Genomic DNA, 144,179 nt, shown 5'->3' with positions numbered 1-144,179 from the left:
AAGAAAAGGCCCACTGACTATATTCAATCAGATAAGAAATCTGTTCCACAGAAATGCAGTTATATGAAGTGCAGCAGAGCGGTGATTTTTCCCAGGAAGGCAGGAAATAAATTGGCGCAAGCCTGCTGTTAAATGTAGCTGGCTGCGTATGATTTGTTTACTATCTCCACCCACCACACACGTACACAGAACGCTGAGGACTGACAGAGGCAGGGCACATAGAATTTTTCCCTTTTTTTAAAAAGAAAAGGCCCACTGACTATATTCAATCAATAATATATGTCTTCTGGCCCTGCCTACACAATTCTGTCCCTGTAGTATTACTGCCGGGCGCAATGCTCTGCACAGCCGATTTTGAAAAAAAAAATAATGCAACACTGCTAACAGCAGCCTGCACAGTACTGCACACGGTTAAATGTGGCCCTAAGAAGGACCGTTGGGGTTCTTGAAGCCTACACTCACTCCTAACACTCTCCCTGCCTAACCACCACTTCTGTCCCTGGACTATTACTGCAGGGCGCAATGCTCTGCAGACAGCCGATTTTGAAAAAAAAAAATTGTGCAACACTGCTAACAGCACCCTCCACAGTACTGCACACGGATAGATGTGGCCCTGAGAAGGACTGTTGGGGTTCTTGAAGCCTACACTCACTCCTAACACTCTCCCTACAGCAGCACCAGCAGCAGCACTTTCCCTCAGCTAATTCAGTCACAAGGCATCTGAGGCGAGCCGCGGGAGGGGCCGACTTTTATACTCGGGTGACATCTGATCGCCCCAGCCACTCACAGCAGGGGGGTGGTATAGGGCTTGAACGTCACAGGGGGAGTTGTAATGCCTTCCCTGTCTTTCAATTGGCCAGAAAAGCGCGCTAACGTCTCAGAGAGGAAACTGAAAGTAACCGGAACATCGCGTGGTACTCGTTACGAGTAACGAGCATCCCGAACACGCTAATATTCGCCCGAGCATCAAGCTCGGACGAGTACGTTCGCTCATCTCTAGTTGCGGTATAAGCTGTCAATGTACATCCTAAAAGCACCTTCAATGTTCATTTTGTTCAGCACCATGTTCAGCCAGTCCCAGTTTACATAATCAATGCTTTTTCTACATCCAATGCTAACAAGATTGGATTGAACTTCTTAGGTTGGGGCTTATGATGTAGGTGCATTCGTTGTGTGACATCAAGTGTTGCCAGGACTTTGCGGATGTTTGTGACTGCCAAATGGCATTTCCCAAACCCCACCTGTGCCGGGCCCACCAGTGATGTCACGTGTTTGCGGAGTCTGCTTGCCATAATTTTAGACAATAATTTGATATCCTGGTTGATAAGTGATATTGGGCGATAAGATTCTGGGAGTTGCATGTCTTTGTTTGGTTTTGGGATTAGTTTTATGTGTGCTAGGTTGGCTTGGTCAGACTGCTTTCCAGTTTGCAGTATTTGGTTGGAGATGTTTGTTTGTGTAGGAAATATCACTGTTTTGAGGGACTTATAAAATTCCCCAGAGTATCCATCTGGGCCTGGTGCTTTACCGTTGGATAGTAGTGTTAGTCCTCTGTTACTTTTTCATTTAGTGAAACAAGTTGTGCTTGACTTAGGAAGGGCACTGAGACCTTCTTTAGGAATTATTTCCCATGTTCTGTATTGTCTGACTTTAGCTCATATAGTGTTGCAAAATATTTCTGGAGTGTTGTGTTTATTTGCCTTGGATGCTTCTGTGTTTGACCGTTTTCGTCTCTCATGAATGTTATGTGTGTGCTGGGATGTTGTCCTTTTGCTAGTTGAGCCAGAAGCTGGCCTGCTTTGTTTCCATGTCGGTATAACTTGGTCTGAAGGTACTTTTATTGTGATCTTTCTCTCCTATCTAGCCAGAGATCAAAGTCAGCTTTAGCTATTTTTCTTTGTTTTGTGTCGTCTGTCTCTGCAAGAATTTGTGTAGGTTTTGCGTAGCTTAAGACTTACATAGTAACATAGCAACATAGTATGTAAAGCTGAATGAAGACAATGTCCATCTAGTCCAGCCTATTTATCCTCCTGTGTTGATCCAGAGGAAGGCAAAAAACCCCAAGAGCAGAAGCCAATTAGCCCTTTGGGGGAAAAAATTCCTTCCCGACTCCCTAATGGCAATCAGACTGTTCCCAGGATCAACCCCTAATAGTTCCTACCTGCCTGTTAGACCCGGATTAACAGTTAACCTAAGATTTATAACCTACTAGCGTACCCGTCGCGCGTTGCTGCGAAGACAGACATACATACATACATTCGTTTTTATATATCTAGATGACGGCAGCAGCGACCACTGAGGTTTTGTAGGCCGCTGCTTCCCCCTTGCAGGCTGAATAAAATAGCCGTTGGGTGGAACATCCAATTTATCCGGCTGCTGTGGCTTCTTGGGAAGATAGCCTAGTACATGTTTGCCCACTTCCAACTCCAATGGAGACTGACTGTAAATGGCTGGCGTGCTCTAGTATTTATGGTTTCAAGCTGTACGTGTCATTGCATACAGTCTATCTATCTATCTATCTATCTATCTATCTATCTATCTATCTATCTATCTATCTATCTATCTAGGTTATTGCATACAGTCTATCTATCTATCTATCTATCTATGACATCCGGAAATGAGAGAATTAGATTCCGTACATAAAATTTGAACGCTAATTCTTTGGCGCTTTGAATTGAATAATCGAGTTGGGACCCATTAACTTTTCCTATTTATGACATAATCAATGCTCGTGCCAAATTTCAAGTTTCTATGACATTGGGAAGTGAGAGAATTAAATTCCGTACATAAAATTTGGACGCTAATTCTTTTGCGCTTAGAATTGAATAATCGAGTTGGGATGAGACATAAGGCCTTGCCCATAAGCATTCCCCAACCTCCAAGAACTGAACCTACCTACCTGAATGAGATTTTGTAGGCCGCTGCTTCCCCCTTGCGGGCTGAATAAAATAGCCGTTGGGTGGAACATACAATTTATCCGGCTGCTGTGGCTTCTTAGGAAGATATCCTAGTACTTGTTTACCCACTTCCAACTCCAATGGTAATTGGCTGGCGTGCTCTAGTGGTTCCAAGCTGTACGTGTCATAATACAGCCTTAATGACATCACAATGCAGCTTTATAGAACATGTTGGGGCATGTTCAAGGGCGTCCGATGTTGATGACATCAGTGATGACATCACAATAGCAGGTGGCTTACTTATTCGATCTACGTGGGGGGGGGGGCGTAACTTTCGACGACGCTCGCGCGCCATTTATCGTAGGATATTTGTACTATGCCTATAATCTTCCCAGGAGTGTACTTAACAACTTCCCAAAGTTTCATGGCGATCGGATGAATGGTGTAGTAGCGCATAAAGGACAAACAGACACGCACGCACGCAGACACGCACGCACGCACGCAGACAGACATACATTCAATTTTATATATATAGACTAGCGTACCCGTCGCGCGTTGCTGCGAAGACAGACATACATACATACATTCGTTTTTATATATCTAGATGACGGCAGCAGCGACCACTGAGGTTTTGTAGGCCGCTGCTTCCCCCTTGCAGGCTGAATAAAATAGCCGTTGGGTGGAACATCCAATTTATCCGGCTGCTGTGGCTTCTTGGGAAGATAGCCTAGTACATGTTTGCCCACTTCCAACTCCAATGGAGACTGACTGTAAATGGCTGGCGTGCTCTAGTATTTATGGTTTCAAGCTGTACGTGTCATTGCATACAGTCTATCTATCTATCTATCTATCTATCTATCTATCTATCTATCTATCTATCTATCTATCTATCTATCTATCTATCTATCTATCTAGGTTATTGCATACAGTCTATCTATCTATCTATCTATCTATGACATCCGGAAATGAGAGAATTAGATTCCGTACATAAAATTTGAACGCTAATTCTTTGGCGCTTTGAATTGAATAATCGAGTTGGGACCCATTAACTTTTCCTATTTATGACATAATCAATGCTCGTGCCAAATTTCAAGTTTCTATGACATTGGGAAGTGAGAGAATTAAATTCCGTACATAAAATTTGGACGCTAATTCTTTTGCGCTTAGAATTGAATAATCGAGTTGGGATGAGACATAAGGCCTTGCCCATAAGCATTCCCCAACCTCCAAGAACTGAACCTACCTACCTGAATGAGATTTTGTAGGCCGCTGCTTCCCCCTTGCGGGCTGAATAAAATAGCCGTTGGGTGGAACATACAATTTATCCGGCTGCTGTGGCTTCTTAGGAAGATATCCTAGTACTTGTTTACCCACTTCCAACTCCAATGGTAATTGGCTGGCGTGCTCTAGTGGTTCCAAGCTGTACGTGTCATAATACAGCCTTAATGACATCACAATGCAGCTTTATAGAACATGTTGGGGCATGTTCAAGGGCGTCCGATGTTGATGACATCAGTGATGACATCACAATAGCAGGTGGCTTACTTATTCGATCTACGTGGGGGGGGGGGCGTAACTTTCGACGACGCTCGCGCGCCATTTATCGTAGGATATTTGTACTATGCCTATAATCTTCCCAGGAGTGTACTTAACAACTTCCCAAAGTTTCATGGCGATCGGATGAATGGTGTAGTAGCGCATAAAGGACAAACAGACACGCACGCACGCAGACACGCACGCACGCACGCAGACAGACATACATTCAATTTTATATATATAGATAATATCCTTCCTCTCCAGAAAGACATCAAGTCCCTTTTAAACTCCTCTATGGATTTTGCCATCACCACTTCCTCCGGCAGAGAGTTCCACAGTCTAACTGCTCTTACAGTAAAGAATCCCCTTCTATGTTGGTGATGAAACCTACTTTCCTCTAATCATAGCGGATGTCCTCTTGTTACCGTCGTGGTCCTGGGTGTAAACAGCTCATGGGAGAGATCCTTGTATTGTCCCCTCATGTATTTATACATAGTTATTTGATCACCTCTTAGCCGTCTTTTTTCTAGAGTAAATAATCCCAATTTGGATAGCCTCTCTGGGTATTCCAGTCCCGTCATTCCATGTATTAGTTTAGTTGCCCTTCTTTGAACCCCCTCAAGCACTGTGACATCTTTCCTGAGCACCGGTGACCAGAACTGTGCGCAGTATTCCATGTGAGGCCTGACAAGTGCCTTATATAATGGAAGGATAATGTTCTCATCCTTCGCCCCTATACCTCTTTTAATGCACCGCAATTTTATTTGCCTTTGCAGCAGCTGACTGGCATTGGTTGCTCCAGTTTAGTCTACTATCCACTAATACCCCCAGATCCTTTTCCATATCACTTTTTCCTAGCGGTACTCCATTGATCGAATATTGGTGACATCCGTTCCTCCTGCCCATGTGCATAGTCTTGCATTTTTCAACATTGAACTTCATTTGCCATTTTCCACCCAAGCCCCCAGCTTATCCAGGTCCGTTTGTAGCCGCACATTGTCCTCCGTTGCATTAATTATATTGTATAATTTTGTGTCATCTGCAAATATTGATATTTTGCTGTGCAGCCCCTCTATCAGGTCGTTGATAAATATATTGAACAGAGTGGGGCCCAATACTGAGCCCTGTGGCACCCCACTAGTGACTGTGGTCTAATCAGAGTACGAACCGTTTATTACCACCCTCTGCTTTCTATCATTGAGCCAATTTTTTACCCACTTACAGACGTTTTCGCCCAGTCTGAGCTGCCTCATTTTGTATATCAGCCTATTATGTGGCACGGTGTCAAACGCTTTAGAGAAGTCCAGATATACGAGATCAATAGATTCTGCCAGGTCAAGCTTAGAGCTTACTTCATCGTAGAAACTGATCAGATTGGTCTGACATGAGCGACCGTTCATGAATCCATCATAGTGTGTATTTATCTTTTTGCATAGATTGGACATGTATCCTATTAGGTTACAACGGATCACAGCTTTCGCTGTTTCCCAGAATAAGGTTGGGTTTGACATATGTTCTTTGTTATGGTCAGCGTAGTCTAGCCACCACATCTGAAGTGCTGCTAGGAAGTTTTCATCTCGTGTCAAGAAGGCTGCGAATGGTAACTTTACCATTACTGGTGTGTGGTCAGATTACCATGTCTAGCATTTCTGCTTCCTGCACTTTGTGTACCAAATGTTGTGATAAGACTATGTAGTCAATATGTGACCATGATTGGTGGGCATATAAGTAAAATGAGTGGGGAAAGCCCAGGCCCTTAACATTCCACAACGTGATATGCATGTGAACTAGGGATGAGCGAGTATACTCGCTAAGGCACTACTCGCTCGAGTAATGTGCATTAGCCGATTATCTCCCTGCTCGTCCCTAAAGATTCGGGGGCTGGCGCGGGGCGGGGAGCTGCGGGGGAGAGCGGGCAGGAACGGAGGGGAGATCTCTCCCTCCCTCCCACCCTCTCTCCGCCGCAACTCACCTGTCAGCTGTGGCGGCCCCCGAATCTTTCGGGACGAGCAGGGAGATACTCGGCTAAGGCACATTACTCGAGCGAGTAGTGCCTTAGCGAGTATACTCGCTCATCCCTAATGTGCGTTCTTTCTATTCTGCAGTAGTATTCGAGGCGCAGTGCCTCTGGGAGTTCCTTTTTGCAAATATGGAAAAAAATCCTTTTTGCAGATTAATTCAGGCAGACCCACCAGTCTCCGATTGTTGCACCTTGATTGGTTCTCCAGATCACCGATTTTGTTTGCCATATTCTGGATATTGATAGATTGTTCCTGCACCGTGTGTTTTAGATTTTCCATCTCTCTTTGCTGTTGTCGCATTGATTGTTCCAGTTCATCTGCTCATTTAGTTGGACACAAGTTCGGCAAGGATTTGAGTGAGGGAAGTTTGCAGGGCCTGTTCTAGGGTTTTTTGTATGTCAGGCATTATGCACGGTGCCACTTCTGATGCAATTTGGTGCAGGTCTAGAGAAAGGTTTGGGGTCTGCTCCTCCGTTGCGTGGTGCTTTGTTTGTATGCATGTGTCCAGTGTTTGTTTTTCCTGTGCCATTAGGGTGGTTGTGGTGTCACCTTTAAAGCCAATTACATTTTGGACATGTTCTCGATGCTTGTGTCTTTCGTATTGGTTGTTGTTAGCTTTTGACCACTTCTTAGTACGCATTGTTTCATACAGCTTTTCGTTTGACTTAGGCCGTCTGCAGACGGGCGAAAATTCCGCGGCGGGATTTCCCACGGAATTTCTACCCGTGGAAGCTGCCATAGGATTGCGATTTGGCCACGCGAAATCTCACGTGGCAAACAAATCGCGGCATGCTCTATTTCCGTGCGGGGCTCGCAGAGCCTTGTACAGAAATCTCGCTCCCTGGCCGCCGGCTCCGGTCTGCTAGCCTGTTATTGGCTAACAAAAATACATGATGTTATAGCGAGCTTGTGAACCTCTCGGGTTCTTCTTTAGGCTAAAATGGAATAAATCCGAAGAGGCTTGAGTACTTATAACATACATACTTATTGCAAGGCACAGATATGGATGTGATTGGTTTGCATTTAAAAGGAATACTGCAGCAGACAAACATTTTTAACTAGGCACTGATAAGGGAGGGAAAGTTTATGGTCCCTGAATTACTGTTGGGGGGTTGTCAGGCCAGGAATGCAGCAACAGGTACACAAACATTTTTAACTAGGCACTGATAAGGGAGTGAAAGTTTATGGTCCCTGAATTACTGTTAGAGGGGGTTCACCAGGCAGCAGTCTTATCTGTGCTATAGATGTCTAATATCTGCCATTCACCCATAAAACCTCGGCAATAATTCAATCCTCCATTGAACGTGTCAAAAGTTGCTATAAATCACTTCCTTCAGATGTATTTCTCAGCTGCGGTCAGAGCTACTACTGAGACCTCTGTCTCCTAATTCCTCAGGAGTTAGCAGTGTTGTTTGAGCTCGGCTTTCCCTACTGTGGTTTGTGCCCTATCTTGGCGAGTGGGGGGGACTTGTGTTGACTTGTGTTACTTATCTGAAGCCGTTGAAGCAGCTGGAGTTCATTTAGCTGCTTCTCCTCATGTTAGCGCCAGATACGGAAGTCTCAGATTGTTTTGTGATCTTCTGTTTAACCTCGGTGCACATTTCTCAGGTGTTTTGGGGGAGGCACATAAAGGAAGGTATTGGGTTTGACAAGCCATCTCAGTCCCATTATGCACATCCCCAGCTTCCAGGTTAAATTATAATCACGCTCTTACATACTTCTTTTTTCTTAATGATGGAATTTTTTGCTGCAGTAGTGTTTGTCGGGATGCTTTTTGCTTTACTTTTCCCCTTTACATGGATCAGAGCCTCCCAGGGCCGATGGCTGATGCCTTGGTGGGCTAGGGGTCCCTTTCGCTTGCTACTGAGGCTCCCATTTGCTGTGCTGCCTATATCTGGCTCTCTGCCAGCTATTTTCACTGGCTCCACCCCTCGACTTCCTGTGGTGCCTGCTGCTAGGCCGGGGAATCCAGGACCTAGGCAGTCCGCACTGCACTACGGGCCTCCTCTGCGTCTCAGCAGCTCCCCAGCTCCCTCCGCTCTTATCCCACTGGCTGGAGGAAGGTGGGGCGGCCACTTGTGGGATCAGTTGCGGCCGGAACCGGTGCACGTGATTAGGCCGGCAGCCCTCTCTGCACCAGCCGGTGCTCTCTCAGCCTGCTCCCCTTACTTCCATCTCAGGATCTGGGATGAGCGTTGCAGTCTGTCCGGGTCCTCTTCACTGCCGGATCTCCTGGGGGCACTCTTGCTGTATGTTGCGGCCGGATCTGCAGCCATACATTGGAAAAAGAAAAAAGGTCTCCGCGCTCGCATTGATCCGAGTTCCTATATCTTTCACAGAAAGGGATCAATGTATGGTTCGATAACCATTTTATTAAAGGTAATATAAAATAGTGACAGCTATGCGTTTCGGCAATAACTTGGATGCCTTTTTCAAGCTTTAAAATATACAATACAGAACATAACACAGATATATAGAGATTTACCAATATACCTATTAATGGAGGACGCCGAGACAATCTGGTTGACGTAATCCGAGGGGAGGGGAATCCCTACATCCGAGGTGCAATGTATGGAAAACTACCAGGGAACGCACATGTCATTCCACATTTTGAACCATGTCATGAGACAATGATCAGTTTTCAATGGGATATTTTGGATTGTGAACTAGGAACATGAGTATGTCACTCTAAGTCCCTATTTTAGACATGATCAAATTCTAGATAGATTTTGGAGGGCAATTAATAATAATTTAAATTTAAATTAGTATAGCGAATATAAAATATAATAAAATTATACAATAACTATATTTATGATTCATTAGTAATAAAAAGAGTATTTTGAAATTAGTATAGCAATATATAGAGAGAGATATATGCATGATAAATAAATATATATATATATATATACACTACCGTTCAAAAGTTTGGGGTCACATTGAAATGTCCTTATTTTTGAAGGAAAAGCACTGTACTTTTCAATGAAGATAACTTTAAACTAGTCCTAACTTTAAACAAATGCACTCTATACATTGCTAATGTGGTAAATGACTATTCTAGCTGCAAATGTCTGTTTTTTTGTGCAATATCTACAAAGGTGTATAGAGGCCCATTTCCAGCAACTATCACTCCAGTGTTCTAATGGTACAATGTGTTTGCTCATTGGCTCAGAAGGCTAATTGATGATTAGAAAACCCTTGTGCAATCATGTTCACACATCTGAAAACAGTCTAGCTCGTTACAGAAGCTACAAAACTGACCTTCCTGTGAGCAGATTGAGTTTCTGGAGCATCACATTTGTGGGGTCAATTAAACGCTCAAAATGGCCAGAAAAAGAGAACTTTCATCTGAAACTCGACAGTCTATTCTTGTTCTTAGAAATGAAGGCTATTCCATGCGAGAAATTGCTAAGAAATTGAAGATTTCCAACAACGGTGTGTACTACTCCCTTCAGAGGACAGCACAAACAGGCTCTAACCAGAGTAGAAAAAGAAGTGGGAGGCCGCGTTGCACAACTAAGCAAGAAGATAAGCACATTAGAGTCTCTAGTTTGAGAAACAGACGCCTCACAGGTACCCAACTGGCATCTTCATTAAATAGTACCCGCAAAACACCAGTGTCAACATCTACAGTGAAGAGGCGGCTGCGGGATTTTGGGCTTCAGGGCAGAGTGGCAAAGAAAAAGCCATATCTGAGACTGGCCAATAAAAGAAAAAGATTAAGATGGGCAAAAGAACACAGACATTGGACAGAGGAAGACTGGAAAAAAGTGTTGTGGACGGATGAATCCAAGTTTGAGGTGTTTGGATCACAAAGAAGAACGTTTGTGAGACGCAGAACAAATGAAAAGATGCTGGAAGAATGCCTGACGCCATCTGTTAAGCATGGTGGAGGTAATGTGATGGTCTGGGGTTGCTTTGGTACTGGTAAGGTGGGAGATTTGTACAGGGTAAAAGGGATTCTGAATAAGGAAGGCTATCACTCCATTTTGCAACGCCATGCCATACCCAGTGGACAGCGCTTGATTGGAACCAATTTCATCCTACAAAAGGACAATGACCCTAAACACACCTCCAAATTGTGCAAGAACTATTTACAGCAGAAGCAGGCAGCTGGTATTCTATCGGTAATGGAGTGGCCAGCGCAGTCACCAGATCTGAACCCCATTGAGCTGTTGTGGGAGCAGCTTGACCGTATGGTACGCCAGAAGTGCCCATCCAACCAATCCAACTTGTGGGAGATGCTTCTAGAAGCGTGGGGTGCAATTTCTCAAGCTTACCTCAACAAATTAACAGCTAGAATGTCAAAGGTGTGCAATGCTGTAATTGCTGCAAAGGGAGGATTCTTTGACGAAAGCAAAGTTTGATGTAAAAACAATGTTATTTCAAATACAAATCATTATTTCTAACCTTGTCAATGTCTTGACTCTATTTTCTATTCATTTCACAACGCATGGTGGTGAATAAGTGTGACTTTTCATGGAAAACACAAAATTGTTTGGGTGACCCCAAATTTTTGAACGGTAGTGTATATATATATAATGAATAAAATATATAGAACATTGAAATAAATAAAATACTATATGTCCATGCTTCATTAAAAAGGAACATGAAATCAATGAATAAATATATACAAATATTATTAGGCACCAAAATACTAACTCTCATGAATGAAATCTTCAATATGTACATAAATAGATCTGCAGCCATGGTCACTTCCTGGCACCGCCCCCTGAAAATTTAGTCCGAGGCTTTTCTGGGCGCTTGTAGGCCTTGCCAGGTGCGCTCCTCTGAGTGGACCTTAACAGGTCTCTATCTACTCCCTGCAAGCAGGGGGGAGTAGCACGGGGCTAACCGGGGTCAGATGGAGCCTGGGGTGAGCTGGGTGCCTTGTGTAGTGACCCGGGGGATAGTCAATAGAGTTAACAAGTCCCAGATACCTCTCTATGAGCCCTTAGGGGAACATAGGAGGCATCCTGCAGGAGAAAGACACTGTCTTTCCCTGAATATTGGGCTTAAGCTAGTCTGCTCGGCAACAGCTCTCTTCTGATTGGCTGCTTGCTGCTAAATTCTCTAATAGGTGGAGTGGGAGGAGACAAGTCAAGCCAGGGAAAGTGTGCAGGATGGAGGAGGAATTGAGTCGGCGGAGAGATAGAAAGTGCGGGAAATGGCAGGAAGTAGGAGAGTTAGTCCATGGAGGAGGTAGAGAGAGGCAGCAGAGGAGCTGCAGCAACTTAAAAAGTCACCAGAGGTTGGGAGTTGGAGGAAGGTGTCAGGAGCAAGGCACAGTGAGGAGAAGTGAGCTGATAGAGCTTGGAGTGGGAATGGAACCTTTTTCAACCCTGTGTCAGGGCAGGCCCCATGGAAACTGAATGGGAAGGGAACTTCTCAAACGTGAGTGTAACTTGCCCCTGCATAATTAGGAAACAGTGGGAGTACTGTTAACCCTGCACTAGGCACGCCATACTTCCACAAATAACCCTCCGGTGCAACCCCCAGATAATTGAGACTGGCCAGCTCATCTTCCCTGAGAGAGAGATAAGGAATGAATGTGTGCTATCTCTGCTCCCAGAGAAGCTGCTGAAGTTAATGCTAATTTAAAATCTGCAAAGTGTGAACTGTTTTGTTAATCCTGAGTACACTGTGTAATTTTGGTTTACCCCAAGCTACGTGGACTGGTCACAATTATTTTTCCACTGCAAACGCGTCCACCCCTTAACCCTTTCCAATCCACTGTCTGACCTCTGAAGACATTATGATTTAAGGTTATTCAGCTCCGATGTTGGAAGACGTCCGTCAGGGTCCTCTTACTGTATATTGCCAGCCTCTCTGCTGTTGGAGCCTATTCAGCGTGTCACCTCGTGCAGTACTGGCTTTAGCCAGCAGATAGCGCTGCTGTATAATGGCAGAAAAAAGTAAGCCCCCTAGGAAAACCAGGAAACAAATTGGATTGGAAGGGGTTAAAGGTACTGGCATCATAATGTAACAGTAGCTGAACTGTATAGGAGTATATTGCAATCCCCCTACTGCACAAGTAGCTATTTTAGTCGGAGTAGCCACCACCGTAACCACGCTAAAATTAGTACTTCCCGTCAGGCTAGCTCAGCCCCTTCTGCTCGCTGCACTTGGATTGTCAGGTGGGCCGCTGAAGCTCCTCCAGACGTGTCCTTCTGCCAGCAGGCCGGATGTCACTCCCTGAGTACCTTTTGAGAGCAGATTCATTATGCTCATCTGCACCTTCATCAGTAAGCAAACTCCCAACACATACACGAGATTTGCTGTGATCCATGGATGATGTTCTGCTCATAAGAGCAAAGAGGGGCGGGTTTAGGAGAAAAAACCTCAAGCCAGCAAAAACTGTCCAGCCCGCCCACTGAACCCATCTGTATAATTTGAATGCAGCGTGGAAATTTTATAGACGCTGATTATTCAGGTATGCTTTTATTAGTATCCATAAGATAATACGTTTTCAAAACAACTGTCAGTATTATATTGCTGGGCTTGTTTTAGTATGGTGAAAAGTGATGACAGGTTCCCTCAAACTTCATCAGTTGCGACACACTGCCAGTTTACTCACCTTGTGGGATACAATACTGCCACTTGTATTCTCAGTCACTTAATAATCTCAGATACTTGTATACAATCTCTTTATAATCTCGGTGCCTTTAGTTACTCAGTCTTTTTAGTCCATCATCTAGCCATGAACAAACAACTCATCTCCAACTGGTTCACTTTCACTGTCTCCATGATGCTAGTTTCTCCCTAATAAACTCATCTATCCAACAGGTCTAGGAGCTACCATAGCTGCAATGGTCCATATGGTCCAGGCACACTTTCCTCTGGCTTGATAGAAACTTGAAAAAGATGAAAAACTTTATTGCAGCTCTCCAAAGAACAAACTTCCTTCTGCAACAGCCAAATATTTCACATTTTGACTCCTGAATCCCAAGTGTCTGCTGCTATTTTTCTGCACCCGAGTTCCTATATTTTCATGTCTAATTGGCCTTGTTTCTATGGTGAAGATATGGCTTTTTGCCACAATTCTTCCCTGAAGACCACTTCTGACCAGACTTCCTTGAACAGTAGATGGGTGAACTTGGGTGCCATTGGTTTCTGCCATTTCTGTGCTGATGTCACTGGTGGAAACTTCTGATTTTGAAGGGAAGTAACCATGATGTGTCTAAGTTTTCTTGGCCCAACGCTGCATCGACAGTCCTCAACGTTGCCCCCTTCTTTGTGCTTCTTCAAAAGAGCTTGAATGGCACATCTAGAAACCTCACTCTGCTTTGAAATCTTTGCCTGGCAGAGACCTTTCTGATGCAGTATAACTTACTTGTGTCTTGTTGCTGTGCTCAGTCTTGCCATTGTGTATGACCTGAGACATGAAACTGTCTTCCACAACCTCACCTTTGTAGCAGGGTTTGGATGTTTCTCACCCAGTTTTAAGCCTCCTACACAGCTGTTTCTGTTTCGGTTAATGACTGTGTTTCAACCTACATATGAAAATGATCATACTAACTATAATCTTACAAAATCCTGGACTTTATGCAAGTGTGCATAGAAGATTTAAAGGGGTTGTCCCGCGGCAGCAAGTGGGTCTATACACTTCTGTATGGCCATATTAATGCACTTTGTAATATACATTGTGCATTAATTATGAGCCATACAGAAGTTATAAAAAGTTTTTTACTTACCTGCTCCGTTGCTGGCGTCCTCGTCTCCATGGTGCCGACTAATTTTCGCCCTCCGATGGCCAAATTAGCCGCGCTTGCGCAGTCCTGGTCTTCTGTTCTCTTCTATGGAGCCTTTCGTGCAGGATGCCGGCTCCGTGTAGCTCCGCCCCGTCACGTGCCGATTCCAGCCAATCAGGAGGCTGGAATCGGCAATGGACCGCACAGAAGAGCTGCGGTCCACGGAAGAAGAGGATTCCGGCGGCCATCTTCACAGGTAAGTATAGAAGTCACCGGAGCGCGGGGATTAAGGTAAGCGCTCCGGTAAGCTTTCTGTACGTCCCTGCATCGGGGTTGTCTCACGCCGAACGGGGGGGGGGGGGTTGAAAAAAAAAAAACCCGTTTCGGCGCGGGACAACCCCTTTAATGCTGTTTTGAGGCTTATTGATGTGATTTACTTTTCTCTTTTCTTCAGTCACTTGGCATTTTGTTAATTGACAAAAATAAACTATTAACACTTCTATTTTGGAAATCATTCTGCCTTTGCAGCATTTTTTCCACACCTGCCTAAAACTTTTGCACAATACTGTATATTGCAACTACGTCACTCGATTGGAATATACACTAGTACAATGTCGCATATACAGTATCGGACTGATGCACTGGGGACCGGTGAAACAGAAGGAAGGCTCCCTGATCATACAAAAAATCTCTGCGCTACTGTGCTATAATCAACTTTTTCTCCCTCCCAGCAGCAAACATAAGCATCTAGTTTGGGGCCCTTCTCTAACCCCCATTGCATGCCCTTACTCTTGAACATCTACATGCATCTGTACTGAGCATCTGCTCGCTCACATGCTGGATGCCCTAATGCCTGGAGTTCGCTGCGGCCTCTGATTGGCCACAGCATTTACTTGACTTGCGGCAACGGAAGACAGGGACAGAACAGCGGGAGCCAGTAACAACATTTGGTTGTACTGAGGCTCAGTCCCATTTACTTAATTGGGACTGAGTTACAGTACCAAGCACAGTAGCAGGTATAAACCATGAAGGGTATGCTGTGAAATCCCAGCTGTACCGAAAAAAACCTTGTTAAAGGAGGTTTCCAGGGAGAATACTACTGATGACCTATCCTCAGGATGGATCATCAATAGTTTATCGGCTGGGGTCCGTCGCTTGGGACCCCGACTAATCAGCTGAGCGGGTGCATGCTGTCAGTGCCGCAAATACAAAGAGGTCGGAGCGGAAGCAAAGGAAGTCTCCGCGCTGACCTCCGCGCTGACCTCCGTGCAGTGGCCGGCACTTGTAACTGCAGGTACAGCTCTCATTGAAATCAACACAAGCTAAGTAATATTTGCATGGAACTAGGGTGGACCCCCAGAATCAGTTCTACTGGTGGGTCTTAGGCACGCCAGTATAACACTGCCCATATACTTTTACACAGGGGCATAACAAAAGGCTCACGGGCCAAGGTGCAAAAATTCAGCTCAAACCCCCCCCCCCTCCCTTCCCCCATACCTAAACCGTGCAGCATACAGCTGTAGAACAAATTTACATACATGATCTAGCCCCTTGGCATAACTTTGCCAAACATGACTCATTTCCTGGACTATGTAAAAATGTGTTTATAGCCCCATAGACCGTTGCTCACACGATCATGTGATTACTGCGTATTACGCGTGTGTTGTACGTGCATTTTATATGCTGTATTTTGCAAGCAATCTAATACATTGCCATGTGCAGTTCCGCTCACATTTGTGAGTAAGAACTGTGTAATATGCGAGCGCAAAAAAAAATGCAGCATGTTCTATTTTGCGGTATATTACGCACGAGCGAGACCATTGTTCTCTATTGGCGCATAATCAACACCGCCCATATGTATTTACATTCCCTATAGGCAGCATGTACATGCACCATTGTGACAGCACAGGAAATATAAACAAATTTACAATTTTTTTCAGTAGAATTTTGCTGCGATACACAGGGATAGGCATCATTATGTACAGGGGGAAGTATATACATCTCCTGTATACAGTGATATTGACCATGCTGGCCAGTTTCACAGCTGCATTGGTACCTGGAGGTTCCATCACAGTTCCGACTCAAAATACTGGAAGAAAAAGTTCTGCTTGCAGTGCTTTTACTTCCTTCCAAAAGCCAGGCAGTTGAGCAGAAAGTCGACGAACCCCAATCACTGAGCAATTATTGTTCCTGTGTAAAAGCACAGGATCAATAATAACTGGGATGGCTATCAGGCACACAAGACCCCGATAGTCGTCCCTTGGGAAAGTACCCTTTAAAAGGGGTTGTACCACCATCAACTTTTATCACCTACTCATAGGAAAGGTGATAAAAGTCTGCTTGATAGAGATCTCACCACTGAAACTCCCATCGATCCCAGGATGGGTTGTCCAGTGTCCCCCTTTTTTCTTCACTGTGGGCTTGCTGCACCCACCAGCAGTGACGTGGAGAATGAATGAAGCAGTGGTCATTGCAGTGTCACTTCATTAATTTCAATAGGGCTGATAGAAATACCCGAGTACAGAGGCTTGACTATCTCAGCCAGTCCCATTGAAGAGGAATGGAGCAGCTCCGCACATGCACCACCACCATTTGATCTCTTCCTCAGTGAGCCCCCAGTGATCTATCAAAAAATCATCCCCAAACTCCCGCAGGTCTATACTTCTGCCTGATTAATCACTCTATAAATGAAACTTTCTCCAACTTTCCGGCCTGTCAAGTCATGTGGTTTCCCTGGGAGTCACCCATACTGTAGTCAATGCTTTAGTGTACCTGAATTGATTGATGTTTTACACTCCTTTATCACTATTATTCTGAATGAACTAAGTATAAGACACTTATTGCTTATGGGCGCGTCTTGGTATTAATATTCATGATCGGCTCTCTCTATGAATTTCTCATATATTTTGGCTATTGCGTGCCTTTGAACTTTCTATTTATTTGCCTAAATCGTGGGCATAGAGGAGTACTAATACTTTGCAGAGGCACAAATGGGCACTATTACTTTTGGGGGCGCTCAAGGCACTGTTACTTTTGTGGGGGCACAGATGGGGCACTATAACTTCATGGGACATAGAGGAGAGCTAATACTTCATGGGGAATCAGAGGGGTCACTAGAACTTTCTGGGGGCACAGACACTATTTGTGGGGGCACACATGGCCACTATTACTCTTGTGATGACAGAGGAGCACTAGTACTTTATGAGGACACAGAAGGCACTATAACTTTGTGAGAACACAGAAGGGCATTATTACTTTGGGAGAACAAAAAATAGTTATTACAGTATGGGGCAGTATTAGTGCATTGGGGAAGGGCATTGGAAGTAGCAGCAGTATAAGTAAAGTGTACAGAGACAAGTCTTGAAGAAGGCTTCATAGTGGTCTCAGCCCAGATGGCGATGACAAGGGAAATTACACTCGTCAGCAGCACCTGCCCCTGTGTACATAGGGATGTGTGCTACCTATGATCGGGAATTTTTACCTACGTATACAATCTAATAAACCGACAAATTAGAGTTTTCTTCCTTGTCGGCTGATCGTGGACATGTTTACATGGGCTGATGAGAAGCACAATGAATGTTTGTAAGTAGGTTCAAACCCGAATCTACATATGAAAGAGGGCCTTAAGATCAATTTACCACTGGACCTTCCAACATCCTCCCTGATGGTTTTAACTAGAGATGAGAAACTAGGATGAAAATGTTTGCCTTGTGTAGTTGGGTAAGTGTCAGACTTGCTGATCATCATTATTATGCTACGGCTAATGGTTATATGTAGCTGCTTGATTTGATCATGTAATAGACTTTGTTGTGGCCCCCTTGTGAACATTGTATTTATGGTTCTGATCCCAGTCCGGTGGCCGTTCTGAAGGTTTACATATCCGGCCACTATGCTGGGCATATGCTGGACGAATCGTGGCTCATGTCTCTGCCTGCAGGGTAGTGCCTGTATTTGGTATAATTGCATTGTTTCCATGGTAGTAGAGAGAGCAAGCAATTCCGAGAACTTTGTGAAGGGTTAGAAGTCTTGGAACCTGCTGGGGAGAGGTTGGGTGTAGCCTTAGTATGTGCTACGCAGAAGCCCTGGAGACCTCCTGGTCAGAACTGAAAGCGCCCAGCCAGTCTGGACCACTGAGCTGCAGGAGGTCTGATTGTTGACCTGCTGTAGTGCTGAGAAAGAGACAGATGTCCACCATAGAGACTGAGTAGATACCAATGTGAACTGTTGAGTGTGTCCAGGTCTGTTGAGTATTTAAACAGAGTGTGACTTCATTCTGCAAGGGTTGACAAGCTGGAGCAGTATTGACAAGTTCTAGAACCAGTACTGCCAGTGTTGCAACGTTCTGACATTGTGTGCCAAGGTAAACTGACTATACCACTGATTCAGATGTTAAATAAAAGACTGTTACTGTTCATCGCAACGGGTCTGCATCTCAACACAGGAGATACATATTTGCTGTGTATGTTAAATCCCTGTAGGCTATATTGATGCGTAATACACACCAAAATAGGACATGCAGTAATAAGCACGTGAAAAAAATGCAGCTGTGATTGGCTCAATAGAAATCAATGGGCTTTTGGCACAGCACATAATATGTGGACCACATACACCCATGTGAGTGAGCCCTTGTATAATGGCTGGTGCTGGTAACTGCTGGCTCATCTCTCATTAAAATCAGTGGCAGCTAGCTACGCCTGCAGTTACAAGTGTTGGCCACTACACAAGGGTTGGAGCAGCAGCTTCTGTGCTCCTGTGTATTGTGGCACTTACAGCAATCGTCCAATTAGCTGGGATACTATTGGAATGCCCCCCGGTGATCAACTATTGATGACATATCCTGAAGACAGGTCATCAGTAGCCTCCTCTTGGAAAACCCCTTAAAGCTTAAGGCCTCCTTCCCACGAGCGTGACGGGCTCCGCCGCGTAATATTACGCAGTGAAGCCCGTCACGGCGCCCCCCAGAGCCCCTATACTTACCTGCGGGAGATAGCGTGAAAACGCTTCCCTGCCCACCGCCGTCGCGTCGTGTGACACGCCCACCTCGTCACGTGACGCGGCCGGCAGTGTCACGTGACGCGCCGGCCGCGTCAAATGACGCTGCGGCGGTAGGTGGGGAAGCGTTTTTTCACGCTATCTCCCGCTGGTTACAGCGGGAGATAGCGTGAACGGACGGCTTCCATTGACTGCAATGGAAGCCGTCAGCGCGTACAGCCCGTCCTCACCCGCAGCAAATAGAGCATGCTGCGGGTGAGGACGGGAGAAATCGCGGTGCGTAATTCCGCGGTGGAATTACGCATCGTGAGCATTGTGCTATTAGGTTCAATAGAACCTAATAGCAGGGGGCCACGCAGCGGATTTTTGCCGCGAATTTACGCGGCGTAAATCCGTTCGTGGGAAGGAGGCCTAATGCCCAGAGGGTTCCACAGCCTTGAAATATCTACAGACAGTTCATTTTAGCAGGTTTGGGTAACATGTTTCTATTTACTAGAGCTAGCTGACTGACCTTGGTGGGAACTTCAGTCGACATGGATTCTTTAATATTATCTCAAATGTGCTTTCAGAGTTAAGTTAGCATATAAGTTACTTGACTACACTTTCTTCTATTGGCTGTATACAGGCGAAATACTTCGCCATACTGTAAACATTGCAAACTTGGACAATTTGTAAGGTGTGGTTCTAGCACCAGCCAATCCGCCTTATCTACCTCCTGTGATGGCATCTCTCACAGCCTCAGCAGACTGCCCGGAACTGATCACCCTCAAGGCTGACTAATGCACTCCTCGGTGGCAGCCAGCTCAGTATTCTGTAAGCTGCTACTTCCATGGCTGGATTAACCCAACTCTAAGTGTAATGTTTCTGTTAAGAGGAACACCCATCTAGCATCTTGTGTCCATAATCAGACTTGGCGCAAGTTATTCTGGCTAGCAACAGTTAGCTTTTCACCCTTTAAAGGGGTTGTTCAAGTTGTAGCTTCATAGTAAAAGCCCTTCTCCATGCACTGCCATAACAAATAAGCTTATACTCACCCCTTCCCACTCCTGTTGTGTCCCATGGCGCTACTAAACACTTTCATGTTTGTTTATTGGCTGCAGTCCTACCTGGTTGATAGGACATCACAAGTGCTGCAGCCAATGACAGAGCTCAGCCATCAAGTGCTGAGCTCTGTCATCGATTGTGACGTCCCATAAAAGGAGTGGGACAGCCTATAAACGTGACATCAGAGGGGAAGTCTGGAACGGCGGCATGGGAAACAACAGGAGTGTCAAAAGTTCAATTTAAGCCTCCTTGTTATATTAGTGCATGGGAAAGGGCTTTTATTGAGAAGCTACAACTCAGACAACCCCTCTAACCCTTTTTTGAGGGATATGGCTTTCGCTGCTACGAACCCATTGTGTGCATCACCAAAGTAGCAACTGATTAGTGGGGTCAGTACTGGAGATCAGAAGAAACGTCAGAGTCAAAGGATAAACGAGAATCAGAGTCAGGTACAAAGCAGGAGGAGAATAAGAACAAACACAGGATAAACAGTTTCAGGTATAAAAACAGAACTGGTCAAAATACACAACAGAGTCAGAACAGGAATCGGAGTAACAGGAGACCAGGGTGTGGAACAATGGACAAATGCCAGAAAGACTTTGCAACTACCGGTAGGGTTTGCAGGGCAGGGTTATATAGAGTGCTGAGCACAATCTTCGGCTCCCAGAGGGACACAATGATTGGTGTGCTGGTAGAACCTGATAGACTGGTAAGAAGAACCAGGAAACACAAAGGAATTATATGCAGAATATAGAAGTTCCCTAATGCTACCACTCGGGTCAAATGTTAAGAGAAGGTCCAGCAGGAAAAGGTTTTCATTGTGTTTGACCTTCATAATGGGTCTAATCAGAAGCAAGCCAGGGCAAACTCAATAAAGGCATGTTGGGTTTATCCCAGAATTACTCTGTCTGGGGTAAGGCAGAGTGGGAGCCACCATGAGTCTTGGTCAGGTTTGAGCTGATGCTGGGAGGACAGCAAGTGGTCAAACAGTAAGTGGTCAGACAGTCTAGGTTTTATTTTGGCTTATGTATTGCGATGAGATTACCTTGATGTGAACTGCTGTGTGAAGCAGTAAAAGCTGGCAGCACCCAGTTTAACTCAGAATCCAGTGTGTGCCAACCTTCTGACCCAGCAATACCAGAGTGTTACAAATCTAAGTTTAAAATGAAAAAAGATTGGTACCGTGTTAGCCAGTAGAGAAAAATGTGTTTATTCTCAGCAAGTGAAACCAAGTAATCTTGTAGATATGATACCTTTTAATGGCTAACAAAAAAACATGGTGTTATAGCAAGCTTTCAAACCTACTTTGGGTTTTTCCTCAGCCTTATGGAATAGATCTCAAGAAACATGCATTTCTATATACACACATACACATGAAAAGGCACAGACATGGTGGGATTTATTTGCACTTAAAAAATACCAAAACAGGATGAGTTGGATTGTAGATACTTAATTAGTCCACTGATAAAGGATGTAAAAGTTTTATGGTCTCTGAATTAGCGTCCATTTAGACGGGGTGAATGTCAGGCAAATGATGCCCAACACTCATCCCTGTGTGTCCTCGGTCGCGTGCTCCAGCACGGGAGCTAGTAGTGCTGGGTCACTCACAGAGCAGCCAGCTTGGGGCGGGGCACCCCTCTACATTGACTTAACATAGCGGCCTTTCACTACTGAATGGCCGCTATTTATCAGCTCATTGTCCTTCGTCGGTGCTGCATAAATGATGGAAAATGAGCTAATCGCTCATCGTTCAGTATAAATAGCAACCATTCAATACTGAACAGCCGCTATGTTATGTCAAGGAGAGGGGCGAGAGAGCGCGAGGAGAGAAATCTCCTCCAGCCTTCCCGTTGAGAGCTAATGATCCTAGCTCTTGTGCAGGTGCACGGGAGCTAGTATGGGCAGAGACAAGTGTCGGGTATTGTTTGCCCAACATTTATCCCATCTAAAAGGGCCTGTAGTGTTAGGGGGCACCAGGTCAGCGTGTTATTTTCTGCTAAAGATTTCTCATTCTTCCCAGTCGCGCATGAATCCTCTTGAACAATTTAGGCCTCTGTGAAAGTGACAAAGGTGGTTATAAACTTGTACTTCCAAATTCTTCTATGGCTTTGTGATTTGAAATTGCCTTTTAATATAGTAACTTTCATATGTTCTATGTTGTGTCTGTGACTAGAAAAGTGCTCGGCCACAGGTAATTTTCTTTTTCTGTGTTTAATTGTGTGGCGATGAGACCTCATCCTCGCGTTCAGTTTTTGTCCTGTTTCTCCAACATAAAGGGCCCCAACAGGACATTTACTGCACAGGATCAGGTACACAACATCAGACGTGGAACATGTGAATGTCCTGGGATCTTATAGTCCTGCTGTGTGTTGGGGATCCGTATCCTGTCTGCGGTCCGTACATGTGAGCAGGTCTTGAGGCTCCTTACATTACAGGGATAAGATCCTTTTTGTGTGTCAGAGGAAAATTTACTCCTGATTATAAGGTTCCTCAAATTTGGAGGTTGCCTGTAACACAGAAGGGGAGGGTCTGAGAATATGGTTCTCAGACGGTCATCGTGTAGGTATGATGGAGTTTCTTTGCAGTTTTCCTTAGTACCTCTAGCTGTGGATTGTAGGTCACCACTAGAGGCACACAATTGTTTCTTTCCTTCTTTGTGTATTGGAGTAGTTGATTCCTGCGTATCCTGGTGGCTCTGGTGATTTGGTCATCAATTGAGGTGGAATGGTGGCCCTGATTTAAAAATGTCCTTTTAGATGGTACAAATGTTCCTCTGTCCGTTGGGTTGGAGCAGATCCAGTTCTATCTGATGGCCTGGCTGTAGACAATGGACTTTTTGATGTTTTTAGGATGGGAACTGTCCCATCTGAGGTATGTGGGTCGATCAATTGGTTTTCGGTACAGGAATGTCTGTATTGAGTTGTTTGAGATTTTTATGGTGGTGTTCAAAAAGTTGGTTTCGGTATACGAGTAGCTGAAGGTCAGGTTAATAGTGGGGTGGAATGCATTGAATCTCTAATGGAATTCTATTAGTTCTTGTTCAGTATTGGTCCAGATGATTATGATGTCATGAATGTAGTGGAATTAGGCCAATGGTTTACTGGAGCAGGAGGCCAGAAAGTCACTCTCCAGTTTTGCCATGAAAAGGTTGGCATATTGCGGTGCCATTTTACTGCCCATGGTGGTTCCAGTGAGTTGCAGGAATATCTCTTTGCCGAAGAAAAAATAATTGTGTGTGAGGATGAATCTTGTGAGTTGTAACACGGATTCAGAGGCAACCCCCTTGGCCTCAAGGTGTGCCCGGCATGTGGTATGATGGGCTGTAAGGATTACACTTCCATGGTAGTGCCATCGGGGAGGGGACCTACAGTTTGTTCAGTAGGTCCATGGTGTCTTGCAAGTTTATTTTATTCTGCTTGTGCATCTCTCAATCATCTCTATAGAGAAACACAGTGCTGGAATGGGGTGTCCTGTGAGTATAAAGCACTCCCCGGACATCCCATTCCCTGACCTATGAGCCCCATATTGTAGTTTATAGAGCTCAGGGTTCCTGACAGGTTTGCTTTAATAGTATATTTTCTTAATGCAAGAAGAAAGATGATCATTTACATTTTATGAAATTAATTTTGTTTTTATTAAAACCTACTTAACGAAGTGGTGTAAGTCAGAACTATAATAAATGAAGGGTGTGCCTGGTGAGTTTATGGGATGCACACTGTTTCTGTGTTATGGATATGTGACATTATATAACAGAATCCCTATGAAGCAATGATTGGCACAGCTGGTGCTTGTCCAAGTCATGAGCAATATGAGTCAGGATGGATTTACATTTCCACCCAAGGTCACGATTGAACTTACCGCCTCAATTTCATCTATCGTGAGAACCAATAATTTATATTTTATGAGAATTTTTTTTTTTTTTTTTTTAAAGTAAAATATTTAAGAAAATGATGGGAAAAATTCTCAAAAAATGATTTATTACCTATAAGATTTGAACTGGCAATTGAAGTTTGTATTTAACTTGAAACCCTTCACAGATATAGATTAAAATATAATGACATTTATTGAAAATTTCTAAAATTGTGGGCTCACATATAACACTTATAGACAATACGTAAAAAGGACAGGTAACATATAAGCAAAGAATAGGCCCTTATGGATATATGTAAGACAACGTATCTCTCGGATAGATTTTTAGAGATAGCTGCCGCTCATACAAATGAGAGAGGATAGAACTCCAGAAGGTGAAAGAGTGATATCCACGTCTAAGGATTATTTGTACTTAGATGTTGATATGGTACAGGAATTGGTGCCTGTACTAGGGCACAGTATTCTTATGTGTACTCTTGTTGCTAGAACACTTTATTTAATAACTTCCCATTGGTAGCACAGTTATTGTGTATACAGGTGCTAAACACATGGGCTCATTGTGTGTCAGTGATGCTGACCAGAACGTTTCGGAAAGCTCGCTCGACGCGTTTCCCTACCCATGTAGGGGGCAGTTCCTCAGGAGCGCGGGTAATTATTGCCCGAAAAGTACGTAAAGACAATAGAGCAACAGGATTAGTGCATCAGGACATAGTCCTGCTGCAGTTTGATACTGCTAAGGTGATGCCACCTGTTCGATAGTCACCTCTTCTTGCTTGTCACTTCCCGTGCGGTATCTGTGTTGGTACCGCTATCGGGCTCTCTATTTGAATATTCAGAGAGGGAGAGGGTCATTCATCCCATCTGGCATATAAGATGGTATGTGCCAGTATTTGAATGCCTCAGATAGCACTTCCGTGTAGCAGATGGCACCCTTTAATCAGGCTTAGTCACCGGCTACTACGGCAAGGCCAGGTGATACCCTCCTAGAGAATTCCTGCAATATCCATTAGGGTACTTGCATTGGTCTGTAGATTTCTGTGACCAGTGTGGATTAATGCAATACCCAGATGGAAATTGTTCTGTCTCAGTGTTTGTTAAAGCGAATGCTTCTCCAGGATCTATGGCCGACCCTTCTCACACAGCTGGTAGTTATCCCGGCTGTGTGTGATGAGGGCACTGCCTACACAGATGAAGCTCAGGTAAGAAGCAATATAAGTCTCAGATAGAGTTAGCTTCAGAGAATAGAGGGTTGTTTCGGCTAGACCTGGGGGATAATACTCCATTCAAAGTTCTTTCATAGAGACCAGGAAAGACAGAACCGCTCACCATCAGAGCCGCAGGCGCTACCTCTCTTGCTCTGTCCCTGCCTCTTACCCCTGTCTAATCCAGCTAGGACTGACACTGTAGGGGTTCTGTCTTTCCTGGTCTCTATGAAAGAACTTTGAATGGAGTATTATCCCCCAGGTCTAGCCGAAACAACCCTCTATTCTCTGAAGCTAACTCTACCTGAGACTTATTTTGCTACTTACCTGAGCTTCATCTGTGTAGGCAGTGCCCTCATCACACACAGCCGGGATAACTACCAGCTGTGTGAGAAGGGTCGGCCATAGATCCTGGAGAAGCATTCGCTTTAACAAACACTGAGACAGAACAATTTCCATCTGGGTATTGCATTAATCCACACTGGTCACAGAAATCTACAGACCAATGCAAGTACCCTAATGGATATTGCAGGAATTCTCTAGGAGGGTATCACCTGGCCTTGCCGTAGTAGCCGGTGACTAAGCCTGATTAAAGGGTGCCATCTGCTACACGGAAGTGCTATCTGAGGCATTCAAATACTGGCACATACCATCTTATATGCCAGATGGGATGAATGACCCTCTCCCTCTCTGAATATTCAAATAGAGAGCCCGATAGCGGTACCAACACAGATACCGCACGGGAAGTGACAAGCAAGAAGAGGTGACTATCGAACAGGTGGCATCACCTTAGCAGTATCAAACTGCAGCAGGACTATGTCCTGACGCACTAATCCTGTTGCTCTATTATCTTTACGTACTTTTCGGGCAATAATTACCCGCGCTCCTGAGGAACTGCCCCCTACATGGGTAGGGAAACGCGTCGAGCGAGCTTTCCGAAACGTTCTGGTCAGCATCACTGACACACAATGAGCCCATGTGTTTAGCACCTGTATACACAATAACTGTGCTACCAATGGGAAGTTATTAAATAAAGTGTTCTAGCAACAAGAGTACACATAAGAATACTGTGCCCTAGTACAGGCACCAATTCCTGTACCATATCAACATCTAAGTACAAATAATCCTTAGACGTGGATATCACTCTTTCACCTTCTGGAGTTCTATCCTCTCTCATTTGTATGAGCGGCAGCTATCTCTAAAAATCTATCCGAGAGATACGTTGTCTTACATATATCCATAAGGGCCTATTCTTTGCTTATATGTTACCTGTCCTTTTTACGTATTGTCTATAAGTGTTATATGTGAGCCCACAATTTTAGAAATTTTCAATAAATGTCATTATATTTTAATCTATATCTGTGAAGGGTTTCAGTTAAATTTATATAGATCTCTATACCACTGTGATTTGTATTTAACTTGGGTCTAAAATGTCCATAGGCATTGCACTTTTCTTAGCGGGGTGGCAAATGTAAAAAAAAAAAAAAGTATATTTGTTGCTCAATGTAGACTCTTAGGCCATTAGCACACTGAATAGTTGGGAATCTAATGCCAGTTGGGTATGCACACAACTAAGTAGATGTTGGTGCATTACCATGCATAGATGTCAGCTTGTCCTATTGCCAAGCCCAATGACATGAATATGACCAACAGCCAAGGTAAAAAGCTTGCCAGAAATTCCAAGTTATCTCACATGTCATCAATGCTCAGAAGCGCCAGAAACATTTACATTACATATAGGAGCAGCCAGAAGGTGTGAGAAAAATAAAGCCATGCATGCTCCTTTGGGAAATGTATGCAGATAGGTGGATGGAGCAATGCTTCTACAGCGCCACCTATTAGAAGGCCGCATTACTGCACGTCAACGTCTGACCATTTAACAGGTCTTGGAACGATGACTGGGAATATAAACCAAAGCCAGAAACTTTTCCCGAAGGAAAAGACAGCTATGTACCAACAGACTGTTTTAGTGTTATTGCCCCCTCATCAGTGTGCAGCAGATTGCCAGTTTGGCTTGGTCAGAGGCCTATGACATAGGTTGGGAAGGCTATAGCTCAGAGGAACATACATAGTCTTTTGGAGAGCACCTAGAAGGCATGAGGAGACTTATAAGAAGAAACTATACCCTTCCTGACCCACATCTATAGGCCTCTCACCCAGTCAAGCCAGCAACTTATTGCACACTGATGAGGTCAAAACCCTGAAACACTCTGTCTGTGCATGGTTATCTTTTCCTTCCGGAGAAGATTCTGTTTTGGGCTTATATTCCCAGTCACTGTTACAAGGCTTGTTTAGAGGTCTGACATTGATTTGTAGGAATGCGCCTTCTAATATGTGGTGCTGTAAACGCATTGTATTATCTTCCTATATAAGACCAGCTTGTTGTATTAACTCCAACTTACTAGTTCAGGGCAATAAAAGTGTAATTAATGGGGGCCTGACAGATGGGACCACCACTAATCCCAAGAACAGGGGTGCCAACACTCACCCTTTTTACTCATTTACAATTATTCACTTAAATGTAAAGTGACTGTGTAGGTGCAGCCACAGCTTGATCAAGTTTGGAGGAAGCCACTGTGCAAAACTTTGTATGGAGCTCAACTTTTTTGGGAAGGATGGACAAAATTAAAGCCCTTCATAAACTACACAAAAGTGCACTGTATCATGCAACATCCATAAGGATCATCCCAAGGACAGATATGGAGTCAGTAAGGTTATGAAAGAGCATTGACATTTGCTCCTTTTGTCCTCTCTATAATGCAGCCCTAGTACTGGAAACCCCTTAGGATGGACTGTGGGGGAAAACCCCTTTAGGGCACTTTAAAATTGGTTAACATATGCAGCGACCAAGACGCAAGGCACGCCACTGAGGAGATGGCGGGGTAGCTGTTTAGGGTTATCACAGTGGCACTACCAACTCCTCCCCTGAGGGACGCATGTGACCCTTGGCCAAGGCCCTGACAGGCCTCTCCAGGCAACGCTGCTGCAGAGGTTACCTGAATAAGTTGTGTCGTGGACTTGTAGAGTTGCGTCACGGGTGACGCCACCTTTCTTTACTCAGTGGGATATCCAACGGAATATGAGAAAATCCACACACGGGTTAACGTGATAACACTCAGTTGTTGGGAACGGTCAACAACCGGAACTTTACTTGCAATCAATATCTTGACACGGACTTACAAGTTGTAGACAAATTCACTCACCAGTGCAGGAAACAATTGAAGAGGCCAGGGAGGAAACACAGAATGACACCGGGCCTACAGTCTACTTATCTGTATGACTCCGCTCCTGGACACACACACTCCGGGGGAGGACAAGAACACTCCTCTGAACACTCACTTCTGTAGGACTCTAGACACTGCACAGCGGACTCTTTCTTCTCTCTCTCCTGTACTCTCACTCTCTCTCAGGGTAGGGATCCTGGGAACCAAAAAAATATAAAAAGCTCTCTTGCACTCCAAAAAAGGTTTGATATTTTCAATGTTTAATATCCCCACCAGAAGGGGTTAATAGACAAAAATACAGAAACAATGAATAGCAATCTTAAAAAAAGAGTCAAGGTTGCCGATATCTAGCATGCAACGCGTTTCTGCGCCTAAAGCGCCTTTTTCAAGCATAGCTGAATTACATGTTTTACACATTTATATATCCTTATTCAATTACCTTTCATGTGTAGTCTCCCCATCGCATTCCCGTGACGTGCACACTGCCATCGTGGGGGTCGCCGGACATGTAAACACAGGATGACACTGGGCCTACAGTCTAGTTATCTGTATGACTCCGTTCCTAGACACACACACACACCGGAGGAGGACACAACACTCGACTGACACTCACTTCTGTAGGACTCTAGACACTGCATGGCTGACTCTTTCTTCTCTCTCTTCTGTACTCTCACTCTCTCTTAGGGTAGGGGTCCTGGGAATAGACCTCCAGAATACCTCTCTTCCGCTTCCATTCTTCACCACATGAGGGTTGAAGGTATCCCTATGTGGCCAGCACTCACTCCTTCTCTGGTTCTCAGGATCTCTGCTTCTGAGGTTCTCTCTCTCCTTTTTCTTGCATCCACATATATCAACCATACTCACGTGACATCACAAATTGTTACATTTCCAGACATAACCCAGGCATTCACAGACATTAACCTCTTACGTGCTGCAACTGTGCAATACACATAACTAGTGACAGGACAATTTGCACAGAGCATCCACAGTGAAGACATTACATTTAAGACAATTATAGACAATTATGGAGGGGGCAGATATGTGTATTTCAGGCCACTACACATACATAACCATTACAGTAAAAAAAAGTTAATATATTGTGTATTAATAGCAAATGTATGGGATTTGGCTGACTAGAAAAGGACTAAAACTTTTTTCCCTACAATTATTTTTGCATCGTCCCTCTACTACAAACAGAATGAGCACTTTATTGAAGACCCCAGCCCTTTCAGAATTGGTTCTAGACTAGCTGGGGCCAGGATTTTCCTAGCAGCACCTTTGCTTACTCACACCGTTCCTGCAGTCTCTTCGGTCCTTCAGCAGGAAATTGTCCTTTTATAGGGCTGACATCATTTCACTAGAAAGTTCCCATTGACCATGCTCAGTTCTGATGTAAGCAACCATCTTCATGTTCCACTATGAAGCTCAATACACCTTTGTAGAGATGAGCCAGCATACTTGTTAAGGACAAATACTCAAGCGAGTATGGTCCTTTTCAAGTATCTGCCTGCTCGTCCACAAAGATTCGGGTGCTGGCGGGGGTGAGCGGTGGGTTGCAGGAGTGAGCAGGGAGTAGCGGGGGAAGGAGAGAGATAGATCTCCCCCCCCCCCCGCTCTCCCCGGCCACCCCCCGCCGGCACCCCAATCTTCGCAGACGAGCAGGCAGATACTCGAAAAGGACGATACTCGCTCGAGTATATGTCCTTAATGAGTATACTCGGTCATCTCTACACACTTGCACAGCTGTTTGCCAGGCTGCTATATCAGTGTTCAGAGCTGGAAGCACACTATATACTCTGCAGTGAGAAAGGTATGACTACATGGTGGCGATTGATCAAGTAATATGATACATAGATGGCTTGAGTCTGCCATATTGAGTCCATATGTTCAGATATGCAGCATGATCTATAGTTTATACTGGGCCTTTGTTTTAGATGTCAAGTTTCGATTCACATGGATGACCGCAGATACATACTGCACCATGATAATTAGAGTCAGTCATGTGATCTGTAAACTTTCCCTTTGCATCTACTATGCAGCTCCTTAGTACACACTCTTTAGGTCAGTGATACACAAGAGTATTCCAGCCCAACATTTATGAATCAGTGTCCCAGTCCAACTGTGGGTCTTTTGGTCTGAACTTCGAACATCAAAGATTCTTACGTTGCTCAGAGTTTGGGTCAGAATACCCGCAGTCAAGCCGTAACAGTTGTCTGTGTTACGGATGCATAAATACAGCCAGAATATACTAATGTGTTACCGGCCTTAAAGAGGTTTTCCTAGGATACTACTATTGAAAAGGCATACGCAGGATAGGTCATCAACCGACTGGGATCCACCACTCAGGACCACAGCTGATGAGTTGACCACTATCAGCGTGGCTACACACAGGAATACAGAGCGGAAGCAGCTGCTCTATCTCTTGTGTAGTGGCTGATGCTTGTAACTGCAGGTGTAGCTCCCATTGATTTTAATTCTGCAATTACAAGAACTGGCCACTACACTGGGGTCGGAGCAGTAGCTTCTGCTCTGTTCTCCTGTGTGTAGCGGCGCTGGCAGTGCACATCTGATCAGCTGATTGGCTGGGGTTCCGAGCAGTGGACTAAGGGCTCTTTCCCATGAGTGGATATAGGCCGGCCATTTTCACGGCTGGCCTATATGCGCTGTGATCTGATGTATTAAATTCCAATGCATCAGATCACATGGGCACATTTCTGGGACGTAAAAACGCCCAGTCAAGCCAATATAGCACCCGGCGTTTTTTACGTCAGGCACAAAAGATAGTCCTGGAACTATCTTTTGGGTCGGAATACATCAGCCGCTGAATGGGATCCTATGGGAGCCCATGGCAGCGGCTGTAGGTGGGAGGGAGTTTAGCAGTGTGGCTGCTAACCTCCCTCCCTCTGTTCTCCTCCCCCCCCATGTAAACTCACCTCTCGTTCCTCCCCGCTTGTTCTGTGCAATGGGAGGGGGCAGGGCGGAGCTAAGTGCTGGTCTGCCCCGCCTCCTCCCATTGATGGCTATGGAGAAGTGGCAGGACGTGGGCGGAGCTAAGCGGACACCCTCTCCCCGCCCCTTGTCCATAGCCATCAATAGGAGGAAGCGGGGCAGTGCTTAGCTCCGCCCTTGTCACGCCCCCTCCCATTGCACAGAATGAGCGGGGAGGAACGAGAGGTGAGTCTGCGATGGGGAGGAAGGGGAAATGGACAGATTTTTCTCTCCCAACGTAGCGTGTATCGGCCGGCCGCGAAAACGGCGGCCGATATGCACTCGTGGGAATAAAGCCTAAGAATAGGCAAAATTGCAGAATATGGGGAACCGAGAATCTCCATGCTATGATTGAGTATGACTCACCGAAATAAAATATCTTTTGTGCCATCTGTCACGGGACGATTTTCTTTGTGGAGTCCATGGTAACTGGCCTCTCCTATCTGCACATACTGGAAAATTGGTTAATGCCACAACTGAATGATAACTCTTTTGATTACATCAACCAGCAGGACGGTGCACCACCCTACTTTCACCTTAAAGTTTGTGCTTGCCTCAACACTGGATAGGAAGAGTGGGAAAAGATGACCAAGCTCTCAGCAATGGCCCTCCATGATTGCCTGACTTGACTCCATCCAAGTTTTACTTGTGGGGCTACATCAAGGAAAAAACCTACAAGCCACCTCGGGCACATAACCTTGATGAATTGAAAGTAAGAATTTAAAGGCCCCGTAACGGATCTGACTGCTGGAGAACTAGCTGCCTATTTTAAAGAAAGAAAAAAAAATCAACATCATCCGAAAAGAAATCTCCAAAACCTGCACGGCTAGCCCCGATCCTAGTCTCCTCAGCACTGCACCCAGCACCTACTCACTTTCTATGTTAGAACCAACGACAGAGGAAGAAGTCTCCAGGCTGCTTTCCGCTGCCCACCCCACCACCTGTGCTAGCGACCCTCTCCCCTCCTCTGGTCCCTTTCCCCAGCTCTCCCTACTCACCTCACCACAATCTGCAACCTCTCCCTAACTTCTGGCACTTCCCCCTCATCATTTAAACACTCAATCATATCCCCTCTGCTAAGAAACCAACCCTTGACCCCGACCGATGCCGCCAACTACCGACCTGTCTCAAACCTCCTCTTCATCTCCAAATTATTAGAACGCCTGGTCTGCTCCCGCCTCACATGCTTTCTCTCTGATAACTCACTCCTCAACCCCCTCCAGTCTGGTTTCCGCTCTCTACACTCAACCAAAACTGCCCTCACAAAAGTATTAAATGACCTGATGATGGCAACGTTGAGAGATGACTACTCCCTACTAATCCTCCTTAACCTCTCTGCTGCATGTGACACAGTCGACCATAACCTCCTTCTCACTATGCTTCACTCTATGGACTAAAGGACACTGCTTTTTCCTGGTTCTCCTCCTAACTCTCTGACTGCTCTTTCAGGGTCTCCTTCACTGGCTCTATCTCCTCTCCACTTCCTCTTGCTGTCGGAGTACCCCAGGGCTCGGTCCTTGGTCCGCTTCTCTTCTCTATCTATACAGCCCCAATTGGACAATCCATCCACAAATTCGGCCTCCAATACCTACCCTACGCTGACGACACCCAACGATACACCTCTTCCCATGACATCTCTGAACCATTTATACAAAATATCACTGACTGTCTGTCCGCTGTCTCTAACACTGTGTCCTCCCTTTTTCTCAAACTTAACCTCTCTAAAACTGACCTTCTCATCTTTCCGCCTTCCAACCGACCTCCCCTCAACATCTCGATTCCAATGTCTGGCACCATCATAACCACCAGACAGCATGTCCAATGCCTTGGGGTCACACTGGACTCTGACCTCTCCTTCACCCCCACATCCAATCTCTGGCCAAAACATGCCACGTGCGCCTTAGAAATATTGCTAAAATACGTCCGTTCCTAACCACGGACACGCTAAAGACGCTCGTGATTGCCCTCATTTACTCCCGACTCGACTACTGCAACTTGCTATTCATCGTCCTCCCCTGCACAAGACTTGCTCCACTCCAATGCATACTAAATGCGCCAGCTAGGCTCATTTTTCTATCCAGCCATTACTCAGATGCCTCTGCACTATGCCAGTCGCTGCATTGGCTGCCCATCCACTGCAGAACTAAATTTAAACTCCTCCACCTCACCCACAAAGCTCTGCATGGCGCCACGTCACCATACATCGCCTCCCTCCTGTCCGTACACCACCCAGCCCGCTCACTCCGATCGGCTAACACACTCAGACTAATCACCCCTGTAATACGAACCTCACATGCTTGCCTACAGGACTTCACCAGAGCAGCACCCATCCTCTGGAACGCTCTACCCCAAGGCATCCGGACAATCCCCGATGCACGAAATTTCAGATGTGCCTTAAAAACGCACCTCTTCAGGGAGACATACCAAATCCCCTGACCCAGTCCCCCACCCCTCCCTATGGCTCCCCACACCTTCCACCCTGCCTGTCACATACGACTTCTACCCTTGCACCTCCTTACCACCCGACCCCATTTGCTTTCTAATAACTGATTTCCACATGAAATCCCCGTACTGCCTATGTTCCCCATGCCTCGCTCCCCCGCCCTTGCACCTAATGTACCACCCCCACCCTGTTCGTTTCAAACTGATTGTATCTCACTTTGTAATTGTTGTACTGTTTGCATTTCTCCCATGCTTGAAAGCGCTATGGAATAAGATTATTATTATTTAGAAGCTACAGATGACAGATATATTAGGAAGAGTCTGGCAGGAGTTTGATTTCCACATTGATGTTTGGGCTCATATTGATGCAATGTGGATACAACCTGGGATCCTTGGCTGTAGCAGTCATCTGTCCCACTCAGCAGCAACCAGGAAGGACAGCGTGGTTGTAAAGCAATTTTAAGTCCTGGGAAAACCCCTTTAAAGTGGGACTTTTACTTTAGAGACACCCTGTATTGTTGATAATTATTAACAGAAAAGCACATGCATTGTATAATGACCTAGAACAACTGAGTCATGCCTGAAATAAATTAACTTCCAAATTAAATTTAGTGCAGTTTAATGATCTTTTAATAATAGGAGCACCTCACACCCTCATGGCCATCCCGAAGCCACCCTTCCCCATCTTCTACTACTGTGTATGAATTAGCAAGAAAAAGGAGGAGAGAAAATGCAGAAGCATGTAGAATATACTTAAGTAATTCTTTTTTCCTGAAGTCCAAACAGTACATATACATATGCATATGAGGATTTATTCCCCTCCCACATGCTTTGGACAGGTGACACAAAGAGTTCATTCAAATTGAAGAAACCCTATAAGAAGGTCCTTGGCTCCTCCGCCCCTTCTGTAATTTTAAAGACTAAACCGAGATACAAGGAAGAGAAAAACTTTATTGGAAGGGTAATAATGTGCTGCTGTTTGGACTACAGTACGTTTCTAGGACGTTCTGCACAGCAGCATATATACAATATATACTCAAGTATAAGCCTAGTTTTTCAGCACATTTTTTTATGCTGAAAAAGCCCCCCTCGGCTTATACTCGAGTGAGGTAAAAAAAAAAAAAAACCACAATACTTACCACCCAGCCGACGTATGTGTCCCTGGCGCGACGGCCTCCCCGGCGGTGCGGCAAGCTGCTTGAGAATTCTCACCGCTGTCATCTCCCTGCTCGGGTTTGAATTCCCCCGTCGTCAGCGCTGTGTAGGTAATTGCTGTGATTGGATCCAGCGCCAGCGCTCGATCATTCACAGCCAGGCAGTGGATGACATCTCTGAATGGATGTGATTGGTTTATCGAGCACCGGCTGTGATTCGCTGGAGCCCGATCCAATCACAGCGCTTACTTACACAGAGCTAAAGGTGGGGTAATTCAAAGCAGAGCAGGGGGATGACAGCGGGGAGAATTCTCAAGCAGCTTGCCGCACCGCCTGGGAGGGCAGTGTGCTGGGGACACAGATGCCAGCTGGGAGGTGAGTATTGCACTTTCTCTTTACCTAGTATATACTGGCGTATAGCTAGGCTTATACTCGAGTCAATAAGATTAACCAGTTTTTGGTGATAAAACTTATTAACTCAGCTTATACTCGGGTCAGCTAATACTCGAGTATATACAGTACATTTGAGGATGTAGCAAGATCCATTAAGTGTGGGAAATCCATTAGAAAAACCGTCACTATGATTCAATATGAGGTGCCAGCACCACTTGACATTTTTGCATTATCGGTCTTAATATCAACTATTATATCTAACTTATTAGGTATTTTATATATGAATTTTATTACAATTTTATATAGGCACTTCTAACACTGTGAATTTATATTATTTATAGTATTTTAATACAATTGATCGATTTTATTTCTATTTTACATATTTATTGTTCATTCAAACCATGAATTTATTTATACATGAATTTATAGTCTTTTTCTTCTATTTGTCATAGTACCTCTTATTGATATTTAATACTGAATATTCAAAATGATTTCACTGGATTCTGATTAGATTTATATTGGCTGTTTTATCAATTTTTGCAGCTCATATTTGTTTTATTAAGAGTATTGACTATGAAGCTATCAACTGCTTTTTTACCTACCGTAAATACTCGACTATAAGCCAAGTTTTTCAGCACAAAAAATGTGCTGAAAAAGCCCCCCTCGGCTTATACTTGAGTGAGGTTAAAAAAAAACAAAAAAAAAACTCAATACTCACCTATCAGCCGGCGTCTATGTCCCCGGATCACACACCGGCCAATCACAGCCCGCGCTCGATAAACCAATCACAGCCATTCAGTGATGTCATTCTGAATGGCTGTGATTGGTTTATCGAGCGCCGGCTGTGATTGGCCGGCGCTCGATACAATCACAGCGCTGATGGCGGGGATTTCAAAAGCAAGCCAGGCAGAAGACTGCAGCAGCTGGCCGCACCGCCGGGGACAGCATCGTGCCGGGGACACAAACGTCGGCTGATAGGTGAGTATTGCTTTTTTTGTTTTTTTTACCTACTATATACTCGAGCATAGCTAGGCTTATACTCGAGTCAATAAGTTTTACCAATTTTTTGTGGTAAAACTTATTGACTTGGCTTATACTCAGGTTGGCTAATACTCAAGTGTGTATATATATATATATATATATATATATATATATATATATACACACACATATATGATTTGTTTTGACTTGATTTCTTTCCTTTACTTGTTTCTTTTCTATTATTTCCTTTTTTTCTTTCATGATTTTCTATGTTCTGACTACTGTTCTATCCAGCTACTCTGAAAAAGGAGCTGTGTCCCCTAAACATGCAATGTGCTGGAAGTTCATTTAATGAAGAGGAGTTAGGTTTCATCCTTGGCCTCCATTGCGATTTTCTTAAGAGTTGTGCCATATAGCCCAGCCTCTGTTTAGTTTTCTCTCCACTATATGGGCATAGACTTCTGGGACAGCCAGCAAAATGGATACTACTACCTCTAATGAGCCATTGTTTCTTAGGGCCCATCAGTTTTAATGCGGTCAGGTCAAATATCCGCAAGTTCTCGGACATCTGGCTGTTCTCAAAATACCAAGTCTGGTTTAAGCAGAAGCCTCCATAGGTTTCCTTGACTCATCCTCAGGAGCAGGGGAAACAAATTGCTATGACAGCTATTAAGGAGGCTAGGTCTTGCCTGACCATTATCAATATTTTAGAGACCATCGGCACGAAAAGGAACACATAAGCAAACTAGAAATTACATGGAATGGAGAAAGTCTCTAGTTACACAGTTTGTCCTGGTGATAGATGGAGCAAGACTCCTTGATCTTGGCATTGGCTCTTATCACCATCAGATAGATCTCTGATAATCCTCATCTCTTTACCAGTTGAGCAAACATCTCAGATGAAAAGATCACTTGAAAAGGGCTGAAAAGATCTGTCCACCTATTTATTTTGCCATGTGTGTGGACTGCTGAGATGTATTCTGCATTCACCTCTGCCCAGGTCCAAACCCTTGCAACTTCTTTTAGAAGGGCTGTGGACCTTCATCTTCCCTGCTGATGTATGTAGCCAACTAGAGTGGCATTGTCTGACTGGACTCTTATACCTATTGAGAGCCATATAAACCGCTCCTTGAGAGTCCAGAGACCTTAAGTTGTATGAGATCCTGAGACATGGGCACTCCATCTTGGTAGTGAGGACTACTTTCAACAGGGGAGCAATGAGCTTGCCATGTTTCAGGTCTATATACCAGAGAACAGAGTTCCTGGTCTGCTGATGCAACCTGAAAGTTTTGTTCAGGAAGTACTTAAGTACTTCTTCCAGTACTGTCATTCTAGCAATTCTGTCTGAAGAGGCCTGAGATGACACTTTGCCCACGGGACTGCAGACATGAGGTCAAGTACTTCCATGACTAGTTACATGGAAACAGGTTTGGGTTTGTGCAGATTCTGAACTCAAAAGTTCATTGAAGCTCCCTCTCTTAGTCAGACTGAAGGTCAACCCCATAGAATACTCCATAAATCCCAGAAACTGGCATCTCCTGATGTGCATGAGGATGGACCTCTGCAAATTCAACATCCACCCTAAAGAGGATAAGAAGTATATAATCTGCTTTACGTGGAAGATTAGGGACCGGTAGGTTAATCAACGCTTCTCACTACAGAATTCCAAGGTAAGTATGAAGCTTTCCTTTATTGAATACAGTGGGAATATAATCAACATGTTTCACATTATAACCCAATTCAGGTAAAGGTTATTTTGATATGGAAAGCCTATATTGTCTAGACATACATGGACTACTCTCACAAGGATCAGCTTAGGAAAAATTTCTGGGAGCTGTATGGTTTTTAAAGAGCACTAGATTAATCTCTGGCTGATGAAGTAATCGAAGCACTAAAAGGCGGTAAAAAATATATCTAGTCCTGGCTATGGACTTTTTCTGTCTGAGAGGTTCTCCATCAGTTCCTTCAAACTTAGAACCAAATAACTGCCCTAGTTGGAAGCTTAAGGCTCTTCAGACATCCACTTGGCCACTTATAGCTTGTTCAAAACAGATATACTGTATGGATTTGAATGATGTCAGCAAAGTCCTCTGTATGGACCCTTTCTTGAATACCGTTTTGCAGACAGATGAGACAAGATCTTAACACCTTCTAGTCTGAGCTGCACAAGCCATGTAATTTCTTTTTACGATGCAGTATGCCATATGGTCCAATGGATCTGAAAGACTAGCATTTTAGTGTAGATATCTGTCTGTGTTATAGCTTCATCAACATATGAATGTACCCCCATTTGTCCTGTTCCTCATTAAAGAGATATGAGGTATACCTGCTGGTTACAGTAGGTGGACTCTCAGGTCTCTCAAATTTTAAAGTTCTGGCTTCATTCTACTTCCGCAAAGTTCTGTGATGCTCTAGAGAAATCCAGGTTAGTGATTCTCCAAGCAAAAATACTCTGATGAACTTGTTCATGCAAAACAGGGCTTAAGAGGAATGCTCTTCAACATAAGATCATCCAACCTTGTCCAATACCCTCCAATCAATGACAGGATATACTTCTTCCTTACCTGTGGCTCTGAAAGGAACACCAAATCTTGTAGATGTTCCATGAGTCCTGCATGGAGGACTGGATCGCATATGCAGGGAGCACATTTTCTTTTAGTATTTTGAACAGGATCTGCGGGGGAACCTCTGATTAGTTCCAACGCAGATGTGAAACCACCCTGACAGCACCTGACTCACCTGAATACAGAACATTGCAGCCTGGAAGGCAAGGAGACTCCAAAGCAACAGCTTTATAACCAGCTGATTATTGGGCCTCCTTAACATGTGCGACAAAATCGCGAGATTTTGCCAATTTGCTACAAATCGCATGCATGTGACGCCCATGCTTTCCTATGGGTTAATTCACACATGCGATGTTCCAAAGCGTGCGACATCCCAACACAATAAGCTCACAGGTTCCACTATATGCCTGCGACTCGTGAGCTTTTGTAGCCCATGTTTCCCTAAGGAGCTTTCCTCTCTGTTGCATTGCATCACACGAAAACGCGATTTTCGTGCGGTGCGATGCAACTTTGACAGTAGGTAATCCTACTGTCAAAGCCCTAATCTAAGCCCTGGCTGCAGGAAAAAACAAACAAACCTGTATACATCACCTTTAGAAGCACTGTCAGCCCGGCCGTATCTTCTCTCCGGGTCCCCAGCACTATTCTCCCTCATCTCTTCTGGCCGGGGATTGAAAAATCTCCGCCTCCTGCAAGTACTGACTCTGATTAGCTGAAGCTTAACCAATCACAGCCAGCGCTCGATAAACCAGTCACAGCCATTCATTGAGCACTGGCTAAGCGTCAGCCAATCACAGCCAGTGCTTTCAAGAGGTGGGGATTTTTCAATCCCCGGCCACAAGAGATGAAGAAGACCAGTCCCGGGGACCAGGAGAAAGATGCAACAGAGCAGGACAGGGCTGCTAGGTAAAGTATACTTTTTGTTCTGCAGTTAGGGCTTATTTTCTGGGTAGGGCTTATATTTCAAGCCCCCACCTACCCGAAAATCCTGTGGTGCTATAAAGTCGCACAACTTGTAGCGCTACAATATTGAGGTATTGCCTCAATGATATCGCATGGACCAGCAATGTGATATCGCTGCGATTTTCTCGTTGCGAACCTGTATCGCCCATGTGAAGGAAGCCTTACACAACTGAGCAGCTATGTGCTTCATAGGATTTAAAAGGAAATGTCTAGGGTGAGTGAAAAAACCTTACCAAAGTCCATTACTAGAAAGGAATAAAATAATCCCCAGGATAGGAGCAGACACCTGTCCATCACACTTGGTAGGACAATACAAAACCACAAGCAGATGAGGAGACAAGGCTCTTCTTATAGGGTTTGTTTAAATTCAAGCGCTGCGGAATAAGTTGGCGCTATACAAATAAAGATTATTATTATTATTATTATTAATTTGACCAAGCTTTCTGTCACCTGTCCAAAGCATGCAGTAGGAGGAAAATCCCCCATATGTATGTGCTGCTGTGTAGGACGTCAAGGGAATATGATTTCTATGATCAGACTACACAGAGTTTGTGAGTAACCCAGAGCCATAAAGACACATAGGTCTGCATAGGAGCTATAGACACAAAACTGTAAGAGACAGAAGCAGTAACGGTAAGGCCACTCTCACACAGACATTTCTTTCTGCGATTATCACGGTCTTTTGAGTATCGCAATAATCGCAGTATAACTCTCCCATTGATTTCAATGGAGCCTTGCAGTCACGTGCCTGTACGGAGCGCTTTCCAGAGACGCGATTTTCAAGCACTGTCTATTCTATTTTTTGCGTTTAGCGCACCTTATCAATGATGGGGTGTGCTAAAGCCACTGTTGGTGGCAGGAACGCTGCCTTCTAAAATGAAAGTAAAACCGCAGCAAAGTGCCGCGATTGAAATTGCCATATGTGAGAGTGGCCTAAGAGATTTTCAACTAAGACTACAAGACAGCTGGGTAACTGGCCAGAGAAAGAGATGACAATCGCCTGATACTTGCAAAACATGTATCTTTACTGGTTGCAGAAACTGCAACACATGGTCACACTCTTTAAACGGAATCTGTCACCTACTTTTAGTCCTATAAGCTAAGTTTATGGGCTGAAAGTTGGTGACCCTCTGAGTGCGGGGATGTAAGTATTATACTAACCTCCACCATCATTCTCATGGTTACAGCACTAAAAGTAGTCCACCCAGCTGGTTCTAATTTTATAATGGGTGGACTACTTAGCAGCTCCACTCAATGCACTGTGGCAGCAGCAGCTTTCAGCACTCATATCGGGGGAACGACGGAGATATGTAGAAGACATACATCCCCGGACTCAGAGGGTCTCCTACTTTCAGCCCATAAGTTTAACGTATAGGGCTAAAAGTAGATGACCGAGTCTCTTCATAACATCACATATCTTGACAGTGATGGTATTGCTGCTGTGGATAACTGCCTCGCGGTCACATGTGATACTTGGGAGTTTCCTTGCCATTCAGGCTGCACTGTTCTGTAATCTGTAGTCAGGGTGGTTTCACATCTGGCAACATGGGTTATCATGGATGTTTAGTGACCTTATATCACTATGTCTCCACCTGCACCATTGGACTTTTGGGCTCACTCCGCAGCTCTACCATCTGATATCTGGATCAGAACTGATGTCTGAAGCCCAGCTCACACACTACACTGCACTCCCCTGCAGTACCACTCACCGGACTGTCTCAGCAAGCTTCTCAGTGTATCTCTCTATTAAACCCCAACCACCAGGATGGAAACAAAACATCCAATATAGCTGATTCCCCAGTGATACATAGGATAAGCGATGGTCTTTGTGTCCCCATGCTACCTGGACATATTTGTGTTTCCTCCCTGATCATGACAGCTGGGCTGTACCTTCCCACGTTGTCAACAGGATCGGATCTGATGATACCACCGCACCTTGCATTGTTTTAACATGTATAAAACAATGTAATTTATGCAGCATAAGAAACTCTTTAAAGCATAAAAGGTTAATAGAAGCAGTGCCCCATGCGGGTGCTCCTCCGCTGCCTTACATATTCATAGAAGCTGATTGATCTGTTATAATAAATGCATTGCATTAATGAAAAAAAACTGATGGTTGCATAATTTAACAAAGCCTTTCAAGAGCCTCTTAGTTAACTTTGTCCTCCCGCCCCAAGTATAAGTTTCTGCTTAATCCGGTTTTGCCCGGCAGGCAAAGTAATATAATCAGCTGCACTGCTGTACTCTGCCAATGCAAAACAGACACCTGGAAGATCTCATTGCAATTTAATGAGATTCCTTAGAAATCATTGCGAAACAAATCTGATATATACCTGTACATATATAAACTCAGTACACCCTCTTTGAATTCTATGGTTTTACGTATCAGGGCATAATAAAGACAATTTGATCCTTAGACGGTCTAAAGGCCCTTTTACACGCAACGATTATCAGTCAAAATTTGTCCAAACTGCGGAAAATTATTGATAATTGTTACATGTAAATGCACTTTTTGTTCGAACAATGGATTTTGGTTCACTTAAAATCTATTGTTCAGCCGCTGAAAGACTGAGCAGATAGTATCCATCCGAATGTATTTTGCTCATCGTTCAATACACTGCAGGATGCTCCGTGTTCTGTCTTCTTACACGTTCACACGGTGTGCAGTCCGACATTCAGCTTAACCATTTCTGTCTTCCAAATAAACAAACTGTTCTTCTTAATCTGACAGGTTTATTGGTTAACAGATCGTAGCATACAAGCGTGCATTCGATGCGACTGAGGCTTGTGATAATGCGTGGATTGATTGATTGATTGGTAAAACTGTAAGAATACAGATAATTTGCATAAGTATGATGCATAGGAACATTACATAACATTAACATGGAGATACATGGCAAAATGGCTGCTACACATAGTGCTGCATGGCTAACTAAACAGTTATAACTCCCTGAGTAACAACACAACTGGCCACTGAACAGCTCTGCATAACATACGTTCTCAGAGACAAAGGTAGCTTTCTTACCAGATATGCTTTTACAAAGATGGTGGATTTTGAAGAGGAGAGAGCAAAGATAGGTCTGTCTCTGACTGGAAGTTCTGGCTGAAAGTTCCTTCTTCCCACAATGCCTTGCAAACTACCCATAATACATCAGTCTTTAAGGTAGAAAAACAAGTTGTAATACATTTGTAACACAGCTAGATGGTGCTGTAACCCCTAAACACCTAGAATGGGATGTTATGTAGCTTCGGTTTATGTGGGGCAGAACACTCTGCCTGCGACATGTTTACACTAGCGGAGAGGAGAACATTGGAATCTGCCAGCAGTAGAACAAAGGAATGTTTAAACACACACTGGGCTCTGCAAAAAAAACCCTTGAAGGTCCTTTTACATACAAATGAAGATGATAAGGTGTTAATGGCCATTAACACTTTATGCGAATACATTGCTAAAGCTTTCATTCGTTTGAAAGATTATCTGTGCGTGTCAAAGGGCTTTAAGGCAGGTTCACATCTGCACTAATACCCCTGTTCTGAGGTTTCGTCACAGATCTGGAACAAAATACTGGAAGAAATAGCGCAACGGTCAGCACTTTTTCTTCCGGTAAAATACCGGGCAGCTGAGTGGAAACCGAACGGACACCATTAAAGTGAATGGGGTCTTTTTGGCATAAGATGGCCTCGCGTGGCTTGGCCCGAACAAAGATGTGAAAGTAACCTTAAAATCAGGTAAATACAAACTCGGACAAACAACAACACATGACAAGTTACATTGTGTCATTATTTTACGAAAAACTAGGCCAAAATGCAGAAGCCGTGTGTAAAAAAAGTTACCCTTCGGGTCTGGAGAAACAAGGATGGCCGTACAACTTCTCTGACTACCTGATTCACACTGTGCATAGTAAGCATTGATAGTCTAAGGTCAGCTTCACACTGGGAAAGCTTATTTATGCGCATTTGTGCAATGAGTTTTTGCGCGCATGTGTATTTTACTGTATGTTTTGCACGCACATGCCCTGCATATTTGAAAATTCATAAAACACGTAAGCATGCTCCTGTTGATTTCAATGGACAATTAATTGGTTTAACATATACTATTTCCATGCACAATACGTGTGAACATAGGACATGCTGCGTTTCTTTTTTGCGTGGCTGAAATGTGCAGGAAAAAACAGGGACCAAACAAATTGAAACGAATGGGTTCTATTCACGGTGTATCTTACACATGTAATATGCAGCGCAATAAGGTTGGTGGCACACAAGTGTATGCACATGTGCACGTGCCTTAGTGCAGGATGAGTGATACTTTTTTTGCGCGCACATCGGCCTATTTTACTGTATTTTCCCACCCGCTGGGCATGTTCATTTGCGTGCGGCAAACAAAGTTGCACTGATTGAAATATAAAGTACCAGCTTGTTACCCGCAACTTCGTCCATGGGGAATCTGTATTTTTTTAATCTAATCTGTGTTTTGCTGTATACTTAAAAACCTGAAGTGCTGTGATTGGTTGGTATTGCTTATGCTGCTGAGGTAACATGAAAGCTGCTTTCATTGGTTGCTGTGAGCAACACAGATTTTTTTTTAAATCTCAAACCATGTTAACACTTCTTTGGTTTAAGTTTTAAGCCCGGGTAACGCCGGGTATCCTTGCTGGTCTAATAATCGCATACATGCGGCAACGACGTCTGCCCTCACGTGTCTGCCCATTAGGGGAGGCATAGGTTGTGATATGCACCACCTTTCTCTCTACCTCGCTACGCGTTGCCAGAGCAGAGGTGCGTTCGTGCATCACCAAATAAATCTGTCTTGTCGCGCTCCCTAGAGAACTCTATGAATTTTTGAGATAAAAGGTAGCTTTTCTCAGGATGCCAGCTATCTCCCTACCAAATTTCATCAAATTAGCTTCAGCAGTTTAGCTGTAAGAAGGTGACAGACAAACAGACGGAGTTACTTTCGTACCTGACTCACCTGAATACAGAATATTGCAGCCTGGAAGGAAGGGAAACTCCCAAGCAACAGTTCTATAATTAGAATATTATAATAATAATCTTTATTTGTATAGCGCCAACCTATTCCGCAGCGCTTTCAAAGCACGGGGGACACAAACAGTACAATTACACTTATTTGGAGAGAGATGGGGTGGGGTGGTTCAGGGGCAGGAGGGGAGGCACAGGGGAGCACAAAGCAGTACAAAAATTACCTTATTTTTGCTTTATAAGATGCATTTTTTCCCCCTCCAAAGTGGGGGAAAAGGTAAGTTCATCCTATAGAGATCGGACTCAGCTGGCAGCTGAAAAGGATCACAAATCCTTCTCACAGCTGCCGGCCATTCGCATACAAAGCAGTCACAGCATGCAAGCAGAGCGGCCCCTCCAACAGCTGATTGCAAGGGGGAGCAGCAGGGAGCTCAGTAATCAGCTGCTGTACAGGCAGGTGGCTCCTGCATACTGGTGATCGCGTTTTTAACATTAGAAAGTTTTATTGACATTTGCATTAAAAAAACACAGGGATATCGCGATCGCCAATGTACAGGAGCTCGTATAATGATAGCAGTGCCCAGCACCCCTACAAACAGCTAATTAGTGAGAGGGAACTGCTGCTCCTCCCTGCCTCATTAATCAGCTGTAGGTATAGATGCACTGATGTAACTTTACTGGATGCAGGGGATGCGGTTGCTCCCAGGAGCCTTAGGGGGCCCATAAGGTTTATCTTCTCCATATATTAAGCCTAGTAATATGAATAAAGCATTATAGTTGGGGGCCCTGGGTATTATTGTACCTTGAGGAAGTAGTGCTGGACAGAGTACTGACAGCCCGGTAACGCCCCCAGTACCTCACTGGCTGCACAGATGTCTCCCCTGCAGGTCCTGGAAGGGGAGTATAAATTTCCCCTCTGTTCCTGGCGAAGAGTTGTCCTCCCCGCTGCTGCTCTCACTCTGCCATCAGTCTGCCAGGCTCCTCAGGGCGGCCCACATGTTAAGCTCCCACGATGCTGCTTGAACTTTCCCAGCCATCCCGCTCAATACGTTACCTCCCTGCTGCAGTTGTGTGTTGGTCGTCCACTCCCCGCTGCTGATGTTCCTCGTTGCTGCTGCTGATCGAGGGAGTAAGTTTTCGGACCGGGCGCGGCCCAACATGGAGTTTGTGCTCAGCCAGCGGCACAAGGACTGTGCCATCGGGCCCTTGTCACCTGTTTCTGCCTCAATCTACATCATGGTGATGCAGCGGCGGCAGTACCGTGCAGTCCGGCTGTTCCTCGGTGCTGCTGCACTCCGTTTTCCATCTCCCTTCTGTCCGGAGGCAGCGGTTGGCCAGGCCACATGAAAGGAGCATGGCAGGTACACATTGCAGCATCGTGTAGCATCACAGTGTTTTGCAATTTTTGCGGCCCCTTGACAGTTAGGGTTAGGGGTAATTGTCCTGTGAGGGTTACATTTTTCAATGTAAATGCCACTATAAATGCCACTGGAAAATAAGCCATAACTAAGCGTCCACGGACCGCAAAAAATCTCTAAACACTGTGCAGCTAGGACCTTAGTTACGTTTGCCTATGGAGAGCTAGGGGTGTGACAGGGGCGTTCCTACATCCCTTCTCTGTCAAACCCCTAGCTTCTTGGTGGCGTCAAGATACAATAATACTGGGGCCCTGTTACAGGTTTTGCATTGGGGCTTAGCAGATTCAAGTTATGCCTCTGTGTTAAGGGGTTAAGAGAAGTTGGGGGGGCCCCCCCAAGATAAACTTTTGCAGCAGGGCCCATGAGCCTTTACCTACGCCCCTGTATAGATGGCTCTCACATATGCCGGCTACATAGCAGGGGGAGGGGGGAAAAGAGCTGCCTGTAAATGGAGTATAAATTTGTGCCTATTTCTGCACAAATGTATACACCATACATAAACATAATGAGACATTCCATGCAGGGCTCCTGGGGTACTGTTGTATCTTGTCTCCACCATACAAATGGGTGGAGACCTGTCATTGTGCTGTGGGAGGTGTAGGGTATGACCCTAGCTGCTGATTGGCTGGGCTGTGTGCTACCCTCCAGTCTCAGCTGCAAGTGCCTTCCCCGGCGGCCTTCCTGGAATGCCCTGCGGAGAGGAGACTGCCAGCGATGTACTCTGCTTCTCTACTGCTGGCACTCTGTGCCACGCCGCTGTGGCTGAGACGGTCTCCGGCCCTGTGCTCTGGTCAGTCTGACCATAACCGAAGCCTCTGCTGCTGGTCGCCACCCTATCAGCACCACTGTGATGCTGCTCACCCCATGCCACACTACCATCTCCCTTGTTGAAAAAGTCCCAATAGGCCGGCCGACATCTCTCAGTCACTGTGTAATGCGGTACTGTTGTATCTTGTCTCCACCAAAAGCTAGGGGTTGACCTGGCTTTGCTGGAGTTAACACCCCCTGTCAAGCCCCTAGGTTTTGGGTGTTTGTGTGTATGCTGTCCCATGCCCCCAGCTGTTTAGTGCCCACAGTCACTTGCCAGACTGCATTCATTCTTGCCTCTGCAAGACAGCGTCGTCGGCTTACATTGCCCACACAACACCTATTACAGGGATGAAGACACAACCACAGACCAGTCGGGGGAAAGGAGCTGGCATTCAGCATCGCGCAAGGATTACAGGTCTGTCGGGGGATGGGGGGGTAAGGCAACATGCAGGCAGCACTACACGATACTGTTGTATCTTGTCTCTACCAGAAGAATGGGTGGAGACAAGCTGCACACCCACAATTTGATTGGCTGGGGCAGAGAATGGGTCAAGGCTGTCTCCGCTGGTACCCTGCCGGTGACCTATATGTGCTCCGAGCTCTGCTGTCCTGCTTTCCCTGGCAACCTTCTTCCCTTGAAGCTTCGGCGCTGTGAGTTCCCTCCACTGCACTCCTCCGCTATAAATATCCCCGCCCACCAACCCCTGAAGGCGGCACAACTCTGGCCTCCTAGCTCCGCTCTCATACTTCCCCCGCATCCCCAGCGACCTTCTCTCCTGCCGGCGTCGCCGCTCCCCGCCCGGCAACCCCTCAAGCCGGCACCGCTTTGGCCTCCTTTCTCTGCTCTCATACTTCCCCCGGCAACCTTCTCCCCGCTGTCGCTCTGCCTTCTCCCATCCCTGCTCCGCCGCAGTTGGTCACCCGCTGTCAGTCTCCTCTCCGGCCTTGCATAATGGTTGCAATATGTGACGGCAGCCAGGAGACTCACAGTGCTGGAGCTGGGAAGGAGACAAGGGACAGCGGTGGAGGGGTGAGTTACACTGGAGCCAGGAAGGAGACAAGGGACAACGGTGGAGGGGTGAGTGACACTGGAGCCAGGAAGGAGACAAGAAACAATGGCGGAGCGGTGAGTGACACCAGGCGGGAGGGGAGATAATGGGCACCCATTCTCCAGCCCAGCCAATCAAATTGTGGGCGTTGGTTGTGAGCATGCAGCTTGTCTCCACCCATTCTTCTGGTGGGGACAAGAAACAACAGTACTGCGTCCTCAATGACAAAATAGGCTGTATCCTTAAGGGTTAAAAGTAATCTGTCACCTATTTTTAGTCCTATAAACTAAGCTTATGGGCTGAAAGTAGGTGACCCTCTGAGTCCAGGAATGTAAGTATTATACTAACCTCCATCATCATTCCCATAGTGTCAGCACTAAAAGTAGTCCACCCAGCTGATTCTAATTTTACAATGGGCGGACTACTAGTTTCCTTGCCTTCCAGTCTGCACTGTTCTGCAGTCAGGTGAGTCAGGGTGGTTTCACATCTGGCAACTTTATCATGGATGTTTAGTGACCTTATATCACTATGTCTCTGCTTGCACCATTGGACTTTTGGGCTCACTCCACAACACTACAATCTGATATCTGGATCAGAACTGATGCCTGAAGCCCAGCCCAGACACTACACTGCACTGCACTCCCCTGCAGTAACACTCACCGGACTGTCTCAGCAAGCTTCTTGTCGCGTCCAACCGGACGTGCAATATCCAAAACAAATGAAAAGGCACAGCCATGCAATGAAAATGCTAAACTACGGGAATACCTCTCCCTACAGACCCCTAACCCGGGGAGAGGCCCTGCCTACTCGGCGGGCCGATCGCTCCAATAGGTGCGGTCCCACACGCGTGCCTGGGCTACTGACAATTTCCTATCAGGGAGCCCTAATACAAAAGATAGGAACAGAAAACCAAACAAATGCAGAAACAAAGAACTTAGCTTAGATAAGCAGGAGCTTCAACCAGGAGGTGTTCCACAGCAGCTGTCCAGCAGCAACTGAAGCATTGACCAGCAACTGGGGTCAATACTAGCACTGCTTAAATAGGAGCAGAGCTACTCCGCACCAGGTGTTGACTGACATCACTCTTGCAGTCACCACACCCCTCAGCTCCAGGAGAGGTAAGGACACTGGTAAACCCTGGTCTGGCCCGCAAGCAAGGCGAAAGCCTCAGAACGGCTACAACAGTACCTCCCCTTCTAGAAGGGGCCCCAGGACCCTTAGGACCAGGACGACCAGGGTTAGATCTGTGAAAAAATTTTACCAGACGATCCGCATGAACATCCGCTGCAGGAACCCATGATCTCTCTCCTGAGCCATAACCGCGCCAATGTACAAGGTACTGCAAGGAATTCCTGACTCGACAGGAGTCCAAAATGCGACTTATTACAAACTGCTCCTCCCCATCCACTAGCACAGGAGTTGGGGGTGGTGAGTCATTCCCAGAATCGATTAATCTTTTGAGCAGAGATTTGTGGAACACATTGTTAATCTTCATCGCACTGGGAATTTCCACCCGGAAATCAACTGCGTTAATCTTCTCAATTATTTTAAATGGACCGATAAATCGCGGGCCCAGTTTAGCGGACGGTTGTTTGAGTTTTATATTTCTTGTAGACAACCAAACCAAGTCTCCAACACAGAATCCCGCCCCCTCAGAGCGGTGACTGTCTGCAACTCGCTTGCTCCGCCGAACTGATCGCTGTAAATTTTTCTGGACCTCCACCCACCCGGCCTCAATATCTGAACAAAACTCATTTGCTCCTGGTACCTCCGAAACCCTCTTGGAAAGGAGGCCAAAACATGGGTGAAAACCGTAGTTACAAAAGAACGGTGAGGTCCCCGTAGCCTCCAGTGGTCTATTGTTTAGAGCAAACTCGGCTAGTGGTAAGAACTTCGACCAGTCCTCCTGTTTTTCCGAGACATAATGTAAATACTGCTCCAGGTTCTGATTACACCTCTCAGTTTGCCCATTGGTCTAAGGATGGTATGCCGAGGAAAACGAAAGCTGGACACTCAAACAAGAGCAGACTATTCGCAGACTATTCGCCAAAAGCGATGTGGCAAATGAACAAACTAGCCAACGTCTTCGCATTAGGTAAACCTGGGAGTGCCACAAAATGGCACATTTTACTAAACCGGTCCACTACCACTCACACCACAGTGTTGCCATCCGAAGGTGGTAAATCCGTAATGAAGTCCATGGACAAATGAGTCCATGGTCTCATAGGAATAGGCAGCAGCAATAACATACCGGCTGGCCAACTGCGGAATGACTTGGTTCTGGCACACACCTCACATGACTAGAGATGAGCGAACGTAGTCGTCCGAGCTTGATATTCGTGCGAATATTAGGGTGTTCGGGATGCTCGTTACTCGTAACGAGCACCACGCGGTGTTCTGGTTACTTTCAGTTTCCTCTCTGAGACGTTAGCGCGCTTTTCTGGCCAATTGAAAGACAGGGAAGGCATTACAACTTCCCCCTGTGACGTTCAAGCCCTATACCACCCCCCTGCTGTGAGTGGCTGGGGAGATCTGATGTCACCCGAGTATAAAAGTCGGCCCCTCCCGCGGCTCGCCACACATGCCTTGTGAGTTAGCTGAGGGAAAGTACTATCGTGCTGGTGCTGCTGTAGGGAGAGCGTTAGGAGTCAGTGTAGGCTTCAAGAACCCCAACGGTCCTTCTCAGGGCCACATCTACGTGTGTGCAGGCTGCTGCTAGCAGTGTTTTTTTTTTTTTTCTCAAAATCGGCAGTGCAGAGCATTGCACCCGGCATTAGGGACAGAAGTGGTGTATAGGCAGGGAGAGTGTTAGGAGTGAGTGTAGCCTTCAAGAACCTCAACGGTCCAAATTTAACCATGTGCAGTACTGTGCTGGCTGCTGTTAGCAGTGTTGCATATTTTTTTTTTTCTAAAAATCGTCTGTGCAGAGCATTGCACCCTCCATTGATACTACAGGGACAGAATTGTGTAGGCAGGGCCACAACACAGTTATTGTTCATTGAATATACGCAGTGGGTCCTTCCCTTTGCAAAAAAGGACAAAAAATTATATTTGGCCAGCCTGTGTCAGTCCTAAGGTCTCCGTGTACGTGTGTGCTGCGTGGACAACGTACAAAAATCAGACGCAACCAGCTACGGTTTACTGCAGGCTTGCGCCATTGTCTTTCCTGACTGGCAAATACCTGCTCTGCTAGAGTTAATAACTCTGCTACACTATAGTTGTGTGACACTTTTTGAGGGCCACACCACAGATATTAAACTTCTTGTTCATTGAATATACGCAGTGGGTGCTTCCCTTTGCAAAAAAGGAAAAGAAATTATATTTGGCCAGCCTGTGTCAGTCCTAAGGTCTCCGTGTACGTGTGTGCTGCGTGGACAACGTACAAAAATCAGACGCAACCAGCTACGGTTGAGTGTAGCCTTGCGCCAATTTCTTTCCTGCCTGGGAAATCAAATCACTGGTAATACAGCATGCTGCGGGGTAGGGGTAGGCCTAGAGGATGTGGACGCGGCCGAGGACACGGAGGGCCAAGTGAGGGTGTGGGCACAGGCCGAGCCAGTGCGGTGGCCAGGGGTAGAGGCAGGGCCAGACCGAATAACCCACCAACTGTTTCCCAAAGCGCCCCCTCGCACCATGCCACCCTGCACAGGTCAAGGTGCTCTACGGTGTTGCAGTTTTTCACAGAGACGCCTGACGACCGACGAACAGTGGTGTGCAACCTTTGTCGCGCCAAGATCAGCTGGGGAGGCACCACCAACAGCATGCGCAGGCAAATGATGGCCAAGCACCCTACAAGGTGGGACGATGCCCGTTCACCGCCTCCGGTTTGCACCACTGCCTCTCCCCCTGTGCCCCAACCTGCCACTGAGATCCAACCCCCCTCTGAGGACACAGGCACTACCGTCTCCTGGCCTGCACCCACACCCTCACCTCCGCTGTCCTCGGCCCCATCCAGCAATGTCTCTCAGCGCAGCGTCCAGACGTCGCTAGTGCCACAGTTTGAGCGCAAGCGCAACTACGATGCCACGCACCCGCACGCTCAAGCGTTAAACGTGCACATTGCAAAATTGATCAGCCTAGAGATGCTGCCGTATAGGCTTGTGGAAACGGAGGCTTTCAAAAGCATGATGGCGGCGGCTGCCCCGCGCTACTCGGTTCCCAGTTGCCACTACTTTTCCCGATGTGCCGTCCCAGCCCTGCACGACCACGTCTCCCGCAACATTGTACGCGCCCTCACCAACGCGGTTACTGCCAAGGTCCACTTAACAACGGACACGTGGACAAGCACAGGCGGGCAGGGCCACTATATCTCCCTGACGGCACATTGGGTGAATTTAGTGGAGGCTGGGACAGAGTCAGAGCCTGGGACCGCTCACGTCCTACCCACCCCCAGAATTGCGGGCCACAGCTCGGTGGTGGTATCTGCGGCGGTGTATGCTTCCTCCACTAAAGCACCTTCCTCCTCCTCCTCCAACGCAACCTCTGTCTCGCAATCAAGATGTGTCAGCAGTACGTCGCCAGCAGTCGGTGTCACGCGGCGTGGCAGCACAGCGGTGGGCAAGCGTCAGCAGGCCGTGCTGAAACTACTCAGCTTAGGAGAGAAGAGGCACACGGCCCACGAACTGCTGCAGGGTCTGACAGAGCAGACCGACCGCTGGCTTGCGCCGCTGAGCCTCCAACCGGGCATGGTCGTGTGTGACAACGGCCGTAAGCTGGTGGCGGCTCTGCAGCTCGGCAGCCTCACGCACGTGCCATGCCTGGCCCATGTCTTTAATTTGGTGGTTCAGCGCTTTCTGAAAAGCTACCCCCACTTGTCATACCTGCTCGGAAAGGTGCGCCAGCTCTGCACACATTTCCGCAAATCCCACACGCACGCTGCCACCCTGCGGACACTGCAACATAGGTTTAATCTGCCAGTGCACCGACTGCTGTGCGACGTGCCCACACAGTGGAACTCTACGCTCCACATGTTGGCCAGACTCTATGAGCAGCGTAGAGCTATAGTGGAATACCAACTCCAACTTGCGCGGCGCAGTGGGAGTCAGCCTCCTCAATTATTTACAGAAGAGTGGCCCTGGTTGGCAGCCATCTGTCAGGTCCTTGGAACATTTCAGGAGTCTACCCAGGTGGTGAGTGGCGATGCTGCAATCATTAGCGTCACCATTCCTCTGCTATGCATCTTGAAAAGTTCCTTGCAAAGCATAAAGGCAGACACTTTGCGCTCGGAAACAGAGCCGGGGGAAGACAGTATGTCGCTGGATAGTCAGAGCACCCGCCTGTCTATATCTCAGCACGTGGAGGAGGAGGAGGAGCATGAGGAGGATGAGGAGGAGGGGGAAGAGACAGCTTGGCCCACTGCTGAGGGTACAGATGCTGCTGGGCTGTCATCCTTTCAGCGTGTATGGCCTGAGGAGGAGGAGGAGGATCCTGAAAGTGATCTTCCTAGTGAGGACAGCCATGTGTTGCGTACAGGTACTCTGGCACACATGGCGGACTTCATGTTAGGATGCCTTTCTCGTGACCCTCGCGTTACACGCATTCTGGCCACTACAGATTACTGGGTGTACACATTGCTCGACCCACGGTATAAGGAGAACTTTTCCACTCTGATTCCCGAAGAGGAAAGGGGTTCGAGAGTGATGCTATACCACAGGGCGCTGGTGGACAAACTGATGGTAAACTTCCCATCCGACAGCGCTAGTGGCAGAAGGCGCAGTTCCGAGGGCCAGGTAGCAGGGGAGGCGCAGAGATCAGGCAGCATGTACAGCACAGGCAGGGGAACATTCTCCAAGGCCTTTGCCAGCATTATGGCTCCCCAGCAAGACTGTCACCGCTCCCCAGTCAAGGCTGAGTCAGCGGGAGCACTGTAAAAGGATGGTGAGGGAGTACGTAGCCGATCGCCCGACCGTCCTCCGTGACGCCTCTGCCCCCTACAACTACTGGGTGTCGAAGCTGGACACGTGGCCTGAACTAGCGCTGTATGCCCTGGAGGTGCTTGCTTGTCCTGCGGCTAGCGTCTTGTCAGAGAGTGTGTTTAGTGTGGCTGGAGGAATCATCACAGATAAGCGTACCCACCTGTCAACCGACAGTGCCGACAGGCTTACACTCATCAAGATAAACAAAGCCTGGATTTCCCCAGACTTCTCTTCTCCACCAGCGGACAGCAGCGATACGTAAGCAATACGTAGGCTGCACCCGCGGATGGAAGCTACGTTCTCTCTCACCATCCAAAACGGGGACATTTCTGCTTCATCAATCTGTGTCTAATATTCCTCCTCCTCCTCCTGCTCCTCCTCCTGAAACCTCACGTAATCACGCTGAACGGGCAATTTTTCTTAGGGCCACAAGGCTCAGTCATATAATTTTTCTAAACAATTTTTATATGTTTCAATGCTCTTAAAAGTGTTGAAACTTTAACTTGAACCAATTTTTCGTTAAACTGGGCTGCCTCCAGGCCTAGTTACCACTTAAGCCACATTAACCAAAGCCATTAATGGGTTTCACCTGCCCTCTTGGTTGGCCATGGCCAATTTTTTGGATGTACATTAGTACTGTTGATACAGCAATTTTTGTGGGCCCTCGCCTACAGTGTAATCAAATGAATTTTTAGCCCACCTGCATTACAGCTGATGTTACATCCGCTGTGTTGGGCAATGCAATGGGATATTTTTATGTACCGCCGGTGGGTTCCAGGGAGCCACCCATGCTGTAGGTGTACACGGAGTTTAACCTACATCTGTCCACTTGTAAAGAACCCCAGTCTGACTGGGGCATGCAGTGTGGGCCGAAGCCCACCTGCATTAAGCAAGACATTACTACCTCAGCTGTGTTGGGCAATGCAATGGGATATTTCTATGTACCACCGGTGGCTTCCTGGCACCCACCCATGCTGTGGGTCCACAGGGAATTATAAATGCATCTGTTTCCACTTGTAAAGAACCCCAGTCTGACTGGGGCATGCAGTGTGGGCCGAAGCCCACCTGTATTAAGCACGACATTACTACCTCAGCTGTGTTGGGCAATGCAATGGGATATTTCTATGTACCGCCGGTGGCTTCCTGGCACCCACCCATGCTGTGGGTCCACACAGGGAATTATAAATGCATCTGTTTCCACTTGTAAAGAACCCCAGTCTGACTGGGGCATGCAGTGTGGGCCGAAGCCCACCTGCATTAAACATGACATTACTACCTCAGCTGTGATGGGCACTGCAATGGGATATTTTTATGTACCGCCGGTGGGTTCCAGGGAGCCACCCATGCTGTAGGTGCACACGGAGTTTAACCTACATCTGTCCACTTGTAAAGAACCCCAGTCTGACTGGGGCATGCAGTGTGGGCCGAAGCCCACCTGCATTAAGCACGACATTACTACCTCAGCTGTGTTGGGCAATGCAATGGGATATTTCTATGTACCGCCGGTGGCTTCCTGGCACCCACCCATGCTGTGGGTCCACAGGGAATTATAAATGCATCTGTTTCCACTTGTAAAGAACCCCAGTCTTACCTGGGCATGCAGTGTGGGCCGAAGCCCACCTGCATTAAGCACGACATTACTACCTCAGCTGTGTTGGGCAATGCAATGGGATATTTTTATGTTCCGCCGGTGGGTTCCAGGGAGCCACCCATGCTGTCGGTCCACAGGGACTTCACAATAGGGAGTTGTACCTGCCTGTGTCTATGAATTCAAAACCGCGGTCTGACTGGGGCATGCAGACGCCTTGACAGAATGAATAGTGTGTGGCACATAGGTTCCCCATTGCTATGCCCACGTGTGCAGCTCCTGATGGCGGTGGCACAGGATTCTATTTCTCATTGCTTCTGTACAGCATTGTGGGCTATCGCCCCGCCCCTTTTAAAGAGGGTCGCTGCCTAGCCGTGCCAACCCTCTGCAGTGTGTGCCTGCGGTTCCTCCTCATGGCAGACGCACTTCTAAATTGACATGAGTGTGGCGTGGCATGAGGGCAGCTGAAGGCTGCGCAGGGACAATTTGGTGTGCGCTGTGGGGGGGAGGGGGGGCGGTTGGGCAGCATGTAAGCCAGGAGAAGTGGCAGTGGAGTGTCATGCAGGCAGTGATTGTGCTTTGTTGGAGGTAGTGTGGTGCTTAGCTAAGGTATGCATTGCTAATGAGGGCTTTTCAGAAGTAAAAGTTTTTGGGAGGGGGGGGGCCACTCTTGCGGCTATTGTGGCTTAATAGTGGGACCTGTGAACTTGAGATGCAGCCCAACATGTAGCCCCTCGCCTGCCCTGTCCATTGCTGTGTCGTTCCCATCACTTTCTTGAATTGCCCAGATTTTCACACAAGGAAACCTTAGCGAGCATCGGCGAAATACAAAAATGCTCGGGTCGCCCATTGACTTCAATGGGGTTCGTTACTTGAAACGAACCCTCGAGCATCGCGAAAAGTACGTCCCGAATAACGAGCACCCGAGCATTTTGGTGCTCGCTCATCTCTACACATGACGAAAAAAACCTGAACGTATCTTGTCGTAATGATGGCCACCAAAACGTTCTAGAGATTAACCTACGGGTATTATTAATTCCCGGATGCCCGGCCAACACCGAACTGTGAATCTCAGCCAGCACCTGTAACCTTAGATGAACTGGAACAAAAAGCTTCCCAGCCGGAAGCTTTGACGGAGCCAAATTTTGTGCTCTACGGACTTGCTCCTCTAACTCTAATGACACCGCCGACACCACCACTCCTTCAGACAGGATTGGGGCAGGAGGTTCCTCAGAAACTACTGGAAGAAAACTTCTTGAAAGAGCATCAGCCTTCACATTCTTCCAGCCTGGACGATATGTAACCAAAAAATTGAAACGGAAAAAGAAAAGCGACCAGCGTGCCTGTCTGGAATTAAGTCTCTTGGCAGATTCCAGATATATGAGGCTTTTGTGATCCGTGAAAACCGTTACTTTGTGTCGCGCCCCCTCTAGAAAATGATGCCACTCCTCGAATGCCCATTTAATTGCCAGCAATTCCCTGTCCCCAATATCATAATTTCGTTCTGAAGACGAAAATTTACGAGAGAAGAATGCCCAGGGGCGGAGATCTTGCAATGTCTCCGTTCCCTGAAATAGAACTGCTCCAACCCCCACGTCTGAAGCATCGACCTCAACAATAAAGGGCCTGGAAGTATCTGGCTGCACCAGAACCGGAGCAGTAGCAAAACACTTCCTCAGTCTCTGAAATGACTGCATAGCTTCTGCCGACTATTTAGTAGGAAAGCACCTCGTCTTAGTCATATCCGTGAGAGGTTTAACAATCACCGAAAAATTCCTGATGAATCTACGGTAATAGTTGGCGAATCCCAAGAACCTTTGTATGGCTTTCACATTCTCTGGTAGGACCTAATCCTGTACTGCTCGAACCTTCTCAGGATCCATCTTGAAACCTTCTGGGGTAATTATATGCCCCAAAAATGTGATCTCTTGTACAGCAAACACACACTTTTCTCTTTTGGCGAACAAACAATTCTCACGCAAAACTTGGAGGACCTGGCGAACATGGGAAACATGAGACTCAAAATCCGGGGAAAAGATCAAAATATCATCCAAGTATACTAATACAAATCTGCCCACAAACTGATAGAGAACTTCATTGATCAAGGACTGAAATACTGCAGGAGCATTAGTGAGACCAAAAGGCATAACTAGAATCTCATAATGCCCCTCTGGGGTATTAAACGCAGTCTTCCACTCGTCCCCCTCCTTAATCCGGATTAAATTATATGCCCCGCGCAAGTCTAGTTTGGAAAACCAGTTGGAGCCATTCAACTGCGAAAACAGATCCGGGATAAGGGGGAGGGGGTATGGATTGCGTTTTGTGATTTTGTTCAATTCCCTAAAGTCAACACAGTGACGTAACCCGCCATCTTTTTTCTTTACAAAGAAGAAACCCGCTGCTAGTGGGGAATTAGATGGCCGTATATGATTCCTTCTCAAGCTGTCCTGGATATAATCTTTGACCGCCAGTCTCTCAGGGGCAGATATGTTGTACATGCGACTCTTGGGAAACTTGTAGTCAGGGAGAAGTTCAATTGCACAATCCCCCTTTCTGTGCGGTGGTAATGTCTGCCCCCTCTTGAAAGAACACATCAGAGAAGTCAGCGATAAATTCAGGCAACTCCTCTGCCTGAATAGAAGCTATATTAACAGAAATGCAACTGGACAGACAACCAGGGCTCCATTTCCATGTCCCCCTTTTCCCAGTCCACTACTGGGTTGTGTAAGCGTAGCCAAGGCAACCCCAAGACTACTTGCGTAGGGAGGGATTCCATGACATATAGTGTTATGATCTCCATGTGGAACAGCCCAATCCTTAAATGGACATTAGGCACACAAAAACTCCGACTTTTCTGAAATAGTGGAGCAGCATCAATGGCGGACACAGGGATGGGAAAATCCAAGGCATTCATCTCTAAGCCTAAACGTTTGACAGTCTCCTGATGTATTAAATTAATACTAGCTGCACAATCCAGAAAGACTCGTATGGGACTGTCAACACTGCCACAACGAATTTCAGCGGGAAGTACCAGCCTGGAAGAGGATACCCAAGCAATCTGATGACCTAGAGGAACCTTGCCTCTAACCTCCAGGCCATCTAGTTTTTTCGACTGAGCCTTATGATGTGGGCAAAACTGAGCCATATGACCTGTACGATTACAGACAAAGCATCGGCCATTAAACTGTACTGTCCTTCTCCTCCTACCTAGGGACCCCAGCTGCATGGGCTCTTCCCTACCTACAGGTAGGAGGCCGGATCCATAGACAGCTCCTGATGCCTCTCCCTGATCCGTTTCCCAACTTTAATAGCCAGAGACATGGCCTCATCTAGACTGCGGGGTACTGGATATCCTACCAGTACGTCCTTGATCTCATTGGACAGGCCATAATGGAACTGGCTCTTTAAAGCAGGGTCGTTCCACTGAGTTTCTGCTGCCCAACATCGAAACTTAGTACAATAATCTTCAACAGTGGAGTCTCTCTGTCGCAAACGTCTTATATTTCCATCAGCCACCGATATCTTATCGGGGTCATCGTAAATAAGACCCAATGCAGCAAAAAAGTGATCTACTGAGGCCAAGGCCTCAGACGTTGGGGGCAATGAAAAAGCCCATGCCTGTGGCGCCCCCTGCAGTCTGGACATTACAATGCCCACCCTCTGGGCGTTGTCCCCCGAAGAGCTAGGACGCAGTCTGAAATAGAGCTTACAGGCATCCCGAAAGGATCCGAATTTCTGCCTATCACCAGAAAAACGGTCGGGTAGCTCAATTTTGGGTTCCTTGCTGTGAACCTGCAGCGCAAGTTTTCGCTGTTTTATCTCTGTGATCTCAGCAGCCAGCGTGCCCAGCTGGTGCGACAAAACCTCAAGGGGATTCATAATAACCACACAGAATCTCCCTGTGTAGGTAAGGGCTGGTCAATTTGTCACGTCCAACTGGACGTGCAATATCCAAAACAAACGAAAAAGCACAGCAGTGCAACGGAAACTCTAAACTACGGGAATACCTCTCCCTACAGACCCCTAACCCGGGGAGGAGCCCTGCCTACTCGGCGGACCGATCGCTCCGATAGGTGCGGACCCGCACGCATGCCTGGGCCACTGACAACTCCCTATCAGGGAGCCCTAATACAAAAGATAGGAACAGAAAACCAAACAAATGCAGAAACAAAGAACTTAGCTTAGACAAGCAGGAGCTTCAACTAGGAGGTGTTCCACAGCTGCTGTCCAGCGGCAACTGAAGCATTGACCAGCAACTGGGGTCAATACTAGCACTGCTTAAATAGGAGCAGAGCTACTCTGCACCAGGTGTTGACTGACATCACTCTTGTAGTCACCACCCCCTCAGCTTCGGGAGAGGCGAAAGCCTCAGAACGGCTGCAACACTTCTCAATGTATCTCTCCATTAGACCACAACTACCAGGGTAGAAAAAAGACCTCCAATATAGCAGTGATACATGGGGTAAGCGATGCTCTTTGCGTCCCCATGCTACCTGGACATATGTGTGTTTCCTTCCCTGGGCGGTACCTTCCCACGTTGTCAACAGGATCCGATCAAACTCTTTAATGCATAAATGGTTAATAGAAGCAGTGTCTCATGCGGGTGCTCCTCTGCTGCCTTACATATTCATAAAAGCTGATTAATCTGTTATAATAAATGCATTGCATTAAGGCCAAATGCACATGGCCTGGGTCTGATTCCGCATGCGCTTACCTGTCCGGATCTGTGCTGCAGATGTGCGGGTCAGCGTTTTGCGCACATGCGCAGTACAAAATGTGCTGTACCGCTATGTCACCTGCAGATGGGTTGTGTATTGGACGGCTTCCATTGACTTCAAATAGAGCATGCTGCAATTTTCCGCTCGTGGACATGGAAAAGCGATTTTTAATAGCATGCTATGGACAGTATTTGATGCGGAATGTGAAGACGGATGTCCGCTCCGGGTCCACAATGCAACTATGCCTGTGTGCATTAGGCCTAATGAAAATACAGATGGTTGCGAAATGTAACAGAGCCTTTCAAGAGCACACTTAGTTAACTTTGTCCTTCCACCCCCAAGTATAGGTTTCTGTTCAATCCGGTTTTCCCTGACAGGCAAAGTAATATAATCAGCTGCACTGCTGTACTCTGCCAATGCAAAACAGACACCCAGAAGATCTCATTGCAATTCAATGAGGTTCCTTAGAAGTCATTGCAAAACAAATCTGACATATACCTGTACATATATAAACTTAGTACACCCTCTTTGAATTCTATGGTTTTACGTATCAGGGCATAATAAAGACAATTTGATCCTCAGAAGGTCTAAAGGCCCTTTTACATGCAACGATTATTGCTCAAAATTTATCCAAACAGCTGAAAATGAGCGATAATCACTACATGTAAATGCGGGCATCGTGCAATTTTCATTTGAACAATGTATTTTGGTTCATTTAAAATCTATTGTTCAGCTGCTGAAACCTGAGCAGATACATTCCATTTGAATGCATTACACTCATCTTTCAAAAGACTGCAGGGTGTTCTTCCCGCAGCACATTTACACTAGCTGCGAGGAGAACAAGGAAATGTGCTGGCAGCTGTTTGCATAGCTGGGCGTGTGTTTAAACACTCACTGGGCTCTGGGAACAACTCCTGGAGGTCTTTTTACATGCAAATGAAGATGATAAAGTGTTAATGGCCATTAACACTTTATGAAAACACATTGCAAAATCTTTCAATCTTTTGGCCATTTGAAAGATCTGTGCGTGTAAAGGGGCCTTACGGCAGCTTCACATCTGCACTGGAGCCCCCATTCAAAGGTTTCGTCATAGATCTGGCACAAAATACTTCCGGAAAGCAACCAACAATACACAACAAATTACATTGTGTCATTATTTCACGAAAAAGCTAGACCAAAATGCAGAAGTTGTGTGTAAAAAAAAAAAGGGACCCTGTGGGTCCGGAGACACAACGATGGCCGCACTGCTTTCCCGACTACCTGATTCACACGGCAGCTTGACACGGCAGTAAGCTTATTTTTGTGCATTTATGCGATGTACGTTGAGTTTTTACGCGCATGTGTGAGTATTTTAATGTGTTTTTTTGCACGCACATGCCCTGCGTATTTGCATGTGCAAAAAACACGTAAGCATGCTCCTGTTGATTTCAATGGACAATTAATTGGTTTAACATATACTATTTCCATGCACAATACGTGTGAACATAGGACATGCTGCGTTTCTTTTTTGCGTGGCTGAAATGTGCAGAAAAAAACAGGGACCAAACAAATTGAAATGAATGGGTTCTATTCACTGTGTATCTTACACATGTAATATGCAGCGCAATAAGGCTGGCGGCACACAAGTGTATGCACATGTGCACGTGCCTTAGTGCAACTTTTTTGCAGAATAATTGATACTTTTTTTTGCGCCCACATCGGCCTATTTTACTGTATTTTCCCACCCGCTGGGCATGTTCATTTGCCTGCGGCAAACAAAGTTGCACTGATTGAGATATAAAATACCAGCTTGTTATCCGCAACTTCGTCTGTGTGGAATTTGTTTTTTTAAATCTAATCTGTGTTTTGCTGTATATTTTAAAAATAAAAGCAGCACTGTGATTGGTTGGTATTTCTTATGCTACTGAGGTAAACTTAAGGGCTTATTTAGATAACCGTATATCGGCTCGGTTTTCACGCCGAGCCGATATACGGTGTCCTTGTCTGCAGGGGGGGGGGGGAATGGAAGAGCCAGGAGCCCCTCGCCACTATTTGCAATTGGAGAGGCAGGACAGGGGCGGGGCTAATTTGCGGCACTTAGCCCCGCCCCAGTCTCGCCCCATCCTATTGCAAATAGTGGCGAGGGGCGGAGAGGGGGTGGGAGCTCAGTTCCTGCTCCTGGCTCTTCCATCCTCCCCCCCCCCCCCCGGTCATCTGAATAAGCCCTAAAGCTGCGCTGATTTGTTGCTATGGGCAACACAAAATCTCAATCCATTTAATGTGTCTTTCATTCAAGTTGTAAGGCAAAATCTGTCTGTTTGTGTCGTACAGCCCAGCCTTGATTTGTTATACTGCTGAGGTAAAATGAAAGTGTAGTGACCTGGACTGGTGCTACAGAATAGAAGAACTTTACCTGCAAGTTAAGAGCAACTGTTCTAACTGCCAGTTCATTCAACAAAATGTAGTTAGGCTGGACTTCATTTACTAAGAAGAGGGAGATAGGAACTTAAGAGTTAAGGTTGTTTAGGCACCATCGTAAATCACGTAGCTGCTGAGCTGTGACAAGCCCCCAGGTTGAAGGGAAAAAAAGGGTGCTTCCAGCTCATTTTGTATTGCGCAGTGAGAAATTTATAACAGTGTTCGGCTGGGTTTCTGCGAGGTGGAATTGCTGCAAAATTTGCGTGTGGACTGTCTGAATGGAAATTCCACCAGCAATTTTTATCCCGGAAAAAAGCAGTGAAGTGGACAAGATTTGCAAAAATCTCACCCACGCGCAGCGGAAACAGCGATGAAACTGATATGTCGAGGTGAATTCAAAGCCACGGCATGTCAATTTTATCGCCGTTTCCGCTGCGGGCTCTCTCCTCTCTATGGGAAGAGATGGCTGCAGCGGAATGCAGGCAGTGAAGCCGGTTCAAAACCCGCACTAAACGGCATGGATTTTGAAGCTACCTTTCTGCCACGGAAATCTCATGGTATTTCCGTGTGTACTGCTACAGTCATTCCACGACATTTCTGCCCGTGTGACTTAGAAGATGGAAGTCGAGTGAAAGTATAGAGTGAGTAGGGCATGAGATCAGTCAGAGAGGAGCCAAGATGGACACGGAGGAAGCTGACAGCCATGTGAAGCCCTAGCACACAGCTTCTTCCTTTCATCTGTCCTCCTGTAATGTAGACACGTGTTATGTAAACTTTAACCCTTTCCAATCAAATTTGTATCCTGGTTTTCCTAAGGGGCTTACTCTTTTTCTGCTATTATACAACGGCACTATCTGCTGGCTAAAGCCAGTACTGCATGAGGTGACACGATGGATAGGCTCCAACAGCAGAGAGGCTGGCAATATACAGTAAGAGAACCCTGATGGATGTCTTCCAACATCAGAGCTGTACAGCGTTAAATCATAATGTCTTCAGAGGTCAGACAGTGGATTGGAAAGGGTTAAAGCAATCCTGTGTGCAGCAGCTAATAAATCACCCGGACTCTGAGAGAAACTGTTTGTTTCCCAAACTTGAAGTCTGTTCAGACCAACTCTGCTTTCTACCGGACAGCAAGACAGACACAAACTGTCAGACAAGCAGTAGAGAATCTTCTTTGTGAGTACTAAAGAAAACAGGAGCACAGTGATGGTGGGCAATTTACTGTTAGAGGGAAGAAAGGGGTATTTTCTCGTCCATTCTCTCTATATAGCTCCCCCTTAGGTCAGATACTTCCTCCTCAGAGTTTCTTTATCTATGCATAGACTATTAAACTGTGTTTATACAAGTTGTATATGTAATTGGCTGGGGTTTAATATTATTGCAGACAGCCACGGGCCTGAAAGTAAATGGTTTACTTACATACATGTGTTATTTCACTACCAAGAACTTTTAATCCAGGCACTGGCGTCACGATCACCTAATTCCATTAGTCCTCCAGATCCTGTTCTATACCTTCAACTATGTGCAAGATTACAAAGAGCGTGCTGCACTCATCGCCACCGTGATACGGCTCCTCAGCCACTTCTTAGAAACCGCTCAGAGAGTGCAGGACTTGTCTCACGTTGCAAAAGCAGCGTTGTGATTGGTTGCTATTTGTTATACTGCTGAGGTAAAATAAAAGCTGTGCTGTGATTGGTTGCTATGGGCTACACAGATTTCTTTAAAATCGCAATCCATGTTAATGTGTCTTTGCTTCAAGTTTTAAATCCCGGGCAATGCCAGGTATTCCTGCCAGCTTAATAATTTCTTACATACGGCAACAGCGTCTGCTCTCACGTGTCTGCTCGTTTGGCAGGGCCAAGCATATGATGTGTGCCCCTTCCCCTACGCTCTGCTGCACTTAATAATCAGATGTTTCATGCATCCCCGCAGAGAAAAAGAATTCCCTGCTGCACCTGCCACATTTGTGACAGATGCAGCAGAGGAATTCTAAATCCCTGTGGGGAATAAAGGATTCCCTACCGCAGCTGTTACACATGACAGCTGCAGTGGAGGATCCTGCTGCCGGCACCCCTGAAATGTTTTTCAGGAGAGGGCTTTAAATATAAGCCCTTCCCTGAAAAACAAAGAAAAGTGTTAAAAAACAACAACTAAAAAACAGATGTGGCAGGTGCAGCGGGGAATTATTTTTCCTTGCGGGGATGCAGGAAACATCTGCCGCACACGGCAGATGTGTTCTTCATCCCCACGGGGGTCACTGCAGCGGCAGAGAGGTAAGTTTTTTTTTTACACTTAAATGTTTCTTTTTCAGGGAAGAGCTTATATGTAAAGCTCTTCCCTGAAAAAGAATGCGGGGGTGCCGGCAGACCATTGTTTTCAATGGAGCCACCGGCAGCAGCCGCGGCTCCATTGAAAACAATGTGTGCATTCCCAATGGTGCACACACCTGCACGTACCTGCAAAGTACAGACATGTGCACACACCATAGGGAATGCATTGTTGTAAATACAAGCGTGTTTTTGTGCGTGCGTATGCAAGCACGAAAACACGTTTGTGTGAACCCACCCTGAATTATGCTTTTTTTGCGCACATATCAGCCTATTTTACTGTATTTTTTATTATAGTACCCCATTCCAAAATTCACGCAATTGTACATATTACATTTCGGACAGTTGGAGGAAATTGTAAAAAAAAGGACAAATACAGAAATTTGGAACCATAGTTTTGACTTGGAGGTCACAGAAGACTCCAGGGACAAAATACTCTGTGTTCAGTTCTGACATCTAGTGGCAAATTTGAAAACTTTTTCATATTGTATTACATTAGAAAACACAGTTAAACGGGTTGTCCAAGTGTAAGGTCACTTTTTAAAAATTGACCCAAGCCTGTAAAACAATAAAAGCAGGGGTACTTACCCGTCCTCTCCCCTGGCAATCCAGCACTGCAGCTCTGGGGTCCCCCTATCCTTGCTGCGGAAAGGCTACCAAGTGGCCAGGTGTCATTCTCCTGATATCACCACTCAGATGCTGGTAGCCATGATACCAGGGACTAAAAAAGTATATAAAAATCAGTTTAAAAAAGTTTTATTAAAAAAAAAAAGGTATTAAACGTTAAAAAAAAGGTTTTTCATATTTATCCATACTAATATAATAAATGTGAAAGTAACTCCGTCTGTCTGTCAGTCTGTTTGTTACCTTCTGACGGCTAAACAGCTGAAGCGATAGTGATGGAGTTTGGCAGGGAGTTAGCTTGAACTTTAGGAAGGACATCAGCTACTGTTATAGACATGATGATTATTTTGGTATAAAATGTCTATCGATTTATATAACCCAAATGTATTTTGCTGTTGTAATGACTTTTAGCTCTGGAGTTTGATCGACACACAATCTAATCATAGTATTTACTAGACAATGGGATGGTGAAGGATGTCTGATGTTAATGTTAGCTAAGTACATAGGAATTACACAAGTTGCACAACCAGCCTCTAAGAGTTAAAGGGCCATAGTGTTGTGTATATCTGTGTTAAACACTAAGTGTTTACCTAGCCCCCTTCCACTCCTCACACAAGCTAGTTAAACAATGGGTTGCCACATACACAGAAACTGCTTAAGGTTGTCTGCATGCTAAAGAAGACAAAGTCCATACTATGGCGGACGTGAGGGAGGGTGGGCAGAGAGGTGGGAGATTCTATATGATCCGACAAATGAGAATCCTATATGTTACTGATGTAATCTGTTGCACGCCCATTAAAGGCGGTTATCATGTGTTATAATAAAAAGCCTGAGCCTCTACACATTGTAGAGACTCTCCTGGTTTTAGACCAGCATTTGTGTCTGATTCTGGTCGATGATGTGTGCACACGATGCAATTCGGAAGCGGCAAAATACCCCAAAGCCTGCTGGAGAAAATCATAATCCAGAACACTACGTTTTATCCTGAAAATTCATAGAGTTCTCCTGGGAGCGTGGCAAGACAGATTTATTTGGTGATGCACAGCCGCAGCTCTGCTCAATCAATTCTCTCTACAAATAGCATTTGTGATGATGATCAATAAGACTCCAGGGCAAACACTTAGGCCTCATGCCCACGGCCGGGTCGGATTCCAACTGTGAAATCAGGCCTGGAGGCCACCAAAGACCCTATACTCACCTGTTCGGATCCGCCACAAGTGTCTCGCCCCACGAGCCAGTGCGCATGCACCGTGCAGGGCATCACGCGCCAGTGCTGGGCTATGACGCATATTCCGTTGAGACTCCGCAGTGCCCAATGCGCGGAATATTGCAGGACAGACGGCTTCCATTGACTGCAATGGGAGCCGTCCATGCGATTTTCCGCACAAAATAGAACATGCTGTAATTTTCCCCCGCGAGTGGAAAATCACAGTTGGTTTTGGCTCATGGCCAGGGAAGAATCCTTTAACACAGCATGTCTATGGACTGTCATTGCTGCGGAATTCACGGCGGGCGACTGGCATTAGCCCTTAGGCTGCATTCAGACGAACGTATATCGGCTGGGTTTTCATGCCCGGATGATATACGGCGTCCCTCTCTGCAGGGGGAGGAGGCTGGAAGAGCTGGGAGCAGTGCACTGAGCTCCCGACCCCTCTCTGCCTCCTCTCCACCCCCTGCACTATTTTCAATGAGGAGAGGTGGGGCGGGGGTGGGGCTAATTCCCACAACTTAGCCCCACCCCTGTTCCGCCTCCTCTCATTGCAAATAGTGCAGAGGGGCGGAAAGTAGGTGGAGAGGGGGCGGGAGCTCAGAGCACTGCTCCTGGTTCTTCCAGCCTCCACCCCCTGCAGAGAGAGACGCCATATATCATCTGGGCGTAAAAACACAGCCGATATACGATCGTCTGAATGCACCCTTAAGGTAGCAGGTGCACATTTAGAAAGAACATGTATTTCTCCCGTGCATACAGCCCACAAAACCTTTATATCCCAGCAGAGGATGACAAGGCCAAAAACGTACAGAGCACGCTAACAGCAGATCGCAGTTACATTCCTTTACTAGTTCAACTTTTTACATTTCAATATACAGCAAAACACAGATTAAGTTTAAAAAAATACAAATTCCACGCGGACGAAGTCGTGGGTAAGAAGCTAGTAAAAAAACAAATCTAAATAGAAAAACCCCAAAACATATTTGGTAATATATATACATATTATTTATCCAGCATGCTGAACATCGTCAGAATAAAAAAAACGCCAGAATTGTACTTTTTTACCAAGAAAAAAAGTAATAAAAAGGGATTAAAATTTTTTTAGTTATGGCGGTTAGCAGATGACAGCAGAAAATATTTTTTCCCCAAAATGTTTTTTTTTTTTTAAAACTAGTACCACAAAAAAAACTATATAAATTTGGTATTGTAGTAATCATACTGACTTATAGAATAAAGTTAATTGGCTGCGGTGTGTATGCTGTAGAAACAAGACCCCCACCCCAAAGATGGCGGAATTGCGCTTATTTTTCCATTTCACTCCGCTTATAATTTTTTAAGCATTTTTCAGTATAATATATGGTACATTACCAGTGAAAAATACAACTCGTCCCGCAAAAAACAACCACATAAATATTATAATTTTTTTTAGGTTTTTCCACTTTTGCACAATAAAAACCTTTTTTTTTTTAAATAATAATTTTTACATTGCCGCATCCAAAGTCCCATAACTTTTTTATTTTTCCATGGTTAAAGCTCTGTAAGGGCTTGTTTTTCACATGACGACCTGTAGTCTTTATTTGTACCAAATAAGCATTTTGCCTGTTTTTTTTTGTTTTATGTTTTTGCTGTGCAAGCTAAATAGTGCGTTCCATGTATAGTACAGGTCATTACGAGCACAATGATACCAAATATGTGGGGGTTTTCTTAGGGTTTTTTTATACAAATAGTGAAAAATTAGCAAAAAAGAGGGGTTTTTTTGTTATATTTTTAACATTTTTATTTTTACATCATTTTTTTTTTTACACTCTTTATGGCCGCCTGCAGACGGGCAGGTCGGATCCGGCGGCGAGAATTCTCGCCGCAGGACTCGACCTGAGCGCCTGCAGGGAGGAGTGCGTACTCACCCGCGCCTGGCAGCCCCGGCTCTTTCATGTGCCGGCTGATGGGCAGCCGGCGCATGCGCACACCGGAGCTGGCGGCCGGGTGAGTGACGTTTCTGTGCGAGGCTCTGCGAGCTCCGCACAGAAATAGGGCATGCCTCGGTTTGTTTGCCGCGCAACATTTCACGCGGCCAAACCGCGGCCGTCTGCATAGGAGTGCGTATTGTAATGCACTCCTATGCAGGCTTTCAGTGGCAGAAATCCCACGGGATTTCCGCCCGTGTGCAGGCGGCCTATGTCCCTGAAGGGGACCTGATCCGTAGCAGCTCTGATCGCTATAAGGTCTTGCAGGACTTATGTACTACAATGCTTATCGCTTGTAATAACGACCACAGTCAAAGGCAAGCCGGGATGCCAGAATCTGGCGTCCTGTTGCTGTGGCAACACATCAGCCCTCCGCAATTGCATTGCGGGGGTCTGATGACATCACAGAGGGAGCGCCCTCCCTCTTTGAACCCTTTACATGCCACGATCTACATGGATCACGGCATGTAAAAGGTTAACAGCTGGGAGGCGCTGTCCTTATGCACCCTCTCTGTTGCAGCCAGAGGCCGACTATCCGTAACCGGATGGCGCGGGCTGTCTTCTGATCCTGCGCTGTCCACAGGGCGTAAGTGTCTGTCATGTCGCATTAAGTCCCCCGCAGCCAGGACATACACTTACGCCCTGTGGCATTAAGGGGTTAAGGCGGGGCTCACACGGGTGAATTCCAATTGCGGAATCTACCGCAGGCCTTCAGCATGCAGAATCCGGTCCACCCCTGTGTGAGCCCGGCCTAGAGGCGGCGAAGGCTTCATTTCAAGCCCTCTGCTTGCTTTTAGCGCATGCAGTCGTTCTTGTTTACATGCGGAGGGTGTGTCCATGTTGGAGGCGCAGTTTGAAGACTATGTCGCAAACTTTTTCCGGTAAAATGGCGGAATCCTGTCAGACCTTACAATGAGGGAAGTCAGGCAGCATTAATTACGGTCATATACTGGATGACCTACATAACTAGATGTGAGCGCCCTGCCGCTGGGACTTGTAGTACCGCGAGGATGGCCATATATGGTTTTCTATGGGGAAAGTGACCTGACTGTAAACAAAACGTGATGGGGCAGATTTATGAAGCTATCTAAAAGAGATACTGTTTTAGTAGCCCCGAGCAACCAATCAGAGCGCAACTTTTATTTTATCTCAGCAGTATAAAAAATGAAAGCTGCGCTGTGATTGGTTGTTAAGGGCTACTAAGACAGTTTCTCTTTTAGACAGTTTCAGAGATCTCCCCATAGTCAGCGCACAATGGAGCAGATTTATGAAACCTGTCTGAAAGGAAAACTGCTTTCCTTTCTCAAAGGTAGACTACAGAATGAAAAGCTGATCCGTGATTGGTTTCTATGAGCAACAAAGCAGCTCCGCACTGCCACCTAGTGTACATTGTTGTATATCACAACTACATGTAGTCAGTTTACATCTGCTGCTCGCATATCAGCACTAACTGCTTAGGTTAAGCAGCGCTGCTGATTAGAGCCACCTGATTGGCTCTTCGGCACCACGTGACTACACAGCGTGCACGCGCATTGCCTTCAGCAGCCGTGCACTACACACTACACTTAAGCAGCACGGGGTTAGGTTTAGGGTTAGGCTTTAGAGTTAGGTTTAGGGTTAGGTTTAGCTAACCCTAACCCCGTGCTGCTTAACTGTAGTGTGTAGTGCACGGCTGCTGAAGGCAATGCGCGTGCACGCTGTGTAGTCACGTGGTGCCGAAGAGCCAATCAGGTGGCTCTAATCAGCAGCGCTGCTTAACCTAAGCAGTTAGTGCTAATATGCCTGCTGCTCTAGAGTTTACGCTGATTGACAAGTGCGACAGCCAATAGAAGAACAGGAGGCGGGGTCAGCTGCGGCCTGCTGTCCAACATGGGGGTCAAACAGGAGATACTCAGGGTAAATATCCCTCGTGTTATATATAGAGGACTGCGGGGTGCTGGGCCGACTGTGCGGGGAGTGCACGGGGTGACGGTCGTAGCCTGCCTGCCTGGTGCTAGTTACAGTGTTGCATGCTGGGGGTTGTAGTGTCACAAGGGCAGTAGACTGTGTCCTGGGGCATGCTGGGGGTTGTAGTGTCACAGGGGCCGTAGACTGTGTCCTGGGGCATGCTGAGGGTTGTAGTGTCACAAGGGCAGTAGACTGTGTCCTGGGGTATGCTGGGGGTTGTAGTGTCACAAGGGCAGTAGACTGTGTCCTGGGGCATGCTGGGGGTTGTAGTGTCACAGGGGCCGTAGACTGTGTCCTGGGGCATGCTGGGGGTTGTAGTGTCACAGGGGCTGTAGACTGTGTCCTGGGGCATGCTGGGGGTTGTAGTGTCACAGGGGCCGTAGACTGTGTCCTGGGGCATGCTGGGGGTTGTAGTGTCACAGGGGCCGTAGACTGTATCCTGGGGCATGCTGGGGGTTGTAGTGTCACAAGGGCGTAGACTGTGTCCTGGGGCCTGCTGGGGGTTGTAGTGTCACAGGGGCCGTAGACTGTGTCCTGGGGCATGCTGGGGGTTGTAGTGTCACAGGGGCCGTAGACTGTGTCCTGGGGCATGCTGGGGGTTGTAGTGTCACAAGGGCGTAGACTGTGTCCTGGGGCATGCTGGGGTTGTAGTGTCACAAGGGCGTAGACTGTGTCCTGGGGCATGCTGGGGGTTGTAGTGTCACAAGGGCGTAGACTGTGTCCTGGGGCATGCTGGGGGTTTTAGTGTCACAAGGGCCGTAGACTGTGTCCTGGGGCCTGCTGGGGGTTGTAGTGCCACAAGGGCCGTAGACTGTGTCCTGGGGCCTGCTGAGGGTTGTAGTGTCACGAGGGCTGGAGACTGTGTCCTGGGGCATGCTGGGGGTTGTAGTGTCACGAGGGCTGGAGACTGTGTCCTGGGGCATGCTGAGGGTTGTAGTGTCACAGGGGCCGTAGACTCCGTTCTGGGGCATGCTGGGGGTTGTAGTGTCACGAGGGCTGGAGACTGTGTCCTGGGGCATGCTGGGGGTTGTAGTGTCACGAGGGCTGGAGACTGTATCCTGGGGCATGCTGGGGGTTGTAGTGTCACAGTGGCTGTAGACTGTGTCCTGGGGCATGCTGGGGGTTGTAGTGTCACGGGGGCTGGAGACTGTGTCCTGGGGCATGCTGGGGGTTGTAGTGTCACAGGGGCCGTAGGCTGTGTCCCGGGGCATGCTGGGGGTTGTAGTGTCACAGGGGCCCTAGACTGTGTCCTGGGGCATGCTGGGGGTTGTAGTGTCACAGGGGCCCTAGACTGTGTGCTGGGGAATGCTGGGGGTTGTAGTGTCACAGGGGCCGTAGACTGTGTCCTGGGGCATGCTGGGGGTTGTAGTGTCACAAGGGCCGTAGACTGTGTCCTGGGGCATGCTGGGGGTTGTAGTGTCACAGGGGCCGTAGACTGTGTCCTGGGGCATGCTGGGGGTTGTAGTGTCACAGGGGCCGTAGACTGTGTCCTGGGGCCTGCTGGGGGTTGTAGTGTCACAGGGGCCGTAGACTGTGTCCTGGGGCCTGCTGGGGGTTGTAGTGTCACAGGGGCCGTAGACTGTGTCCCGGGGCATGCTGGGGGTTGTAGTGTCACAGGGGCCCTAGACTGTGTCCTGGGGCATGCTGGGGGTTGTAGTGTCACAGGGGCCCTAGACTGTGTCCTGGGGAATGCTGGGGGTTGTAGTGTCACAGGGGCCGTAGACTGTGTCCTGGGGCATGCTGGGGGTTGTAGTGTCACAGGGGCCGTAGACTGTGTCCTGGGGCATGCTGGGGGTTGTAGTGTCACAGGGGCCGTAGACTGTGTCCTGGGGCCTGCTGGGGGTTGTAGTGTCACAGGGGCCGTAGACTGTGTCCTGGGGCCTGCTGGGGGTTGTAGTGTCACAGGGGCCGTAGACTGTGTCCTGGGGCATGCTGGGGGTTGTAGTGTCACAGGGGCCGTAGACTGTGTCCTGGGGCATGCTGGGGGTTGTAGTGTCACAGGGGCCGTAGACTGTCCTGGGGCATGCTGGGGGCTCATGAGGGTTAAACTACCTAGGTGATGCTATAGGAAGCTGAAAGGTTCCCATCGGTACTAAAAAAGAACATGCTGAATTTTAATTTCCGTAAATGCAAATCGCAATCGTTGTCCATTCATGTGAGCGGAGATGCAAATGTTCTATTTTTTAATTGATTGCGGAAACCGTGGATTGTCCGTGCGGCTGACAAAGATGGCAGATTCCGCAATTCAACCCCGGTCATGTGAGAGGTTTGTCAGCGCCTCATTCACTTGCATTTATTGCTGCGAAATGTCAGCCTGCACTCCAAAGCCAAAATTCCGCATTAAATCCGCGCTGTGATCTGACTCTGAAGGCTGGGTCACATTTGCGCCCCGATTTTCGTTTTTATGTTCCGTTCTAAAAGGAAACTAACGAATTTGGTAAAATCGCTGTTGATTTCAGTGGGACTTATTTTTTTCCATTTGCTTTAGTTCCGTCTGGTTTCCGCTTTTTGGCAAAAAAAAGAAATATTGGCATCCAGAACTTTTTTCCATCCACAAATCGGCCATCAGACGGGGCGGATTGCTGCGTTTTTGTTTTTTTTTCTTTCCGTTTTAGCCTGCAGGGGAAGGACACAAATGGGAACTTTAATACAGCTGAGCAGTTGTAAAATGGCGCTACATTTAACACAAAAAGCGGATCTGTTCAGAACTGATCATGATGGATGTCTTAGGCCGCTGTCACACAGCCGAGAAAATTGCGTAAGACTTGTGCGTGTTAAGATGCACAAATATGGATGCCATTCTTTTGAATGGTTTCATACACGTGAGCGAAGAAACGGAACGCCTCGGCCATTGTGTTCAATGGGGCTGGCAAAGCATCGCACAGCATGTGAGGGGCACGGCAGGGCCATGCAATGTCTCCCATGGAAAACGCTCGGCGACACTCAACCGTGGCTACAAGCTGCGGCGGAGGATGGCTGCTTCCCTGAAGTGATGTTTTTACCACAAACACCTCGCATCTACGGGGGCATCACACTTGGGCGAGCGCAATATCTGGCCGAGTTTCACCGCCTGATATCGCACCCGCCCGTATGAAATTAGCTTTAGGGTGCGTTCACACTTGCGCTGGGGATTCTGCTTTCCTGCCCTGTTTGGGAAGAAAAGAAGCGGAATCCCCACAGCCGGGCAGACGCCATAGACTATAATGGGGTCCGCCCACTTTCTGGCCAGCTGTCAGCTTTTGGGATGAAAGAAAGAGCGCATTTATTCCCATCCATCCAGTAATGTGAAGTATCTGACTATCCGGAGGGAGTCGCTACATTCCTACCGCAGTCTGTGATGGCGTGTTTACTTTTTCCTGACCAGTGCAATCTCATATCTCCCCTCCAGATGGCGATATACCTGACATTTCCTGTGACTATGTTCTGGCTTTCTAATCAGCCTGAATACTTTGAAGAGTACATAGTGAAGCGGAAGGTAAGTCGTAGACGTCTGTCACTGTTAGATGTGGCCTGTATGGCTGCAGGTGGCAATGGTGGCTCAGATCTGCAATCAGACTGGGGAACAGGTGGTTAACGAGCTGTCAGTAGTGCAGCCTCAGGCTCTGTCCAACCAGGTCTTTGTCTTGTTCCGAATCGCCCCCATTTCTGCGTCTCTTAGATTCAGTTTCCAGCTCTGCGAATGCTCTCTTGTCTCTACAGGGGTCGCTTCTGCCCCCGTGGTGACGTCACTCTGAATGGGGCACTGGCTGAAAGTGTGCGGTCAGTGCTCTAATGATTTCAGTGACGGAAATAAGCGGGTGGCGCTTGGGTACTCGGCAGTCCCATTGATGGTGAGTGGGGCGCTAGCACGGCCAGCACTCTATTCAGTCTCCTCCTCACTGCAGAGGGTGCAGTACCCCACAATGAGCAGGAGGGTGGACACAGGACCCTCATTTTCGAGATCGACGGGGGTCTCAGTATTGAGACCCCCCCCCACTGATCAGCAAGTTATCCTGCGAATAGGGGATAACTTGATATTCTAGCATGACCCTTTTAACCCCTTAACACTACAGGGCATACAGTTACATCCTGGAGGTTCAGAGTTTGTATGGAGGGGAATCGCGGGTTGATCATCCCGCTCCATACAATGCAGGTGCTAGCTGTTTATTACAGCCGCCACCCACCCGCAACAACTCTGATAAGCCGTGCCGCTCATCTGAGCTGTTAACCTATTTAAATGCTGCTGTCAATTCTGATAACGGCATTTAAATACGCCGATCAATGTTCGGGGGTCCTGCACGGCTCCCCGCAATAAGATCGCGGATTACCGTGTGGTTGCCATGGCAGCCAGGGTCCTTCTGAAAGGCCCCAGAGTTATCACTGCAGACTGCCTACCAAGCCATGCCACAGGCATGGCTTGATAGAATGTCTGTCACATTGTAGTATGATGTAATGCTATGGCATAACATCATACTGCAGGAGTGATCAAAGCATCGCATGTTCTTGTCCCCTCCTGGGGCAAAAAAAAAAAATTGTAAAAATAAAAGTTTTAAAAAGTTTTAGTAATAAAAAGGTAATAAAAGTTTTTTTAAAAGCCCTTTTGCCATATTTATAACAAAAGAATCTAAATAATAAAACATATTTGATATTGCTGCGTCCATAAAAGTCCTATCTTTCAAAGTAGCGCATAATTTACCCCGTACCGTGAACAGGGGGAAAAAAAACAAAACGCCAGAATTGACCTTTTTTGGGGGGGGGGTCACCCAGTCTCCAAGAAAAAAATGTAATAAAAAGTGATCAGAAAGACATATCTGCCTGAAAATGGTACGAATAGAAAGTTTGCGACGTCCCGCAAAACATTAGCCTTCGCACCGTTAAGTCGACAAAAACTAAAAAAGTTATGGATGTCAGAAGATGGCGGGGAAAAAAAAATGAATAATTGTTTTTTTAAAGTATTACGGCATAAAAAAAACTATTTAAAGTTGGTAATCGTCCTGACCCATTGAATAAAGTTACTTAACTTTTTTTGCATTATGTACGCAGCAGAAACAAGACGCACCCAAAGATGGGAGAATTTAGGTTTTTTTTCCATTTCACTCCACTTTTTCAGTACATTATATTGTACATTAAATAGTAGCATTGAAAAATGCAACTCATCCCACAAAAAACACGTCGCAGACAATGGTTGATTTATTTATTTTTTTATATAAAGGACCACATCCTTAAGGGGTTCATGTTCCTTTAGGCTAATTGTCAGTCCTGCACGATCCTGGGAACGTTCATTTACCCAACAGTCAGGTTGTATAAAAAGGCTAACGATTAGGGCTCATGTCCACGGGCAAAATGACATTTAAAATCCGCAGCGGATCTCCCGCGCGCGGATCCGCACCCCATAGGGATGCATTGACCACCCGCGGGTAGATAAATACCCGCGGATCGTCAATAAAAGGCATTTAAAAAAAAATGGAGCATGAAAAAATCTGGACCATGCTCCATTTTCATGCGGGTCTCCCGCGGGGACGGCTCCCGCGGGCTTCTATTGAAGCCTATGGAAGCCGTCCGGATCCGCGGGAGACCTAAAATAGGAATTAAAAGCATTTACTCACCCGCAGCGGGCCGCGAAGCTCTTCTCTTCCTCACGGCCGCATCTCCCTTGCTTCGGCTCGGCGGATGTGCCCGGCGCATGCGCGCGGCACGTCGACGACGTGCCGGCGACGTGCCGCCGGCGTCAGGAATTCATCCGCCGGCCGAAAATGAAGATCCGGCCGTGAGGAACAGCTGACCTTCGCCGCCCGCTACGGATAGGTAAATGCTTTTAAATTGCTATTTTCAGCGCTCATGTCCGCGGGGCAGGAGGGACCCGCTGCAGATTCTACATGGAGAATCTGCAGCGGATCTGATTTTCCCCGTGGACATGAGGCCTTAGAGATGAGCGAGTATACTCGCTAAGGCACATTACTCGAGCGAGTAGTGCCTTAGCCGAGTATCTCCCCGCTCGTCTCTAAAGATTTGGGGGGTGGGGAACGGCGGGGGAGAGCGGGGAGGAACGGAGGGGAGATCTCTCTCTCTCCCTCTCGCTCCCCCCCGCAACTCACCTGTCACCCGCGCCGGCCCCCGAATCTTTAGAGACTAGCAGGGAGATAATCGGCTAAGGCACTACTCGCTCGAGTAATGTGCCTTAGCGAGTATACTCGCTCATCTCTACTAACGATCAGCTGACAAACGAGCATACGCTCATCCATCTCTTCGTCATCCAGTTTCGGTGTGCAACGAGGAGATGGATTAACGATGGTAATTAAGATCTCTCGTTGCCATAAGCTGATTCTTGGCCTGTTGGAAAAAATAAACCCAGCAGCAGCCAGTATTCGTTTTGCTCGTCGCTCGTTAGATTGGGCGATCTATGTCGATCTGATAGGACGGCGAGGCCGGTCATGGGGTTCGTGCACACGGCTGTACTCCGTGCGCAGGACCATATGGAGGTGGAGGGAGGCCTGTGTAGATTGGGGGATCCTTTCTCAGTCTCTGGTTTGACTGATATTCTTAGTCATGTTTTGGACACAGACCTACAGGGAGCTACCTGTAGGAGGCGCTTTCGTTGATCTAGAGGAGAGCCATCCTTCAGCTCCATACAGAGGATCGGTGACTTTCACCTCACGTTGTGCTGAGAAATATACATGGTGGCCACAAAGAAGTAGGCACCACACGCTTATGGAAGCTGCCCAAGATATAATCTGTCCAATCACAGCACAGCTTTCATTTTACCTCAGCAGTATAAGAAATGAAAGCTGTGCTGTGATTGGTTGCTATGGGCGCCACAGACAGGCAGCTTCCATTAGAGTGCAGTGCCGGCCTACTTCTCTATGGCCACCCTGTGGGAAGCCCATGTTTTATGGCTGTACCCACAGAGGGCTCCTTGGCATCATCACCTACTGCTGGGCACCGAGCCAGCTCCTCCGCCTGGAGCAAATACAGTTACACCCCTGGCAGCACCTCGGTGACATACGCCATATCTGTTCTGATGTAATATTAACCCTTAGTGACTAAGCCTGTTTGCATCTCAATGACAAACTAATTTTTCAGGGATTTTTTTGTTTTCCATCATCGCATTCCAGGAGCCATAATATTTAAATTTTTTTCGTCAACTGAGCTCTATGAGGGCTTGATTGTTGTGCAACGAACTGTAGTCTCCATTTATCTAATTTTTGGGAACCTATAACATTTTAATTCCATACTTTTCTGCAGCCAAGATCAACAAAAATCAGCAAATCTGGCACGTTTTTTTTATTTTTAATGGCGTTCGCCATGCGGTATAAGGAATGTGTTAAATTAATTCTGCAGGCCAGTACGATTACACCAATGCCAAATTTTATATACTGTAGGTTGTTTTTAATTTTTTTCCTCAAAGGTCCATAACATTTTTTTTCTTGTTAGGGTTTGTTTTTGTTTTTTTTCTCCCAAGATGTGATGTACTTTTTAATGGTACCTTTTGTTGATCCGTGCGACACGCTGATCACTTTCTATTTCATTTTTTTGTAAGGAAAGTTTGGCAAAATTTAGCTATTTTTCTCATGTTTTGGGATTTTTCGGGGGGATGCATCTTTGTGCAATAGCTAACTTGCTTCTAGGAGAATAAACGGAAACTCCGCTATTATACTGGGACTCCCTGAAAGTGTGAGGCCGGCTGCATACGAACGAATTTGCATTGCGGTTCCGCAGCAAATACCGTTTGTAACATGCTACGTAAAAGCGCTTCTTCCTGCACACCCGCGTAAACCAATTGTGATTTCCGCGAACGGAGGAAAAAAAATCGCAGAATGTTCTATTTTAGTGCAGATTCAGAAAGGACTGCTTGAAGTCTATGGAAACCGTCCGACCAGCGGCCTATCCGCAATTGACATTGCGGATAGGTCGCGGGTACCCGCGTCATCACCTAGCAATGGCACAGGAAAAATCTGTACTGCGCATATCTGACGGCGGCTCGTGGCAGCCATCCACAGTACAGATAACGAAGATGAGAGAGGTATGCGCGGACGCCGGTCAGGGCCAGATTCCACTGCGGGGTCCCACATGTGGAATCCGACCCGTTGGTGTGCAGCCAGCCTTCTTTGTTGGAGGTGATCTTCAGTAAGCAGTAATCCAGCAAACAACATTCCACCAAGGATTTGGGAAGCTGTCGATAATCTGGTTGCACTGTAAACCCTGGGAAGTCCCTGCACTGTATACACTGCGGGGTGGGGGATGGGGGCGCATACTGTGCTCTGCCATATAGAATATCATTGTGCCAAAAGTTTTTGTATTTTTCTAAAAAAAAAAATTTCTGTTTTATTTTAGAGAGAGATTTTCCCCCCGGAACAAACGGAAGAGGTAATAAGAGTGCGGATGTGAGGAGGACGCCAGCGATATAATGTATATTCTACCGACGGCAGAGTCAGGAGGCCCGCATACAAATTAGATAATCAGCTGGTCACATCAAAGTGGGTGGCATTGGCCAGTATACATCTAAGGGCCCCTTTAGACGAGCCGATTATCGTCTGAACGAGCGAGTGACGACACTAACTCATTGGCTGTTGTCTATACAGCAGATACATTGTTGGCTCCTTCAAGTGAGAATTCATTCAGTCTTTCACATTTGCTGTATGAGTGAATGAGAACAACTGAATGAACACTGTTTAACCCTTTCCAATCCACTGTCTGACGTCTGAAGACATTATGATGTAAGGCTGTACAGCTCCAATGTTGGAGGACGTCCGTTGGGGCTCTTTTACTGTAGATTGTCAGCCTCTCTGCTGTTGGAGCCTATCCAATGTGTCACCTCATGCAGTACTGGCTTTAGCCAGCAGATAGCGCCGTTGTATAACAGCAGAAAAAGAGTAAGCCCCCTAGGAAAACCAGGATACAAATTGGATTGGAAAGGGTTAAGGGTTTCTTCGCACAAGTTTATTGACATTTGCGTGCGCCTGAACGCTGCATTTTTAGCACTAATTAGTTCCAGATGTGCTCTTTTTCTAGCGGAATTGCGCAGCATGTCATGCACCTTCTTCCAAATTGCTAGTACATTTGCGCACCCCCCTTTGACTTCTATGGAGACCTCAGAAGAGTAGAGCATGCTGCGGGTTTTTTTGTGGGAACGAAATGTGCAGGCAAAATCCGGATGCGTGTACAGACCCATTACAATCAGTGGGTTCTATTCTATGCGTATTCCTTGCGTATATTTCACTCACGCAAATACGCCCGTGTGAAGGAGCCCTTAACCAAACGATAAGTCAACGAGCTAACGATGATATTTACACCTGCATACGATAAATGCCAAGTGAATAGAGATGAGCGGGCGTACTCGGCCACGCCCCTTTTTCGCCCGAGTACCGCGATTTTCAAGTACTTCCGTATTTGGGCGAAAAGATTCTGGGGGCGCCGTGGGTGAGTGGGGGGTTGCAGCGGGGAGTGTGGGGGAGAGGGAGAGAGAGAGGGCTCCCCCCTGTTCCCCGCTGCTACCCTCCCCCCCCCCCCCCCCCCCCGTGCCGCCACGCCGCCCCCTGGCGCCCCCCGAATCTTTTCACCCGAGTACTGAAGTACTTGAAAATCGCGGTGCTCGATCGAGTAATTACTGGAAACGAGTACGTTCGCTCATCTCTACAAGTGAACGGTTATTGTTTGGGCGTTGCCTGCGGTCAAACTGAACGATTATAGTTCTTTTTTGCGCGTTGGAGCGATTATCGCTCGAAATAAAACGTTCAATCTAACACAACCGTAATGCTCGATTCATTCGAAGCCTCTGACACAGATTTGCCACAAAATGCCAGAATAGCAGAGCATGCTGCGCTATTTTGTCTGGTACACTGCCAGAGTATATGGAAGATCTTTTGGACACCGGACATGTTGGCGATTCAGCCCTTCTGCTTGTTCGACTCCCATGTCAGCGGAACAAAGGCGAACAATAGAGCCAATGTGAATGTAGCCTAATGTGTGTGACCAGCTTAATAGGGGCGTACATTAGTGTATACATTGTAATTAGAGATGAGCGAGTATACTCGCTAAGGCACATTACTCGAGCGAGTAGTGCCTTAGCCGAGTATCTCCCCGCTCGTCTGTAAAGATTCGGGGGCCGGGGAGAGTGGTGAGGAATGGAGGGGAGATCTCTCTCTCCCTCTCTCCCCCCTGTTTCCCGCCGCAACTCACCTGTCACCCGCGCCGGCCCCCGAATCTTTAGAGACGAGCGGGGAGATACTCGGCTAAGGCACTACTCGCTCGAGTAATGTGCCTTAGAGAGTATACTCGCTCATCTCTAATTGTAATGCTTAACAGATGCCTGTGCTGACTGCCATACAGGAGACTGTGTCGCCCATAAGCCTTTAAAGGAGATGGAATAATACCTCCACAGTGCCACCTATTGGAAGGCAGCATTCCTTCAAGCCAAAGTTAGACTCTTTATACAAGCCTTGTAACAAGGACTGGGAATAAGCTTAACATACACAGTGTTCACTGCACGTGATGGAATAGTGTAGTCTACTAGTATTCTATTTTTTGCTTTTAGCTGGCTTACATATAGCCACCCGATGGAGGCCAAAATGTTTTTTTTTTTTACTTACTGAAATTACTGTATTAGCATTTTTTTCTCTTTTGTCCCCACATTGCCAACAGCGACACTCGTTGCATTAGCTTTGCAATAGGGCCGCACTCAATCATTATTGTTATCAATGTTGTAAAAACGGCTGCCTCCACCCAACGGCTGCTGTACCCACCAAATCCTAAATTGGGGAAAAAAACCTTATGTTTGATTGGCTAAAATGGATCACATGACCCTCTGCACATTGCCTGTCATATAAAGGTGTCACGGAGCTAATTATGAAATTTCCCTCGGCCAAACAGTCTGAAAAAGTAATTTAGTTTAACGTGTAATACGCACTCCTGCAGTAGCGCCATCTTGCTTCTATAAGGGTGTATGTATGGCAGCATCTCTTCCTACATACATTGGGATAAAGGGATTTCCCACAAACAATACTTACCCCATATCATGTGGATAAGGGAATGTGTGTCTGATTGGTGAGGATCTGACCGCTGGGACCTCCGCTGGTCACGAGAGCCGGGGTCCATGGTCCCCATTTGAACAGAGCAGCGGTCAAGCATCTGTTCTATTTCCCTCTGTCACTGCTGGAGATGACCATGGGCTGTACTTGACTATCTTTGGCCATCTTACATAAATGGTGCCGTCTATTGCCCTCTGCATAGCTGAGTGTCCAGAAACTTAAAAGGGGACGCAGAACTAAACCGGCGCTGCGTCCCCTTTCAGGATCAGTTGTAACCCCAACTACCATAATGTGATGGCATATCCTAACATCCATCACTTTATAAGATGGGACTAACCCTTTAATGAACACTGCAGCTTTAGAGTTGGTCCACGCAGGCAGGAACCAATAGGGATTGTGTCCATACTTGTCCGAGTTTTTCTTTAACCTTGTGATCCTTGTCCCATTGTCACACAGAAGAGACAGCTTGAGGAAGTCAAGAAGAAATTTAGACTGGAGCAAGAAATGCGCTACATGAAAGACTAGAGCGTCCAGTGCCGGCACATCCCCAAGACCCTCGTTCTGTACATGGCTGTTGTATATGACTGTGATATTAAACTAAAGGAGAGAAATGTTTTATACATATCGGAGATGTCTAATTTACTTCGCCACCAATGTTTGCATTGTCCAGTTGGATGTGGCCAGTGAGGCTACCACCTGTCACCAGAAAATACAAGGTATTAACTGGGTCTGAGTTTAGTAGGAGCCCAAAACCTGAGACCCCCTTTGTTTGTGGATTTTGATGCAGATGCACAGTATATTTCACTCCTTTAACTGAATTGAAGGGGTGAAATCTGCTGAGGATCTGCACCAAACATTGCAGATTTTTTCACATCCGATCCGTCACGTGTGAACATGCCCTATAGGAACTGGGTCAATGGCAGTCAAAAGGCACGATGGAATGGAAGACTGTCGCATTGGGTTATGCCTACTGTAATCTGAGGAGGCACCGGACACTGAGGTGAACCTCATGCAGTGTTGGTATCTAGTAATAATTGGAACAGATGGGATGTCTCGTTTGTGCTGGTCTCCCAATGCCGACCGAGAAGTGATCATGCATTCACTCCAAACACTAGGTATAAACCCACTGTGATGGATCACCTTTTGGTGTAAGGGTCCTTTTACATGAGTCAAACTTTCAGCCTGCTGTAATGAGCACTGGTCGACATGCATGTTGATCGGGACTTGTTTCACGCGGGCCGAGAATCAGTTTATGGGGACCAACAATGGGGATTACGATTACAGATGAGCGAGCGTACTCGGATAAGCACTACTCGCTCGAGTAATTGGCTTTATCCGAGTATCGCTGTGCTCGGGTCTAAAGATTCGGGTGCCGGCACGGAGCGGGGAGCTGCAGGGGAGAGCGGGGAGGAATGGAGGGGAGATCTTTCTCACCCTCTCTCCCGCCCGCTCTCCCCTGCTCCCCGCTGCGACTCACCTGTCAGCCGCAGCGGCACCCGAATCTTCAGGGACGAGCACAGCGATACTCGGATAAAGCACATTACTCGAGCGAGTAGTGCTTATCCGAGTACGCTCGCTCATCTCTAATTACGATCTTTTATCCCCATAGGCCGGCTCTACGTCTCCCTGTTCATACAAATGTGAGCCCGTTCAATGGCTGATCATTGTTCAGTTTACACGGCTCAATTGTCGGGTGAACGAACATTCAGGCCCAATCGGCTCATGTAAAAGGAACCCTATAGATGGAGCAAAGTCAACCAAGGGTGTGTTCAGACATTGCGGAATGTGCAGTAAGTTCCACAACAAAGTACAGTAAGTGAATGAGATTTTAACAAACGTCATTCATTCACGGCTGATGGAATTAGCAGCGGAATATAGTCATGTTGCAAATTTGAAAAAGTACAGTCTACTTTTGATGTGGGGGGGGGGGGTGCGGGGGAGAGGAAGAAATTCCAATGAGTAAATCCCTGGGAAAAAAATCTGCAATGAAGTTGGGTGCGGATTTTGGTGCGAGTTTACTTGTAGTAAGTTTTCAGGATGACTGCATGTGGCTATGCAGGTCTTCTTAAATAGCCAAAAGCGTGAGATTGCATGTTCAAAACACCGCAGTGGTGGCAAGGATCCAACAAAAAGACTACATTATAGTAAATAGAACTAGTAATTGCAGATTTGTAGTCCAGTAATGCCACAAGAAGCAGGAATACAGCGTTAATTGATTCTTTATCTCTGCTTTAGTTCTGCCAAGTCAAATTTGCAAAAGTCGAATGAGGCTGCTGGCTGTTAACCATGAGGCACAGTTTAGTTTTAGGGTATGTTTACACATAGCAGAAATGCTGCAGATTTTCTGCAGCCTGTCTGGATCAAAAAAAGGCATCAGAATCCGCCCCATTGGTAGGCTGTCAAAGTTGTCATCCCATACATGTTGTATTGGCGATAAAGCCAGCAAGCGGGCAGCCACGGAAGTGTGACAAAGTTGTGGGGGCTTCCTGTGACTCCCTTGTGTGTGCGGCCGAGCATTAGGGTGCCCACCCACTAGCGTTTTTTTTTACTGCGAAATTCGCAGCGGTTTTTTTTTTCTGCAGGGGTCTTTGGGACATGCAAAGCTAAAATCGCGATCGCGATTTTTACATTACAAGTCCCATAGACCTCCTGCAGAAAAAAAAAACTGCGAATTTCGCAGTGATAAAAAACGCCAGTGGGTGGGCGCCCTTATACTGCTGCATCTTGGAAGCCGCCATGAGAGGAACACATGTGGCTGCAGGATGTCCTGAACATATTGCCGAGCTGTCATTGTCTCTTATACCCCTACTAGGGGTGACTGACTGTCGTATGCGATGGCCCCCAGACATCACACCAGCAGGGGGCAGTGTGCCGCTCCACAGCAAAGGTAGGATTGAGGCGCTCACCCCTAGGTCCCCAGACATGAACACAGCCATCATCAATGCCCAAACTAAACCTGGATTCATCGCTGAAGACAACCCGGTTCCACTTCCTAGCAGTCCAGTTTAGTCGTTTACAAAACCACTGCAAATGCAGCCGACGGTGCGTGTCTAAGGCCATACTTGTAATGGGCATCTTGAGATCAAATGTCCTTCATCTGAGTGCCTGGAAATAGCTCCGACAACCACAGGGACCTGTAATGATGGCGCCACCTGTCTTTGGATGGTGGACAACGTTCCAGTTGGAGCTGCTTGTGCTTATCAGACAATCCTCTCTAGTGTATTCCAATAATGCGCCCCTCTCGGGCTCTGGTAACTGGGTAAAATCTCTTTGATTGCGTCATAGAAGCTCTACATAAGTGGAAAAAGAGGTCACTACACACAAGGAGCCTCCAAGAGCCTTTTTATGATGGCCTTAAAGTCCTGGGCACTGATGCCAAACCTGTACTGGGACCTCCAGGATTCACTTAATATGCGTATCCTTCAGCCCCCACAGGATCAAAGGACTTTGGAACTACAACTCTTATCACTGCTTAAGTCCTGGCAGAAGCAAACTACGGTGTAGAAAAAGGGAGCCACCTGGGAGTGATCAATGATTGGAGGCTCATAACTTCTTGCTAGAGGCTATTGTATTTCGCGCACCACTGCGGTGAAGACCCAGGTGTCTGATTTGGAAGAAGTAGCCACACCAAGTACAGGCTCTTGAGTTGTCTACTTCTGCACATCAATAGAAATTAGATGACTTATAATAATAATCTTTATTTGGATAGCGCCAACTTATTCCGCAGCGCTTAGAAAATCGCTCATACAGATGCAACATCAGACTGATGGGTCTACCGAGAAGAGTTGAGGTAAAAAGTCCCTGTGAATATTTTGAGTCGCTTTTTAAGGAATCCTATGGCTCGGACTCCTTGATGTCATCCCCCTTCCCCTCCCCATTCCCCTTTATATGGTCCCTTTTCTTGCCCTTCTCTCTTTTTCTGGTGCTTATTTGTTGGGCCTTGCGCTTCCCTTTTCAGTATTGATGGTTCGGGGATTCAAACCTGTCCTCAGTTGGGTAGGATGGGTGGGGTTGTTATAGTTAATTGTTAGTGACTCATTTATTGATTAGTCCTGATGGGTGCGGCTGTTGTTCATTGTCCAATAATAGCTTTGTTATTTTTACCCCATAGTTTGACTGCTCTTCTAGTGTTATCCCTGTCCCTTGTGATTACGCAGTTTAGATGAGGCTGGATTTTTTTTTTTTTTTTTTTGAACAAGTAAATTCTCACGAGTCGCTCAGAATTCACACTCCAAAATATGTTTCTATGTTAGGGAGTGTTCACACAGCATTAATTAATATGCTGTGTAACTCTGTGCAGGGGGGGGGGTGTGACAGAATCTGCAAATCATGACATTTGACAAAGTATCTCATACCATAATTATTGAAAAAAATGACCAAATCTGGGATTGACAAGGCAACTGTTAGGTGGATTCACAGCTGGCTGAGTGATCATACACAAAGAGTGGTCATAAATGGCTGCATATCCAAGTGGAAGAATGTATCAAGTGGGGTACCACAAGGCTCTGTCCTAGGCCAAGTGGTGGGCAACATTTTATAAATGATCGGGAGAAGGGAATTGATGGGAAACTGATCAAATTTGCCAGCGACACAAAGCTAGGAGGGATAGCTAACACTAGGGAAGAGAAAGAGTATTCAAAAAGATCTAGATAAGCTTGAACAGTGGGCAGCGACTAACAGAATGGTATTTAACAAGGAGAAATGCAAAGACCTCCATCTGGACAAGAAAAATGAAAAAAGCACATACAGAATGGGAGGAATTGAACTAAGCAGCAGCACATGTGAAAAAGACTGGGGTATACTAATAGATCATGGACTGAACATGAGTCAACAATGTGATGCAGCAGCCAAAAAGGCGAACACAATTTTGGGATGTATTAAAAGAAGCATAGAGTCTAGATCACATGAGGTCATTATCCCCCTCTACTCTTCCTTAGTCAGACCTCATCTAAAATACTGTGTCCAGTTCTGGGCACCCCACTTTAAAAAAGACCTAGACAAACTGGAGCAAGTACAGAGAACAGTTACCAAGATGGTCAGCGGTCTGCAAATCAAGTCCTATGTGGAACGGTTAAAGGATCTGGGAATGTTTAGCTTGCAAAAAAGAAGGCTGAGAGAAGACTTAATGGCTGTCTACAAATATCTGAAGGGCTGTCACAGTGCAGAGGGATCAGCCCTATTCTCATTTGTACAAGGAAAGACTAGAAGCAATGGGATGAAACTCAAAGGGAGGAGACACAGATTAGATATTAGAAAAAACTTTCTGATAGTGAGGGTGATCAATGAGTGGAACAGGTTACCAGGGGAGGTGGTGAGTTCTCCTTCAATGGAAGTGTTCAAACAGAGGCTGGACAAATATCTGTCGGGGATGATTTAGTGATCCTGCACTGAGCAGGGGGTTGGACCAGATGACCCTGGAGGTCCCTTCCAACCCTACCATTCTATTCTATGATTCTGTTATCTCCTCTGGGTTCTTGTGGGTTCAGGAGTTTCCAGGTGTCTCTTCTTCCAGATGCTGTGCTCTCCTTTCACTCACAACATCTTTAAATCCTAACAGCACCTTCTCTTCTGAGGCCTACACCCTTTATAAGAGGTCATCTTTCTAGCCCAAACACTCTAGCCCTTGCACCAACTTCCTGCTGAGCTCTAGTGACTGTAGGTCTTTCTCTATTATCCCCTATGCCTGACACTGGGAGGATAACATCATACAGGCTGTGTTAATTCTTTGTGGTCACGTGTCTCCAATCTGCTCTGGGGTCTCATAAGCCTCAGCTGCTAGCCCCACTGATCACTTTTGGCCACTCGTGCAGTTTAGAATGCTTCAGCTCCTACTTCTGTGCTGCTTTACTCCTGCAGGCTCTAGCTGTTCCTGCGGCGTCACACACTGAGCTGTGGCACAGCTTCTAATCTTTATACAGGGCATCTCCCCATTGCCTGGAAGCTTTGGGATCCTTCTATAGGCGACATAGCTTAAGGTCTGTTTACACGCAAAGACGATCTTTCAAATGATTGAAAGATTGACAGTTTTAGTGATCGTTTTGCATAAAGTGTTAATAGACACTGATGTCCATTAACACTTTATCAGCTTCATTTGCATGTAAAAGGGCCGTCAGTAGCTGTTTGCAGAGCACAGCATGTGGTCTGAGCTCTGCACACAGCTCCATTGTTCTCGCACAGGCTGTCTGCAGACTACAATGTTATCCCTGACTCCCGTGGAGAACACAGCATGCGGTCTCTGTTATCTCTCTCCAGGTGAATGATGGATTTTAAGCTCACCTTAAAATCATCGTTCAGCCAAAGAGTGAGCGATGACAGCATTTACAAACAACGCTTAACGCTCATATGACATCATTTGAACGAATTTTGAGCATAATTGTTGCGTGTAAATGGGCCTTTCGTCCTTATTCATTTCCTTATGCAGGGCCTGGCTCTTCATAGCAGTGACATGCTTGCTGGCCAGAGCGGACAGGGCATGTTGAATCCGCGCCGCAGTACCAGCAGAGACATCTCGTCCACATGGCTGGCTAATCCTGCGATTAGCGGCCGTAGGTGGATTTGCCGCGGCGAAATTCCGGGTGGAGTGTCCGCGGCAAATCCGCCCCGTGTTAAGAGCAGCCCTTCTACAGCCAGAGAGGCACGAAACCGAGAATTAGGAGACCACATGACCATGCGAAGATTCTCAAAAGACCCCGAAAGCTCACCAGAAAGTATACAAAAAGTGCCTCAGGGTGCACACAGGGCTCATTAACAATAATTAACAACAAAGCTGCCCAAAGGGCAAGAAGCCCCCCAGTTGCAGACCCTCATTAAAATCTAACTTCTTGGACTAATTATAATACTAAAAGGCACAGAAATTTAAAGACCCCAACATAGCAGTTTCTGAGGATATTCCGTAGTATACTGCATCTTTCCATCTGAACTGGTACTCATAATATACGCCCTACCCCCAAAATAGGCCCTAGCTACACTAGGAATATATTCCCTAGCAGGTGTGGTCCAGGTCCCTCACACCGCTCTCTGGAGGTCCGCAATGTTCCTGCAGTCCTAGCCACTTGTATATCATCGCTTCCTGGAGGCAGCATTTATACATCCTGTCACCAGGAAGTGAAGGCTGTGATTGGTTCTTGAGTGCCAATCAATGCAGCGTTTGATGAACCAATCACAGCCATCGCTCAGCCAATTCATAAGTCCTGCTTGCCCAATGCGATGACTGTTGATTGGTTCTTCGAGCTCCACAGCTCAACCAATCAATGCAGCACTGGATGAACCAATGCGATAGCTGTAATTGGCGGAGCACAGTGCTCAAGAACCAATCACAGCCATCGCTTCCTGGATTTATGAATCCCACAACCAGTAAGTCGTGGGTCTTATTTTCGGGGAAACACGGTAGCACCGATGACCAAGCCTTGTTGGAAGCTGCTCAGAATTTTCCCCTTCACACGGGCGCTTGCGATCGCAATCTATGAAAAAAGGTCCATTTTTTTGTGCCATTTTTATGCATTTTACACGTGATTTTTAACTATTGTGTATCCGTTTTTGACATGTAAAAAGGTGCATAAACGGCCGGCTCTGCACCTCCTGGGTCACTTAGTTTTTTCATGTTCTCCACGGTTACATGCGTTAAAAACAGATCGCGCCCGCAGCATACAAGTGCCATCCGTTTTTTAATGCACCTATTGACTTCCATGGGCGATTTTCGTAAGGCGGCTTTACAAGGCTGAGAAAATTGCGCAAGATGTGTGCGTTGCGAGACGCACAAATATGAATCTCATTCATTTGAATGGGGTCGTACACATGAGTGATGTGCCATAGCACTGGGTCTAATTTTCATATAGCAAAGCCTTAATGGTGGAAAGTATGTAATAAAGGGGCTATTCAGTGTGTATCAGTGATGCCAGCTGGGCACTGGGCACCCACATGCCCTCACAGATGCGCCCTCTTATTTCGCTCCCTAGAAACAACTCCCCGACGCCCATGGCAACCAGCGAGCCGTGAAGCCCCCACCTATAACCACGCCCATAAAATAACTGGCAACACCCAACTCATAAAACCGTCCTATCACTGAGTAGCTGTGAGCTACGTCACTACGCCACGCCCTCTCCTGCTGTTAGCGTTCTGGTAAATAAACTACGACATCCGCGCGCTGTAAACGCCCCCTGACGACCGGAGATCCGCCCCCTTGGTAACGGACTTCCTGCTCCTCCCGTGATGTCACGGGCGAGTGTGACTTCGGAACGCGGAAGTCACCGAAGTTTCGGGGGACAGAATAAGATGGTGACGACCGGGCTGAAGGCGGTGGTGGGCGACAGTAAGTGACCAGCTAGGGGCTACCTGTGTGTGTGACGTCATGTAACCTTGGCACCTTCTTACGTCATGAGTTGAAGTTGTGGCAGTTAGAGAGTTGGTGGACTTTTCCTACAGCAGGAATGTAGCCTGGAAACTGTCAGCAAGCCTGTTGTCAGACACATTCCTGACTGTTTCCTGGGGCTTCTGTAGTGGCGCCGTACAAGGCCGCCTTCACATCTGTGTCGCGGCTCCGCCACAAAATAGCGCTAGGAGAACGGATGTCCCACCGCAGATGTGAACGCAGCCGAACGCCGGCCACACGAGCGTATTCGTGTGCGCGATATTAACGTGCGCGATATGCAGAAAGTAGAACCTGTGGTCAATGGGCTCATTCACGGTTTCAGATTTTGTGCGTCCGTTTCTCGCACATGTTAAAAAAAATCGGACGCGCTCTGTTCTCCACATTTGCGCAATTCTGTGAAAAAGAGAATCCACCTGGAATCATCAGGCCAAACAGCCATCTAAATCGGGCGTGTTCGTCTGCTGTGTGCGAATGGACATATCCTGCGTGCGCGTAACGTACACCAATACGTGCGCAGAGAGGCCTCTTATATCGCAGCTGAGGCGTGCGCTAAAACAAATCCGCCCCAGGCTGCGCTCCAACATGGCGGTCTTTAACGTATTGAACTATTTTAAAAACCGCGCGCATTGTTAAGAACCGCGTGCGGATTTTTAGAAAACCGTGTGCGCTATTTAATAATACGCGCCTTTAAAAAAAATGCAATTATTAAAAAACGCATTTGTTGTTTTGTTTTTTTTGGGTTTTTTTTTTTGCTGTGAGTCAAAAGAGCAGCAAAAACCGCCAAATCTGACCGCAGCCTTGCGCCACATTGTAATGGGAATGTGAGGCTGTGGAGCGCTAATATCGCGGTGCGGCGACGGCAGAGGGTTTCCACGTATGATTGTAGATTTCGCCCTTTCTAATGGGAGCGGTAAAATAATTTTGGTAGCTGAAGGGAAAAAAACGGAGCCCTAAAATCCCTAAAAAGTGCCTGGTCCTTAAGGGGTTAACTGAGCAACCAGCGCGACGGTTCGCAGGAGGAACCTGACGCAAAAAACATTTCTTCATGCGCGTTTTACCCGTTGACGCGGCACAATTGGCGTGCAGAGCCCCACCATTAATAGTGTAAAAAAATGCAGATTTTGGCGCGGATTTTAGAGGCGGAGTTCACTGCGGAAAATTGCGTAGTGTGACTGTACCCTTAGGGCGCTAAACTGGCCATAAAATTGTGCGATTTTCAGGCGATGCGAGGGAGTGAAAACGCAGAATTATGAAACCAATGATTTTCACGCAGTAATATCGCGATCGCCGGCGTGAAGGAGCCCATCCTGTGTAAGAGTAGCTGTGGCCTCCGGTTGCTCGCTCAGCGAATGGCGGCGGAGCGGACCGGCGATCACGTCAGCCGCCGCCTCCACTCACTGTGACCAGGCAGCCGTTCATAGATGAGCGACTGCCTGTTCAGATGTGTATGTTTGGGTTTAGGCCGGTTTCACACGGGCAACCAAATCGCATGATTTCCTGGTGATGCGACAGCGCTACCAGTCGCATGTATGTGAGCCCCTGCTTTCCTATGGTTTCCTTCTCATTAGAGATGTTTTGTGGGCTGCTACATGGCGAGAGAAAAAAAATGGCGGCATGCTGAATTTTTGCGCGATTTGTAGGTTTTGTAGTAGCCCATGTTTCCCTATGAAGCCCCCCTATGTGTTACATTGTATCGCCAAACGCTACTGTAAAAGCCCTAGCTGCCTTAAAAACAAACAAAATCACCTGCGAGGCACTGTCCAAAAATCTCAGCAAAAGAGCGCCACAATATCGCTATCGCCCGTCTGAAAGAGGCCTTAGAAATGTCCTCTGTGCTAGGAGCCTCCACTCGCAGGTTCCATCGCAGATTCGGCACAAAGACCCAGAAGTAAAGTCCTGCATGAAGACCTTCTGGTCTGGTAAAATGCCGGACTGCTGAATGGTGACTTAATGGACACTTAGAGTCAGTAGGGTCTGTTTGGCGCCGTTCGGTCATAAGACGGATCCATTTGGCTAAGGCAAGAAAACGCAGGTATGAACATGGCTTTAGTCATCGAGATAACCTATGATGGAGACTATTTAGGGAGAAAACCCAGAAGACTGATCTCTGAACCTATAGATATCGACAGTTTCCAATGCTGCTATCTAAACCAGTAGGCATTGGTCAGGTAGCCATAGACATGAATCAGTAGGCATTGGTCAGGTAGCCATAGACAGAAACCAGTAGACATTGGTCAGGTAGCCGTCAACATGAACCAGTAGGCATTGGTCAGGTAGCCACAGACAGAAACCAGTAGGCATTGGTCAGGTAGCCACAGACAGAAACCAGTAGGCATTGGTCAGGTAGCCACAGACAGAAACCAGTAGGCATTGGTCAGGTAGCCACAGACAGAAACCAGTAGGCACTGGTCGGGTAGCCGTCGACATAAACCAGTAGGCACTGGTCGGGTAGCCGTCGACATGAACCAGTAGGCACTGGTCGGGTAGCCGTCGACATGAACCAGTAGGCACTGGTCGGGTAGCCGTCGACATGAACCAGTAGGCACTGGTCGGGTAGCCGTCGACATGAACCAGTAGGCACTGGTCGGGTAGCCGTCGACATGAACCAGTAGGCACTGGTCGGGTAGCCGTCGACATGAACCAGTAGGCACTGGTCGGGTAGCCGTCGACATGAACCAGTAGGCGCTGGTCGGGTAGCCGTCGACATGAACCAGTAGGCGCTGGTCGGGTAGCCGTCGACATGAACCAGTAGGCGCTGGTCGGGTAGCCGTCGACATGAACCAGTAGGCGCTGGTCGGGTAGCCGTCGACATGAACCAGTAGGCGCTGGTCGGGTAGCCGTCGACATGAACCAGTAGGCGCTGGTCGGGTAGCCGTCGACATGAACCAGTAGGCGCTGGTCGGGTAGCCGTCGACATGAACCAGTAGGCGCTGGTCGGGTAGCCGTCGACATGAACCAGTAGGCGCTGGTCGGGTAGCCGTCGACATGAACCAGTAGGCGCTGGTCGGGTAGCCGTCGACATGAACCAGTAGGCGCTGGTCGGGTAGCCGTCGACATGAACCAGTAGGCGCTGGTCGGGTAGCCGTCGACATGAACCAGTAGGCGCTGGTCGGGTAGCCGTCGACATGAACCAGTAGGCGCTGGTCGGGTAGCCGTCGACATGAACCAGTAGGCGCTGGTCGGGTAGCCGTCGACATGAACCAGTAGGCGCTGGTCGGGTAGCCGTCGACATGAACCAGTAGGCGCTGGTCGGGTAGCCGTCGACATGAACCAGTAGGCGCTGGTCGGGTAGCCGTCGACATGAACCAGTAGGCGCTGGTCGGGTAGCCGTCGACATGAACCAGTAGGCGCTGGTCGGGTAGCCGTCGACATGAACCAGTAGGCGCTGGTCGGGTAGCCGTCGACATGAACCAGTAGGCGCTGGTCGGGTAGCCGTCGACATGAACCAGTAGGCGCTGGTCGGGTAGCCGTCGACATGAACCAGTAGGCGCTGGTCGGGTAGCCGTCGACATGAACCAGTAGGCGCTGGTCGGGTAGCCGTCGACATGAACCAGTAGGCGCTGGTCGGGTAGCCGTCGACATGAACCAGTAGGCGCTGGTCGGGTAGCCGTCGACATGAACCAGTAGGCGCTGGTCGGGTAGCCGTCGACATGAACCAGTAGACATTGGTCAGGTAGCCACAGACAGAAACCAGTAGGCATTGGTCAGGTAGCGGTCGACATGAACCAGTAGGCATTGGTCAGGTAGCCACAGACAGAAACCAGTAGGCATTGGTCAGGTAGCCGTCGACCTGAACCAGTAGGCATTGGTCAGGTAGCCACAGACAGAAACCAGTAGGCATTGGTCAGGTAGCCGTCGACCTGAACCAGTAGGCATTGGTCAGGTAGCCGTCGACAGAAACCAGTAGACATTGGCCGGGTAGCGGTCGACATGAACCAGTAGGCATTGGTCAGGTAGCCACAGACAGAAACCAGTAGGCATTGGTCAGGTAGCCACAGACAGAAACCGGTAGGCACTGGTCGGGTAGCCGTCGACATGAACCGGTAGGCACTGGTCAGGTAGCCGTCGACATGAACCGGTAGGCACTGGTCGGGTAGCCGTCGACATGAACCGGTAGGCACTGGTCGGGTAGCCGTCGACATGAACCGGTAGGCACTGGTCGGGTAGCCGTCGACATGAACCGGTAGGCACTGGTCGGGTAGCCGTCGACATGAACCGGTAGGCACTGGTCGGGTAGCCGTCGACATGAACCGGTAGGCACTGGTCGGGTAGCCGTCGACCTGAACCGGTAGGCACTGGTCGGGTAGCCGTCGACCTGAACCGGTAGGCACTGGTCAAACCCGTACCAATAAGGTTTTGACCTGGTTTTGGTATCTCTGGCAGACTGAATAACGTAGTGGAGCTTTAAATGTCCCAGTGACCATGTCCAACCAGAAGTAGTTGTGCTGACGGAAGTGTCAGCTGGTTTCTGGGCAAGTAGTGGTGATAAAGCCCAACTGCGCTCATCTCTACACTCTGTGAGATCATATGTTCTCATGGTGTCCGTAGACATGAGTCCATATTGGTCAGTTATTGGCGGTTTTCACACCCTACATTATTTTGTCTGGTACTGAATGGAATGGTGGCCGACCATGAACGTTGCTGCTCTATTCATCTCCGGCAGTACCATAGAGTTGAATGAAGCGACAGTACGCATGATCCACCACCCCTTTATTGAAGCTCCTCTTCACTGCAGGGGATATAGTTAGATGGAAAGGGGAAATGGAACCCCCATTTTTATGATTGTTAGGGGTCCCATTGTTAAGGACCCCATTGATCAGACAATTATCGGATCAGACGAACTTGTGAATAAGTGATTTCCCCCCCCCCCCCCTCCCCCAGTGGATACCAGCGGCAGCAGAGAAGATCTTTGAGTCTCCTGTACACCTCTGTGCCCCAGAGGAAGGGGGACAGGAATTTGTATTTATGTGCTCCATCAATCAGAGAGCATATTTGCTCTCTGATTGTAACATATGGGGGTCTTTTTTTCCCCCTAGAAAAGGAATAAAATACTGAGGACTTTCTCATTTAATCACACCTCTACACCATTTAACCCCGCAAATTCTGCAGTCATTGCTAACTGTAGCATTTAGAGAGGAAAAACCCTTATCCAAGGCTTTAAATATTGGGGGGGGGGGGGGGGGGGGGCTACACATCATGGGTATCGCTGCATCCATAACAACAAAAATGAACGTTATTCAATACATCACCTGAAATTGGTTTCTATAAAAACCGGACCTCGTCCTGCGAAATACAAGATACAGCTGCACCGACGGAAACGTGGGACGCTGCAATACCAAAGGGGAAATGACTTAGTGGTTGTTAAAGGGAAGCTGCCCCGTCCCCACAGAGCTGTCAGAGGAGGCGGCTGATGGAGTCTACTGACCCGCTCCCCAGTTCCCACGTTGTCCCCCTCTGAAGTCTACGCACCTCACTTCTCAGAGTCTGTGCGCGCTCTTTCCCATGTGAGTCTATGGCTTTGCGACAAGAGTCTGTCACAGCGCTCCCCCTCGCTTAGAAGTCTTGGTGCTGTCAGAACCGGCAGCCTCTCGTGAGGGCAGCGCCACTGGTCAGGCGATGGCACGAGGTTGTGGAGAGCGCTGCGGCTGATCGGATCGGCCGGGGACGCAGCTGATTTGAATTCTGTTTCTTGTGTGGAAATGTTGCGCATTTGGATGTAGAAAATCCACAATGTGATAAAATACCCTGAGGCGACTTTCACAGGGGTGAGGGCGATATTCGGCTGTAGAACACAGCGAGAGTCTCCTATTGAGTTTCCTATTGTTTTCAATAGGGAGACATCACGCCGGACCCATTGAATGGGCAATGTGATGCGAGGGCACACCCAAAAATAGAGCATGGCGTGATTTTTTTATATTTGTGCGTCTTGAAATGTGCAAATCTTGCCTTGGGCGGTCAGTGTTTCTGAATTTTGGGGGGGAAGGGTAGAAAAAGGGGTCCATCTTATGACAGGACCGAGCACAGCGAGTGGACCCCATGGACTAGAATGCGCTTCATTCGTTTTCCCCTCAGCTGCCCGGCATTTTACCTGAAGGGAAAGCATTGCATGCAGCGCCATTCCTTCCGGTATTCTGTGCCCGACCTGCGACAGAACCTCTAAACGGAGGCGGCAATGCAGATGTGAGCCCTCACCTTCAGGAGGGAAAATGTATTTTAGTCTCATCTTTTTCTTTTTTGCTCTTTGTACACTTTTTTTCTTCACTGAACGTTAACTCGTTAGTCCACATGGCGATCTCAAATCTTCAGTAGCAATAACCTTTTTCCTACAACTCCAGCAAATGCGTGTAGACGATCCCGCGGCGCTCGGACCGTTCGCATTCCTTGTGTTGCTGCAGTTTTGAATCTTGTATATCAAACGCACAATCTGTTTGTGTCGCGTACGAATCCACAGCTCTGGTCTGATTTGAGTGACATTTTGCCTGAGTGTCATTCAGCACCCGGCGACTAACACTGGTGTAATTAAAAATCGAAAACTCACCGACTTCCCCTGTGGTTTTGTTGCCAATAACAACCAATCACAGTGCATCTTTCATTTCTTATACTGCTGAGGTAAAATGAAAGCTGCGCTGTGATTGGTTGCTAGGGGCCACAGAGCTTTTCTTTTGCACAGCTTTCATAAGAATTTGGTGCTGGGCTCAGTTTTGTGGCCCACTTTGTATATTCCAGAACTGCTAATCATAAAATCACTGTGTGATGCATGTGTATATCACCTAGAAAACCATATAATAACACACGGGTATATCACCTAGTAAACCATATAATAACACACGGGTATATCACCTAGAAAACCATATAATAACACACGGGTATATCACCTAGTAAACCGTATAATAACGCAGGGGTATATCACCTAGTAAACCGTATAATAACACACGGGTATATCACCTAGAAAACCATATAATAACACACGGGTATATCACCTAGTAAACCATATAATAACACACGGGTATATCACCTAGTAAACCATATAATAACACACGGGTATATCACCTAGAAAACCATATAATAACACACGGGTATATCACCTAGTAAATCATATAATAACACACGGGTATATCACCTAGAAAACCATATAATAACACACGGGTATATCACCTAGAAAACCATATAATAACACACGGGTATATCACCTAGTAAACCGTATAATAACGCAGGGGTATATCACCTAGTAAACCGTATAATAACGCACAGGTATATCACCTAGTAAACCGTATAATAACGCACAGGTATATCACCTAGTAAACCGTATAATAACGCAGGGGTATATCACCTAGCAAACCATATAATAGCGCACGGGTATATCACCTAGCAAACCATATAATAACGCACTGCTATATCACCTAGTAAACCATATAATAACGCACTGCTATATCACCTAGTAAACCATATAATAACGCACTGCTATATCACCTAGTAAACCATATAATAACGCACTGGTATATCACCTAGTAAACCATATAATAACGCACTGGTATATCACCTAGTAAACCATATAATAACGCACTGGTATATCACCTAGTAAACCATATAATAACGCACTGGTATATCACCTAGTAAACCATATAATAACACACTGGTATATCACCTAGTAAGCCATATAATAACGCACGGGTATATACCTAGTAAACCATATAGTAACGCATGGGTATATCACCTAGCAAACCGTATAATAGCGCACTGGTATATCACCTAGTAAACCATATAATAACGCACGGGTATATCACCTAGTAAACCATATAATAACGCACGGGTATATCACCTAGTTAAACCATATAATAACGCACGGGTATATCAGCTAGTAAACCATATAACAACACACGGGTAGATCACCTAGTAAACCATATAACACCGCACTGGTATATCACCTAGTAAACCATATAATAACGCACGGGTATATCACCTAGTTAAACCATATAATAACGCACAGGTATATCACCTAGTAAACCATATAATAGCGCACGGGTATATCGTCTAGTAAACCATATAATAACGCACAGGTATATCACCTAGTAAACCATATAATAACGCACAGGTATATCACCTAGTAAACCATATAATAACGCACGGGTAGATCACCTAGTAAACCATATAATAACGCACGGGTATATCACCTAGCTCCTCATAATACCTAGTGATCACCACATACAACCCTTGGCATTCAGACGCTGTTCCTGAATGAGTATATGGTATAAGGATTTTAGACCCGCCTAGCTATCCGCTCCCGCACTGCCACCCGTGCCAACAGACCTGTCCCCGCAGGCTGTGCTTAAAGCACACAGTGTGTTTGTGCACAACCTGCCGAGATGCGCTGCAGTTTATCCCGTGCGCCACGTGACTGCGGATGCGCAGATCATTTGCCCCTATTATGGGCAGATTTGACTCGCGCTTCTTGCTCTGACCCCCTCTTCACAAGATGCGCTCTACTATATTGTTCTGTAGCTTTACGCGGTTTAACCTGCTCAGCATTTCTGACGGGTTCCCTTTAAAAAAAGGAATATCTCTTCCTCGTCAGGGAGGGCTAGAATACGTTTACAGCACTCCCTGACCAAGACTAGATATTCCTTCTAGTAAAGGGAAACCATCAGCAATCCACAGCATGGTAAACCGTGTGCAGCCGCAGAACTATGTTGTCATCTTGGATTTGAAGTTCTGTGTAAGGAGCAGCGGAGCGCCCACCGCCATACGGACAGCAGATTTAGTTGGAGACATTTCCTGCGCCACTTATTTATTCTAGACTTTTCAGTTACGGAAATTTTTGCAAAAAATCGGGAATGCATCAAAAGTTTATTCCCAACTTCTGCGTTTTCTGCCGCTTGAAGCGCGACGATCAGCCGGGCTCTGCATGTTCCCAGCGCTGCTATGTAGTAACATGTAGCATTAGGAGTTTGCAAACAGACGGAGACGGGCAGAGTAATGACAGGGATGGCCGCCAGCAGGGTTACATAACAGGGGAGCTATGAAACGGAGCGCTATTCTACCCTCCTCCATACTGGCGCCAGCAATATGTCATATAGCGCTGATATATGACGCACGCAGCGGCGCTCTGGTGCATCATCGCCAATTATCTTATAGTGCCTGGAATACGCAGTGAATGGAAACCAACGGGTTTATTCACTGCTGCGTATTTTTCAAGCTACTTGATTGCGTGAAAAAAACCCGCAGCGGGTCCTGTCTTGGCGCGGATTACACGCCGAAGGAGTCCATTGAAACTGCAATGCATAAATTCGCAGCAAACCTGCATATTTATGCCTGAAATCCCATTGCCCGTTGTACCTGCCGAGTACAGCAGAGGGGGACGGCTCAAAGTCTACAATACGAGCGCCAGAGCGGAGAGGCGGTGAGGGTGGGAGATGCTACACAAGAGAACCGCAGCCTGCTCAAGCGCAGCCACTGCAGAAGTAGCCATGTCCAACTGGATGGAAACAGCTAGGCAGAATACACATGCCAAAAGCCATGGGATAGCGGTATGAAAACTGACTATGAAGTGGCGTTGCCTCCGGTGATGGCTCTAGAACGCCCACACCTGTATAAGTTGTGAGGGGTTATCTGGTGAGGTTGAACGACAGCCAGCGTGTTCATAGTAAGGCAACATGAAGTATCGGAATTCGAATGAGACATGATGGTGGGTGCCAGACAGATGGGACCTTCCATATCCGCAGTTGTGTGGGCATTTAACATTTCTAGATCCATAGTGCCACGTGTGTACCAGGGATACATCATAGAAGGCTTTACCACCCACAGTAGATAGCATACTGGCCGCCCACCGGTGATCAATGATGGCGACCAACAGTGTATGGCTAGAACTGTCCATGTGAACAGACAAGCAGAAGACCCCATATATATATATATATATATATATATATATATATATATATATACACACACATACATACATACATACCGCAGGTCAGTGCAGGAGACCCCACATATATGCATCCCGCAGGTCAGTGCAGGAGACCCCACATGTATGCATCCCGCGGGCCAGTGCAGGAGACCCCACATGTATGCATCCCGCGGGCCAGTGCAGGAGACCCCACATGTATGTATATCCCGCGGGTCAGTGCAGGAGACCCCACATGTATGTATATCCCGCGGGTCAGTGCAGGAGACCCCACATGTATGTATATCCCGCGGGTCAGTGCAGGAGACCCCACATGTATGTATATCCCGCGGGTCAGTGCAGGAGACCCCACATGAATGTATATCCCGCGGGTCAGTGCAGGAGACCCCACATGAATGTATATCCCGCGGGTCAGTGCAGGAGACCCCACATGTATATGTATCCCGCGGGTCAGTGCAGGAGACCCCACATGTATATGTATCCCGCGGGTCAGTGCAGGAGACCCCACATGTATGTATATCCCGCGGGTCAGTGCAGGAGACCCCACATGTATGTGTATCCCGCGGGTCAGTGCAGGAGACCCCACATGTATGTGTATCCCGCGGGTCAGTGCAGGAGACCCCACATGTATGTGTATCCCGCGGGTCAGTGCAGGAGACCCCACATGTATGTGTATCCCGCGGGTCAGTGCAGGAGACCCCACATGTATGTGTATCCCGCGGGTCAGTGCAGGAGACCCCACATGTATATTGCCCGCAGGTCAGTGTAGCGTTCTTTACCTTCCATGGGATATGGGAGCAGAAGACCCACCAGAGGCCTCTGTTAACACCATGGCAGCAGACATGGTGCCTTACCTGGGTTTGTGATCTTGATACCTAGACCCTAGAGGACTGGCAATATGTGGTCCGATGAGTCACGGTACCAAGTATTTTAAGCTGATGGTAGGGTGTGTGGGTATTAGTGTATCTTGACGCCACCAGGAAGTCCTGGTGGAGTCAAGAGTGACAGGGGGTGACTCCCCCTGTTACCTCATTAGCTGCAAAAGGAGGCTTGCCTGCAGGTCCTGGAAGATGAGCATAACTATAGAGTTCCGGCTCACTGGTTCCAGGGCCGTTCAGAGTGGTTGCCGCTGCTGTTGTCGCGTTCCTGGCCCTCAGATGGTAGCTGCTGCTTATTTGTCTCCGCCGCTGTGATCCCCGCTGATGATGATGTTGGCTGCCCGGTCCTCTGCTCCCCGGCGCTGTCCTCCCCGTTCCTGCTGCAGTGTTCCCGTCCCTCTGCTTCCCGGCGCAGTCCTCCCCGCTCCTGCTGGACGCTCCCTGGCCCTCTGCTGGCCGCTTCTCTTCTGCTGTCCCCGGCCCTCTGCTGGCCGCTTCTCTTCTGCTGTCCCCGGCCCTCTGCTGGCCGCTTCTCTTCTGCTGTCCCCGGCCCTCTGCTGGCCGCTTCTCTTCTGCTGTCCCCGGCCCTCTGCTGGCCGCTTCTCTTCTGCTGTCCCCGGCCCTCTGCTGGCCGCTTCTCTTCTGCTGTCCCCGGCCCTCTGCTGGCCGCTTCTCTTCTGCTGTCCCCGGCCCTCTGCTGGCCGCTTCTCTTCTGCTGTCCCCGGCCCTCTGCTGGCTGCTTCTGTTTTGCTGTGGCTGCCCGTCTGCTGGTTTGCTGTCCCCGTGCCTCTGCTCGCAGCTGCAATGGTAGCTTACCCGGGCCTCTGCTCCCCACTCCTTGCCTTTTCATCAGCAACCGTTGTACGCATGTGTTCCATATGACCGGAGCAACGGTACTTCTAACGTGTCTTTGGCGGCTGTTGAAGTTGCTATGTCATGCTTCTGTCTAGTGTGTATTCACTGTTGCCCGCCGTGAATGCTTGCTAACCATTCACGGCGGGCAACAATCAATAGACACTGTGCTGCTAGCACCTTTGACAAGTCACCAGATGGGGAGCTAGGGGTGTGACGGGCGTTTCTCCTGTGAAACCCCTAACTTCCCGGTGGTGTCAAGATGCACTAATACCGGGTGTGTGTTTCACAGACTCCATGAAGCCATGGATCTCAGTTGTCTACAAGGCACTGTGCAGGCTGATGGTGGACCCATACTGGTGCGGGGTGTTCTCATGGGTTGTGTCCACCTAAACACGTCATTCAGCAATGCCCTCTGTTTTACTGCTTGGTTACCATTTACAAGCCTTCATAGACTTCATGTACCCCCGCAATAATGTGATGTTCCAAAAGAATAATACACCGTGCCGAGTTGGCCAGAATTTATTCAGAGCATTCTGGAAAGCTCCTATGAATGGTGCGGCCGGCACGTTCACCCATGGAAGGGTCTATTAGCAACCGAGATCCTGTGTTTACAGATGTCACGGAGCTGTGGGTGGCTATCCAGACCACAGAAACGGCTCAACATTAATCCAGATGTCTTGTGTCCACTTGTGGAATTGAATTGAGTTGAGTTTCTGAACAACACCAGTATAATTGGGGTCTTACATGATACAAGTTGCTATCCCACGACCTTTGGCATGTTTGTGTAATAGGAGAACAATGCAAAAAGTAACAGTGTCACGGACAACATAAGATATGATTGCTGATATAGGAATGCCCCTTTAAGAAAGTATTCAGCGCAATTTAAGATCTTTAAGCACTCGAGATAACTGTTCTTAACCCCTTAAGGACCAAGCGCTGTAAGCTTGGTCCTGGGCTTTAATCCCGGCCGAATGGCAAAAATACGACACAGGATTAAAGCCTCTGCTCCTGTAATCAAGCAGCAGCAGGTCGAGTCCTTGGCTGTTAGTCACAGCAGAGAACCCAGAGGAGAAGGGAGAAGCGGTTTTTAACTGCTGCCGCCTTTTTTCTCCGGTACATAGCGCTCTTTGAGAAGTGAAAATGGAAGGGTTTCTTCCATTACGTGACCTGGCAATCACATGACCTCCGTGTCCCCTTGTTATAGCAGAGCTGCAGGCTCCTCGTGGACCCAGATCAGCTCTGATAGTGACTATTGTCACTATAGGGGATGTTTTCCCTGTAGCTGGGGCTCCTATGGATGCCTCTCTTACAGTGGAAAAGTGTGTTTTAAAAAAAAAAAAAAATGCATGGCCCCCAGAGGTTTTATATGATGTCATGGGGTACATGGAAAGTTAAAAAAAAAAATTGCAGAATAAAATTTTAAAAGGTGTGTGTGTGTAATTATATAACCCAACGCTAAACGAAACCGTCGCCATATGCGCCCTGTAATCCAAAACCTTACATTTTATATGAAAATGTCCGAAACAAAATGAGAGACCCATTCCAATACTTTATTTTAGCATAAATTTACTCTTTTTTTTTTTTTTTTTTTTAAAGCACCATGTTAAATTATATATTCTTAGCCTTTTACCCCCAAAAAAACTTTTTAAAAAAGTCAGTGAAAAAGATATTTTAAAAAATAGCCCAATGTCATGGGGGAAACAAAAGCAGCAAAAATAATTTTTAAAAGAGGGCCGTAAAACCCCTACATGGGTAAAATCCCTAAAAAGTGTTGAGCCCTTTTTAGGTACAAAATAGCCTCGTTCTTAAAGGGTTAAAGGGTCTGTTAGCTACTTTTAGCCCTATAAGCGAAGTTTATGGGGTGAAAGTAAGTGACCCTCTGAGCTCAGGCATGTAAGTTTTATACTTGCCTCCGTCGCCCCCCTGTTGTGAGCACTCAAAGCGTTAAGTAGTCCTCCCTTTCTAATCTTATTGTCAGACTACCCTCAGTGCACTGCAATGGCGGCTTTCAGAGCTGGGGGGATGGCGGAGAAGGTAAGTATAACCCTTACATCCCCGGACTCCACTGGTCACCTACCTGCAGCCCATAAGCTTGCCTCATAGGGATGAAAGAAGCGGACAGACTCCCTTTTAAAGGATTGTCCAGTCTTGTGTAAATGTAGTGAAATACAAACTTTCACAGACTACTCTCCTATCGCCCACCGCTCCTCCATACCAGACCACAGAGGCGCGACGTACAACCTTGCTGAATGCCCTAGACTGTGACCTGCTGGTGTTTGCCCAGGAGCTGTGTACATCTACAGCAGTCCTACATCCGTCTTCTTCCCACGCGTGTACAAGCGGTGTAACCACATACACAGGAGTCCAGGAACTAGCTGCCTATTTACCTACAGGAGCTGACGCTCTAACGACTGAGGATTACCTGTCTCTTACAGAAACTACTTCTGATTAACCCCTAAAGGTTATAAAGCTTCCGGCCTGTGTGCCGGGGACATGTTATATGTGGTATTGGAGAATGTGACCCACCCAAAGTGCCTGCTAGCCACTCTAGTGGGCCTGTACTGGCCATGTGTTACATGTTGGCCAATACTACTCATCCCCTGAAGAGGGCGCAACCGTACAGAGCTCTGGGGATGGGGATCCGCAGGGGCTGTCTTTAGAAGTCCCTATCACTGTTAGAAAAGTCCTCTGACTAGAGCCCATAAATATTAGCCCTCATTTTGGGGTGGGCTTGCAGGTGGGGGGGAAATCATCTGCAGGTTTCTCCTATCAGCCGGGAAGTGCTAAAATGGGAATACCCCTTTAATAGATAGATAGATATCACACACACAACTTTTGACCAGACTTGACCGTCATGCGTATTCTTTTATGAAACCGTCATACCTGTTGCAATCAATACGTAGGTGTGGAACGCGTCACCTGCTCCACATGTTTGCTGTATAAGACTGATGCATTACTTTTGCCGTTCACCCCCCCCCCCTTATGCCTAGTCGCATGACGCGGTCGTCGCAATCATCACGTGCTGCGCAGGTCTGGCCTTAGATGATCACTGCATTGTAGGCGCAGCCCTGCGGGATGACATGACGTGGTAACTTGCTCAGTTTTCGCATATTCTTCCCCGAGCCGTGCAGACTGCGCCGCGGCACAGAGCCCCAGGCACATTACACGGATGCCTTAGATGTACTTCGCACGCTCAGACAGCATGGATCTACATTCCACACGTAACTTTGTTGCGGAGTTCACTCATCGCGTTGTAGTAACATGTCTCTACGGTCGTGTGCCGTTCATGACCGGATCTCTGCCGCAGCCTGCGATTGGCTGACCGGTAACGGCATCTGACTGCTGTAGCTACTTTGGGGATCAGGGGCCAGTGCCGGATTTGGGGGGCTGTTTTCAAAGGTGAGTATGTTGTGTATTTTTTTAATTTATTTTTTTTTTACTTTACACCTCCCCATTCGCTGACCATACATTTTATTTTTTGTCCTGGAAAACCTGTTTACGGTACTTCGCAAATGGCGTACTTTGGTGCTAACCCTCACCAAATCCACGTCAGTGGCCGCACCGTTTGCAGCAGATTTCACCCCTTTGATTAATGAGTGCGGATTGGAATGCAGTTTCTAGATTGGAAACTCCACCCCAATCCCGCTATGTCTGAAAGTGCTCTTACGGAACGCTCACACTGCGGAATGTTCCACGCAAATCCTCTATAAACTGGCTCTCTGCTGCAGTCTTTGAAGGGGATCCACACTCCGATTTAGCTCTGTCAATGGGCACAATCCGCGTTTGGAAGTCCGACACCTCTCTGCTCCAAGAAAATAGTGCGTACATGCATCGGATTTTCACCCGCGGATTGATGGGGCTAAATTTAACCCTTTCCAATCCACTGTCTGACCTCTGAAGACATTATGATTTAAGGCTGTACAGCTCCGATGTTGGAAGACGTCCGTCAGGGTTCTCTTACTGTATATTGCCAGCCTCTCTGCTGTCTGAGCCTATCCAACATGTCACCTCCTGCAGTACTGGCTTTAGCCAGCAGATAGCGCCGTTGTATAATGGCAGAAAAAGAGTAAGCCCCCTAGGAAAACCAGGATACAAATTGGATTGGAAAGGGTTAAATGAGTGGGTCCATGGCAAAAAGCCGCTGATTTTTTAAGCATTTTCTAGAAATCTTCAGCACCAAATGTAGCGGTGTGAACATACCATTAGGGTAAGTGCGCACATAGTAGGATTAGAGGCAGATTTTGGCGCAGATCTTTACTTGTATGTACCTTAAGGATATGTTCAGATTTCTGCGCCGCTCCGGAATTTTCCTCGTCAGTGGGTAAAATCCACATGCAATATTTCGAAACGGAAACTAGAAGAGGGTGACGCGTCCCTCTTTGATGTGGGAACGAGATCTTTGCCAATGACGGGGCGTGCAGATCCGCACAAAATTCTGCGCAGAAAAGACGTGAATTTTGACAGGGATTTTCGAGTCTGAATTCAGGCGGTATGTTCGGGCTGGACACCCCCTTCAGTAGTATGACTAGTACAGCGTGTACTGTCCATGGCTACAGCTCAGGGCCGCCCTGCTTATCTGTCAACGAAGCTCTATCACAGGATTTCCTACCGCTCACACCCGCCAGCGTCACACCATCACGCTTCCTCTTTTTTCTGCTTTCCCATTTGTTCAGTTGGATTTTTTTGACATTCTTGTGTTATGTTTCTCTTACTCCGTCCGTTGCGGAGGGGGGGGGGGGGGGGGTTACAAGACACCAAACAAGACTGTTGGAAACTTCTTCTTATCTTTCTGGTTTAATTTAGCGGAAATTATTGCTTTACTGTTTTTTACTTTTAAGCGGAGTTCTCCTTTTTACCAGCAACCCCAGAGATGTGCGGCTGAATTCTCTTCAGTGCCCAGCGGGTTTAACCCTTTAATCCCCAGATCTTCATAATAACCCTAATTTAGGTAAATTAGTTTATGGTTTTGACTTAATTTCATGTGCAATAATAAAAGCCTACCCCAAAATACAGGTGTTCTCCAGGACTTGTACTTTGATGACTATCCTCAGGAGTCCGCCGCTCTTGATTCTTGGCGATCGTCTGATTTTCAACATTGCTGTCAGTGTGGACAGTGCTAGAAGCAGATAGCGCTGTCAACGGTGCAGCCACCCGCTTTAGTACTACAGGTAGATTTCCCATTGAATTCAATGGGAGCTGATCCTGCAGTACCAAATTTGCCCACTGCAATATGGACAGCACTACCTGCTTCCTGTGAGGTTCACACTGACAGCAATGGTGGGAATCGGCTGATCATGGGGAATCCCAAGTGCTGTTGCCGTCTTGCAATCAACTATTGATGATCTATCCCGAGGATAGGTCATAAGTGATTTTTTTTGTTTGTTTGGCTGGCAAACCCCTTTAGGGTGTGTTTACATGTTGTAGAAATGTTGTGGATTTTCCACAATGGAAAATTCTGCAGCATTTCCGCAACATCGGCATGGAATTTGACTAAAAAATTAGCTTTGTGCTGTCAATATTTCCTTCACCTGGCACCCCGTGGCCTCCAGTGAGCACCGCACCGCTGGTCATGTGCTGCCCAGTTGGCATCACTGATGGTGTGGTTTTGGGTGAGAAAATGCGTAATTTGCAGCAGAATTTTCCACCATGGAAATTCCACAGCATTTTCGCTGTGTGTAAATGTACCCTTACCTTGAATGGTGCTGAGCTGCAATACCACACACAGCCCATGCACACAAGTATAGACCGCCTCATACAGACCCGTTGACAGTGAATATCATGTAGCTAGTATAGAAAATAATATGAATTGCACAGCACGTCCGAAGATTTTAGCGTTTTCTGAATTTCCATTTTGTGCCTGGAAAACCCCTTTAAGGACCTTGCTTTGTGCATCGGGTGCAGTCATGCTGGAACAGGACGGAAAACCCCTTTAAGGACCCTGCTTTGTGCATTGGGTGCAGTCATCTGGAACAGGATGGAAAACCCCCTTAAGGACCTTGCTTTGTGCATTGGGTGCAGTCATCTGGAACAGGATGGAAAACCCCTTTAAGGACCCTGCTTTGTGCACTGGGTGCAGTCATCTGGAACAGGATGGAAAACCCCCTTAAGGACCTTGCTTTGTGCATTGGGTGCAGTCATCTGGAACAGGATGGAAAACCCCTTTAAGGACCCTGCTTTGTGCACTGGGTGCAGTCATCTGGAACAGGATGGAAAACCCCTTTAAGGACCCTACTTTGTGCATTGGGTGCAGTCATCTGGAACAGGATGGAAAACCCCTTTAAGGACCCTACTTTGTGCATTGGGTGCAGTCATCTGGAACAGGATGGAAAACCCCTTTAAGGACCCTGCTTTGTGCACTGGGTGCAGTCATCTGGAACAGGATGGAAAACCCCTTTAAGGACCTTGCTTTGTGCATTGGGTGCAGTCATCTGGAAAAGGATGGAAAACCCCTTTAAGGACCCAGCTTTGTGCATTGGGTGCAGTCATCTGGAACAGGATGGAAAACCCCTTTAAGGACCTTGCTTTGTGCATCGGGTGCAGTCATGCTGGAACAGGACGGAAAACCCCTTTAAGGACCCTGCTTTGTGCATTGGGTGCAGTCATCTGGAACAGGATGGAAAACCCCCTTAAGGACCTTGCTTTGTGCATTGGGTGCAGTCATCTGGAACAGGATGGAAAACCCCTTTAAGGACCCTGCTTTGTGCACTGGGTGCAGTCATCTGGAACAGGATGGAAAACCCCTTTAAGGACCCTACTTTGTGCATTGGGTGCAGTCATCTGGAACAGGATGGAAAACCCCTTTAAGGACCTTGCTTTGTGCATTGGGTGCAGTCATGCTGGAACAGGACGGAAAACCCCTTTAAGGACCCTGCTTTGTGCACTGGATGCAGTCATGCTGGAACAGGATGGAAAACCCCTTTAAGGACCCTGCTTTGTGCATTGGGTGCAGGCATCTGGAACAGGATGGAAAACCCCTTTAAGGACCTTGCTTTGTGCATTGGGTGCAGTCATCTGGAACAGGATGGAAAACCCCTTTAAGGACCTTGCTTTGTGCATTGGGTGCAGTCATCTGGAACAGGATGGAAAACCCCTTTAAGGACCTTGCTTTGTGCATTGGGTGCAGTCATGCTGGAACAGGAAAGGTCCTTCCCCAAACCATTATCACAAAGCTGAAGGCAACAATTGTCGAAGCTCTCCGTGTCTGCTGCGTGGTCACACGACGGGGCGGATGTGCAGCACATTCCACATGGAACTTCTGCAGCATTTACAGTAGCCGTAAAATGAAGAAGACTTTCAAGATGTCCTCCGCGTACTGTGGGCAAAATCCACGTGGAAATTGACATGCAGTGTGGGTTTTAGAGTCGCGGCGTGTCAATATTCTGCTGTGGATTTCACACTCTGCAATGCATATGGTGAGATCTGCAGCAAGTCCTTCGTGGTTCTTCACCACAATCTCTTCCTGATTCGCCACTGCAGATTTGTGTGGATTTTTAGGCTGCGGAAAATCTCCATATTCTAAATGGGAAGCTGCCAGCAGCATTGAGCAGAGAAGACTATGAAAGAAGAGAGAACAGGGAGTCTGGGAAGTATGTGTCATACTCATGCAGTCCCGACACTCTGTCTCTGCGCACAGCGTGACTCTTTTTAGACTGCCCTGTGCTCATCTCTGTGGGGGAGCGCGTGTACAGCGCCGTCTGAAGAGAGTCGCGCCGTGTTCACACGCCAAGTTTTCAGGGGCACAACGGGGGACTGGGTGAGTATAAAACATACCTCCCCGGGCTCCCCATTCCCTCCCCTAGGAGCACCAGAACGTAGTTGATGCTGCTGACAGAGGCCCTTTAACTTTATCCTCCACTGAAAATAAGGGACTAAACGGAGCCTTTGAGCCCTAAGCCTGCACTGTTGCCGTGCCGCAGCGGTCACGCGGAAGACAGCACTACTGCTTAACCCCTTAGATGCTGCAGTCCTTAGGACCACGGCATCAAAGTGATTACACTGGGATTTCCAAATGCAATTTCCTGATGTCTTATGTGAACGCTGTGGTTTACCGAGTGTATTGCAAGTTACTAATAAACTGACAGGTACGGTATATACTCTTGGCTGACCCCGTGTGCTTTAATGCAGCCGCCGTTTTAAATGGTGCAAGCCTATCACTATGCCATATATCGTCGTTCAGCGGTAGGCAAGTGACTAACCTGTGGCCTATGGTATCTACCTCCATCAAGTGTGAATGGTGCATGTTCTCCTGGATTTACTATACCAACACTTGCTGTTCTTACTCATCCTATGTTCTTTTCTCTGCAGAAATCCAGAATGGGGTGATTGCCGGTGTGAAGAAGGATGGAGAGTGGAAGGTAAGAGTCCACCACCGGGTCACATAGCATAGACACCAAATACACTCTACAACATGGAATTATGGATGTTACAGGATTGACGGACATGTTAATGATATGCAAATGATGAAAAAAAGACCTCTCTATTCTCTATTATTGAGTAAGGGCGCCATCAGTGAGGCTACTAATGGTTGTCTAGGGAATGCTCTGCCACGCTGAATGCATTTGGGCACACGAAACATCAAGGCAGCTCTCTTGGCGATTGCCGACCAATGACGTCCAAGATGTGCCCAATGGAAGACCAGTCCGGAGGTACTGCAGGCCATGGCAGAATGTTTAGGTCATGCAGGCTGCTCATAGTTGCACAAGCACCACGTGGCCTGTTGTTGGCATGTTGAAAAATGGCTCCTGGGACCCTTAGGAGAAATAGCCGTACCACTGGTTCCACGACCAAATCCACATAACGCTGAGCTGTTGGTGTACCTGGAATGGAGAATAGAGCCATCCGACTGCCATACATGATGCCAATCCCCACCAAAATCCTGCGAGTAGGACGTGGATTGGAGCTAGGTGCTTACAAACGTGATCATTTGCATATCCTTCGACATCTCCTACTTCCTCAATTTGCATAACCTTACTCGGTGTTGCAATTTCAACGTTGAGAAGCATATGGCTCCATCACAATGTCTTGCACACCAGTGATGTGAGGGAAAAAAAACCGGACTAGTCATGGACAGTACGCTACCCTGTATGCATCAACATAGCAAGACACTTGGCTCATGAGAGAAATCTCATGGCATGCGCTCATCTGATGCAATTTGCGGATGAGATTCGCCTATTCATGGGGATGCCAAAAAAAGATATGCCAGTGTACATGGAGCCTAAGGAACGGGTAAACAGTAGTGTAAAGGTATTATGCCATATTACAAATGATGGCATATGCTATCCCGCCATCACTTTATGACCGGCTGGGGGGGGGGGGCAGATCTGTGGGACCCCCACTGCTCCTTAGAATGAAGAGGCTGCGGCATTGGCTTAGCATTGTATCCCTTTCACCGTTTCCTCTGACAGCTGGCACCCTGGTCACCCGCTATGCAGGGAACTGCTTTACAGCCCCATTGACTTGTGCCCTACACAGCCAGGTGGTCGAGGTGCACGGTTAATGGGCAAACCTAGAAGGGCAACATGGTTAGTGCACCAGTGCAGCAGCCACTCCATTCTCTGGATCAATGGGGCTCCCAGTGGTAGGTCATCCCTCTTTATAATATGGAAAACCCCCTGTAAGTACTTGACAGAAGAGGACGGAGGGAAATTGTATCTACTGGGGATGTTCATCTACCGCACGCTTCAGCGGACGTCTTTCCTTATATATTAGGGCTCCATATCGGAGAGCTTGCACCTTCCTTTCACATAGGGGAACATTGAAGTCACTCCTGACTCTGGGTAGTGCCACAAAGCGTGGGCATCACCATAGAGCCCTAGTGTAATACAATTGTAAAGCCTTTGCTTACTAGTGGAATAGTTTCAGTATTGCGGTAAGTTTGACCTCTGACTTTGGTTTTCGTTAGGTCCTGCTCGTCGATCACGCCAGTATGCGCATACTCTCCTCCTGCTGTAAAATGTCCGATATATTGGATGGAGGCATCACCAGTAAGTCTATGTAATTGTACATGGTTCTCTTCCCAGCATTTCATATACACCAGGGGTCTCGGCATGCCATGACAGACCCTTCCTGTAGGTTATGGTGGAAGTTGTACTCGCCCAACCTTGTAGTTTTACAATAGCCAGGGGGATGCAGGTTGGAGACCTCCGATGTGTAGCAATCTACAACAATCAGGAACACTCAGTGGTCAGTATGTATTACCCAGATCAACCAATCACCGCACAGCTTTCATATCTCCAGAGCAAGTTAATAAATGAAAGCTGAGCTCTAATTGGTTGCTGCAGGCAACAAGACCGATTCTTCTGCTAGACCACTCTATGGAATGAAACCCTTGTATGGTTATTGTCCATCATGTTGGGGAATGCATTTGTAGTTATGCAGACGGTGTAGGAAGCAGGTTATCGTCAACCGCAGGCGTCAGTGTAACATTCCACACCGCCTGCCCTGTGACATGAAAAAATGCTGTTCTGTTCCTCTGCCTAGTTATTTCAAGAGAGAAACTTCAGAATGATTGATCCTGGAGCAGATTTACTAGCGCTGTCTAATAGTTGGACAGTGTAAATTTAGATTAGACCGTCTTAACATCTGCCAGATTTATCACAATCTGTCGAATTTTAAGGCTGCCTCGTCAAACGTTATGCCACATATTAGTTGGCTTAGTTTATGCCAAAAAGGGAGGCATGTTTTAGCATAATTTTTTTTGGTGCATTATGTCTCGTTAAGTATATGCTCCTGTTCCACAAAGTAACACCCCTGTGTCAAACACAGCGAAAAAAGTGTCCAAAAGCGTCTAAAACAGTAAACGTGGCACAAAGTATGTCAGACCGGTTTCTGCCGCAGTTTGTACAAGAAAATGGAGTTTTCAATGGTAAATCTGCTCCATTGTTGTGATTATAGAAAAGAACGATTAATGGGGTTTGTCCTCTTCTTCATTATTGATGACCTGTGGGTAGGTTATCAGTAGTTGATTGCTGGAGGTCGGCTGATCGGACCAACAGTGATAAGCTGCTTGCTGACATTGGATTCAATGGAAGTAGTGGCTGCAATACAAACCCGAGCTGCTGCCTTGTGTACAGAGCTGTCATCTTCTGGCTCTGTACACTCTGACAGCAGCTTGGTGAGCAGTATATCGCCAGGGGTCCCAATCTGGCAATCGGAATAATCCCCGGATCACCAACCCTTCTGAAGTTATTAATGATTATAACATATATTGTAACGCTCAAGAAAGGCATCCAGGCCCCTCTTGTACTCTTCAAGTACCACGTCCTCAGGCAGAGAGCTCCATAGTCTCACTGCTCTTACAGTAAAGAACCCTCTTCTATGCCGGTGTAGAAATCTTCTTTCCTCTAGACATAGAGGGCGCCCCCTTGTTACAGTCACAGTCCGGGGTATAAAGAGAGGATGGATAACTATGATATTTTTTTGCATATTGCAAATTTCAGTTGTGGAGGACGTGAATAAAAGGAGAGAACCGATCCCCAGCCTGGAAGCCATTTACCTCATCACTCCTACTGAGAAGGTAATTAAATAAGAGGTGGGGTTGTCTCGCCATTAACCCCTTACTGACACGGACCTAAGAACCTGAAGATTATTTGAGGATTTGCATTTCTTTGTTTCAAAAACAATAACTTTGATTTTTTTTCCCGCTGACCTGGCCGTATGAGCTCTTCTGTGCGCGGGGATCTCTAGTTGTAATTGGGAACACTTTTGGGTACATGTAATGTATAACTTTTTTTATTATTTTTGATTTTTATGGAGCGCAGGAGGAAAACAAATCAGTTCTGCCATTGTTTTTTGTTGTCTTTTTTCTTTATTTTTTGCCTTTCATCGCTACTTTTAAAGTTCCATAACTTTTTCTTCCACGGACCTAGCCCTGTGAGTGCTTATTTCTTGTGTAGCTGTAGTTTTGGGGCATTTTGGGGCACATATGGCTTATTTGATCACTTTTATTGTGTTTTCTGTGGGAAGCAAAAAGTAATTTGGGCGCCAATTTTTTTTTTTTTCTTCTTTTATAGCGTTTGTTGTGCAGGATGAAAAGTCTGTTCAATTTATTGCAAAGATAGTTACGGATGCAGCAATACCAAACATGCTTTTGTTTGTGGTTTTTTTTTTTGGTTTTTTTTTAGTGTTTTTCTAAACACAGGAGAGTGCGCAAATTTATTTATATATATATATTTTTTTTTTTATTTGTTTGGGTCATAAAAGGAGTTCTATTAACTAATTTAGGTGGTGTCGCCATCTTTGCCTTCTCTAGGCCGTGGGTATTGACCCAGCCCCACCAATTCTGATACTGAAATGACTGCAGTGTTGGTGCGATGCCTGCGGCTCATTTGTTGTTTTCTTGCCCCGCACAGCAGCGCCACAACCGCGCACTATTTAAGGAGCTGCTTTGCAGTTCCCTGCACAGCCACTGGGGGGGTTGTACCGCTGTGCAGGGAAAAGCTACAAGGGGATGCAGCATCTTGCATCACAGGATCAATGGAGGGTCCCCATTCAGAAAGTGTTGGCTTATCCTAGTGATATGCCATATCCTATACCCTGTACGGGTTCGGAACTCTCCTGTAATTCTCCTTTCCAGAATCTTGCTGATCCTTGAGTTTGCCTAGTTATATGTAGACACCTCCTGCGATCTCCTGAGCCTGACGCCAGGACTCTTATGGCCATTAGACAACCCTGTGATGGAATTCATGCAGTGACCATATCACACTCACTTTACTGTAATGTAGTGCTGTCATTTAATGGCACATTTGTAAGATGCACTTTATCCCAATTGTGTCCTGAGAATAAAGCCGGTATTCTCACGGCGGTAACGACACAAACCTGTCAGACGAGTTCTCCAATGCTGCTTCTTAGAACCAACTACAATGACCTAGTTCAGAAATACCTTAGCAGAAGATCCACCTGCACACTTGTTCTGATTTACCTGCAGAGCTCTCTAGGTCCTCTGTTGCTTTTCGAAGGGGGGTATAACAGTTGCCCACATTTGGCTGATGACCCCCTTTTTTACAAGACAAGTTGTGTTTTTTAATGGTACCATATAATGTACTGGCAAACTTTTAAAAGTTTTTTTTTTTTTTTTTTTTAAAGGGAAAGAAACACAATTTGTGATATTTTTGTGGGGTTTTTGCTTTTGTTGCATTCATGATGTGGTAACTTAGGAATGACCCCGCATGAAAGCTGTCAAGCAGTCGTGATCAGCGCTAGCTCCAGTCATGGCTGTTTGCGGAGGGTGACGGCTGTTTAAAACAGTCAGCATCCGCCAGGTATGCAGTTGACTCAGCTCCTCAGCCCACACATCTGTGACATGCAGAGAGGACATCTCATATCCTCTCCCACACACCTGTGACATGCATGTAGGTCACAGAGGGAGACGGTGTTAGTAAGCAATATGCCTTAATTGCCCTACATACATTATATATAATGGGTCTGGGGAGACCATTATTAGAATACGTCAATCTTCTTTAAACATTCTCAGATTCATGGTCATAAGAACTTGTGTTCTTGTAGATTGTATGGCATATGCTATGACTTTGGGAAAGTTTTGCCTTGCCTTCAAAGCGAACAAAAAAAAACGTAAGAAAACAACGTTCACTGTGTTCTGCTTTTTCTTTACAGTCTGTCCGAGCTCTTATCTCTGACTTCAAAGATCCGGGTGCTCCTATGTACAAAGCAGTCCATATATTCTTCACAGACAGTGAGTATGAGTCCTAACCTATTGGGACCTGGGGGCGATAGGCGTCACTCCAGCTGTTCCAGCCTCTTTTAAATGGGGACATTTAGGGGAGGTGACAGGGAGCTGGGTGATGGCCTTTTTCTTCTTTTTTAATATACACGCTTGTCCCCGCGATCCAGCGGTGTCCTCCTCTGAAGCCTGTGCACGACACTTATACAAGTGTTATGGGAGAACACACGCATAGGACTCTGAAAAGAGTCAGATTTTCGTGTCACGCACAAGCTTCAGAGGAGGACACCGCTGGATAGGGGAAGCACTCAAATACCTCACCCAGATCCCCGTCACCTCCCCTAACAGCACCATAATTTAGCTTATGCTGCTGTGGGGACGTGCCAGGTTCTCTTTAAAGTGACCCTCTGGTTTCAGTACAAAGTTTTGTCTTGGGACCGGAGGGGAGAATTAGATTACTTGCTATCAATTATCCAATATGGCTGATGCAATCTTCAGACTACCCAATCCCCACAGACTACCAGTGCACTATTCCTGCTCACATGATCAGCACTGGCCAATTAGAGAGCAGTGTGCATTAGATTGCTAGAAAATTGCAGTGGACATTTTGGATAACTGAAAACAGGATCTTGAACTAGTAGATCGAAGGGACCTCTGCATAAAAGGATGAGAGTAGCTTGTATACCCTCTCCCCTTCAATCCAGGGACAATTTTTAGTTCGAAACCTGGAGCATTACTTTACAGGGGTTTCAGAGTTTAGAAAGGTACATTTTAACCAGCTGGCCACGCACTAAACTAACAGATAAAACAATACTCTCGTCTCTTCTTCACCAGTGAAACGGTGTACCGACTCCCACGACCATCTCGGCCTCTGCAGATGGCGCAGGTCAGGTGACTGCTACAGCTATTCAGAAACCACAATACTTGCGTCCCAAACTCCTGGCATCATGGCGCCCAGGATGTGAGCACTGGTGCCAGGAGAATAGGTGGTGACTCTGAGGCCTCTGATTGGCTGCAGTGGTCACCTGACTTCCACTGTAAGCAGAGACCAGGATGCTGCGGGAGGCTCTACGCTGTTTACTGGGTGGGAAAGAGAGGCGAGTATGGTTTATTATTTTAGCATATGACCAGTTGTTTTTTTTGTTAAGTCGGACAAACCCTTTAAATGAATTGGCATAGAATTTATATTAAGAAGAAAAATGTTGTTCATAATCTCCCTGTGGGTATGTGTGACAAAGGAAACAACCGCAACGAATGCACAGGACTTCAGTGGCAGCTACATGTGAAGCTCATTGTGATAACACGTCTCCCTCTTCTCCTCAGCTTGTCCAGAGAGCTTATTTAATGAATTGGGAAAATCAAGAGTACCAAAACTTATAAAGACATTAAAGGAAATTAATTTGGCATTTCTTCCCTATGAAAGTCAGGTAAGTCAAGCTTACATGTACTGTACCAACAGGCCAATGTACTATTAGGGAATATGCACATGAGCTGACAATCTATTCACGCACCGTATTCTGTAACATATATAAAGGTTTCCATCATGTCCCTTCTCTCCTCCTGTAACATATATAAAGGTTTCCATCATGTCCTCCCTCTCCCTTCTCTCCTTCTGTAACATACATAAAGGTTTCCATCATGTCCCCCCTCTCCCTTCTCTCCTCCTGTAACATATATAAAGGTTTCCATCATGTCCTCCTCTCCCTTTTTCCTCCTGTAACATATATAAAGGTTCCCATCATGTCCCCCCTCTCCCTTCTCTCCTCCTGTAACATATATAAAGGTTTCCATCATGTCCTCCCTCTCCCTTCTCTCCTCCTGTAACATATATAAAGGTTTCCATCATGTCCTCCTCTCCCTTCTCTCCTCCTGTAACATATATAAAGGTTTCCATCATGTCCCTCTGTCTCCCTTCTCTCCTCCTGTAATATATATATAAAGGTTTCCATCATGTCCTCCCCTCTCTCCTCCTGTAACATATATAAAGGTCTCCATCATGTCCCCCCCTCTCCCTTGTCTCCTCCTGTAACATATATAAAGGTTTCCATCATGTCCCTCCTCTCCCTTCTCTCCTCCTGTAACATATATAAAGGTTTCCATCATGTCCCCCTCTCCCTTCTCTTTTCCTGTAACATATATAAAGGTTTCCATCATGTCCCTCCTCTCCCTTCTCTTTTCCTGTAACATATATAAAGGTTTCCATCATGTCCCTTCTCTCCTCCTGTAACATATATAAAGGTTTCCATCATGTCCTCCCTCTCCCTTCTCTCCTTCTGTAACATACATAAAGGTTTCCATCATGTCCCCCCTCTCCCTTCTCTCCTCCTGTAACATATATAAAGGTTTCCATCATGTCCTCCTCTCCCTTTTTCCTCCTGTAACATATATAAAGGTTCCCATCATGTCCCCCCTCTCCCTTCTCTCCTCCTGTAACATATATAAAGGTTTCCATCATGTCCTCCCTCTCCCTTCTCTCCTCCTGTAACATATATAAAGGTTTCCATCATGTCCCTCTGTCTCCCTTCTCTCCTCCTGTAATATATATATAAAGGTTTCCATCATGTCCTCCCCTCTCTCCTCCTGTAACATATATAAAGGTCTCCATCATGTCCCCCCCTCTCCCTTCTCTTTTCCTGTAACATATATAAAGGTTTCCATCATGTCCCTCCTCTCCCTTCTCTCCTCCTGTAACATATATAAAGGTTTCCATCATGTCCCTCCTCTCCCTTCTCTTTTCCTGTAACATATATAAAGGTTTCCATCATGTCCTCCTCTCCCTCCGCTCCTCCTGTAACATATATAAGGGTTTCCATCATGTCCCTCCTCTCCTCTTGTAACATATATAAAGGTTTCCATCATGTCTTTCCTCTCCCTTCTCTCATCCTGTAACATATATAAAGGTTTCCATCATGTCCTTCCCTCTCCCTTCTGTCCTCCTGTAACATATATAAAGGTTTCCATCATGTCTTCCTCTCCCTTCTCTCCTCCTGTAACATATATAAAGGTTTCCATCATGTCTTTCCTCTCCCTTCTCTCCTCCTGTAACATATATAAAGGTCTCCATCCTGTCCTCCCCTCTCCCTTCTGTCCTCCTGTAACATATATAAAAGTTTCCATCATGTCCTGCTCTCCCTTCTCTCCTCCTGTAACATATATAAAGGTTTCCATCATGTCTTTCCTCTCCCTTCTCTCATCCTGTAACATATATAAAGGTTTCCATCATGTCTTTCCTCTTCCCTCTCTCCTCCTGTAACATATATAAAGGTCTCCATCCTGTCCTCCCCTCTCCCTTCTGTCCTCCTGTAACATATATAAAAGTTTCCATCATGTCCTGCTCTCCCTTCTCTCCTCCTGTAACATATATAAAGGTTTCCATCATGTCTTCCTCTCCCTTCTCTCCTCCTGTAACATATATAAAGGTTTCCATCATGTCCCCCTCTTCTTTCTCTCCTCCTGTAACATATATAAAGGTTTCCATCATGTCCCCCTCTTCCTTCTCTCCTCCTGTAACATATATAAAGGTTTCCATCATGTCCCTCCTCTTCCTTCTCTCCTCCTGTAACATATATAAAGGTTTCCATCATGTCCCTCCTCTCCCTCCTCTCCTCCTGTAACATATATAAAGGTTTCCATCATGTCTTCCTCTCCCTTCTCTCCTCCTGTAACATATATAAAGGTTTCCATCATGTCTTCCCTCTCCCTTCTCTCCTCCTGTAACATATATAAAGATTTCCATCATGTCCTCCTCTCTCTTCTCTCCTCCTGTAACATATATAAAGGTTTCCATCATGTCCTCCCTTTCCCTTCTGTAACATATATAAAGGTTTCCATCATGTCCTCCTCTCCCTTCTCTCCTCCTGTAACATATATAAAGGTCTCCATCATGTCCTCCCTCTCCCTTCTCTCCTCCTGTAACATATATAAAGGTTTCCATCATGTCCTCCTCTCCCTTCTCTCCTCCTGTAACATATATAAAGGTTTCCATCATGTCCTCCCTCTCCCTTCTCTCCTCCTGTAACATATATAAAGGTTTCCATCATGTCCCCCTCTCCCTCCTCTCCTCCTGTAACATATATAAAGGTTTCCATCATGTCCCTTCTCTCCTCCTGTAACATATATAAAGGTTTCCATCATGTCCTCCTCTTCCTTCTCTCCCTTCTGTAACATATATAAAGGTTTCCATCATGTCCCTCCTCTCCTTCTGTAACATATATAAAGGTTTCCATCATGTCCCTCCTCTCCTTCTGTAACATATATAAAGGTTTCCATCATGTCCCTCCTCTCCTTCTGTAACATATATAAAGGTTTCCATCATGTCCCTCCTCTCCTCCTGTAACATATATAAAGGTTTCCATCATGTCCCTTCTCTCCCTCCGCTCCTCCTGTAACATATATAAGGGTTTCCATCATGTCCCTCCTCTCCTCTTGTAACATATATAAAGGTTTCCATCATGTCTTTCCTCTCCCTTCTCTCATCCTGTAACATATATAAAGGTTTCCATCATGTCCTTCCCTCTCCCTTCTGTCCTCCTGTAACATATATAAAGGTTTCCATCATGTCTTCCTCTCCCTTCTCTCCTCCTGTAACATATATAAAGGTTTCCATCATGTCTTTCCTCTCCCTTCTCTCCTCCTGTAACATATATAAAGGTCTCCATCCTGTCCTCCCCTCTCCCTTCTGTCCTCCTGTAACATATATAAAAGTTTCCATCATGTCCTGCTCTCCCTTCTCTCCTCCTGTAACATATATAAAGGTTTCCATCATGTCTTCCTCTCCCTTCTCTCCTCCTGTAACATATATAAAGGTTTCCATCATGTCTTTCCTCTCCCTTCTCTCATCCTGTAACATATATAAAGGTTTCCATCATGTCTTTCCTCTCCCTTCTCTCCTCCTGTAACATATATAAAGGTTTCCATCATGTCTTTTCTCTTCCCTCTCTCCTCCTGTAACATATATAAAGGTCTCCATCCTGTCCTCCCCTCTCCCTTCTGTCCTCCTGTAACATATATAAAAGTTTCCATCATGTCCTGCTCTCCCTTCTCTCCTCCTGTAACATATATAAAGGTTTCCATCATGTCTTCCTCTCCCTTCTCTCCTCCTGTAACATATATAAAGGTTTCCATCATGTCCCCCTCTTCCTTCTCTCCTCCTGTAACATATATAAAGGTTTCCATCATGTCCCCCTCTTCCTTCTCTCCTCCTGTAACATATATAAAGGTTTCCATCATGTCCCTCCTCTTCCTTCTCTCCTCCTGTAACATATATAAAGGTTTCCATCATGTCCCTCCTCTCCCTCCTCTCCTCCTGTAACATATATAAAGGTTTCCATCATGTCTTCCTCTCCCTTCTCTCCTCCTGTAACATATATAAAGGTTTCCATCATGTCTTCCCTCTCCCTTCTCTCCTCCTGTAACATATATAAAGATTTCCATCATGTCCTCCTCTCTCTTCTCTCCTCCTGTAACATATATAAAGGTTTCCATCATGTCCTCCCTTTCCCTTCTGTAACATATATAAAGGTTTCCATCATGTCCTCCTCTCCCTTCTCTCCTCCTGTAACATATATAAAGGTCTCCATCATGTCCTCCCTCTCCCTTCTCTCCTCCTGTAACATATATAAAGGTTTCCATCATGTCCTCCTCTCCCTTCTCTCCTCCTGTAACATATATAAAGGTTTCCATCATGTCCTCCCTCTCCCTTCTCTCCTCCTGTAACATATATAAAGGTTTCCATCATGTCCCCCTCTCCCTCCTCTCCTCCTGTAACATATATAAAGGTTTCCATCATGTCCCTTCTCTCCTCCTGTAACATATATAAAGGTTTCCATCATGTCCTCCTCTTCCTTCTCTCCCTTCTGTAACATATATAAAGGTTTCCATCATGTCCCTCCTCTCCTTCTGTAACATATATAAAGGTTTCCATCATGTCCCTCCTCTCCTTCTGTAACATATATAAAGGTTTCCATCATGTCCCTCCTCTCCTTCTGTAACATATATAAAGGTTTCCATCATGTCCCTCCTCTCCTCCTGTAACATATATAAAGGTTTCCATCATGTCCCTTCTCTCCTCCTGTAACATATATAAAGGTTTCCATCATGTCCTCCTCTTCCTTCTCTCCCTTCTGTAACATATATAAAGGTTTCCATCATGTCCCTCCTCTCCCTTCTCTCCTCCTGTAACATATATAAAGGTTTCCATCATGTCCTCCTCTCTCTTCTCTCCTCCTGTAACATATATAAAGGTTTCCATCATGTCCCCATCTCCCTTCTCTCCTCCTGTAACATAGATAAAGGTCTCCATCATGTCCTCCTCTCTCTTCTCTCCTCCTGTAACATATATAAAGGTTTCCATCATGTCCTCCTCTCTCTTCTCTCCTCCTGTAACATATATAAAGGTTTCCATCATGTCCCTTCTCTCCTCCTGTAACATATATAAAGGTTTCCATCATGTCCTCCCTCTCTCTCCTCTCCTCCTCTGCGCTCCCTCTGTGACCCTCTTTATATGCAGTGATCAAAATTGATTGTGGCATGTAAAGGTTAATGATGAGGATCGGTGTTCTCACCAATCTCCATCTGTGCAGCTGCAAGCCAGCTTTCGGCCACAGCCAGCTCCTGCTGCAGATGGCACGGGCTCGGCTTCTGAGCCTGTGCCATGTAAAAGGACGTACGTTTACGTCCTATTGCCTTAAGTACCAGGCAACCAGGGTGTAAACTTGCTTTCTGTGGGATTAAAGGGTTAAACATAGGCAATTAGCTCAGTGTGAACATGGCCTAATAAGCCATGTCAGTTGAACAGTTCCTGAGCTCCTCTGTGAACTAGAAGCTTATCGCTGCATGTCACATTATCTCATTTAATAGCAGAGATATCATCTAAACAATAGGAAGTGACAGCAGCGGGAAGTGAGATCTGCTTGTAGATGAGCGGCGATGACACGGGCGGAGAGCTGGCTGCCATCATCAGCTTTACACAAGACAGCTATCATCCCAGTAGTCCCTGACAGCGAATAGAAGCAAACATGTTCAGCGAGCATTCCTTTATTAGTCACTTTGTTTCAGCTCAAGTAAAAATAGTCGCTGGTTGGTTGATTGTCATCTGGTCTAAACAGGTAATCGTTATCTTTCAATGACCAACCAACCGCTTTGCAGGGAGGTGTGCGCTTGTTCTGGTGCACCTTCTAATGACTGACTACTGCTGTTGTTGAGCATTTTGTCCTCCCACTTAATGCTCATTGGTTCCAAAAACTACTACACAGATTTTGGGAGAAACCTGCATATAACTAATCTGACATATTCATAGACTGCAGCTATCACCCCCATATCACCCTCCAGCCAATGACTGGCAGCTCTCTATTCACAGTAGGGCTGTCAATCCATGGGTGGAGCCAGCCTGCAGCTCATGGATATCCAGGACTACTTTAAGTAGTCCTCTATGCATGTGCTGCTACTGATAAAAGTTTCTTCAAAACTACTGCACAGATCCACACAGCAGGCATAGATCTGTGTAATTAGTGTATGTCACTAGCTTGTGCTGCCCTCCAGAGCACTTTTTTTTGTTTTTTCTTGTTTTTTTTTTTCTCTTTAGAACTCTGTGCTGTTCCTCTGTTGTTCCTATTGGAAATATATGAATACATTGGCAACTGGATTTTGCCATTTCTTTTATGCAAAAGTAGCTGTGATTTTATTATTTTTTTAATACATTATATGCTTGGAAGACCTCATTAATTGCTCATGCTTCCCTATGCTTACATGTTGTGTTGATCTTCCATGGACTGTCCATCACCCGCCCAGTGCAGCTCGTATATCCCTGTTGTGTCCCTCTTAGGTCTTCTGTTCTGATGCACAGGACTCTTTCCACACGCTTTTCAGCAAGGTAGAAAAAGAAGTTCGGAACATGTGCCTGGAGAGGCTGGCGGAACAGATCGCCACTTTATGTGAGACGTCAAAGGAGTATCCCGCTGTCAGGTACCGCAGGTAAATACCCTCTGTCTGCATTGTGCGCTCTAATGGTGCCGTGGAAGTAATTTTAGGACCTCCACTATGTATAGGGCCACAGAAGGTGGAAAAGTGAGACTGACTTTTATAACAAAGGCTAAATCTACTGAGTCTTTTGATGGTAAAGTCAGCTCTGATGCCCTAATCTATAGAGATCTACACAGGATTGGGGATAACTTGCCGATTGGTGGCGGACCAACCACTGGGACCTGGCCTGTCCCTTAATTTCAACAGTGGTGGCTGCGTATGCGTACTACCGCTTCATTTGACTTGATGGAAACTGCCGGAAATGGCCAAATTTAAAGCAATCTGGTATTTCGGGCGGTCCCATTCACTTCTAGAAATATCGCTGCACATGACTCAATGGAAGCTTTCAGAGATGGCCATAGTAAAGCACTTGGCAATCTCAAATGGTCCCATGCACTTCAGTGGGACTGCAGCAGATGGCCGAGCGCTTGAACTCTATCTCCAGCAGTTCCCATTGAAGTGAATGGAGCACATGTTCTGCCGCCATTGTCAAGGATAGGGGATAACTGGCGCAAATGGGAATACCACTTTAGCATGGCTATACGAAGGTAATTCTTGGTTTCTCCATTGCAGTGGCTATGAGGACAACACCACACTCGCTCACATGGTGCAAGACAGGCTGAATGCGTTCAAAGCCGACAACCCCAGCATGGGAGAGGTGAGGTCTCCATCTTGGATGCTTTTCTTGTTTTGGTTCTGAGGAACCTATCTGAGCAGGAGAGAACTATGGAGGTCTTCCTGCCTGTGACCAACCAATGAAGAGGGTATATCTGTCATACATTGGGTATCATGGCTTACTCCTTGAAGACATTAATGGGCCTCTTTCTGTGTAGTCCATCACTTCCATGCTGCTTGCTCCTGAACCTTAAGCCCTTCTTGCTTTTCTGGACTGTCTACCTTTTCCCCGTCTCTCCTTTCTCTCGTCAGTGAAGCTTCTTCATAGTCCTGAATGCCGCATCCCATCCCTCTGTTTTACCCATTTCTCTCCCACCCCAGGGCCCAGACAAGTCCCGCTCCCAGCTCCTGATAGTGGATCGTGGATATGACCCTGTGTCTCCTCTCCTGCATGAGCTCACCTTTCAGGCCATGGCTTATGACCTCCTAGATATTCGACAAGACATATACCAGTAGGTGCCGTGCATCTCCGCTCCAGTGCAGCGTGCAAGTGCGCTTTATCCGTGTGTGAGCACTTTCTAACCGGCCTTTCTTAAAGGGGTTGTTCAGGTATAATCTCCTGCCTGATCTGACATCAGGTAGGTAGAGATGCAACCGCACGCTTGTCGGGATGCTTACCAACGCAACCCTCCAATGCCTAGTGAGTATCGCGCATAGCTCCGATTCTAATTAAAGAGGTTGAGCCAAGTTATAAAGTTACACAATATCAACAAGTTAGGGGATAACTTTATGATCGTGGGGGGTCCAAGTGCTGTGACCCACAACAATCTTAAGGATGGGGGTCCCAAAGGTCCCCGTATGAAGGAAGTGGTGATGGTGCTTGCGCGCAGCTGCTCCAGCCATTCATTTCAATGGGAGCAGCAGAAATTGCTGTGCACGAGCGCTTAGCAATCTCTGAGAATGTATTTGAAATGAATGGAGCCGCTGCTCATGCACACTCGCCACTTCATTCTTGCAGGATCCTTTGGGACCCCCATTCTCGAGATCGTGAGGGTCGCAGTGCTCAGACCCCACCAATCATAAAGTTATCCCCTATCGTGTGCAGAGAGGATAACTTTATAATTTTGCACAACTGTGCGTGAAACTTGCTAGGTATCAGATTTTTTTCCCCATGGTAAGTGACCCATCCAGTGCTGTTGAGCTTCTCCACTCCCGGTGTGTGATCGGACAGGAGAGTATACCTGAAAACCCCCCTTAAAGAGGTTTTTCAAAATATAATGTAACCATTGTATAGTAATATATTCTGAAACTTTCAAATAGTCTGTGTGTAATTCCTCACCATATCTTTGAAAGTACCTGCTTGCTGTCAGTGAATGGAAACTGGGTGAACCAGTCCAGACGTAGTTAAGTAACAGCAAATAGATGATAATGAATTGAAACAAAAAGTTTCTAACAACTTTGCAGAACTTGTTATACAGTGATTAATGGGGTTTTCCAGCTTCATGCTATGTTCCAGTTTGCCGCTCTCCCTAGTCCTGTCTTTGTAATACACCTTCCTCCTTCTCACAGCTATGAGACCACCGGCATTGGAGACTCTCGTGAGAAGCAGGTCCTTCTAGATGAAGATGACGATCTGTGGGTGCAGCTCCGCCATATGCACATTGCTGACGTGTCTAAGTAAGAGTATATCTCATGATTCACTTGCTGCATGAATGACTCTCGGGGACTTTTGGTAAAGTGTCATTGTTTCTTGCAGGAAAGTGACAGAATTGTTGCGATCTTTTTGTGAGAGTAAAAGAATGACGACAGACAAGGTACATCCCGCCCTGCGCTATAATGTGACTTTGGTTCTTGGTGTATGGATATAGATTTTAGCGTGTGTGTATATGTGTGTGAGTAGTAGTAGTAATAATAATAAACTTTATTTGTATAGCGCCAACATATTCCGCAGCGCTTACATAGACAGGGGGGATACAGAAAGGCAAAAGGACAAACATTACAGAACCACGGTTACATAGTAATCAGTTGATGGTAACAATAGGGGTGCGGGTCCTGCTCCAACGAGCTTACATACTACGAATAGTGGGGTGATACAGAAGGTAAAGGGCTGGAGATGTGCACGGTATGGCGAGGTGGACAGTGAGGGATGCTATATACAGACAATGGTCAGACATTTGGCCGTGTGATGGCAGAAACAGTATGACTGCAGGAGCGGTTTATGATGGCTAGCAGGGATTGCAGTCAGTAGGTCAGGGAGCATGTTACCAGGCGGAGTACAGAGAGGTTTGTTTAGGGAATGCCGTATGCCTCCCTGAAGAGGTGCGTTTTTAGAGCACGCCTGAAGTTCTGCGAGTCCTGGATTGCTCGGGTAGCCTTTGGTAGTGCGTTCCAGAGGACCGGTGCTGCTCTGGAGAAGTCTTGGAGGCGGGAATGAGAAGTTCGAATTAAAGGGGCGCTCAGTCTGGTTTCGTTAGCAGAGCGGAGAGCCCGAGCTGGGTGATGGATTGAGATGAGGGAGGCGATATAGGGGGCGCTGCGCTGTGGAGGGCTTTGTGGATGAAGGTGGCGAGTTTGAATTGAATTCTGTATTTAACGGGCAGCCAGTGCAGTGACCGGCACAGGGCAGAGGCGTCTGAGTAGCGGCTGGACAAGAAGATAAGCCTGGCTGCTGCATGTGTATGAGTGTTTCCTTCAAATTACACGGAGAGATAGCTTATGCGGTGTTTAGACAGCACCAGAATCGTTCGAACAAGCGAAAATGAACGAAAATCGTTCAGTCTAAACGTTGGTCAACGACTGAGCGATGAACGAGAATTGTTCACTTGTTCAGGCATAGAAATCATCGTTGGCTCGTTCACTTATCTGGTTTGAACCGCAGTTGTTCAGTCCCTGTAATTGCTTAAACAAGGACTGGACGATTCTCGTTTGAACGAACCATCCTTGCACTTGCCTGTCTAAACGGGCTGCATGAGTGCAAGCTAGTTAGCGGTGTTGTCCCTCTCCAGCTGAGACAACTTTGTAATTAGCAATATCTTACTGAGATGCTGTACGTGTTCAGCATGGTCCACAGTAGTCGACCAACGTCTAACTTGCTTAGGTCAGTGCCCCCTCTGCCCCGTGTCCTAATTGCACTTGGGGCACATGCCCCACCTGTCCTCTCCCCAGCTACACACCTGCATTAGAGGACACCAAAACTGGGAAATTTTGGAAAGTATTTGAGGCCATTCTTGCTATGACTTCACGACTGATTTCATGCTTTTCAGTTTTACAGGATCCATGAAAGATTTGATGGATTCAAATCTTCAATTTGCTTGTCAGGAGAAAGATTAGTCCTACATTTCTATAAAGGCTATGTCTACTTTTAGAAACTTTTTATTCTCTCAATGTATAAAAAAAACAAAAAATGAAGAAACCTTGCAACGGGTCTTAATTAAAAATTTATTATATATTTTTTTCCACAGCTCTTATGCAGACCTTTGTGTCTCCATGGTAACAGACAACAAACTGTGTAGTCTGATCCTGCAGTCCTATTCCCATCTAGCTGTTCTCTACTTCTAGCTAACCTAGCAAATGCACCTTTGTATAAAGTAGGGGACAAATGGAAGTAATTAGAGAAGCTTTTAGATTATCATTCAAACAAGCGAAAGTGGAAGCCTGTCGTTGACTTCTATTTAGACCAAACGATTAACAAGAATTATTCACGTTTCACTCTTTATTCATGTCATGTAGGCATAAAAACAATCGGTTGCTCGTTCACTCTTTGACGATTACTTATATGGCGAATGTGAAGGGGTCTCTCCTTCTCTCGTTCTCCCCCTTTCCTGTGACACGCAGCTCCTGATTCTATAAATGGGCAGTTTCAACGCTAATTAAGCTCATAGCTTGATTGTTGGAAATCGTCAAGTCATGCTATTTTTCACGCATTTTGTGGTGATTTTTTTATTTTTTTTGCTTGGGTAAGTTCGGCGTGAATTTCACACTTGTGTGAATGAGGCCTTAGATTGCAGGATTACACTATGTCCGTTACCATGGATACGGACAGGCCTGCAATGGATCTGTAAAACAAAACTAGAACAAATTTTTAATCGAGAAATATTTATTCCATGATTTTTTTTTCCGTCTTGGATGTGTTAGGATGATACAAATTGGCTCAGAAAATGGACATAACCTTTCAATGCAAACAGAGCTGCCGGCCCTACGTGTTCGCCCGCATCACGGTCCGCTGTACTGCTTTAAATAGGCGTCTGTACATAGTTTTGCAACCTGCATGTTCAAATAAAATCCCTTCCGCTTTATTTTTAGACTGATTAGTCACTTATTAATTCCGACAGCTATAATTACGATCACGTTCCATCAAGTCCTTCCAGAACGTCCTGTCTTCTGCTTCTCCTTAGCATATTCAGGATTTCTAGGATTGTCTACTTATATCTTGGTGCTGGTTATCTTCTTACTCTTCCCTTCAGCTTATTGTTCTGTAAGCTCAGGCTGGGCACAAACACCAGTCGGGTCATCCGTGCTTCAGGAGATCCGCCGCGGCAATCGGCGCTCCTTCTTCCCCATTGGCCACCTCTCCTCTTATAGACTGTATGGGTACAGGAGTGCATACTGACCTCTTGCTTGCTCTTACTTTGTATGCACTTTTCCACTGGCTGGAATATCTCCTGCGTATGAGGATAGTGCTGCGTCCAGCCTGTATATCCAGCCCACTGCTTACCATCTGAGACTTTCATGGTATATCAACAGGATATACTATGTAGGTTTGATACATGCCTGAGCCGCACCTGTCTCTGGCCTCCGTCGGTTCCAATCTGGCTGAATGCAGTGGACGGGACTTACAGAAGCGGCTGAGCGGGCTGCACTACGCAGTTTCCATAAGTCTGTGACTTGCTATGCCACTTCTGGGATGCCCGATCACTTCTACAGGAGTTGGGGGAACAACATGGCGTAGCCTACCTAGCTGCTGCTGTAACTGCTGACTGCAGCAATGGGGACCAGAACTAGTGACAGATGCGGGTGGGAGGTCCTGGGGATATGCCATGAAAATATCAGGTGGGAATACCAGTTTAACCCCTTAAGGACCAGGCTGTTTTGGTCCTAAAAGACTAGACAATTTTTAGGGATTTCACCCATGTGGTGGTTTTACTGCCCTATTTTTTTTTCTTCCGCATACCAAAATTCATTTTTTATGTATTTTTTTTTTCCCTGCCTTTTTTTCTGTCTTTCTGTTTTATTAGGGGTAAAGGGCTAAAAAAAAAAACCAAAAACTTTTAAGTTATAGTTTTTTTTTTTTAAATTGGTGTTTTTACGCTAAAATAAAGTATGGGAATGGGTTTCTCATTTTGTTTAGGACGTCTTGATATCTATCTATCTCATATCTATCTATCTCATATCTATCTATCTCATATCTATCTATCTCATATCTATCTCTCATATCTATCTATCTCATATCTATCTATCTCATATCTATCTATCTCATATCTATCTAATATTTTTTTTTTTTTTTTTTTTTTTCATTCACCTTGTTGTTTTTTTAATTTTACATTTTTTTTCCCTGTAGCTGGGGGACATCCATAGGAGCTCTAGTTACAGGGGAAAACGTCCCCCTGTAGTAGCATCAGTCACTATCCGAGCTGATCAGGTTCTGCTAGGATCCTGCAGCTCTGCTATGACAGATTGCATCTGGCGGTCCTAACACTTCCGCTCATTACATAGCCTACATAGCCTGGAAAGGAGATAGCAGAAGCGGTTAAAAACCGCTTCTACCTTCTCTGGGTCCACGGCTGTGGTAACAGCTGAGGACCTGACCAGCTCCTGCTTGATTGAAGGAGCAGATGCTTTAATCCTGCGCCGTATTTTTGCTATCGGCCGGGATTAAAGCCCAGGACTAAGCGCTGTACATTTACGGTGCTTGGTCCTTAAGGGGTTAAGTTGTCAGCTTCATTAGGAAGTATGAGTGAATAGTGGGTTATACCAGAGTTTCCTCATCTTCTCCTGTAACACTGTCTACTTTGTTTTGAGGGAGTCTGTGCCTCATTGTGTTTTGTCTATTGTAAATTCTATCTGTATGTTTTTGTTTTTCCTCTAAGGCCAACATCAAAGACTTGTCTCAGATACTGAAAAAGATGCCACAATACCAGAAAGAATTAAATAAGGTAATTGTCACCTGGTACGTTCATATTTTGAGTGCCATTGTATATACAGAACTTGCAATCTTTAAAAAGTTGAGTAACTCTTCAGATGCATGAGCCCTCCCCTCTTGTACTGATCCCGAGTTACAGGCTGTAGTCTACGGCTACAGTTACATTGTTGGGGACTTCAGAGATAAAATTCCCCAGCATTCCATACTCGCTCAGACCCTACCATTCTGTAACACAAACTCAAGAAAAGGGTCAATTAATATTAAAAGGGGTTTTCCAGGAGTAAACTGTTGATGGCCTATCTCCAGGATTGGTGAGGCTCTGCCACTCGGGATCACTGGCGATCAGCTAATTAAAGTGACAGCGGCACTCTGATAAGTCCATACCAGGCACAGCGCAGTATATTGCATAGCGGGTATGCCTGATATGTCACCTCAATCTCATTCACTTGAATGGGTCTGAGATGCTCTAAAGCCATGTGACCAATGAACATGACATCATGGGCCTGAGAAGAGGCCGCTGCGTTCTCCCAAGTGCCGCAGCTTCTTCAGTCAGCTCATTGGCAGAGATTCTGAGCGCCGGACCCACCGATCAACTATTGATTATTCTATCCTGAGGATAGCTCATCAGTAATCTAGTCCCAGAAAACCCCTGAAGTCCGTCCGCACTCGGCAGAACCGGATTTAGCATGCGGAAACATGCGGATGGACCCAGCGGCTCGCCATCGCACATGCGCAGTACAGAATCCGTGACCTGTCCACAATGTCAGACTGCATCCATTGACTCCAATGGAAGCTGTCTTTGCGGACACCGCACAAAATTGGATTCTTCCTCCAAAATTGGATTCCGCATGTGTGCAGGAAAAAGCGTTTTTCTATAGCATGCTATGGACGGTATTTGCTGCGGATTCGCGTTGTGGGCTCTGACCGCGGATTCCACAATGCAAATCATGTGCAGCCGGTCTTAAGGCTTTTGCTGTCAGGACAATTTTCACACTGTTGACATACCCAAATAACTTAGATCCTATTATACCCCCAAAGCTATATATTTCTGAAAGACGACCCCTTACAGATTACACCCAGCTCTTCGTTCTCATGGCCAGCACCCCCACCCTTTCTGATGACCCATTCCCTTTACTGTCTTTTCCTTTTGCAGTACTCCACACACCTTCACCTGGCGGAGGACTGCATGAAGTATTTCAAAGGTGGTGTAGACAAGCTCTGTGCTGTGGAGCAGGTAGGTCCACCATGTGACCGGTTGACATGAGCTGACTAGTCTTGGCTCCTGATGCCCTTACCTGTCATTATACATAAGGCTTTAGAAATGTATACAAGGTGCATATCAAGAAGTGCCAGATAAACTCTGTAGGAAACTGGAGACATCCGTTGTGTTTCAATCAAGATGGAGAGGGCAACTTTACATAGTAACATTAATGATGGGATTTTAGACATTTCTGACTAATTTAGGGGTTTAGATATTTATGGCTATTGTTATATACGTTTTATAAGGCGGAAGATAATGTTAAAGTAAAGTATAACAAAACTTTAAAAACTTCTGACCTGTCAGAAGTTGTGATTGGTGGGGTCTGGGAGCTGCGACCCCCTCCCCGCCCCCCGTAAACACAGGCAGAAACATTCTCCTGAGCGCTGTGCCCATTCGGCTTTCGGCACTCTGATAAGTCCATACCAGGCACAGCGCAGTATATTGCATAGCGGGTATGCCTGATATTTCACCTCAATCTCATTCACTTGAATGGGTCTGAGATGCTCTAAAGCTATGTGACCAATGAACATGACATCATGCCCCCCCCCCCCCTCCTGTAAACACAGGCAGAAGCATTCTTCTGAGTGATGTGCCCATTCGGCTTTCATAGACTTTCTTTAGAGCCCGCACACTACTTCATACAGTGAAGGAAACAGCCAGGGCACAGCGCTCAGATGAATGCTTCTGCCCGTTTGTTTTAGCGATCAGTGGGGGTCTCAGCACTTGGATCCCCACTGATTAGAGATGAGCGAACGTACTCGTTTAGGGCGATTTCGCAATCGAGCACCGCTACTTTCGAGTAACTGACTACTCAGGCGAAAAGATTCGGTGGCGGCGTGGTGGAGCGGGGGGGTAGCAGTGGGGAACAGGGGAGAACTCTCTCTCTCCCCCCACTCCCCTCTGCAACCCCCCGCTCACCCCTGGCGCCCCCCGAATCTTAGTCAGTTACTCGAAAAAAGCGGTGCTCGATTGCGAAATCGCCCTAAACGAGTACGTTCGCTCATCTCTACCACTGATCAAAACTTCTGGCATGTCACAATGACATGATGGAGCTTTTTAAAGACTTTTGTTACTCTTTGGAGGGCCACTCCAGTTATTAAGCTGCATAATGAATGCATTTTGTTTATTCTCCAGTATATGTAAGTGGGCTAATACTGCCTTGGTTAGTTATTTCTCTCTATCGCTTTGTCAGTTCTGACCAGCTCAGATTTACTTGGGGTTATGTATTTATTTGCTAGTCAGAGCCTCAGTTTGTGTGTTGCTATTACATGGATTTACCACAGAAACTGCCTAGAAGGAAAGACACACTCCTATCACGTTTACGGATGATGATCACTCAGCTCCTGTCACACCAGTGTAATAGAGGAGATCACAGCTCATCCTCCTGACTGTATACTTAGTCTGTAGCTTATTTAGGTGAATACAGAAGGTAATGGCAATGCTGCAGAGATAGTACAGGTTGTAGATCATCATGTAGTGCTGTGTTAATGCATCATGAGATTGATGTGAAAGTGAAAGCAACATCAAAATGATGCCTGATAAGCATCAGACGGGAGGCTGCACTGCATGAAAGTGACTGCAATATACGTAGGAGACATCCAGTGTGTGACAGGCAATCGGCTGAAGGTGGACAAAGATAGAAAAATGTGTTTTTACCGGAGTGGCGCTTTTTACATTCTGAAAATCACCTTAAATGTCTTTGTGCCACCCCATAAGACAAAATTGGCCTCAGCTGTCCTGAATGGGATTTTTTGGGTCTGAGAGAGCTGCATGTTTCTAGTAACCCACTGGAGAAATTCTGATGCCCAAATACAAGATCTTTATCTTCTTCTAGGACTTGGCCATGGGATCTGACGCCGAGGGTGAGAAATTAAAGGACCCCATGAAAATTATTGTTCCTGTGCTACTGGATCCATCTGTCAAGCCTTATGACAAAATCCGTATCATCGTGTTATACATTTACCTGAAGAATGGTATGTTCCTATATGGGGGACTATTGGTCAGTTCTGAGGGTTCTCGTCAATCATGCAAACACAGCAGCTTGGTAAATCGCCGTCCCTAGAGGCGGGATGAGCGTCCTGCTCCTGAGTACATCTGGACTCCGACTTTGTATAGACTGGTGTTTTCTTTCAGTGCTGCTAGTAGCAAAATGCTACATTTGCGTGTTTTTGTGTGTCGCTACTAATCGTACGGACCTGTAGCTGTCAACTGTCCCCGCATGAGGCAGCGTAGTCTACTACGCTGACAGATCCTCTCTAACGCCTGTACTTTGTGTTGTGAGGCCAGCATTCGGATTTTTACCTATCTATAGGTGGTCCCATCATTCTTTTCTGGTTTTTCAATGAAGTTTTTTTTTTTCCCCCTTGCTAGTATATAACAATGCAAAGGAGATCCTATTTCGAAGGACGCCTCTAGTGGCCACATGCTGAACTACAGAGTAGTGTGAATGTTGTGGGTTTTTTTTTGTTTTTTTTATTAAGCCCTTAATGATGGCCAATATGCTTATTACTGATCTTACTGATGGGCTATAACCTCCGCATAAGTCTTTCTAAGGCGCTGGCTTGGCTGGCTATTTACAGCCAGGCTCCTACTCTAACCGCTAGATGTGGAGAAACCTCAGATCTTGGCAGTTTAACCCGTTTTTATGTCCCAATCCATAGCAACTGCAGCATGCAACAGATAACAGGGGAGGGTGGCTCTGTCTGTCACCCACCTGCACCCTGCAAGATACCAATGGGCCTAACAAAGGCCTCCATGTTTACCATGTAACATAGTCTATTAAACCCCCTCCAGCAGATCCTACTACGCTGCCGTTATAGGCTTAGTACAATGCACTACATAAGTAATGCAGTGTACTATCATAGCAATCGAATGATCGCATCTTCAAGTCCTCTTTAGAGACCGGGAAAAAAAAAAGTAATGTAAAAAAAAGTTCAATAAAGGTTAATTTTAAATATTAAAAAGTCATGTAATGAGCCAGAGAATTAAAATATTTTGTTATTCATCGCCCCCCACACCCAAAAAAAGCACTTTTAATAAATTTCTACAACACATTATATGGACCCCAGAGTGGTGACATTTGAAATTCTACTACTTGTTCCCAAAAAAAACTCCAAACCCTCATAAAGCTCTATCACTAAGTTATGGCTCTTGCAGTGCAATGATGACGCTTGGTCGTTAAGACACAAATTAGGCTGGTCAGTAAGGGGTTAAGCATGAAAGTAGGCTGGTCAGTAAGGGGTTAAGCATGAAAGTAGGCTGGTCAGTAAGGGGTTAAGCATGCCTCCTGCTTGCCAGATAGCTGTTTCCTGGGGAATGTTCTGATGCATAAATAAGAGAACGGCTTCCTTCTAATTGTCTCACATGTAGGTATAACAGAGGAGAACCTAACCAAACTAATCCAGCATGCCAACATACAGAGCGACAGCAACATCATCCGCAACCTGCAGCGCCTGGGAGCCCGCGTGATATCGGGGGTATGCCGCTATGTTAGACTGCTGTACATTGCCTTGACTATATAGGGATTGTATCTGCTATGGAGATATCTACAACTGTATGGGAGTTGGAAACGCACAAAACAGAGATGTTAGGCGGGACAGACAAGCGTATTCCAACCGCATTGATGCAGATGTCCCAGCCTGACCGTGGGTCTTCTGACCCAAACTCTGAGCATCATGAGAAACTACAATGCTTGTAGTTCAGGTCAGGCTGGCGTATTCATATTACGGACTCGTACGTGTGGCTGAGAATGCACTAGTCTGACGTCTGTCCGGAGAATGCAGCTTTATAAACTGAACCTAGCACTAGGGGGCGCTAATGAGAGCAATGGAGGCTGAGTTTATGCTGTTGGCCTTATGTGGCTTCAATAAACAGTCAACTTCCAGCAGCTTAAAGGGGTTTTCCAGGTTTAATTTCTTGATGATCTATCCTCAAGGTAGGTCATCAATAGTAGTTGATAGCGGTCCAACACTCCTGACTCTCATTGATCACCAATGCTGCTGTGTGCTGAAAACCCACAGCTCTGTACACCACACAGTGGCCTTGAATGGTACTGCTGGCTCAGTTTGGTGCCCACTTAAGCCAGCGACACCAGTGATCAGCTGATCGATGGAGGCCCCAGATGTGAGACCTCTGCCGATATACTATTTATGACCTGTTCTAAGGATGAGTTGTAAATGGTTTAAACCTAGAAAAAAACCTTAATACGGGTACTTTATGGTCATTGCACTTTTTGTAGACAGATGCTATAATTGCCATTCAGTGTTTGTCAAACCTCTCTTCTTCATGTTCGAAATACCACATTGTATCTGCTTATTCGATAACTTGTGGGTATCTGCTTTCCATCTCCTGCAGCAACAATGCTCCACACCCAACAAGCCTGACCGCAAGATCCGTCCAGAGTCCACCTATCAGCTGTCCCGATGGACGCCGGCACTAAAAGACATCATGGAGGTACATTTGCCGTTACATTTCATCTTAACGTCTCTCCCTCCTCCCATCCTTACCCCCGTTAACTACAGATGTGGCAAAGCTTACCTTGACACAAATTAAAGAGGTTGTCCGACTTTGACATAAACTTTGAAGGAACCTGTCACCAGAAATGTCACTATTAACTGCTGCCATAGCGCTATCCGGCACGTTCAGTGCATTCCACGTGTATTTGTCTAAAAACATACAATTAAGCCCCTGTTACACGGGACGACTGTCCCAGCGATGATCATTCCTGTTCTTTTACACAGCGCTCAGTAAATGAAGGGGGAGCAAGCCGGAGATCATTCTGGCCTCCTGCCTCCATTCTGAGTAAACCGTTCATAGATAAACCCCCTTTACACGGGACAGATATTGTGCAGTTGTTAAGGGATCGCCCCAGATTCATTCTTTGGCGCCTGTATGTGAACGCCCCGTGAGTCTGCTCTGTAATCCTCTCCTGGATCTTTTGTAGGACGCCATTGAAGATAAGCTGGATAAAAAACAATGGCCTTTTGTGTCAGAACCCTGCAACCAAGTGGGCAGCTCTCAGGCGGTGGTGAGGTGAGGAGGTCTGCTCGCTGCACGCTTCCATTACAGCGCACATGTTTGGCTTTCGTTTTAGTTTTTTTTTGTTTCTTTCTAAATGTCATTCTATTTCATAGTGCGAGATTCGGTCACTGGCACAAAAATCCCAGAGCCGTAGAATACAGATCCGGACCTCGACTTATTGTCTACGTCCTTGGAGGAGTTTCCATGTCTGAAATGAGATGTGCCTATGAGCTGACCAAAGCAACGGACTCCAAATGGGAAGTTCTGATTGGTAGGTTTTATGTTTACTCTGTTTCTGCTTAGGAGCAGTTTTGGAGGTGCATAATGTAATATAATTGCATAGTTTTCAGTTACCTGACTTACTTTTACTAGAAGTTCTTAGAAGGGTCAAATTCCACTCAATTGTCCCGTCAAAAAAAACAAAACCCTGCAGTTTCGGGTACTTTTACACTGGACGAGTGTCGGCCGCATAAGCACCTTACAGCCTTCCCAATGATTATGGCTTCTGCTGCTTTCACATAGCAGCGATGATTGCTCGCTGAACGGAGGTGGAGCACGCTGAGATCTCTTCTAGCCGCCCATCTCCAGTCCAGTCCTAGGCAAACGACTACCTGTTTACGGAGGCCGACAGTCTCTTGGTGTTTAGGTAAGCTGAAACCAAAGAGATTCCGACAAGTGAGCCATTGTTGCCCTATTGGGTCCTGTGTTTATGCGGAATGACTGTCACCTGTAATCGCTCTATTGAGAGATCGACAGTTTAAAAGTACTCGAATAATAAAATTTAAGAAAATCCAGCAATTGGAACGACTTCCAACGCGGTCTGGTCATCGATGCTAGACTAGCCGGATTGGGATTTCACTGCCACCAGCGTGGGGTTTTCTCATACAACGGAGTGGAGAGTATACTGAGAATGGTGTGATCAATGAAAAATATCCAGTGAGGGGGAATCCTGTGGCTGGAAACAACCAATCGACAAAGGCGGTCAGAGGAGGGCGTCAAGAATAGTGCTTATGAACAGACAGGACAATTGCAACTGAATCCAACGCTGGGCGCTCCAAGTAATATGTCCGGACGCAACTCCTCGTTCTTTAGTATGGATAGGCTATAACAGCAGTTCCAGCGCCATTGTGGCTAAGAGAAACAGAAAGACAGGACACCAGGGGGGCAAAAAAGGGCTAAATGACATCAACGAGCAGTGGAAGAACATCACCTGGTCCGGTGGATCCAGATCTCTGTTGCACCCCACTGATGGGAGGTCAGAATTTGGCACAAGCAACATGAATCAATGACCCCTTCCTGTCAGCTGATCTTAGCATGTCAGCTTCCTGTCCACAAGGGCCACTATTACTGCAGAACAATTTCACCACCTAGTGGAATCAATGCCACAACAAATTGCTGCTGTTCTGAAGGCCAAAGGAGGTCCAACGTGCTACTAAATGGGGGTCTCTTACATTAAAGTGGGTATTTAGTACAATTGGGAATTTTAGCTAATACATTGTATCAGCCTATGTACCTCCAAACTGCAGAGACTTTACAATTTGTTGTATGAGGTTAGAAAAAGGGGTCTACTTTTTTGTTCCCAGAAGCAGCGCCATTCTTGTCCACAGGCTGCTACTGCAGCATTATCTGAATAGGGCTTAGCTGCAATACCAGGCTCAGCCTGTGGATATGTATGGAGCTGTTTCTGGAGGGGAAAAAGTAAAAAAATATATATATGCATTCACACTTCGCTGATTTGCTACAGATTTTGTTGTGGATCTGCACCAGATTTCACTCTTTTAGCTAAATTCAAATGGAAGTGCTGCAGATCCGCAACGTAATCTGTGACTAAATTAGCGACGTGTGAACGCACCCTAAAACCTCTTCACATTCTGTTCCCCTGGGTGACTTTGATCTTTTGACTTTTGTGTCCCAGGCTCTACTCACATATTAACACCCACCATGTTCCTGGATGGCCTGAAGTCTCTGGATCAGCCGCTCCCTAAGAACGAGTGAAGGCATCTTCCGTGTTTTTCAAGCCCTTTTGGTTCGGCTCGTTGTCCTGATCAGTAACACTCCACCCGTCACACTGCGACGACCATACCAACCGACTACATGTCCGCTCCGCCGTGGAGGAACCGGTTACAAGTGTTCCTCTCTTTATGTCAGTGGGGTCCGCTCACTACTATAGTAAACCCGGGTGTACCGAGCACAAGGTTCCTTTACTCTGGGGGTCCCGGTAGAATCCATCTTACTTTCTTGTCTATCAGATTGTTGAATGTTCTGATGATGATATATTTTTGCTAAAACTTTGTAACAAGATAAAAGGTTCCTGAAGGATATTTATATTTTCATTACGTGCCTTTCTCTGCGCTGTATTCTGCTGTTTGCCTCCTCTACTCCCGCAGTAACTTCCGCAATAACCTGGGTGCTCAGGGTCCACCTTCCACAGACATTTCAGATCTGGTAAAGCTTAGTAATATATATTCCTTGTAAGTAAGTTCAGTCTAGTCTATAGTGTCTTATTTGTATGTGTGTTTTTGCTGGGGTGGGATTTTTACCCTGTAAATGGGCTACTCAGACTGACCCCTGCTGGTCATATTGTGTAATAACGTTAAAGGGGTATTTCGGACATTTAACTCCTTGCAGTATCGATTACCTATCCTCAAGAAAAGGACATCAGTAGTTGATCGGCTGGGGTCCACCACCTCTGGTAAATTAGCTGATCTCAGCCCCTACACTTGCTGCGGCGGGCCGGAAGTGCAACAGAAAATGTAGCTCTTATTGATTTCAATGGGAGCAAAGCCTTTTATTACACTTCAGTCCTGCAACTGTGATGCGGACGCAGCTGTCAATATCCGACCCTCTGCATTGAGTGCAGGGGCTCAGGTTTGCTGATCAGCGGAGGTCCCGAGCAGTGGACCACTGCCGATCAACTATTAATGACCTATCCTTAGGATAGGTCATCAATACAGCAAGGGATTAAATGCCTGGAATACCCCTTTAAGTTAAAAGGATACTGTATCTGTATTTTTATCCATTGATACAGGTGGTTTTCTAAGGGCTGTACTGGGTATAGGTTTTTTTTTTTTTTTCTCCAGATAATCGCTTTTTGGGGTGACACATAGACGCCCCTTATAAAATATATGGTTTATGGGAACACTTCCTTATTTAACGGTGCCTTATCGATAGGTCTGCCTTCTATAAATGAAGCTTTGAGGCTTTGCATTTCGGGGACAGAGGCTGGTTGGTGGATCTTCTCCCATCCGGAGGGTGGTTTGAGTTGGATAGCTTGCAGGTCTGCGGCTGGCAAATATTTGAGTAGGAAGGACTTGTGTGAAGCTGGTGAACAGGCCAGTGTATGTGCACAACGGTATGTAAATACGTCTACAGATGGCGCCTCGCATTGTTGTTTTTTTAATATTGCAATTGAATATATATGTGCCTTTTAATATGAAGCCGATGTGTTTATCAGTATTCTCCTCTTCTAGAAGTGTCATCCTAATTTACAGTCACGCTTCTAAACTAATCCTTTGCCTCCCTTATCAAATCTGCCCATTCTGTGTATAATCTGTACCCGTTCTTTACCAAAGAAGTAGTAGTGATGTGAGTTCTCAATGTCCGGCTGCATCTCCAGGATGTGCGTGAAGAGTCATTGAAAACAGATGACACTGTCAACTTTGGGGCTACAGGTATATCTCCCATTGAATTCAAAGCGAGATCTGCTTGTAGTACCAAACCGGGCCACTGCAATGTTGACAGCGCCATCTGCCTCTACCATTGTCCACACTGATAGCGGGTCCAGAGACCAGCTAATTAGCAGGGGTCATGCGTGACAGACCTGTGCCAATCAACTATTGATGACGTACCTGGAGAATAGTTAATCAGTAGTAAAAGTCCTGGACAACCCTATTAAGGCTGCTTATACAGTGCATTGAATTCAACATGTATTTCTGCAGTGGAAATGCAAGATTGACACTGCGATTCCTGCCACGGATGTTCAGCTGATCCCCACGAGGATCAGCCCTGTTGTCGTCCGTGCAGGTACTCCTTGTTGTCTCCGCGTATTAAGAAGCACGCTGCGCATTTCCACAGCAGATTTCTTTCTGCGGTGTGACCAGAAAGTTGCGTAGAAATTCTTTGCTGCATGTGAACGAGGTTGTGTAAGCCCCACTCACATGCTTGGCAGCATATTTCCATGTCTGATCTGATAGGTGCACAGACTGTTAGATCGCTACTGATAAACCTAAAGAAAGCTAAGAAGGGGTCCCACCATATTACTGATATATCATTGGTGCCGGATGACCACCAGCAGGGCCTAAAATACTGCGGCACAGAAACATCAGGGCTGTGTTGCAATTCCAACATATCACTAGATTGGAAATAGCGCTATTTTGAAGGTGCGTTCACATGTCCCTGATTTTGTGTCTGTTTGGTCACGGATCTGCAGCCGAGTTCACCCTTCAAATTGGAAGGGTGAAATCTGCTGCAGATCTGTGACCAAATCGGCTTTGTTGAGCGCCCCTGAAGTGAGGAGCAAAGTGGTTGATGTTCTTTGCAACTCCTCTTAGGTTACACGGTGACTTTTGGCTGTGAGAGGGGTTGTGCAACTAAAATCGCTGTGTAGTCCTGCAACCTGGAACTCGCATTGATGTCAGTGGGGTCATGGTGCAAGTCCCAGGTTGCAAAAATAAATCCACCATGACCCCATTGCACTCACATTGATTTCAAGGTCGCATGAGTGCACAACCCCTGTGGTGAGCAATAGTCACCATGTAGCCCTAGCCTTATTCTCAACCGCAGCACCCCAGCCGTCAGACCATAGTAGCATGTCTTATCCATATATCACCATTGCTTACAGTAGGAACCATCATTTGACCTTTGTCTTGAGATTTGCAAAGGCCGTTTGAGATGTGAGCCCTTATAATATCGGATCATTGTGACTGGATCTCCCCTGTAAATAAAGGTGTCCCGCAGGGACTGACTGTGTTATATGGGTGCAGTTATAGGTGGACTCATATACCCATAAGAAACCGGCCTGAGTGATGCAGCCCAAGTATAACCTGCAGCTCTGGCTTCCACTTTATTATGCATAGGCAGGTATATAGAATACAGGTGAACACCGTTGATGTCTGTGGTCAACAGTCCGGTCCCAGTCACTTTGTGATGGTTGGATAGAAATGGCTTTCATTGTCTTCACTGCACCTTTCTTGGTAAGTACCCTCCACCCTGGATGCAAGACGTTCTAGTGTTTGCTAAGGTTTATCTTGGTTCACACTTGAATTCTAGGGCTGTGAGGTCTTTATGTGGTCCAGAAGGCTTGTCTATACCCAAGCTCCATCTGGTTATGGGCAGTAACTCTTGTACCCATACATTGGTAAAGAACAGGGATTCCATCCCCTACACATCACTGTATGAATTCCCTCCCATTGAGTGATTGTAATGAATATAACTTCTCTGTGATTATTGTGCTAATTTAATAAAGAATATATAAACCCAAGTGGAAATGTCTGTTGTTACATCCTATGAGAATGTGTTAAAGGGGTTATCCAAGAAGCGCCCAATGGGATGCACTGCTCCGCCCCCTGTGTAGCGACTGGTGCTAGTAATTTCAAGCATAGCTCTCATTGAAATCATACACATAATAGACCGGCACCACATAGAGCAGGGATACACGACCTTTCCTGGTCCAACGCACACATGGTCACATTCCATCAATTCAAAGGGCCACAATAAATTTTAAAGCGGTATTGCCATCTAAGACATTATTGGCATATCAAAAGTACCGTATATACTCTGGTATAAGCCGACCCGAGTATAAGCCGAGGCACCTAATTTTACCACAAAAAACTGGGAAAACTAGGTGCCTCGAGTATAGGCGCCTAGCTGGACTAGGTAAAAAAAAAAAGCAATACTCAGCCAATTACAGCCAGCGCTTGATGAACCAATCACAGCGCTGTGAATGATCGATCGCTGGCTGTGATTGGCTGGCCCTCGATCCAATCACAGCGCTTACTTGCTGACTGCGGGGGAATTCAAAGCTGAGCAGAGAGTTGCCGCACCCCCGGGAAGACCATTGTGCCGGGGACGGAGATGCCGCCTGGGAGGTGAGTATTGCGTGTTTTTGTGGGTCTTTTTTGTTTTTTTTACCTAGTCCTTCACTCGAGTATAAGCCGAGGGGGGCTTTTTCAGCATAAAACTATGTGCTGAAAAAGTCTGCTTATACTCGAGTATATACGGCATATGCTGTAAATGTCTTGACTGGTGGAAGTCCTGGAGGTGCAGTCAGGAAAGTGGGGGTCCCCTTCGTCCCTAGTCACACTCGAGAAAGGAAGAGTCATGCATATACCGTATTTTTCGCCTTATAAGACGCACCGGTCTATAAGACGCACCCCCAATTAGAGCGGGAAAATAGGGCAAAAAAATAATTACTCACCCCCCCCGGCGTTCGGCGGCGTCGTTCAGTGGTGGTGATGGCGGCGGCGCTGCTGCAGGCTGTCGCTCCCTCCTGGTCCCCGGCAGAGCATAGCTTTCTGGACGCAGGGCTTAAAAATTGAATGGCTGAAGGCGCACGTGTGTTAGCCAATCACAGCCATTCAATGATGTAATTGAATGGCTGTGATTGGCTGACGGCGTGTGTTAGCTAACACAGTATTAGCTTTCTGGAGGCGGGGATTTCAAGCCCCGCGTCCAGAAAGCAATGCTCTGCTACGGACCAGTAGGGAGCGGCAGCCTGCAGCAGCGCCGCAGAATGCCGGGGGAGGTGAGTAATGATTTTTTTTTGACAGGAGAATCTAACTGATCGCACATTTGTTCGTGCGATCGCGAATTTAACGCGCAATCGCGGTAAATAAATCGCGTCCGCGCGTTAAATTCGCGATCGCGCTAAAAATGGCAATCGGAACGAATATTCGGCACATTCGCTTTATAAGACGCAGGAACTTTTCCCCTCAGCTTTGGAGGCGGAAAAAGTGCGTCTTATAAAGCGAAAAATACGGTAGCTCTTTAGATGGTTTCACATCCAGCACAAAATACCAGAAGGAAAAGCCGGGAAGCTGAGCAGAAAGCTAACAGACTCCATTATAGTTAATGGGGTCCGTTTGGTGATCGGTTCCGTCATAAGACAGATCTGTTCGGACAGGGGATTCCCCTTTCTGCCCCCTGAATGGAGCAGAAACACTGAATCCCCGCCACATATGTGAAAGCGCCCTTCATTTGTAAGACACTGCAGCGGAATGTTTCACACACAGCGTAAATGCTGCTGAACGTCTTGGCATTTACAGAACAAGTTGTGTGGAGCGGAAAATGTCAAAAACAAATCCACGAGATGCCTCTTCTTTGGATTTCAACCCCCTGATTTGGCCACTGCAGATTTCCAGCATGTTTTCCGCTGTAGATGAGCTCTGTGTGAAGCCACCTATAATATGTAAAGAAAAAAGCTGTACTCCTTCATAGCCACCTCATCTGCTCCTTACTTGACTGGCATACAAGGGCAGAAGACCTCCATTCTACCAATATATGGGGGTCTCAAGGATGACCACATGGTGCACCATAAATATCG

At 46.5% G+C, this 144,179-nt stretch overlaps 2 protein-coding genes across 2 annotated transcripts; both read left to right on the top strand.

Moving 5' to 3' along the window:
- Positions 1 to 70,737: 70,737 nt before the first annotated feature.
- Positions 70,738 to 82,530, top strand: PET100 (PET100 cytochrome c oxidase chaperone). The gene is made up of 4 exons (XM_066593353.1): positions 70,738 to 70,852; positions 74,292 to 74,378; positions 79,214 to 79,246; positions 82,363 to 82,530. The coding sequence occupies exons 1-4, from the start codon at positions 70,826 to 70,828 to the stop codon at positions 82,429 to 82,431; spliced, it is 216 nt and encodes a 71-aa protein (XP_066449450.1). The 5' UTR covers positions 70,738 to 70,825; the 3' UTR covers positions 82,432 to 82,530.
- Positions 82,531 to 90,070: 7,540 nt separating this feature from the next.
- STXBP2 (syntaxin binding protein 2) lies at positions 90,071 to 142,118 on the top strand. The gene is made up of 19 exons (XM_066593351.1): positions 90,071 to 90,214; positions 110,213 to 110,262; positions 111,810 to 111,891; positions 113,347 to 113,423; positions 115,520 to 115,598; positions 116,910 to 117,013; positions 123,409 to 123,557; positions 124,179 to 124,263; positions 124,602 to 124,732; positions 125,790 to 125,897; positions 125,977 to 126,034; positions 130,307 to 130,372; positions 131,513 to 131,593; positions 133,455 to 133,593; positions 134,990 to 135,096; positions 135,974 to 136,072; positions 136,563 to 136,651; positions 136,753 to 136,910; positions 138,555 to 142,118. Exons 1-19 carry the CDS (start codon positions 90,115 to 90,117, stop codon positions 138,632 to 138,634), a joined length of 1,842 nt encoding a protein of 613 aa, XP_066449448.1. The 5' UTR covers positions 90,071 to 90,114; the 3' UTR covers positions 138,635 to 142,118.
- Positions 142,119 to 144,179: the final 2,061 nt, after the last annotated feature.

The sequence above is a fragment of the Eleutherodactylus coqui genome, chromosome 2 (genome assembly GCF_035609145.1).
Source record: "Eleutherodactylus coqui strain aEleCoq1 chromosome 2, aEleCoq1.hap1, whole genome shotgun sequence".
NCBI classification, from domain to species: Eukaryota; Metazoa; Chordata; class Amphibia; order Anura; family Eleutherodactylidae; genus Eleutherodactylus; species Eleutherodactylus coqui.
The sequence above is the reverse complement of the archived record's forward strand: the minus strand, read 5'-3'. Positions and strand labels throughout refer to the sequence as shown.

Coding starts and splice junctions, on each gene's coding strand:
- STXBP2 (XM_066593351.1), top strand. CDS start 90,115: ATGTCACGGGCGAGTGTGACTTCGGAACGCGGAAGTCACCGAAGTTTC. Junction 124,733..125,789: donor ATTCGACAAGACATATACCA/GTAGGTGCCGTG, acceptor TCCTTCTCACAG/CTATGAGACCACCGGCATTG. Junction 130,373..131,512: donor ACCAGAAAGAATTAAATAAG/GTAATTGTCACC, acceptor TTCCTTTTGCAG/TACTCCACACACCTTCACCT.
- PET100 (XM_066593353.1), top strand. CDS start 70,826: ATGGGGGTCAAACAGGAGATACTCAGG. Junction 70,853..74,291: donor TCAAACAGGAGATACTCAGG/GTAAATATCCCT, acceptor TCTCCCCTCCAG/ATGGCGATATACCTGACATT. Junction 79,247..82,362: donor CCCCGGAACAAACGGAAGAG/GTAATAAGAGTG, acceptor ATTGTCACACAG/AAGAGACAGCTTGAGGAAGT.